At 40.3% G+C, this 141,598-nt stretch overlaps 10 protein-coding genes and 1 long non-coding RNA gene across 16 annotated transcripts in view; 7 read left to right on the forward strand and 4 right to left on the reverse strand.

Moving 5' to 3' along the window:
- Nucleotides 1-3,691: 3,691 nt before the first annotated feature.
- Nucleotides 3,692-20,174, reverse strand: st8sia5 (ST8 alpha-N-acetyl-neuraminide alpha-2,8-sialyltransferase 5). 2 transcript variants are annotated; one of them, XM_077622551.1, is made up of 9 exons: nucleotides 19,677-20,174; nucleotides 15,622-15,729; nucleotides 15,273-15,368; nucleotides 10,973-11,065; nucleotides 9,681-9,767; nucleotides 7,863-8,007; nucleotides 5,579-5,691; nucleotides 4,500-4,592; nucleotides 3,693-4,432 (listed from the first exon to the last, which is right to left on the reverse strand). In XM_077622551.1, the coding sequence occupies exons 1-9, from the start codon at nucleotides 19,910-19,912 to the stop codon at nucleotides 3,970-3,972; spliced, it is 1,434 nt and encodes a 477-aa protein (XP_077478677.1). In that variant the 5' UTR covers nucleotides 19,913-20,174; the 3' UTR covers nucleotides 3,693-3,969. The 2 variants fall into 2 exon arrangements, with proteins under 2 accessions (XP_077478678.1, XP_077478677.1); XM_077622552.1 differs by lacking the exons at nucleotides 15,273-15,368; nucleotides 15,622-15,729 and having other exon boundaries at nucleotides 3,692-4,432.
- Nucleotides 20,175-21,428: 1,254 nt separating this feature from the next.
- Nucleotides 21,429-24,327, forward strand: rpl37 (ribosomal protein L37). The gene is made up of 4 exons (XM_077622718.1): nucleotides 21,429-21,594; nucleotides 22,134-22,269; nucleotides 23,019-23,103; nucleotides 24,214-24,327. The coding sequence occupies exons 1-4, from the start codon at nucleotides 21,592-21,594 to the stop codon at nucleotides 24,281-24,283; spliced, it is 294 nt and encodes a 97-aa protein (XP_077478844.1). The 5' UTR covers nucleotides 21,429-21,591; the 3' UTR covers nucleotides 24,284-24,327.
- A 531-nt stretch (nucleotides 24,328-24,858) lies between these two features.
- Nucleotides 24,859-43,932, forward strand: LOC144090918 (prostaglandin G/H synthase 1-like). The gene is made up of 12 exons (XM_077622833.1): nucleotides 24,859-25,009; nucleotides 25,524-25,756; nucleotides 25,850-25,933; nucleotides 30,548-30,664; nucleotides 33,322-33,462; nucleotides 33,547-33,690; nucleotides 35,022-35,203; nucleotides 37,912-37,995; nucleotides 38,147-38,393; nucleotides 39,454-39,740; nucleotides 42,023-42,170; nucleotides 43,387-43,932. Exons 2-12 carry the CDS (start codon nucleotides 25,750-25,752, stop codon nucleotides 43,722-43,724), a joined length of 1,779 nt encoding a protein of 592 aa, XP_077478959.1. The 5' UTR covers nucleotides 24,859-25,009; nucleotides 25,524-25,749; the 3' UTR covers nucleotides 43,725-43,932.
- Nucleotides 43,933-44,775: 843 nt separating this feature from the next.
- On the forward strand, nucleotides 44,776-49,193 carry pdcl (phosducin-like). The gene is made up of 4 exons (XM_077622834.1): nucleotides 44,776-44,914; nucleotides 45,583-45,778; nucleotides 46,351-46,532; nucleotides 47,929-49,193. Exons 2-4 carry the CDS (start codon nucleotides 45,604-45,606, stop codon nucleotides 48,490-48,492), a joined length of 921 nt encoding a protein of 306 aa, XP_077478960.1. The 5' UTR covers nucleotides 44,776-44,914; nucleotides 45,583-45,603; the 3' UTR covers nucleotides 48,493-49,193.
- A 1,131-nt stretch (nucleotides 49,194-50,324) lies between these two features.
- On the forward strand, nucleotides 50,325-55,273 carry cdca9 (cell division cycle associated 9). Its single transcript, XM_077622978.1, has 9 exons — nucleotides 50,325-50,532; nucleotides 50,603-50,734; nucleotides 52,469-52,509; nucleotides 52,568-52,619; nucleotides 53,217-53,334; nucleotides 53,905-53,982; nucleotides 54,714-54,795; nucleotides 54,977-55,063; nucleotides 55,137-55,273. The coding sequence occupies exons 1-9, from the start codon at nucleotides 50,427-50,429 to the stop codon at nucleotides 55,179-55,181; spliced, it is 741 nt and encodes a 246-aa protein (XP_077479104.1). The 5' UTR covers nucleotides 50,325-50,426; the 3' UTR covers nucleotides 55,182-55,273.
- Nucleotides 55,274-56,785: 1,512 nt separating this feature from the next.
- On the reverse strand, nucleotides 56,786-58,562 carry LOC144091126 (uncharacterized). The gene is made up of 3 exons (XM_077623190.1): nucleotides 58,326-58,562; nucleotides 57,581-57,655; nucleotides 56,786-57,511 (listed from the first exon to the last, which is right to left on the reverse strand). Exons 1-3 carry the CDS (start codon nucleotides 58,510-58,512, stop codon nucleotides 57,354-57,356), a joined length of 420 nt encoding a protein of 139 aa, XP_077479316.1. The 5' UTR covers nucleotides 58,513-58,562; the 3' UTR covers nucleotides 56,786-57,353.
- A 1,266-nt stretch (nucleotides 58,563-59,828) lies between these two features.
- rpl28 (ribosomal protein L28) lies at nucleotides 59,829-61,343 on the reverse strand. The gene is made up of 5 exons (XM_077622724.1): nucleotides 61,319-61,343; nucleotides 60,632-60,719; nucleotides 60,426-60,549; nucleotides 60,044-60,162; nucleotides 59,829-59,964 (listed from the first exon to the last, which is right to left on the reverse strand). The coding sequence occupies exons 2-5, from the start codon at nucleotides 60,710-60,712 to the stop codon at nucleotides 59,875-59,877; spliced, it is 414 nt and encodes a 137-aa protein (XP_077478850.1). The 5' UTR covers nucleotides 60,713-60,719; nucleotides 61,319-61,343; the 3' UTR covers nucleotides 59,829-59,874.
- A 240-nt stretch (nucleotides 61,344-61,583) lies between these two features.
- On the forward strand, nucleotides 61,584-62,515 carry LOC144090856 (uncharacterized). The gene is made up of 3 exons (XR_013305529.1): nucleotides 61,584-61,808; nucleotides 62,213-62,328; nucleotides 62,395-62,515. It is a non-coding gene; the product is annotated as an uncharacterized LOC144090856 (long non-coding RNA).
- A 92-nt stretch (nucleotides 62,516-62,607) lies between these two features.
- On the forward strand, nucleotides 62,608-66,037 carry LOC144091331 (uncharacterized). The gene is made up of 5 exons (XM_077623565.1): nucleotides 62,608-62,627; nucleotides 63,731-63,825; nucleotides 63,907-64,006; nucleotides 65,019-65,140; nucleotides 65,204-66,037. Exons 1-5 carry the CDS (start codon nucleotides 62,608-62,610, stop codon nucleotides 65,320-65,322), a joined length of 456 nt encoding a protein of 151 aa, XP_077479691.1. The 3' UTR covers nucleotides 65,323-66,037.
- On the reverse strand, nucleotides 65,567-89,863 carry sec16a (SEC16 homolog A, endoplasmic reticulum export factor). Of its 4 annotated transcripts, XM_077622417.1 has the most exons (31): nucleotides 89,737-89,863; nucleotides 86,042-88,274; nucleotides 84,929-85,501; nucleotides 84,647-84,798; nucleotides 84,457-84,545; nucleotides 84,247-84,370; nucleotides 83,961-84,162; nucleotides 82,671-82,854; nucleotides 82,457-82,599; nucleotides 82,319-82,380; nucleotides 81,995-82,133; nucleotides 79,924-80,166; nucleotides 79,741-79,838; nucleotides 79,081-79,162; nucleotides 78,864-78,981; nucleotides 78,681-78,792; nucleotides 78,488-78,593; nucleotides 78,265-78,405; nucleotides 77,985-78,098; nucleotides 77,705-77,906; nucleotides 77,227-77,630; nucleotides 76,858-76,905; nucleotides 76,202-76,366; nucleotides 75,969-76,055; nucleotides 75,842-75,898; nucleotides 75,644-75,764; nucleotides 73,266-73,412; nucleotides 70,225-70,304; nucleotides 67,219-67,290; nucleotides 66,915-66,974; nucleotides 65,567-66,426 (listed from the first exon to the last, which is right to left on the reverse strand). In XM_077622417.1, exons 2-31 carry the CDS (start codon nucleotides 88,205-88,207, stop codon nucleotides 66,376-66,378), a joined length of 6,342 nt encoding a protein of 2,113 aa, XP_077478543.1. In that variant the 5' UTR covers nucleotides 88,208-88,274; nucleotides 89,737-89,863; the 3' UTR covers nucleotides 65,567-66,375. The 4 variants fall into 4 exon arrangements, with proteins under 4 accessions (XP_077478543.1, XP_077478540.1, XP_077478541.1 ...); XM_077622414.1 differs by having other exon boundaries at nucleotides 84,929-88,274; XM_077622415.1 differs by lacking the exon at nucleotides 66,915-66,974 and having other exon boundaries at nucleotides 84,929-88,274.
- Nucleotides 89,864-109,669: 19,806 nt separating this feature from the next.
- LOC144090854 (neurogenic locus notch homolog protein 1-like) overlaps nucleotides 109,670-141,598 on the forward strand; it is a 38,933-nt gene continuing 7,004 nt past the window's right edge. Inside the window, exons 1-30 of one of the 2 annotated variants that reach the window (XM_077622722.1) lie at nucleotides 109,670-109,973; nucleotides 111,141-111,222; nucleotides 121,332-121,594; nucleotides 121,678-122,016; nucleotides 123,071-123,193; nucleotides 123,302-123,535; nucleotides 124,072-124,227; nucleotides 124,291-124,476; nucleotides 125,031-125,144; nucleotides 125,554-125,667; nucleotides 125,738-125,971; nucleotides 126,044-126,154; nucleotides 127,250-127,442; nucleotides 127,526-127,671; nucleotides 128,770-128,883; nucleotides 129,279-129,398; nucleotides 129,485-129,637; nucleotides 130,992-131,220; nucleotides 131,304-131,505; nucleotides 131,573-131,726; nucleotides 133,013-133,197; nucleotides 133,279-133,411; nucleotides 133,493-133,750; nucleotides 133,824-133,936; nucleotides 134,991-135,562; nucleotides 136,583-137,023; nucleotides 138,656-138,801; nucleotides 139,317-139,530; nucleotides 139,620-139,704; nucleotides 140,657-140,834. In XM_077622722.1, the coding sequence (XP_077478848.1) occupies nucleotides 109,913-109,973; nucleotides 111,141-111,222; nucleotides 121,332-121,594; nucleotides 121,678-122,016; nucleotides 123,071-123,193; nucleotides 123,302-123,535; nucleotides 124,072-124,227; nucleotides 124,291-124,476; nucleotides 125,031-125,144; nucleotides 125,554-125,667; nucleotides 125,738-125,971; nucleotides 126,044-126,154; nucleotides 127,250-127,442; nucleotides 127,526-127,671; nucleotides 128,770-128,883; nucleotides 129,279-129,398; nucleotides 129,485-129,637; nucleotides 130,992-131,220; nucleotides 131,304-131,505; nucleotides 131,573-131,726; nucleotides 133,013-133,197; nucleotides 133,279-133,411; nucleotides 133,493-133,750; nucleotides 133,824-133,936; nucleotides 134,991-135,562; nucleotides 136,583-137,023; nucleotides 138,656-138,801; nucleotides 139,317-139,530; nucleotides 139,620-139,704; nucleotides 140,657-140,834 (5,653 nt within the window). In that variant the 5' untranslated portion in view covers nucleotides 109,670-109,912. The remainder of the gene's footprint in view (nucleotides 109,974-111,140; nucleotides 111,223-121,331; nucleotides 121,595-121,677; nucleotides 122,017-123,070; nucleotides 123,194-123,301; nucleotides 123,536-124,071; nucleotides 124,228-124,290; nucleotides 124,477-125,030; nucleotides 125,145-125,553; nucleotides 125,668-125,737; nucleotides 125,972-126,043; nucleotides 126,155-127,249; nucleotides 127,443-127,525; nucleotides 127,672-128,769; nucleotides 128,884-129,278; nucleotides 129,399-129,484; nucleotides 129,638-130,991; nucleotides 131,221-131,303; nucleotides 131,506-131,572; nucleotides 131,727-133,012; nucleotides 133,198-133,278; nucleotides 133,412-133,492; nucleotides 133,751-133,823; nucleotides 133,937-134,990; nucleotides 135,563-136,582; nucleotides 137,024-138,655; nucleotides 138,802-139,316; nucleotides 139,531-139,619; nucleotides 139,705-140,656; nucleotides 140,835-141,598) is intronic. The other variant, XM_077622723.1, reaches the window with a different exon arrangement.

A 141,598-nucleotide genomic window follows, 5' to 3' on the forward strand; every position in this document is an offset into this window, starting at 1 on the left:
AAACTACGATTCAGCTCCACCTTAATATGACCTGAATCCACAAATTAGACATTCGCTTTGATGAAAAGGTGTAAACATAATTTGGTGAGCTTTAAAGCAGGCACACACAAAAAGCTTTAAGAACACATCATGCATGACGAGTATGGAGTGAAATACAAAGACCACCACAACCGTGTTGGGGTCTTGATGCCAACTTTGAGGGACAAACCCAGCGAAAGCAAATGAAAATTGCATATTGGATGGAGAAATTCATATCATAAGGCAGCATGGCATAAGACATATTATAATAGTAAATGCATGCCATTTTCAATAAAATTTCCATTTCGCAATTCAATCACCTTGATGTACTAATTGGACCAAACTGGCATGTACCAGATATACAAATGCTCACAAACTCTTTAAAACTGTGACTACCAGTTTCTGTCAGATTTGCTACTAAAAGTTTGTGATAGGCGCGTCGATAAATTTTTGCTAATTTCTCCAATTTTGGGTGGCAATTTTGAGTGGTTAGCATGTCCGCTTTACAGGTCTGAGATGGCGGAATCAATCCCCGGTGGCTTCCGACTTTACTGTGTGGCGTTTGCATGTTCCATTTTTTTGTTGGTTCCAATGCACCCTATCGAACAAATCGTGTTGAGTGAGTGGTCTTGTCGCCAATGTTTGTGGTTGTATACAAAGCCAGCCAAAAATTAAGTGCGTTACACAAAAGACAAAGAATGCGAAGAGCCGCAAGGTGAGAATTTCTGATGAGTAGCAAAATATGACAGAAGACATGCATCCATTTTTAGCTGGGGCATCAAATGCAGACTCTGCCCTAAAAACAGCTATTGAACAATATTAAGTCCTAGCAACCAATGTTATGGGACAACCCCTGACAAGCTTTACCACTCCCACACCCTTTGTTGCAATGCTTGTGGACTTCCAGTGTGTGGCTCCAGTTTTTTACCTAGGTCTACAATGTCTTGTGTGTCTTTGTGTCTGTCTTGCAACCAAGAAATTTCCTGAATACGGGATGAAATAAAGTTCAAACCTAACCTTATTTCTGTGGTTACCGTAAGCAATATCTGGCTGACAACTACCATACAACATTACAAAAGTCTCAAAAAGGATCAACAAGCAGCAGACATCAAATCGGTGAAGCGGTGAGCCTATGAAATATCTCAATCGCACACCCTAGGAGTGTATTAATATACACAAATACACAGAGCTGAAAAAAACAACCAGATTCCAATGATTCCAAAACAATCGGGGCTTAAGGCGTCACTCTCAGCTATGTTTCTAAAATAAACAAGCATACAGGTGTGTTCCCTTAAGGTAAGATGAAGGCAATACTAACTACAGTCTTCCTTCGATTATCGCAACTTTACTTTTTTTGCGATATTTTCTGCTATTAATTACAGTGGTACCTCAAGATACGAGCACCCCGACATATGAGCAATTTGAGATACGAGTAAAATTTCGGGCAAATATTTATCTTGAGATACGAGACAAATTTTGATATACGAGCATACAGCGGACGCGAGATGCTGCTCATAAGAACATCATGAGCACTATCTCTCTCCTCGCAACTCCCTCGTGTAATGTCTCTACGAGCACTGGGCGGAACCTGAAGTAGTTAAAATAGGGGTGATCCTTTTTTGCGGTATTTCGATTATCGCGGCCATGTCTGGTCTACATTAACCACGATTTTCGAGGGATTACTGTAATGAGCGATCTTGCATCAAATGTTTTACAAGACGAAAGAACATTGATAAAACTTGATGTCAAAGTTACTGTTATTCAATATTGTGTCCTACTCGAATGTCGTCACTTTATCGTCAAAGTAAAGCCGAAACTAGAGTTAATTAGGGTTATGTGGTCTATGAGAGCGGCAACATTAAAGTGAGGGGTCATCTTTTTAGGTAAATGTAACGTCCTAACAAACACCTTTGAGCTTGTTTTGTTCCCATTTTTCACTGCACTGATATTCCTTCAAAATAAATCACTTAAAATCATTTGTGGTCACCCAGCTTGTAGGGTTAGCAACCGTAACTAAGGGGGGCGGAGCTTTAGCAGAATTTCTGTCTATAAAAAAAATGTCATCGTTGCATTTCATGGTGGGACATGTTCCGATAAGGCCACTGAAAACAGGCCAATTTAAAATATTCACCCTATAAATCAATGTAGGGGAGCAGGAAATTGATTAAAAAAGTAGACAACTGGCTGCTGAGTTTTGAAATGTTTTTGAAATATTTTTGTTTAAAAGCCAGAAAAGTGTCAGGCTAGTTTTTTTAACACAAACAGGGAAAGATGCCATGCTCACCGTACGTAGACGAGTATGGCGAGGAGTACGGGAACGAGTAGAAAAAAAAAGAATCTCTACATCGGCGCCACGAGAAAACATCACAGGAACAACATCAACATCACATGAAAACCACAGTGAAAACCTAGCCTGGTGTGGCCACAGAGCTACAAAATGGCGGCCATTAAAGCCAAAAGCCTTCAGTGGAACCTTCTTGAGAGGATGTCTTCCATCGGTTCGATGAAAATCAAACTGGGAAGATCATTTTTGATGAGGATGATATTCCAATTCGAAGGTTCCACTGCAGGGAGCTCGATGCAGGGGAGAACGTGGTTGCTTGTCACGTGGGTCGGTTGACAAAATTGCAATCACCAAAGGGCGGTGATGGATGATATCAATATTGAAATACCAATCAGAACTGTCCAAGTAAATTGACAACATTGTCTGTACGATGGTGTCACAAATCTTACTTTTTAAAGGGTCATTTCAAAATGTTAGACTTTACTTTGTTTTAATACAATAGTTTTCTAGTTAAGTGTTATTGTTAAAAAGTGTTAGACCAAGGTAAAATGTTGATCCACATTCTCTAGCTAACACAAAAGAGAGTGTTCCCATTAAAAATAAACCAAAATAAGGGTTAAAAGCTAGAGTTTGGATTTACATGCAAGCTGCTGGTATACCTTTTAAGCAAAAACACAATTTGGTTGTGATATTTATGATCACAGTTGACAGGATTCAAATGATTTTTAACACTGTAATGAGAATTAAAGAAAAACTTTCAAAAATTAAATATGTTTGCCAGTAAAAAGTGTGCTGGGGTGCAGGCAGCTGGCACACCTTGAGAAAACAAGATGAAAAATTGGAGGTTTTGTTCTGTTATAGCAACTGCTCCAATTTCATGATGACACCACACATTCCCTTCTGCGGCATATGAATAGATGTTTGGTTGGTGATCTGCCTCCTACTAGCTGACTTGAAGGAAGGTAAGTGGCAGACAGTGTGCGGTAATCGAGAGGTAAGCGACCTGTATCCACAACAGCGGAATGACAAATTACAAGTCCGTAACTTACACTTATTTAGGTCTTTTGCCGATTAAACGTAGCTTATGGAGAAGCACCATCAATTTCGTCACACGCAGTTTCTGCGTGTGATGACAAGTAGGCTTTTGTGTTGTGGTAATGACGGCATGGCCTATGTCCGATTATTATTATTATTATTATTATTACATCATAATGTTGCCTTGTTTATTTAGTCAGTGTGTATGGCGTATATACTACTTCTCGTGAGCAAGTGGTCGTGCGTTATCGTATTTTGAGGACATTGGTGTGCATCATTTTGGGAATATTTTGAAGGGAATACAAAAGCGTTTGGTCGCCCGGGTGAATATAATTCTGAGAGCTGGTTTCAACAGCAAACTCTCTGTCATGTTGTCAAACGTCCGGCGACCAAACGTCCGGCGACCAAACATCCGGCGACCAAACGTCCGGGCGACCAAACGTCCGGGCGACCAAACGTCCGGGCGACCAAACGTCCGGGCGACCAAACGTCCGGCGACCAAACGTCCGAGTACCCCACTGTAATACTAAAAGATTATTCAGAGATTGTTGATTGTAATATGTTCACCAAAGAGTAAAAAAATAGTGACAACCAACCCCGCTCTCCCCTACTTTAAGGGGGGACCACGCCCCTCACGTGCACGGCCCCGTGTGAACGCGCACAATGCCGCGAGCATGCATGTGGATGAAGTTAAAAATCTCGTGCGGCATAGCGTGGAAGCCCGGCACCGGTTTGACGTTGTCGTAGTAGTGGTGCGTGATAAAGATGCCCGACGGGTTCATGGGGAAGGCCCAGAAGCCGTAGAGGTGCACCTCCTCGCACATCTCCAGAGCTGCAGTCACGAGCATGAGGCCGCTGCTCAGGCGTTTGGCCCTCACGCCCTGCACCGCCCAGAAACGCTCCACGTTGTGCAGATACTGCGGGTGGAAGAAGAAGACCGCCCGCCGTGAGTCAAAGTCGTCCAGCATGTACTTGACTCGGAAAGAAACGTCCGTGTTGCGTGTGTTGTAGAACGCCGGGAGGACCACCGAGGAGTTCTCGTAATTCTGCAGGACGTCGTAGAAGGGACGCCGCCATTTCTCCAGTTTCTGAAACCTGAGGAGGATGGACGAGGTGCCGATGAGAAAGCGCAAATAGTCCCATTCGGAAAGATTCATCGCACCTCCCGATGATAATGCTCGGGTTTATGGTCACCAAATCCGTTTTCGTGCCGACGTCAGCGGTGTATTTCTCACTGATGGGCGGTATGTTGCATCTGGGGCAAAAGATGATAATAGTCAACATTGCGAATTCTATTGTACTTTCATCTCTCTATCGTTACCGTTTTTTCCAGACTATATGTCACGTTTTTTTAAAATCAACTTTGGCGGGACTGACCGATTTTAGTTAATCAGGGGTGTCCAAACAACGGTCCACGGGCCTATTGTGAAAATATTATTAAATATGGGCGGCCCGGCGGCTTGAGTGGTTAGCACGTGGGCCTCATAGCTCTGGGGTTCTGGGTTCAAATCCAGGTCGGTTCATCTGTGTGGAGTTGCATGTTCTCCCCGGGCCTGTGTGGGTTTTCTCCGGGTACTCCAGTTTCCTCCCACATTCCAAAGACGTGCATGGTTGGGAGATTCGACACTCTAAATTGCCTCTAGGCATGAATGTGAGCATAAATGGTTGTTTGTCTCCTTGTGCGCTGTGATTGGCTGGCCACCAATTCAGGGTGTGCCCTGCCTCTGCCCTGAAGTCAGCTGGGATAGGCTCCAGCACCCCCTGCAACCCTAGCGAGGATAAAGCGGTTCAGGAAATCAATGAATTATTAAACGTGGCCTGCAGAAGAAGCTTTGGCTCAACCTACATTCTGTTGCACTTCTCAGTTTTAACACTAGATGTCAGTCACGTAAACAGCGCCTGTCCATGGGCTCAGAAGTCAAAACTTTACACACATGAATGTCCAAAATGGTCCTCAAGACCCAGCACGGTGGACGGTTTTGCAGAAGGATTTCGTCAGAAGAAAGGTAAAAACAAATGTTTCCTAAGAAATTAATAAAATATTAAATAAATTGTTAATGTATCGGCAAGGTACTCGGTATCTGCAGACCCTCAATAACAAGTGACTCGAACTCTCTCCATTGTTTCACATAGGACTTTAAATTGGAAAGTGGCTTATCAGTGCGATGTACAGAGAAAAATAACACTCAGCACGCTTGGCAAAAAGTCAGGTAAGGAAGAAAATGTAATTTAGTTTTCTACCTGAACACGAAATCTGCCGAATCGATCTCCTTTCCGCAGTTGCTGTTCTTGATGATGCCGCCGTTTCCAATAACAGCACATTTTTTGTACTGGGATTTGGAGTACGGCATATCCTAGAAGATCATGGCAGATGTAGATAAGTACTCTCGCTCAGAATGCAGTTCAAGTAAATGAGCAAGACGCACTACTAAATTGCACTAACATTCTGTAATTCATAATTCACTGTTTAAAAAAATCTGAAGAAACACATTATGATACAACTATATTTGAACTCACCAATATTCTGTCCAAACTATCACTCTATCCTTCCATCCATCTTAGATAAGAGACTCAATTAAAAAAAAGGAATCTGATTAATATATAATTTTGCATTGAATTGATTTTGATCATTTAATAAAATTATATATATATATATATATATATATATATATATATATATATATATATATATCTATATATATATATAGATATATATATATATCGGAAAATGGCTGAGTCAAATATACAGTTGTGAATATTGTTAAACTAAACATTTGCAGGGCAGCGCGGTAGAAAAAGTGGATAACGCTACGGCTTCACAGTTCTGAGATCGAGGGTTCAATCCCAGGTTTGCATGTTCTCCCAGGCTTGCATGGGTTTTCCCTGGGAACTCCCGTTTCCTCCCACATCTAAAAAAACATGCATGTTAGGCTGATTGAACACTCCAAATTGCCTGCAAGTGTAAATGGTTGTCTGTCCCTTTGTGCCCCTGTAATTGGCTGGCCACCTGTTCAAGGTGTGCCCAGTCTGGTGCCCATAGTTTCTTGGGATAGGCTCCGACACCCCCTGTGACACTTGTGGGGCATAAGCAGCATGCATAATGAATGAACGAACATATGCACTTAATCAGATTTATATTCGAATTGATTTTAAAAAGTTATCCTAAACTCCCTGGCCAAACAGAAAAAGACAGTTACAGAACATAAAGTACCATTGTAGGATTTTTTTCTTATCTTTTTTATTGTATCTATGACACAATTGCTAATAGATAAATAAATAATGTACAGTCATACCTCTACTTAAGAAATTAATTGGTTCCAGAACTTTTTCCATAAGTTACAATTTTCGTAAGTAGAGCGGAACCAAATTAAATTAGTCAAAATGCCCCATTTTTTTTAACAAAGATGTGACCAACACACACAAATGAAAGAAAATGATTATAAAATGATTTATTAATGTTTTAAAATGCCACAATTTTGTAAGAAAGATGTGACCAACACACACAAATCAAAGAAAATGATTATAAAAGGATTTATTAATGTTTTAAAATGAATAACAAGTGTATACAAAATCTACCGATGTTGAAACAGTGGAACAAGAGGAAGCTAACGTTTGGCAACATAGAGAGACCGCACAAACACTACTGGTTCTTAACCTCTTGGTTTTAACTTCCCCTTCTGCAGTGCTGTTGACGGACATTTTGAAAAAAAAATCTCCAAAAACGATTGCCTTAGACGACATTTAATAATGTTTCTTTAGTGCAGGGGTAGGGAACCTATGGCTCGGGAGCCACATGTGGCTCTTTTGATGGTTGCATATGGCTCTGAGCTAAAATATGGAAACCGGTGGTGAGAGAGCAGAGTCCCGAACGCACCAATAGGAACGTCACGTCGGCAGTGGCATTGACTTGTTTTTTTCATTAGAGTCTTCTGCATCTATTCTCTCATTGATACTCATTGATATTCATTGATTAGCAACAGCGTAAAAATGTTATCAAAATAATTCAAAGACTTTTTGTACTTTAAAAGTGGTAAAATGACTAAAAAAAATGGCACCTTTTCATGTATTTTGACTTATAAATTGTGAGTATGGCTCTCAAGGAATAACATTTGAAAATAGGAATTGTTTATGGCTCTCTCTTTCAAAAAGGTTCCCGACCCCTGCTTTAGTGCAACAAACAAACATCATCAAAATGGGCAATCGCACGATCTTTGAAGACTTTTTCGGGATGTGTTTTTTATTTTGGGGGGGATTTCGTAACTTGGATCTTTTTTGTATCTCGAGGGAGTCATTTGCTTTTGTAACGTAAAAAATTCGTACCTAGAGACATTTGTAAGTAGAGGTATGACTGTATTAATAATAGGCAGCATGATGGAAGAATAACCATTCAGAAAGTTCAGCTGACACAGAGTTGAATCCTTCCAGTGTCGAGTTTGCATGTTTTATATAATCACCAGGTTTTCCGGCTTCTTCCCGCATCCCAAAAACACATTTTTTTAAAAGCCAAACTCAGGCTATCACTCACATCTGGAAACATCTTGAAGACTTCGGTAGTGATGGAAAGGACGTCGCTGGTGCCCACCTCGTACCGCAACTTGGTACCGGCGGGGGTGTTCTTCTTGGTAGTGAACAGGAAGGAAGGGGCATTGCAGCAACGAGACAACGACATCCTGGAACGAACCACAAATCCTTATTTCAGTTGGACTAACTCTAAATGGCTTGAAGTGCATACAGAATGCAGAATCACATGCTTTTATTTTGACATTGTTGCCATAAAACCAGAGTTTTGTATGATGAAGTGCATGCTTTCCAGCACTTTGCGTACTTTTCTTTCTTACTTTGTGCTCATTTGCCCTCTCACAATCAAAATGTTGTGGACATCTAGTGTCGTCAGTGGCCTCCAATGAGTTAACTAGGAAGTCACCATAAAATACCCTGAAATCAGCAGGTGATAACCTGGAAATGCCCCTGAAATCAACAGCCAGTGACCAATGAACAGGGAGTAGCAAGAAAATGCCATAAAATCAACAGGAAATGATCCAAAATGAACAAGAAATGACCCTAATGTTACCCCAATGAGTGAACAATGAGGCGACCAAAATATGCCCCAAAATAAACAGAAAGCGACGTGGGAATGCCAGCAAATTAACAGGAAACGATCCATCCAATTGACATAAACAGTCCCCCCCCCCAAAAAAAAACAAGAAGTGACTCGAAATCAACAGGAATTAATTTGCAAACGCCCCAAATTCAACAGCCTGTCATCATTTAACAGGAATTGCCTAAAAAATGATCTGAAATGTAGAGGAAGTGATTCCGAAATGGCCCAAAATTGCCCCCTTTGACAATGATAACATAAACTCGGTACACGGTCGATTGGTCGCCGGTCTTTTGGTCGCCCGGAAGGTAAGTGATAACTACCATTTAAATCGTTGCTCAAATTCCCTAAATACAAACTGTGAATTACTATTTAGTCATACTTAATGCCCTATTAATTATTAGGCTAAAGAAAAGCTCCAAATTTCCCGGACTTTTATTGTTTTTTGTTGGAGAACTTGTTAAGACCCTGACTGACGTAGCTTCTTAAAGGGACAACGCATGTACATACAAACTCTTATACACTCACATGTCGGCTCAGTGAAACTGCTCATGGCCATTGTTGGCTTTTATTGATGCATAGACCGTGTTGTTTTACCTTGTTTTGTCGCCGGTCTTTTGGTCGCCCGTTGTCGCGGTCGGGGCGACCAAAAGACCGGCGACCAAAAGACCGGCGACCAAAAGACCGGCGACCAAAAGACCGGCGACCAAAAGACCGGCGGCCAAAAGACGGCGACCAAAAGACCGGCAACCAATCGACCGCTCACGCATAAACTCACATAAACTGGGAGAACTAGCGGGGAATACTGATACTCCATTGCCATTTACAGCACTAGACATCCAATCCATTTTGACTGGGAGGGGCAATAATGGCAGCCAAAGAGTTAAAAAAGTGACCAGAAAATGCCCCAAAACCAAAAGGAATGACCATAAAATCAACAGAGAGTAAACAGGAAATGCCTGCCAAACATCAGGCAGTGATCTATTAACAGGAAGTGGCCATGAAATGTACAGGACATGACCCGGGAATGCCCCAGTAAGTAGAAGAAGTGATTCAAAATGAACTCCCTTGAGAATAATAAACGTCCAAGTCACTTCAATTTGGAGGACCAGCTGGGAATGCTCATATTTCTGTACCAATGCCAGTCGGTGAGTCAAGTTATTTGGCCAGAAATGAATGGATTTCAATGTTTCTACGGAGAAAAGATTGTGCACGCCGTTAAGCTTCTCTGCCAGGTGATCTTACTTGAAATTGCTGGTCTGCTCCTTGCTCTGCTCCCACTTACACACCTGTAGGTTACGCCATCTCTCAAACAGATCCGAAGTTTTGACCCTGGCAAACAGGCAGAAAGACGTGGAATGGGGAAGTGATGGAGTATTTTGCGATTATTGCTTCTACAAAGGGGGGTAAATGCAAGAAAAAAGACAAGGCCGACGTTATAAAAGACGTGAGTAAAAGACTCGCGAGCAAAAATGGAGCAGCAAAATCTCACTGATTTTTCCGCCCAAGATAAAGAGGCTTCATTTAGTGCTGCTGTAAATAGAATGCCCTTGAACTGACATTTGCCAGGGAAGTGACGGCAAAGCTATTGGCTTGCGGCCTGTAATACAACAGGAAACAATTCATTAGAATCTGCTGGGGGTTTTCTTATGAATGTAAGGCTTTCAAGATTTAGACTTTTTTTTTTACTTCCCATTTCTGTCGGTAATGAACAACACTGCCTCTAATACTAAAATGTGGCTGTTTATTTTCTCTCTGACCATTGACAGCCTGTTATGTTGTTTTTTTAGACTATAGTTATCTGAAAAACTATAATGTTAACAGAAGCCTATTAAGCTTATTGTCCATTTTCCTATTGCCAATTTAACGTTTGTTTGTTCTTGGTTTCTAACGAATCAAAAAGTGCCCTACTAAAAATGTGAATTTTACATCAGTGCGATTTATATATGTTTTTTTTCTTCATGTGTATTATTTGGCTGGTGCGTCTTATACTCAGGTGCGACCTATAGTCTGAAAAATATAGTATATTTTGTCATTATTTTGTTTTGTTTTGTAATTATAAAACAGTAAACAGTTTTATTTTTATTTATCTATTTATTCATGCCTGTTTATATTTAATTATCCTTTTTTTATCTCCACAGGCATACTATAATTATACCTACGGGAAAATTGTTTTCATATACTACTACCTACCTTCACACTTTACTTTGGAGAAAGACAGAAAGAAAAATGAAAGGGCAAAAGAAAATTACAAAAATGCACTTAGTATGTGCTTTCAATAGAAGTAACAAGACACAATATGGTTTCCATCACAGATTCACTAAGTACAAGGGAAGACTAATCCAAATATTAAGTAGTTTTTGCAAAAAGTACCATGGTGGAAAAGAGTATTAATTTTTATAACCGAAATATTTCAGACACTTATGAGATGTCAAACTTTGATCGCTCAACCTAAGTCAAATTATTGGTACATAAATTGACAATAGCCACATTCTCTGGTCTACAAACTCCCAACAGAGCAAAAAAACCTCACTCACATTGTCAGGACTTTGACATCCATAATCTCTTGCCTGAGCTCTTTACATGTTGTCGAATTGTACTCGAAGGGCCCGTCGTAGTTTCCCAAATACCTGAAGGCATAATTCATACACAGTCACCGGAACAAGCATCAGAGAGATTAAATAGTAGCTCAATTAAATATTGAACTGTGGAAAAAAAGGTAGCCAAATTCATCCCGCTCGATGAGAAATGCCTACGTTAAAGAATATATAACTATAAATGTGTGCGATTTTTACTGATTTTCAGTGTTTTTATTTATTCAATCCAATCGGTAAATGGCATTAGATGTGTTCAGTCTGGTGGATACAATTGTGCCTATTTATCAAGCAGCATTGGTATTTTACATGATGTAAACAGCATGTTTTCAGGTAAGTATCACCCTCGCGCAACCATATTTTGGCAACTCTCTGCTCTGGCTATATGACAGGTGACGTTTATGTTTTTTGTCCCTTTTGGCCTAAAACAACATACAGTGGTACCTCGACATACGATTTACCCGACATACGAGCAATTTGAGATATGAGTAAAATTTTGAGCAAATATTTATCTTGAGATACGAGACAAATTTTGATATACGAGCAGAAAGTGGACGCGAGAGGCTGCTCATAAGAACATCATGGGCACTGTCTCTCTCTGTGCAACTACCTCATGTAATGTCTCTGGTCGCAACTCCCTCGTGTAATGTCTCTGTGAGCACTGGGCAGAGCGTTGCATTTTTCCCTTCAGTCATTGCGAATGGCGAGGCGATCGCTAATATGAGTTTTATAGACTACTTCTCGTTGGCAAGTGGTCGTGCGTTATCCTATTGTGAGGACATTTGTGTGCATCATTTGGGGAATATTTCGAAGGGAATACAAAGGCAAACAACCCTCGATAGGTTCCTTTTAGCGGCATCTGAAAGTCAGGGTGGAGGGGGGGGCCAATACAGCCAACCCGGCCGGGAGAAGAAAGAAGAAAGGTATAAAAAATTCAAATAAAATTAGAATTAAGTTTAGTGTAATGTTAGATTAAACTTATTTTTGAGTGTGTCTGCATCGTAATCCAAGTTCATTTAAACTTGTTTCTGTTATGTTACGAGCGCGTTACCGTGCAAAAAGTCCCCTTCCCTCTCTCTATGTCTGTCTCTCTTCCCTCCGCGAAATCCGTCTAGTTTTAATAATATTAAACACATTTTAGTTCTATTATTTTATTATTTTTACTTTGTAAATAGATGGCGAATTAGAACAAGTATTTTTTTTCCCAATCCAATATCCTGTTTTTGGTGTTTTTTCAGAGGGTTGGAACGAATTAATTTGTTTCTAGTTCATTTCTATGGGAAATGTTCATTTGAGTTACGAGAAAATCGACATACGAGCTCAGTCCCGGAACGCATTAAGCTCGTATCTCGAGGTACCACTGTAATTCAACCAAAACCGCCGAAATTGTTGCTACTAGGCCCATTAGATCTGTGTTTTAAGCAGTAATAAGAATGGTCATCGAATAGAATTACATTTGCAGAGTAAAGTGTGGATGGCTGGATGATGTTACTGCAACATGTCACAGGGCTGTGCATGGTGGCAAAATGCGATGAGAGTTTGAACGAGGGAAAAGGAGACCAAAGAACACAAGGAACTACACAAAGGAAGGGATGCATTGAAAGGAACAAGATGCAGGATAGAATATCGCAGAAATCAACAGTGTCACTGGTTTTTCCACATCCACCTGATGATGCGTTTCAAGGAAAGAGGCAGTTGGAAATCCTTATTCATCAACTCTACGTGGTTGTCATGGTTAAATTTAAATGTTTGTATCATTGTGAAACCAAACAACTACAAAATGACTTTAATCTCATAATATTACAATTTGAATCTTGCAAAATTACAATCTACTATTAGTTAATGTTTTTCATATTCTGCTTTTAATCTCATGATATTAAGATTTTTCTCTCCGAATATTACAATTTATGGCTTTTTGTATTTTCTCGCGGCACACCTGACCACACCAGCCTGCTCAAAGTTATCGCCTATGTAAATTGTGTATTCCTTAAACCTCCGATAATGGAGAGAATTATGTTTAAACACAAAGAAATGACACTGCTAACGAGTTTGGGTGTCTTGTCATGTCAGTTATATGCAGGACATAAAAAACAGTTAAAATGTAACACAGTCAGTCACGCTGGACAATAAATACACTTTGGCAGGCAGTTTGTATTCTGACCGAGAAGTATCATGCAAAGTACACAGTCCAAACCCTTTCCAAAAAGAAAAAACACAAATCTAAAGTGCTACAACACGAATGTCAATTCTAAATGCTTTGCAAGAATTGGCCAAGGGACGAATGCAAAAAGCAACTACAAGAATGCAAATAGGCGCAACACAAATGCAAATAGGCGCAACATGAATACAAATAGGCGCAACACGAATGCAAATAGGCGCAACACGAATGCAAATAGGCGCAACACGAATGCAAATAGGTGCAACACGAATGCAAAAACTCACAGCAAGAATCCAAGAACTGACCCGGAAGAGGCCAAAATCCCACGGACGTACATTTTAGGACTACAATTCCCACCCTGCTCCTGCCTCACAAAGCAATCAGTACCAAACTGACTGTGGCTTATTACATTCGTGTTTTGGCCACTTTGTGTCCGTGTTGTGGCAATTGGGGTTCATGTTGTGACTTTTTGCCTTCAGGATTTGGCCAAGCTGCATTCGTGTTGTGGCAAATGAGGCGTGACCGGACGTTTGGTCCCCAGACGTTTGGTCGCCCGGACGTTTGGTCGCCCGGACGTTTGGTCGCCGGACGTTTGGTCGCCCGGATGTTTGGTCGCCCGGACGTTTGGTCGCCGGACGTTTGGTCGCCCGGACGTTTGGTCGCCCGGACGTTTGGTCGCCGGACGTTTGGTCGCCCGGGTGAATATAATTTTGAGAGCTGGTTTCAACAGTAGATATTTAGATATTAAACTCTCTCTCTCATGAATATAATTTTGAGAGCTGGTTTCAACAGTAGATATTTAGATATTAAACTCTCTCTCTCATGAATATAATTTTGAGAGCTGGTTTCAACAGTAAACTCTCTGTCATGTTGTCAAACGTCCGGCGACCAAACGTCCGGGCGACCAAACGTCCGAGCGACCAAACGTCCAGCGACCAAACGTCCGGCGACCAAACGTCCGGCGACCAAACGTCCGGCGACCAAACGTCCGGCGACCAAACGTCCGGCGACCAAACGTCCGGCGACCAAATGTCCGGCGACCAAACGTCCGGCGACCAATCGTCCGAGTACCCAAATGAGGGTTCGTATTATGAGTATTTGCACCTGTGTTATGGCTGTTTGCATTCGTGTTTTGGCCAACCTGCATTCGTGTTGTGGCAATCGGGGTTGGTGTTTTGAGTATTTGCATTTGTGTTGTGTCTTCTTGCATTTGTGCTTTGGTCAATTAGCATTCGCCTTTTTCTTTTACAAAGCGTTTGGAATTGGTGTTGTGGACAGTTCCATTCATGCTTTTTTCTTTTTGCAGAACGTTTGGATGATGCACTTTGGCTGATACCTCTTGGCTACCATAAATTTTACTGGATGAAATTGTACTGGAATTGCTAAATGTCCTTTCTGTTCTTTTTTTTCAATTAATTAAATAATATTCTTTCTGATTTCGTTGGAAGTAGCAAAGGTAAAGGTCTTGTCCCGTCCCTTTTCATGGCGTGACGTTTGACAACTTTCAAGCAAGATGTCGTTTTTGGGAGTTCCCGAATGGTTGCGATTCCGCCAATACGAGAATTCCGCCCAACGGAACAACGAGAAACCGTGAGTGAGCTTTTGAATACGTACAATTTTCATCTGTGCCGTGTTGGGTCCCTCCTAAAAGACAATTTGTTGGTCTACCAAAGAGATTTTGGGAAAGCCTCGTGACATTAATAGGGGGGTTAAAAAACAGGGTGTTAAATCTGGGAGACAATGCAGATGTGAAGAAGGGCAGGCGCGGGTAGGCATGTCCACAAGTGTCCACACTATGTACATGGCATACACACAAGAGCTGCGCAGAACACGACAAAAGGCTTTGGGAGGATGGGTGCTAGATGGGACACAATGGGCGCATTGACTGACCCCAGCTTCCGGGGTGGGGATGACGGGGAGGCGTTATTCAGGGTCAAGGTGGACGGAAATCATGCAAGAGAGCAAATCTGGAAGTGCAACCACGACAGGGGGGGAAATCATTTCTAAACCCTTCAGACCAATGAAAAAAGAGAGGCATTCTGGGGTTTCTGTGAATGTACTACAAATGCCTTCAAATGGGCCTACCTGTGAGAGCGTTTGTTTTTCTTCTTAATATCGGCTAGGCAGGGTGTGACTATTATGGAGATCTTTGAATCTGGCTGAAAATGCTGACGGAAACATCTGTCAACATGCAGACAGGTTAGGAGTTAAAGTGTAGTATCGCCACGCTAAGAGCTTGCAGACTTCAAAACAGAGAATGAAAAATAGAGCAAATGTGCTATATTGTTCATCTGAGGAGTTCTGCTGCTAGGTCCAAGCATGCAAGTGTGTGCGTATGTGTGTGTTCGTGTGGGATGTGTGACCTAAAATTTACAGCTCACTCTGTTCTCTCTAAGGCGTGTGGTGCATTCAGTGACGCTTGGGAACGAGGTACCTTTTCCTTCCATTTCTGGCGGGCTTCAGAGATCCGTCATCCAAGAAATTAACGGGACCGCTCCAATTTCCTGTCTCGTCCCCTTTGAGTCGGCTAAACTGTTGCGCACTAGTAAGAAAATGAGTCAGTTTATTTGGGTTGCTGTCCTCTGTGTTTTCTGAGCCGTGCAGAGAACAGAAACTCCAAGCATACTGTAAACATGGTACGCAAACAAACACAAACACGCTTAACACACTGAGATTGAACAGATGTTTGCCTCAAGAACACAGTGAAGGGAAGATATAAATATGTCCTGTTTGAGCTGGATGGGATTTTGCTCCTTTACAACTGGAGGCAGTGTGTTTGTTCAACTTGTTTTCCATTAGAACGCTCTTGATTTAATAAGGAATACCGTATTTTCTCCCATATATGCCGTAATTGTCACTGGAAAAAATCATAACTGAATCGAGGGTAGGGCTTATATGCGCACAAATTAGACTTGACATGCACAAAACGTCATAACGCAAGACAATGCAATTTATTTGAAATAGGAGGAAAGATGAACGAAAGATAAAACGCTTAACAAAATTTATTTTGACGTCTATGAATGAAATTCAAGAAAAAAATAAACTGTATCTTGCATAAAACATGAAAAAACTCATGTACTTATGCCTGCCATTGCTTGCTCAGGTCCCCGCCATCTTACCTAAGGATGACAAACTAGACCGCTATGTACACATTACCTGGTTGTACTGCTCACATGACTTCCTTTTTTAATTTGTCTACGTGCAGGCAACACCCTTTCGGAATGTGCAATCCAGCAGATGATCCTTTCGATTCATACAATTTTTCAGAAATACCAGGTGCAATGATTTTTCTTAAGATTTCCCCTTTAAAGTAATACATTTGTACTCCTATTAAAACCATGAATATGGAGGTGAAAATTGTGAATCAGGGAGCGTCTTAAAATTCGCAAAATTCAACGATTTTAAGGCCATTTTAAGGGTACGGCTTGTACGCTGAGGCGGCGAATATGCAAGAAAATCTAAATATTATATCTAAAATGGTCCGGCCCACGTGAAATCAAGTTGACATTAAAGCGGCCCGCAAACAAACCCGAGTCTGATACCCTTGTATTAAAGAGTTCTTCTTCTCACACACTTTTAACTTCGTATTCCAACTCATCGTATGAAAAACCATAACGGAGCGACACTAGACTAATGGCGATACATCAATGGGAAATAAAGCCTCATATAGCATGAATTGCATGCTAAAAGCAATTATTTGTGATGGGCCCATGTATTATTTGGGTGCATTATATGATGAATCGCTTCTTGCTGAAACATTCTCCATTTTAGAGTTATAGTAAATCCTCTAAGCCAAGGGGGTCAGACTCGGGTTGGTTCGCAGGCCGCTTTAACGTCAACTGGATTTCATGTGGGCCGGACCATTTTAGATATAATACTTAGATTTTTTTAAATAAATGGATTAAAAGAACTGGATTAAAAGCCCTGAATATTCATTTTTATAGATCTAAAACAATGTTTATTTTAGCTTTTTTAATATATTTTTAGATTTAGATTTTACAATTTGATTTTTGAACTAAAAACACTGAAAAAATTGATTAAAAAATTACAATTATTGATTTATAAGGGGGGAAAGCAGAAAATTTAATATACATCTATACTCTTCATTTTAATTTGATCCTAAAACAGAAAGTCAGCACTCATGATTTACTTTCCCGGGCCACACAAAATGATGCGGTGGGCCAGATTTGGCCCCCGGGCCGCCACTTTGACACATGTGCTCTAAGCTAATGCAGTAGCATAGCCTGGTGACGTCATTAATGGAGTTAAAAAATAATAAAAACCTCTTGTGGCAAACCCCATTCAAGCTGCCGTGACTTCCACACGGATCAATAGCGTATCTTGGACGAAAAAAAACGGCTTGCAGCACTTACAATCCTGCTCCTGCCTTGAGTAAACCTAATGCACTCTAAGAGCAGGAAACAGACTCTTAATAGTACTCTAAGCCTGGCACATTGTCAGTATCCACAGACACTTCCTATAATGACTTACTATCAAGATTGAAAGCCTTCCCCTTTTATTTGTTCTACACAGGATTGGAATGGAATTAAAAAGCCTGTTTTTTAATTGTATTTATTATTAGAGTTAAGTCATTGCCAGCCATTGATAAACATCCAATCCACTTTGGCTGGGTGGACTAGCAGATCTTATGGGGAGGAACTGTCCAACATAATGAAGGCTGAATTAAAGCTTCTTTTGCGGGCCATATTCGATAAAATGTTCATAACTTTCTGTGGGCTGATGAAAACCGAACAGCAGGCAGTAATTGGCCCACAGGGCATAGTTTTGATACGTCTGTTTTAAGATGAAGTTAGTTGAATGACTGTTATTTTGTTCCATTTACACTTTATTGACAGTTTTTCATGTGTAAGACATACAACATTCCTCTCATCTTTACAAGGCTAATAGTTAAATAAAATAATAATGCATTAAAATAGGCTGGCCGGTCTAAAATATGTCCATAGTTCCTTTAAGCATGGTTGTGCATGAAGTGAAGTTTTCCATTTTATTGCTATCCCTAAATTAATGTAATCTCCAGTGTGACTTGTAGTATGTTTTTCCCTGTCTTCCATTTTTTTACTGGTCCTTCCTACACTCATAATTGTAATTTATCATACAAAAAAAGTACATACCGTGTTTTCTCCCATATAAGCCGTATTTGTAACTAAAAAAATGATGACTGAATCATGGGTACGGCTTATATGCGCACAAGACTTACAACATTGCTATACTCTTTTTCACCAGTCAATGTCGGCTAATTAACATGTACTATTTGTTGGTTATTTTCTGTTTTGCAGTAAGAAAACAACCATTACTGGATGAATTACTAACTTCCTTATGATATTGGCCGTAATAATGTGCTATTGATTCATACTGCATCTCCGAAATACCACACGCGATGAGTTTTCTTTAGATTTTCCCTTCAAAGTAACACATTTGTACTCACTATTAAAACCATGAGGTGAAAATTGTGAATCGGGGGCGGCTTATACGCGAGAAATTGTAAAAATTCAACGATTTTAAGACAGTTTTAAGGGTGCAGCTTATACACTGGACGAGAAAATACGGTACTCCATGACCTGCTTTGACCTTTCAGTCACCGTCACAAGAGAATGACGGCATCACACACACACACACACACGCCTAAGTCCTCCTGTCTTCTATTTCCTCTCCCCCAAGTGTGTGTGTGCAGACAGACTGTAGCAAAATGGCTGCCGCTGTGCCCATTGGTTTTTCACCTCTCATCCCCATCCAGCCCCCCGCCAATGTATTTTTCTCCGATGGGCCCAGCGCCACGAGAAACGTGCAGGAAGCTTGAATTCATGAATCTCGCCACTGGGGAGGTTTTCCGATACCATGAATCCGTCTTACAAACCAGCCCGAGGGTAGCGTGGGAAGTGGGGGTGACGGAGTGGGAGCGTGTGTGTCTTGTAAGGGAATTCAGCACATTATGTTTGCTGGGAGTAAACATAAGAGCCATCCCGGATCTGGGGGCTTGCAAAGCGGTCCGCAGGCCCTTGCTTGGTTTGTATTCTTCTCAACATCTGCTCGTCTCGTACTGAAATTATGAGGTGTGTCCATAACACGTTATATTTGGGATTCACTGAGAAATAAACAGAATCGTTGACCTGGCTGCAAAAAAAATCAGCATCACTTACACTGGAATACGGCCTCTGTTAGATGTATCACACCAGTCGGAGAAAAGCAGAAAATTATAAGAAATAAAGGAGGGAAAACATTACCATACACAGCCACGGAGGCAGGCGTGTATGATATGAATGTGATGCTTTACCATCATCAAAACAAACCCAAATGGAAAGAACAGTTTTTTTATGCCACGGGTGGGGTGGGGATTAAACAGGATGGATGGTCTCTTCTGGCTATTTGAAGAAGAAAAAAAACTCCCCTGAAGAAAACATCCATTAAACATTCAAGCCATGATGCTGTTAACCCTTTAATTCAGGGTGTCCAAGGTGAAAAGACACCTACCTCTTAATGTAGTTTTTCCCATAGAGAATCTGTTGCAAGAGTGTCACGAGTCCAAATGCGCAGATAAACATGAAACAAAGGGAACGATTGCCGAGGATATCTTTACCCGGTGAGGGGTCGATGTATCCGATCTTTCGGCGCAGCATCCGTGGCTGAGGGTGACACCCTGCTCGGTGTCTTTCTCCGTCGTTGATGCATTCAGAACCGGGGGGCACGCGGGTATCTCCTTGGCCCATACGGACCGCACATTGTCCATTACACGAGCTATCGCATTGCTTTCAAATCGGGAAATATCGCGCTGGTATCAGCTGAGGAGACATCATCACAAGAGGGCGGGGATGATGCAAAGGAAAGGAAATGAAAATGCCAATTACCGCTAAATTATGAGTCTTATTAAGCAGATATAAGTGATATCTGATCGAAGTTGGGGCTCTGGACTACGAAATAAAGGCAAACACTAGCATCTCCTGAGTCATCTCCAAACTGAGCAATGACGCGTGACAGTAATTTTTAAAGGAGGGTGTGCTTTTTGCAGTTATTTAACTACCAAATGCCGCTAGAGGGTGCTGTTTACCCACTCATTTATTTGTTGCTTATTTTTAGCCATTAGGACAAGGTCAAATTGTGCTTACTTGCAAGGGCGAACTAAGTGTGCATTCTGTGACACATGAGTCATTCTCGCACTGGATAAAATTAATAAACATTATTTTAAAAAGACGCTCTTGATTTTTACGTATGTAGAGGTTGATAGTACCCGCATTTTTCAAATAGCAAATATAGAGCACCACCCATTTATTCAACTCGTCTTTCTGTATTACTAGATATTTACGAAGGGAAATAGTTTACAGCCATGTTTACAGCAACAGACCACACTCAAGGTTATGAAAACATGCACACAACAACAACTAGCTTTACGACAAACCACGGGTGTCAGATTTTTTTCTCTGGGGGCTGCTATCAGAATAATTGAAGAAACAACTTGAGGTCTGGGTGCCCCAGTGGGTGAGTGGTTAGTGCATCGGCCTCACAGCTCTGGGGTCCTGGGTTCAAGTCCAGGTTAGTCCACCTGTGTGGAGTTTGCATGTTCTCCTGGGCCTGTGTGGGTTTTCTCCAGGTACTCCGGTTTCCTCCCACATCCCTAAAAACATTCATGGTAGGCTGATTGAACACTCTAAATTGCTCCTAGGTACGAGGGTGAGTGTGGATGGTTGTTTGAGCTGTATTTTCTGTGATCCAAACCTTTTGATGTATTTTTTAAAATATATTACAAGTGTTGAAGGCCTGTTTTTCTTGTATTAAACACAAAAAAAGATTATACGTTGAATAATTTTCATATTTAATCTTTTTTTCTACATAAGTTATACGTTTTGAAGGTGAAATCGAAATTATCTATTTTTCATTATGACTGTTTCTTTCTAAAAGGTGTTGAGATTTTTTAAATCATAATTTCTTGTCTTATTTGTATAATTTATAATTATGTTGGGTAGAAAGCGCTTTATTTTATTTTGTACCTGTGTCAAATTTGTATGTGGCTGTGACTAAAACCAATAATTGTTGAAAATGTTATGTTTGTTACAAATTAGAGGTAAATACAAATCCATTCGAGAGACCGACTAACGCTTTGAGTACTTCCGGGTCCATCATTTGGCTCAGAAAGGAGAGTTCCTAGGCTGAGAATTTATTACGAAAGGGGTGCAAATTTGCAAAAAAAAAACATACAAGCCTGGTTCTTCTTCATTTTAGTCATTATTATGTGTTATTAGTATTTATTTAGAGGCAAAAAGGGCATATTATTTGTAAGCCGCTTTTTGAATAAGGGAACAATTTTCTGTGCGGCACTCAAACTACCACGAACGTAATTTGAGAACACGCAGGAATCTCTTCCGGTCTCTTTTCCTTCGGCCACAGAGCGACAATGGTGAGATTGCAATGCTGGCTATCTATAATCGCCAAACATCCTGAAAACCTGACGTCAATCACTTGCAAACCACGAATATTTATTTGTTGGCGTAACTCGACTCTTATATGAACTGTGTATATTTATGAATAAAGTTAACATTTGACATTTAAATGGCTATTTTTACTGAGCTAGCCAGATCATTAGCATTGACAGTCGGGTTCCCGTAACCACGTCAAATTGACCCAAGTCAAGTTTGGTAGTGTTACGTTTTTCGTCATACTTCTTAAAATATGTTTTTGGGGACTATATTGTGAAGCAAAATTGGATTCGTACGTGCAGGCTAGCTATAGCATGGTGTACTGAGGGGTGTATTATAAAGTCTAAATTTGATACACAAGTAGCAAAACAAACATTTAAAGGCTTATTAAATGTTCGTTATTTATTGATGTTCTTAAATGTTTCATCTAGAGAGACGTTATTACGTAATTTCTAGTATTCTTCAGTTTCTATGAATGAATGGTCTCTTAAGGCTTGTGTCCTTTCAATTTTTCTTGCAGACGAAGGGAACATCCTCCTTTGGTAAGCGCAGGAACAAGACGCACAGTTTGTGCCGTCGTTGTGGCTCAAAAGCCTACCACCTGCAGAAATCCTCCTGCGGCAAATGTGGTTACCCCGAGAAGCGCAAGAGAAAGTGTAAGTCGACATTTTTCGTTATCGGCAGCCGTGGCTGGGTGGTCATTCAGACTTAACGTCCCCAAAAGTTGATGCCCGTTGTAGCAAAAACAAGCAATAGAACGACTTAAATCTTTTAATATTAAAATATAGAAATTTCAGGAGTTTACCCCGGACAGGCAACGTTAACTATGGGATTCCTGACAACCTCCTTGAACTCTGGAAATCCCCAAAATTGCCACCCAATTTTTTTGGGAAGCAACCATTTCGGAAAAGTGCCAAGTTTCCAATTTAAGTGTGTCAAAATTCATTTGTTTATGTTATGTTACGAGCGTGTTGCCGTGCCAAAAGTGTCCTCCCGCAATCTGCATTGTGCTGATTAATGTCTCTTTAGTATTCAACATCATAACCACTAGATAGTTATTATGTACTCTGTTAGTAGATGGCGTATTAGATCAAATAATTTTCCCATTCCAATATCCAGTTGTTTTTTCAGAGGGTGGGAACGAATTAATTTGTATTTAGTCTTTCTATGGGAGGCGCTGATCGGAGATACGAGTAAATCGACATACGGAATGAATTAAGATCGTATCTCAAGGTGTTACTGTTTGAATAGTAATCTCGGAATATTACAAATTTTCTCTCGCATTATTTCAATGTATACCTTCTTTGCCAGGTTATTTTCCGCGGCACACCTGACCATTGCTTACGGCACCATGGTTGGGAAAGACCAAACCGGACATTTTATTTTGTTTTTATTTATTTTCTAGACAATTGGAGTGCGAAGGCCAAGAGGAGGAACACCACTGGCACTGGTCGGCTGAGGCACCTCAAGGTTGTGTACCGTCGATTCAGGTACGTTTAACTACAGGTGGCAAATGCAGTATTTGTTAATGGGGGAAGAGTTTCTACTCGAATGCTCTGGAAGCGTGCATAAAATCCACCATCAAGTATGGAGGTCCCCAATTTGATATCCTAATCAGGTGCAAGAAAGCAAAATGCACAGCTTGTTTATTGGTAAAGTATCGCTTAACATATTTGTTTGACACAAATTTATAGTCAAACATGGCCTTGGAGTTCATTTGTCATAGTGTCGCATGAAAATATATTTCAACAAGTTGGGTTAAAAATAAAAAATGATTTTTTTTCCCCCACCAAAAATTTGGTCGACAATTTCCTCCCCTCCCAGTTTAAGGGGCACTGAGAACAATAGGTGAGGAAGCTTAAAGGAGGGGAGGTGTTCTATTTTTCGGCCATATAATATTCAAAATCCCATTGCAATATTTGTACACAACTTCATATAACCTTGTGTTTGCATCATAGCTGTTTTAAAGAGCTGGAAATTGGACTCTGAGCTTCCTCTTTACAAGGAATACTTTTGTTTACAGAGCCTACACATTTTTGACAAATCTGCCTCTTTAAAAGTAAAAAAAATGTGTTGAAAAACAAGCTTAAAAATGTTAAATGTTGCACCAAAATGCAAAACATTAGTCTTAAATGATTGCAAAATTTGTTTCTCCCTGTTTGTGCTGTCAACCCCTCCAAGTTCAAGTAGTGACTGAAACAATCTTAAGAAAAACGTAATTAATCCATAATTAATTTTTTTCAATCTTTCGCAATAAATATAACTTAAATTCATGAACCCTATTTATTTCCTTGGTTTGGCTCTAAAAATTAAATATGCGAGTCCAGTCTATGCTGAACATTTTTACACTTTTTAAAAGAATATTTAAAAAGGCTGTTTTCCTGAAAGGCTATGTTAACGCAAACCATACTTTCCTTGAATGGAAGCCATGCTTGTATTTGGTTCTATATTTTTTTATGCTCACCCACATTGGAATTGACCGCTTTTGTTGAAACTGTCGCATTGAATCATCATTGTAAACATTATTTAATCCATTCTGAAAGCCATCTGAACTGTGTGATATCTGTTTCTGTCCAACCCCCACCCCTGATATTTTCCAGAAATGGATTCCGGGAAGGTACCACCCCCAAGCCTAGACGCGCTGCAGTGGCTGCCTCCAGCTCCTCCTAAAATATACACATTTTTGTTTAAATAAATGTGACCAACAGACAAAAGTTTGTTCTCTTCTTGTTGATTACAAATCACGTTTTCTTTTTTTTCGGTCGTTTGGTGACTTTGTTTCTCTCAAGCAAGCCCACATGTTCAACTATCTTAAGATATAAAAATGAATGTTTATAGCAAAGTACTTTCTGTAAACTTCTCAAGTGTTATCTACCAAGTTGACCGAAGATAACATTGCACAAATCAAATGTGCATAAATTATGTCCAAGTTCCCTCGCTTTGGAACAGCCTCAACACCATAATGTAAATATTTTAAACCTGAAACAATACTCATAACGTCACATAAGTGGTTTTTCTACATCAGCTGGAAAAGTTAAAGGTTGGCCTAGCCGCAAAAACATTTATTGGGCCCACCTTGGAGGACTTGGGAAAAGTTAATCCTAGAGAAGATTAATGGTAGCACTGCATTCTTCAAGTGTTTTGCTTCTGGCCCACTGGTTCTTGCTAAATTTCTTAATAAAAATAACATCTGCCAGCATAAGTTTAGAAGTAAGTTTCACTTCTGCTTTGTTATTTGCAGACCACTCACTATCTGCCATTAACAGCATTAGACGTCCAATCCGTTTATACTGTGAAGGTGATTATTCATGGCATGCATCTTTTGGGATATGACAGAAAACCAACGCAAGCCTGGGGAGAGCATACCGACTACACAGCCAGGACAGAACCCACCAGGTATTTGTACCTTCGGTCTCAGAACTGTGAGCCGTACGCTCTAACCACTTGCTTACTGTGCTGCCTCCATATTTAATCTATCTTTTATTTCAATTATAATTTATAGTTGGGTGGTTAGCGTGTCGGCCCCGCAGTGTGTCCTGGGTTCAAATCCAGGTCGGTCTGCCTGTGTGGGTTTTCTCTGGGTACTCTGGTTTCCTCCCACATTCCAAAGACATGCATGTTAAACTGATTGGACACTCTAAATTGCCCATAGGTACGAGTTTGAGCGTGAATGGTTGGTTGTCTTGTACCCTGCGATTGGCTGGCCACTAATTCAGGGTGTCCCCCGCCTCTGGTCCAAAGTTAGCTGGGATAGGCTCCAGCACCCCCTGTGACCCTAGTGAGGCTAAAGTGGTTCAAAAAATGAAATTTATAGTCGTTTCTATTTTCACTTATTTATTTTTAATTTGGGCTGTTTTGGTCTTTCCTAAAACATGTAGCAATGAAAGTGTTCAAATGTTCTCTGTGTCAGGATACGTGAGTGACGGTAGGGGGCGATATCACGCAGGCTCGGTGGGGAGGTTGACCCAGCAGTGGCTGTGGGAGGGCCGGCCCACAGGTGAAGGCTCCCCTCGGCGGGCTTTTTTCCCCACGTACACTGGAGCTAACTTTTCTCACTCCGCCGTCTTCATTCCCCTCAACGGCGGATTCGAACCGTGTTTTGCACTCTTGGAATGACACCGCACTGATTTTCTGTGATGAAACGTAAGTTTAAAATGTTAAAAAAAGTGTTTAAACCCTTGCTTTTCTCATGTTAGCCAACCCCGACTCGTTCTCGTTTTCCACCCCGCCGTCTAGCCTCTATCCTCGGATGCTTCTTCGGTCTTCTACTGCTCCTGCGGGAAATTGCGGGCCACGGGGATGAAGTGGCTTCGGGGTCAGGTAGGTCATTGTTTTACCGGCCAGTATGCACTTTTGTTTTAACTAACGTAAAATTTGGGTATTTAAACATTCCCGTCAACAGAGCCATATGAAGCCTTTTTTTTACTTCAGTGCTGGGGTTCTTCCAGAATTGGAGGACGTTTTACAGTTTTACAACCCCTCCTTGCGAATTTAAACTTTTTCTTAAAATTGATCCATCTTATATATTAATTAATTTCCTTTCCTTTTTTTCTTTTTGTTTGCTGTCTTGTTCTTAAATGTTAAACCTCTTACCAAGTCACCATCATAAATAACAAGCTGTTTTTAAGTTAACTCTTCAACTAATTCATCCTCTTTCTTTAAAATTATTTAAAAAATATATTACCCATCGCAAAATACATACAGGCAACACTACTACTAGTACAATTGGATGCCATATGGAGGATGTCAATTGGCCCCTATATGAGTGAAATGAAAACATTTTTAAAAATGTACAGACAAGTAGAGGTAAAATCTTAACCCCGAAAATAATAAACATGCAAAATTTATTCGTGTTGAAGTGCAGGTGCACAAGTTTCATTTGCATCTCAAAAGCTTTTGGAACCTGAAAATTTCGTACGTAGAGGCATTCGTCAGTAGAAGTGTGACTGTACTAGGTTGTTCAAAGGTTTCTATTGGACTGTGGTAATGCTCAACAGCCTGCTGTTGCTTGTCTTAACCTTTCAGATGTCATGCCAAACTGCCATAAAAAATAGAAGCAGTTTGCGCTCACCCAATCCGTAACACTAAAGCTGTTAAGAACTGCTGTGCGACTACTTTATGAATGAACTATTAGCACTTTCTTGAGGAGTGAGGGGCATCCATGACATCTGTTTTTGGGACCAGATGAAACCCCCTTAGGGAAGGAGGCGCAGCTGCAGGAATTCATTGTTCTTGTCACGAAACAGACTTTTCCTGTCCAACTTTCTGGTCAGACATGCAGTTTGACCAGTGCTGGAGTGACTCCACTAATACAGCGGATGTTATCGTCTGTCGTGTATGTGAACAAACAGTTTCAGCTCCTCTCATGTTTATCTGCTCCATAAGATTACAACAGTTGTACATTTTGTGCCTCCACCCATATGACGGCATCTGTTGTTTTTTTCTGACACTGAGCTTTTTTATTTGATCCCACTGGTTGTGATGCTACGGTCATCCATGAACGGAGTCTGGTACTCCATAGACTAATGGGGTCAAACATAGGGTGTGTGGGCCGAAAGCGGCACTGGTTTGTTCTGCCAGACGGGCATGTTGCAGCTCATTCATACTGCATGTATAGAATGCGTTATGCCCTGAACCGATATTCAGTATCACTAGAGGTGGGATCGGGCCGAAAAAATCTGCCCCGACCCAACCGGGCCCCCGGGTATTAATTTTTGGCCTGGCCCGAGCAATTAACTTGATTTGCAGGCCCGAGTCCAAAGCAAACCCAAAATTTCATATTTTATTTGTGAGAAGTCAGGAGAAGCAGTGGTGATTTATGATAACAGATAAAAGCCTGTCTTTTGTAATAAAATCTAAGTTAAACAAGACTGAATAAACATTTACATCTTTTATATGATAATCGTACGGCCCAGTGGCGGGCAGTGCATTTTCTGGTAGCGCCTTCAGCGTATCAATCCAACCCTCAAAAACTATTTTATGGCTATAAAACCTCTACTGCAGCTACAGCTGCGACACATAAAAAATAATCAATAAATTAATGCACAAAAATGGGGAAAAATCCACTTCCTAGCAGCATTTCATGATTAAATACAAATACTGGAGCTTTTCAGACATTAAAACCAGGCCAGGGGGTGATTTTCCCGGGAAAAGACAGCGATGAACGTCAATGGCGTACGGGCAAACATTGCCCGAAAATGGGGTAAAATCCAGCCGAAAACAGCATTTATTGATTAAATACAAATACTGGAGCTCTTTAGACATCAGAACCGGGCTCGGAGTATCATTTCCCCGGTAAAAAGACAGCGATGAACGTCGATACGTCCATACGTGAAATGACAAAAAATGCACTAAAATTAGGTAAAATCCACTTCCTAGCATCATTTGTTGATTGAATACAAATACTGGAGCTTTTGAGACATTACAACCAGGCCAGGGGGTGATTTTTCCCGGGAAAAGACAGCGATGGACGTCAATGGTGAAACGCCAAAAATTAAACTGGGGTAAAATCCAATTCCTAGCAGAATTTTGTGATTAAATACAAACACTGGAGCTTAAATACAAACACTGGAGCTTTTCAGATATCAGAACTTGGCCCACAATTGAAATATTATTTAGGAATATAGCCATATTTGTAATTTTACTCACCAAAAATCATTTTTACACAATATCCATCTTTCTTTCTTCCTTCTTTCCTATCGCCATCGAAGCTAATGATGAAAGTCGAGCCTGTCCTGTCATATTTCCGGCATAGTCCGTTTTGAAAATAGCATTAAATCAACACAACAATATACTATTTGCTTGTGGAGCTAAGTTAGCGCGCTGAAAGTGCCCCACACACCATTTTCCCGGCTGTAACAGGCTTGCTAGCTTCGGAGTTGACCGCCCTTTCTTAATGATGTCCATTTTTTTCTGGAAAAGTCCGTCTGGAAAATAGCTTTGTGAGCAAACAGAATCAATTTGTTTTTGCTTCTGCTTCTGTCGGCCATAGTGGGTGGAGTTTGCGATCTCTGCTGCCTCGGGTACTGCTTTGGCCCGCCTACTAGCCAATCATAGTTTGTGAACGCAATGACATGTCCCAGCCAGCAAAATGTTAACGCCAATGAAAAATCATTGTGGGGTTGCCAACTCGAAATCTGATTGGTTAAAAGCAACAGTCTAGTTTAATGCAGCAGAGCCCACAAGAACTGATTGTGAAGGCTTTGAGGCAGATCTGATCTGGCAACAAATAATGTCTGAAATGTGATTGGTTAAATGCTTCAATATGAAAACACACATCTGGAAGCAGTGCAACCAGGGGTAAAAGCAATGAAAGGAAGCTAACAGACCATTTGGAATAATAAGTATTGATGGACAAAATATAATATGATTCAGATATTTCTTAGGCCAGCAGAGAAGGCCCTGACGGCCCGCCACTGATACATATATATACCTATATATATATATATATATATATATATATATATATATATATATATATATATATATATATATATATATATACACATACCTATATATATATATATATATATATATATATATATATATATATATATATATATATATATACAAATTCAGAAAAGAAATTGAATGCATTTTCTCAGTATAGAATTGGGATTTGGTAACGGCACATTTAGAACCATTGAGTTAACTTATTTGACAAGCAAATGAACTCGTACGGCCCACATGGGATGCCATGAATGTGGTCTGCCAACCAAAATGAGTTTGACATCCCTGCTATAGACGGCGTGAGCCAAGTTCACATAGCAGGCAGATTAGATCTGCTCAGTGTCTTTGGCTAGGACAGGGGGCCAAGAGGGGCATGCCGGAGCATGCTTGAAGACAACCTTTTTCCCGTCAAGTCAACACTGTGGAAACAGTGGGTTACTTTTGTAAGCAATTAGGAATAATTTTGCAGGATTCAAAACTTTATTTCAGGTGTCAAATTGTGTATAAGCCACAGGCGATACTTTTTCTGTTTGTATAGTAAGGCAGATCCCTCACACTTTCACTAGAGCATGGGTGTCAAACTCATTTTTTGTTGCGGGCCACCTTGTAGTCGTTTTTTTGGGAGGGTTTCTCGACAATTAAATGTATAATTTTGAGTTCGCAAAATTATTAATTCAATTCCGAACCTACACAAAAACAGACTGATTTTTCATCTGAATCTTAAAAGAAGTTGTTTTGAACTATTCAAGACATTTTTATTGGCAGGTGGGCTCGGCTCAAAGGTTCCTGCAGTGATGCCTGTTTAATCACTTAGACAGCTTTTACCTTATTTTTCAGACTATAAAGTGCACCGGATTATAAAACGCTCTATTAACTGAGACTTCATTTTCATTCATATTATTTGTTTTATTGTTTTATATAGTAATTGTGTGCCTCGAGAACTTTACTGTAGTAATATAATGCCTTTATGCGCCAACAAATGAGCTTTTATCGATAAGGTGTACTGTCAATTTTGGAGAAAAATAACAGATTATAATTGCAACGTATAGTCCCAAAATATGTTAATACAGTAATCCCTCGCCATTTCGCGGTTCAACTTTCACAGCTTCACTACATTGCTGATTGTTTTCAGGGGAAATTCTTTTTAATTTTTTTAATGTTTTTACGTTTTTATTTTTATTTTTTAAGTTCATAAAATGTGAAAATCCACGCTGAAACTCTCATGCGGAAGAAACTCCCCTGTCTTCTGCTTGCTACCAGGACTCAGCTCTGAAGGAAAAAAAATATTTATTTTTAATAGGGGTGACCCTACTTCGCGGTTTTTCGATTATCGCAGCTATGTCTGGTCCACATTATCCGCGATATTCTAGGGATTACTGTACTTAATTTCTATATTTATCTGAAATTGTAAGCCACACGTCCAGAAAAGCAGATGCTATGATTTAAGTAGGTGACACTGACACTTGTTGATGCTTATCTCCGCAGTGAACCCGTGCTGTTTCTTGCCTTGTCAACATTTGGGCGTGTGCGTACGATACACAGATGAGCGCTACGAATGTGACTGCACCCGCACCGGCTACCATGGGGAGAACTGCACCGTCCGTGAGTACACTCTTCCCACCCCGCAGACCTGTGACATCCCTTCATATCCTGTTTGCAATAGTGAGGAAGTTTAACTATTCCAGATGGTGAGGCTTATTTCTCAGGAGTAAAAATATAGATGATGATGAATAGTGTTCCACTGTAAAATACAGGCAGTCCTGGAATTCCTTTCCTACACAGGCGATGTAACTTGAATTTCACCAATTTCATTATACGCAGCTGTGTATGATTCCAATAAAGGCTTTTGATTTGATTTTTGAACTTCCGCACGAGTCGGATTTCAATGCTAAACTCAAAATTGACGTCAAATACTTACGTAATTAATTGGTTTCAGAACTTGTTTCGTAACTTGGATTTTTCGTAATTAGGGCAGAAATTTACATGTATAAATTATCTAATTCATTCCACGGCCCTCAAAATAATGACCAACTTGACCCTCTAAAATTCATCAAAATGTCCTAAATTTGTATGAAAGATGTGAGAAACACACAAAAAAACCTAAGAAAATTATTTAATTTCGTAAAATGAATAACAAGCATGCAAAAACATTTTCTGTTCATGCATGTGCATAAGTGTAAAGAGGAAGCTAATGTTAGGCAACAAACAAGCACACGAAGTCATGCACATAAACACATCTAAACAAGTTCAAATTATGAATTGAAAACAACTTAGCATTAAATAGCTGCTTTTTCAGAAATAATCGACTCCATCACTGTATGTCCTGCAATTTCTTCCTCCTCCATCCAAAGGAGTAACAGTTCCTCCATCTTGTTGTTCAGTTCAGATAGCCCATGCCAAAGAGTTTTAACGCTTCCTTTCTGCTTCAATATCGTAGCGATGGTTGGTGGGTTATGGCTGGATTGCCTTGCAATATCCATATCCATGGCTGGATATCAGGGCCAGCTTCTTAATTTCATTCGTACCAGTGATTTCTAATAAAGAACAAAGTTGCTTTAACAACTTAAAAAAAACATGTAGCGGTTTTTTTTTGTGAGACAGCCAATGGGAAACCAGTCGAGTGTAGAGAGATTGTCAAGGGAGATGCAACGCTACCACGACAATTTCAAAATAAAATAACGGATATAGGAAACGTATTAACGTTTTGGGGGATTTTGTAATTTGGGTCTTGTTTTCGTATATTGGAACAGTAATTTGCATGTCAAAAGGTTTCGTAACCTGAAAATGTTGTATGTTGAAGCATTCGTAAGTCTAGGTACCAGTGTACTTATATACTGTAGTATAAAAAATGGAAATATATTACAATTAAAAACAATATATGTTATGTTACATTATTGCTGAGAGGTTAGGCTTTTAAATCGTTTATTTGCAACACAGAACATGACTACTGTGACGCCAACAAAACAAAACCAAAACCAGCTGACCAATTTGTCCACCCATCCATCTCACCATCATACCAGACATGCGGTGTGTTTAGAGACAGTCTGAAAAACAAAGCACTCAACACATCAACATTACAACATGAAGCATTCAGGCAACGGGATTCTTTTTATTGCCTTGCTTCCTTTTAGTTTACGTGAAACGGAAGTTAATTCACTTTGACTCTCGGTGACGTAAGGTCCGTGTGACATTAAAGCTCCATTTGGCAACGAGCGAGGCTTTTTCATTCAATGGTTCAACTTCGCTCTTAGCATACTACTATAGATTTGCGTCGTTAAAAGGTTTTTAAGAATGTTTGTCGGTGTTTCCTTTCCCCGTTGTTAATACGGTTTCCATGGTAATTGCTATTCTTATGACTGAACCTCTTCTTTGGGGCCATCATGTGGAGGAAGGCGAGCCAAAAATGCAAACACTCCCAAACACAGACAAGCACTATGCATTAGCTAAGCAGAAATTGTGGTGCCTGGGACTTAATGGTGGACGAAGCACGAGCATCGTTAATTCAAAACGTCATAGGTCAACGACATCAGAATCTGAGTATACTCCCAGTACTGCCAATGTTATTCTCACCTTTTGACTGTTCTATTGTATGAGTAATTGGTACCCGAGTGAGCTGCATCGCAACGCACCCTTTCCCCATTTCTCTTCTGCACCCAGATATTTGAAAGGAGCAAATTTGCAATCTATTTAAGGACGGCAGGTACCCAAGAACGGAATCACCCTTTGAAATCTGTGTCCTGTAACCTGGTCCAACACTTTCAATGTCTTTTGGGTCCAAATAAAACTAGGCCAAGCATTTTAAAAAATACATTTTCTTCAGCGGCTTCTTGAGACTCAACACAATACACGAGTACTCGGAGTTGAGGCTTGCATGTAGAACAGTCTACATTGTGACAAAATAACTCTTAAGGCAAATATGACTATTGATATTTATCACGTTATAAAACAATCTGTCTGACAAGCAGTTAGTTACATTTTCGGGTCACCTCTTGTTAGTTTTATGGCTCTTTGGATCACTTCCTTGTTAACTCATTGCTGCTTTGATAGTGGTAGACAACCAATCGTTTTTGACCGGGTAATTGAACCAAAATGTGACAAAAGCAAGCCGAAAAGTGCAGTAGCGCACATGCTTGATCACACAAATCTCCGATGTCAAAATAAAAGCCCGCGATGATCCTTGAACAACCCTGATCTACACACACCGCCTTTCCCAAGAACATAAGCTTTTACCAACGGTATCTCTTACTGTCCTAACACAGCGGAGTTCTGGACCAGGGTGCGTATCCTCCTGAAGCCCAAGCCGGAAACGGTGAACTTCATCCTCACGCACTTCCACTGGGTCTGGGATGTCATCAACAACACTTTTATGCGGGACGTTTTGATGCGGCTTGTCCTAACAGGTCCCAAGCCCCCCCAAAACAGGAATTTCATTGAATTGCTTTCACATTTTTAAAACATGTGTGCGCTTCTGGGTGTGTGCGCAGTAAGGTCCAACTTAATCCCCAGTCCTCCAACATACAACTCAAAATATGGTTACCTCAGCTGGGAGGCCTACTACAATCTAAGTTACTACACCCGGATTCTTCCCCCAGTGCCTGAAGACTGTCCTACACCTTTGGGTGTCAAAGGTTAGTCACACTATCACTTTTTTAAAATTAATAATATTGCAAACTGGATTCCAAAAATGTTGGGTCGCTTTACAAAAAATGAATGCAATACAGTAATCCCTCAATTATCGCGGTTAATGTAGACCAGACATGGCCGCGATAATCGAAAAATCGCGAAATAGGGTCACCCCTATTATAACTTTTTTTTCTCCTTCAGTGCTGAGTCCTAGTAGCAAGAGTGGCTTCCGCTTACGAGTTTCAGCGTAGATTTTCCCATTTTTATGAATTTTTATATATATATATATATATATATATATATATATATATATATATATATATATATATATATATTAGATTAGAACTTTATTTCATCCCGTATTCGGGAAATTTCTTGGTTGCAGTAGCATATATTATATATATATATATTTTAAATAATTAATAGCGGGAAAAAATCACGAAGTAGTGAATTCGCAATAAGTGAAGGATTACTGTAATGTGGAAATGCCAGATTAAATATGTATTCCAAATAGAACCGAGATAAGTTTAAACTGAAAAAACATGGAAACCCACTATTTTTAACACATAGCAATGATTAGTAATGTCTTTGCAGTCGACATTTAGTAGTCTTTCAAATGTCTAAAAAAAACTAATTCTTCAAAGTTTTCTCTGGCTGTCAAATTCCCGGCGGCCCGGTGAACAGAGGTTAGCACATCCGCCTCACAGTTCCCAGATCGAGGGTTCAATCCCCGGTGGGTTCCGACCTTCCTGTGTAGAGTTTGCATGTTCCCCCTGGGCCTGCGTAGGTTCTCGCGAGGTACTTTGGTTTCCTCCCACATCCCAAAATCATCCATGGTAGGCTAAATTGACCATAGGTATGATTGTGAATGATTGTCTGTCTGTTTGTGCCCTGCAATTGGCTGGCAACTAATTCAGGGTGTCCCCCGCCTGCTGCCCAGTGTGGGCTGAGACAGGCCACAATACCCCCATAAAAAGGAATGAATGAATGAATGGTCCTGGAACCCTGAAATAGTCACGTTAGGATCAATGTTTCCTCTAAACTGCGCGTGTGCGCAATTGCGCACTACTCTCGTCTTCTCTGCGCACAGCAAATCATATGGAGCGCACAAAATAAAATCCCATTTTTTTTTTTTTTTTTTTTTTTAGCTGTGAGGCCGACGCGCGAACCACTCATTCGCCAGGCCGCCCATTCATAGATATTAATCATTACATTTTATTATTACTAAATCATTTATGTGTAGTAGTAGCTTTCCCACATCATTGTATTCTACTTTTATTCCCAATTAGTCCCAACATTTTGGGAACCGTTTTGCCGCAAAATCTGTTTCCATTAGGCAAAGGTGGGCTGCCCGACCCTGAGCTCCTCGTGGAGAAGCTGCTGAAGAGAAGAACGTTCAGGCCCGATCCGCAGGGATCCAACATCATGTTTGCTTTCTTCGCGCAGCACTTTACCCACCAGTTCTTCAAGACCTTCAACCAAATGGGTCTGGGCTTTACAAAAGCCTTAGCTCACGGGGTCAGTTCCCTCCAGTAGATTTTAAGAGACACACAACACTTTTATTATGTACATCCCAGCAGGAAACTAATGTTGTTTAATCATTTGAAGAAAAAAACAATAATTTAAGATTTTAAAAGCCAATCATGTGTTGTGGGAAAGTGCAAGAAGTCATACAATTTCATATTCAGAGAGAAAAAAAATAATACGAATATAACGAGATTCAAATTGAACTATGACAAGGTTAAAATCAAAACATGATGAACATTAAATTATAAATTCGGTCAAAGATCTGTTTTTACATTGGCCCACACGTAAGAATGAAAGCTAAAATGCTTCAGAATTGAATACCTCCTGTCTGTCCAGTGCTGCAATCTTAAATTTCATTCAAATTGCAAGAAGTCATACAATATAATATTCAGAGAGAAAAATTAATATGAATATAACGAGATTAAAATTTAACTATTGCAAGGTTAAAATTAAAATATGATAAACATTAAATGATAGATTATACTATTACAAGATTCAAATTGTAAAACTGTCATTTAGTTGCTTATTTTTATCTAACATAAACCGGAATTTGTTTGGTTTCTAGGGCATCAACTTTTGGCGACAAAGTCTGTGTGAGCACATTTTTTTTGCGTAATATTAGGAGATTTAAATAATATTTGAAGAAAATTATGCAATTAAAAACATTACATTACTTATTTTTGCATCACTCGAACCGGAAGGGGCTCAGGCTCCGCAGACATCAACTTTGGTGACATTAGGTCAGTGTGAAAAATTTGATTTTGGAATAATTTTGGAGGTTTATGTAATAAAACTTTGATGAAAATGACTTGTTAATATAGGCGACATAAATATATAGAAATATAGGCGTTTCAAAATAAAAGATTTTCAGATGGTGGCGTTCCTTGAGATTTTTTCAATGCAAAAAGTGTGCCACAGCTCAAAAAAGGTTGGAAAACACTGGTATAGCTGATGTTAAAAAACAATTTCATTTTTAAAAAATGATTTCCTCCATCATCAGAAATATAAAAAAATTACGATTTGCGTACTTAAATACGGTTAGCACCCGTCTTTTACATGAGTACCATTCTATGAGAAAAATTGGGACAGACTGAAATATATAAATACGTCCTCAAATAAATACTTAAATGTGTCACTAATGAACTAAAATGAATGATTAAGTGTCATTAAATCTGTCATTCATTCATGAAAATACCAGCTCATTTAATGTAAAAAAAAAAATACTATTCAATGATTTCACGGACAGGTTGTAGCACTCGATGAAATTATTTTATCTGTCAAACTCAGCCATTAAATTGGTTGCCCAACACATAAAGCCAAAATGGTTGTGTGTGTGTGCTTTTGTGTTTGTTGAGCCACAGGTGGAATACTTCTCCTAAATTCGCAATAACTAAATTACGCCTACAACTTCAATTAACTCCTCTGCTTTGCACAATACTTGTTCTTACATGTTGCATACTACATGGCTTTGGTCACACCCACTGATTTTAATAGTTGAGTTTGACTGATAAAATTGTGAAATAATTACATGTTTTACATTATAGAACTGGTATTATAATTGATAATGGACACATTTAAGGACACTTTTATTTATTCAATTCACGTTTTGATATGAATGACATTTATTTAAAGATCTATTTATTTCATTTGTTAGCCCCCTGCTACCCATAGTTGGCTGGGATAGGCTCCAGCACCCCCGCAAACCTTGTGAGGTTAAGCGATAAAAAAAAAAGAATCAGTATGTCAATTAAAAAAAGGGCTCCGGGTTTAAAGAAATTTAATTTGCCGTCAACTATTTAGTTGTTTGTGTTTTAAAGGGTTAACAGACTTAAAATTTTAAATGTTTAACAGTTTCTCCTAATATTACAATTTCTTATGGTATTTCAAATTTGTTTTGAGGTTGTATTTTTTTGTCATTGCCAAGTAGTAAAAGTCGTTGCGATCCTATGTGTAATAATCCCACTTTTTTTTTCTTGTATAATATAATCCTGTATAACTTTTGATCATATTCTAAATCAAATCAAAAGCCTTTATTGTCATCATACACAGCTGCGTATAACGAAATTGGTGGTGCTACTCCAAGCTTTTCAAAGTTTGTTTTCCCAGTAAAAAAAACATAAATAGTAGTATAAAAGTATAAAAAGTCACATCCTGGCTAGGTGAATTCTAAATTATTGCACAGAATTCTAAAATATTGCACAGAATTCTAAAATATTGCACAGATTCGGAAATATTGCACAGATTCTAAAATATTGGACAGATTTCTAAGATATTGCACATTGTTATTGCACACCCGGAAGTTATTGCACAAGTTATGCTCAAGTTCAGAGTCCTGATAGCCGTGGGAAAAAAAACTGTCCTTAAGTCTATTTGTCCGTGCTTTAATAACTTGTTTTCCAAATTTTTTACTTGAATGCAAAATTGTACAAATATTTTTTTAATCTATAATTTTTATTTATAAATAATAATTTTCTCATATAACTTTCCTACCAAAATGAAGCACCTATTTTTTTCTAGTAGATTTTCTTTAAAACTGTTCTTATAAAGGTAGTCCATAATATAGCAACTTTTTCAATCTGGAAATTCATCTCTTTTTATCAAAATTTATACATTTTATTTTTACTGTGCCATTCATGTAAGGCAGTATTTTTTTTTAAATTTTACTCTAATAATAATACTATCACAATGTTTTTGTGCAGGTGGATGCAGGGCACGTTTACGGAGATAACCTGGAGCGGCAACTTCACCTGCGACTTTTAAAAGATGGGAAACTCAAGTATCAGGTGGCTTACACTCCTTCTTCGGTATAATTAGTAATGCACATTTTGGGGGCTTATTTTTGCTGTCACCAGCTCGTCACCATACTTTTGCTGCAAAATATTTCTAATTTAAATATGAAAATGTCTGTGTTTTGTTATTTTTTCTCCCCATTAGTTGATCAATGGAGAGATGTACCCTCCCTCTGTAGCTGAAGCCCCCATAGAGATGGATTACCCCTCAAACGTGCCCCCCAAGGATCAGTTTGCTATCGGCCAGGAAGTATTTGGACTCCTGCCGGGTTTGGGATTGTACGCCACTCTGTGGTTGAGGGAACACAACCGAGTGTGCGACATCTTGAAAGCGGAGCATCCCAGTTGGGATGACGAGCAATTGTTCCAGACCACGCGGCTCATCATCATTGGTGAGGGAATTCGACGTTAAATTTTGACCTTTTTTGTCCAGGAATCAAACTGCGAGCAAGTGAAAATAACAGCTGGATTACTTTTTTTTTAAAACTTGTGTGATGACATAACATTTGTTTGGATTGCAAACTATACAATAGAAAGAGTTAAGGGAAAAACACTGTTGTAACGTTGTTGACGCAGCTGAGTGGTTAGCAGTGCGAGACCTGGGTTCAAATCCAGGTCGGTCCACCTGTGTGGAGTTTGCATGTTCTCGTCGGGCCTGCGTGGGTTTTTTTCCGGGTACTCCGGTTTCCTCCCACATTCCAAAAACATGGATGGTAGGCTCTAAATTGCCCCTAGGTATGAGTGTGAGCGTGAATAGTTCTTTGTCTCCTTGTGCCATGTGATTGGCTGGCCACCAATTCAGGGTGGTTCCCCCGCCCCTGGCCCGAAGTCAGTTGGGATAGGCTCCAGCACGCCCCGCCACCCTAGTGAGGATAAAGCGGTTCAGAAAATGAGATGAAAAGTGGTATTGCCCAAAATATCCGCAGTTTAAAAAGATTATTCCAAACAAATAAGACAACAACTTTTTATCAATCTTCGTCTTTGTCACCTTGCAGTTTCATGCATGTCAAGTCTAATTTGGGTGCAAATAAGCAATACCCTCAATTTAGTTATCATTTTTTTGGCGACAAATACAGCGTATATGTGAGAAAATATAGTAAACAACACAGAGAAAGAACATTTAGACAATACAGATCAGTCTATGCCGCTTCTCCCTGTCCACCCTTCAGTGGCTCCCGCTCACAAGACAACTCAATATTTCAGACTATATGCAAAGGAACAAGTGGGTGTCACTTAGAACATGTACTGAGTTGAGAACAAAATGTGCAATCTTCCCTTCCCTATCTAAACAGTCAGGAACAAACCCACCATTGTTTTACCTACAGACTTCCTGACTCCAAACTAAATGATACATAAATGACCTACCTACAGTTACACATTATTTTTAAACAATGAAAGAATGCATGTGATGATAAGAAATATTTCTCCACTATTTTTTACTGTCCTCCCCAGGTGAGACCATTAAAATAGTGATTGAAGAATATGTGCAGCACCTCAGTGGCTATCTTCTGCAGTTGAAGTTTGACCCCACTTTGCTCTTTCAATCCCAATTCCAATATTCAAATCGTATCGCCCTGGAGTTCAGCCAGCTCTACCACTGGCACCCCTTGATGCCCGACAGCTTTCATATCAACGGGGATGAAATCAACTACCAGCAGTTCCTTTTCAACACGTCCGTGCTCACCCATTACGGTGTGGACAAGCTCGTGGACGCCTTTTCCCGTCAAGTGGCCGGACAGGTGAGAAGCGCTAACACAATGGGGCCATTCAAATCCGATTGAACCGTAATGTAACTAAGTGAATCATTATTTTTTATTTTTTGGAACGGCATCAATTCTTCCTGTGTTGCTGGATCAATATTCTTTGACATTTTGCATCCGGGCATGACTTGACTCATTGTTCTGTCAGTTTACACCATAGGTGTCAAAGTGGCGGCCCGGGGGCCAAATCTGGCCCGCTGCATCATTTTGTGCGTGTGAAAGTAAATCATGAGTGCCGATTTTCTGTTTTAGGATCAAATTAAAATGAAGAGTATAGATGTATATTAAATTTCCTGATTTTCCCCCTTTAAAATCAATAATTGTATTTTTTAATCCATTTTTTCTGTGTTTTTAGTTCAAAAATCATTTTGGAAAATCTAAAAATATATTTTAAAAAAAGCTAAAATAAACATTGTTTTAGATCTATAAAAAATAGAATATTCAGGGATTTTAATCCATTTATAAAAAAAAATCTAAATGTTATATCTAAAATGGTCCGGCCCACATGAAATCGAGTTGACGTTAAATGATAGATGTACATTACATTTCCTGATTTTCCCCTTTTTAAAACCAATCAAAGCAATTTTTTAAATATTTTTTTCTTTTGTGTTTTTAGTTCAAAAAGCATTTCATAAAATCTAAAAATAAATATACAAATATTTTCCATTTTCCACTTATAAAAAACATGATTAAAAGACATTTCCATTACTAGGAAAAAAAGCTCAAATAAACATTGTTTTAGATCTATAAAAACAGACTATTTGGGGCTTTTGATCCAGTTCTTTTAATCCAATTTAGAAAAATAAAAAAAATCTAGATATTAGATCTAAAATGTCATGAATGGCATTGACGTTAATGTGGTTTACACAATCCCTCTGCATCACTGAAACTGGCAAGCGACCAGTCAAAGGTTTACTCTGCCGCTCATGAGCAGCATGAAAGGAATTTACCAATAAAATGTAATTGTCTTGATTGAACAAAGGACAGACAGTAATCCCACCGTAATGGGCTAAAAATCCAGTTTTGGCTGCGCTGAACAAGTCTTGTTCAGACTGGCAGCAAAAAACGGATATCTACCTAACCCAACCAGATTGAACGAGATTTTTTTGCATGACAGTTGCAACCGTGACGCCCAATAGATGAGTGGTTCTTTTCCCTGACTTCTTTTCCCTGAACCCTGACAGGCTGGCTGGGTTCAATTCCCACTCGGTGGCATTGGTATTGTAAAGTATAAATGGCTTTCTGTTTTTGTTTGTGCCGTACGACTGAGTGGCGACCAGTTTAGAGTCTAGTCCACCTTTCGCCAGGATTCAGCGGGGATAGGCTCCAGCCTGACAAGGATAAGTGGTGTTGAAAGTGTTGAATGAATGATTGAAACGGCGTACGGGAAGTACCGTATTTATTCGAGTATAACGCGCAAACTTTTGTACCCAAAAATGAGCAAAGTTCACCGTGTTATAGGTCTTTGCTTTTAGGACCAAATCCCGGGGAAAAACTGTCCTCCGCAGCCGTTATCATGGGAGACTAAAACCTGTCTTTCTGTCTTTGTCCGCCAGGTGGCGCGCGAGTCTACTTTCTTTTTTTAAATAAAAAAGCCAGCCCTCTCCAAATAGCCTTGGGCATGTTTATAGGGGAGGGTAAAATAACAAAAACCTGTTCCAGAGAAACGTTAGCGGGGCAACCGCTCACTCGAGTCCACCCAGGGAATGCCACCCTCACTCAAGACGAATGGAATCAATTGATCGGTGAATCTGATGATGATGAATCAGACTTTGAAAATGTTTAAATATTATGATGATTTAAGGATTTAAAATTGTAAATTCTATTTGAGAATTGTGTTCATATTGCTAGTTCTTTGTTTTTACCAGGTTTCCGTACCATATGTTGTGAATAAATGTTTTGTCATGGTAACATATGTTCAGCATTTGCCAGTTACCAGTACCGGTGCAATCCTTGGTGTGAGCTGAGAAAAGGTGAAAAATTATATCAATTTTGAGTCACAAATTATGGGTGCGCGTTATACATGGTGCGCGCTATACTTGAATAAATACGGTAGTTCCATATCCAATATGTACGAGCTGAGGTGGGCTTTTTACCATCTAAGATGTCATTCTATGCCAGATGATGCCTTCGATGGTACACCGACTGTCAATCTGACCCAGTCTGAACAGGCCCCGATCCCATTTGGATATCCACTCACTCAAAATAAAGTTAACTGTCAAGCCCACCTTACAACTCAGCCCCTTTTATTTTGCTTCTAGGTCGGCGGGGGCCATAACATGAACCCTGTGGTGACATTCGTAGCCGTGAAGACCATCCTGGAGTCACGGCAACTCCGCATGCAGCCTTTTAACGAGTACAGGAAACGCTTTAATCTCAAGCCATACACTTCCTTCAGAGAGTTCACAGGTAAGCAAAACAAAGCAACTCGCCGCTAAGGAGCACGTGACTGATACATTTTGCAAGAAAGTGAGACAAGCTTGAAAATACATGCTTGGGATAATCGACACCCACTGAGAAGTGACCCAACCCTTGTTCATTATTGTCAGTGTATATCGTAATTTTAGTTGGTGTACCGCAGAAGAACAGTGAGGAGTTGGCACGTGTTACAACTTGGTAAACTTTCACCGCTTAAAAATGATTTTCCCTTCAAAGTAACACATTTGTACTCCCTATTAAAACCATGAATATGGAGGTGAAAATTGTGGATCAGGGGGCAGCTTATACGCGAGAAGTAGGGATGTCCAAATCCGGTTACAGTTACGCTATTGGAAATTGAGCCTGAGAATGTTATTTTAAGAAAATCTGAATTAGGTTAAAAAGATGGCGTTTTTAAATTAAAGAGCTACAAAGGGACAAAATAAGATTATAAAGATGTCGTCAAAAGAAACAGAAAATTGTTTGTTTTTACTAAACAACATTTTATGAAGATTGGAATCGAGTGGACAGATATTGTGTTTTTAAGTTTTTTTTTTTTTAAAAGACCACAAAACTACATGATAATCAAGGTGGACCCTGTATTGTCAAAAGAAACAAAAAAAACAATACAATAAAATGTTCAGTAAATTGCAAATGTATTGGATTGGGCGCTACTCGGAGCAGGATTATCTTTAGTTAGCATCAGTCGCCTTTGCCCAAAGTCAACTATTAGTATCACCAGAGTTGCTTTCAATATATCTTCTTTTTTTTGTAATATAGCCTTGATGTTTATGAGGTGTATGTGTTTTAAAATAATTCCAAATATGGCCATAAACCTAGCGAATCTGCTGCATTATTTTCAAACAATTTACTGGACCTTTATTTTAAAGTGTTGTAATATTATTATATAAAAATATACTTCTGAGTCCAGTTTAGAGAATGGTCGTTGTTTTTGTTTGGCGTTTCTTGTGGTTTTGCAATTTCTTTTGCAGTTTTCAAACGATTGTATCACGTTTGCTCTGGTCAGTATCGGCAGATCCTCAAAATCAATCAATTCGAGTGGAAAATTTGTCAACGGGAAAAGCACTATTGCTTGAGCTTACTGCCTCTGGCTAAATGACAAATTCACAAATAATAGCAAAAAAAAGAATGAAAGAATTACCCCCCCAAAATTAACAGATTTCTCTCTTGATGCGACTTTTGACAGATAACGAAGAGATAGCGCTCGCTCTGGAGGAATTCTACGGCGATATTGACGCGCTTGAATTTTACCCCGGCATGCTGCTAGAGAGGACCCGGCCGAATGCCATATTCGGAGAGAGCATGGTGGAGATGGGTGCGCCCTTTTCGCTCAAAGGCCTACTCGGCAACCCCATCTGCTCCCCCGAGTACTGGAAGCCCAGCACTTTTGGAGGACGCGTGGGTTTCGACATCGTCAACTCGGCCACGCTCAAGAACTTGGTGTGCCTCAACTCCAGGACATGTCCTTACGTGGGATTCCGTGTGCCGCAGGTGGAACAAAGCGTCAGGACGGACGAGCTGTGATTATTTTTAAGGTTCTTTTACAGTCCCCCCATAAGCCGCATTTGTCGGACAAAAAAAATGATGACTGAATCGAGGGTACGGCTTATATGCGCATAAAAAGATGACATGCACTAAACTGTAAGGTGACAAAGATGAAACACCATAACGCCACAACATCTTAAAAGAAAATTGTCATTTCTGTCATTAAAAAGCATCAGGTTCTCATCAAGATAGACGTATTTATTTTTTCAAATTGAAAAATTTGATATTTTGCATTTACGAAGACAGGAATATCGACATTCCTAGATATTGACCCTAATAATGTGCTTTTGATTCATACTGTATCTCAGAAATGCCACGTGCGATGATTTTTCTTAAGATTTTCCCTTCAAACTAACACGTGTACTCCCTATTAAAACCATGAATATGGAGGTGACATTTGTGAATCAGGGGCCGGCGTATATGCGAGTGTCAGTGGTTAGACTGAGGAGAGAAAATCCTGGAAAAAAAGCATAAAAACAACTTATTTTGGAAAAAAAAAGACAAATTCATCCTACAATTAAACCAACAAACGGCGGGATTAGGTTTACTATTTAATTTACAATTTGCACAGAAATTAGACCTCTACTAGTTTAATCTAACATTATATCCATAAACCCATGGAAATTGTGTGTAATAAGGAACTTTACAATTATATGAGAGACAATCACAACAATGCATTTTTTACTCTAGTTATTTTGAATAAAAATTCAAACTATTAGTTTACCAAAAGAAAAGGTATTGTTTTGATCCACGATCTTAATTCTTTCTCATCCAAATGTCCAATTATGAATTTAATCTTCTTTTCAGAAAATACCTTTTTAATTTTCGACCCATAGTAAGCATTGCCTGTTCTTGTTCAATGAAATAAATTGGCAGAAGCAGATTTCCTGCAAAATTTGTGAACATTATTTAGTGGGAGTTTTATGGGCATAGACATCAAATAAATAAAGCTAGATTTGATAAGTCAACGTATGTACAGTCCGCCATAGAGGAACCCCGATACAAGATGGCCGCCTGTTAGTTACCTAGCTGACTCCGCTTTTAAACATCTATCATTGAATATGTGATGTTAATTTGCGTTATTAGCAATAGCACCATCTCAACAGGATTAGAGCATCACTGACGTTCGGCCACACATTTAACTCTACGGACTCTTCATAAAAATAAAGGTAAGTATCTTTTTCATGTTCGAATTACTTTTAAAAACTGGACAAATGTAACTTCCTTGTTTTAGGCTGCTAAGGGCGAAGGGATCTGATGGCTAAACCTGACCTAGCATAACTCGACGTCCTTTAGTGCTTCTTAAGAAGTAAAATAATTGGATTAGATTTGTCTTTCTCCTGTGGGACACTTTCCAAACGCAAGCCTTTTTAAAAATGTGTTTTTAATGTCGTCAAAATGACTTTTTTTTAGCCATCTGACAGGTCTACCCGAGTGCTATTGACACAAATTATAACAAATGTGTCAAATAAACTCGAATCAATCGATACAATTGAACAATACACATGCACTAGTTAAGTTTTAGTGCATTATTAATTCCTCTAAGGAATATTTTAAATTAAAGCTTCATATATTCTTTGTTATAGCACACGACAGATGCCCTAGTTTTGCTTAATACCTTTTAGTGTCACGTTTTAGATAAATGTCATTCTGAATTATTACGCCTCGCTGAACTAATCTGACCGGATTCTAACTAAACATAACTATGACTGTCTCCTCCTGAAATCAAAATATCTCATTCTTATTGATTTATATTTTCCTTTTTAAGGAGTAGTTTTTGTATTTTAGCATTTTTTTCCATTGAAATGCAGTCTTTGTTTTGACTGTATACTGACAGGTACTCAGGTGAGACGTTGCCATGACGACCCTGGATGACAAACTCCTGGGGGAGAAGCTGCAATACTACTACAGCAGCAGCGAAGACGAAGGCAGCGATAACGAGGATGATGAGGCGGAGCGCAAAATTATCCGAGGTGGTGCCGCTGAGGAGCCTGAGCTCGACTACAGTGCGGATGGCAGCGCCGTCAACACGGGTAGTCTATCTAACCTTAACCTGTTTCAATTAATCCGGGCCAGTTAGTGGCATTCAGAGAGTTTGCGTGTCGTAATTAATCAAGGAATGAAGTAACAGCTTTTATGATAGTCGCTAGATCATTTATAGATAGAAAGATTTGTCCAAATCCTCATTTTGAGCTTCTTAATAGCAAAAACATTGTCATGTTAACCCCCCCCAAAAGGTGAAAACATTAGTGATGTCCCAATCTGATACACAGTATGGAGGCCCTATACGACTATTTTTGGCGTATCGGATTTTGTCACAAAATAGAAGACGATCCAGTAATCGTGGGTGTTTTGAGACAAACATGTCTGCTAAAGGGGGAGAGGGTGGGGTGCAGCATCTCTTTAGAAACCCTTGTATTATTTTTACTGCTCTAAAAATATGGGAATCGGAACCCCATTTTGGCTGTATTCTATTCCTTTTGCTTTCATGCTCTGTGTTTGCTGCTCTATTGCTAATCATACTAAAAATAGGTGTTCCAGTTATAGAATGACATCTCAAAAAGTACCTTGTTGTTGAAAGGCGACTGTCATTGTAATAACGCAGGACCAAAGGGTGTGATCAATGACTGGAGAAAGTACAAGCAGCTGGAGGTGGAGCAGAGACAGGAGCAGAAGAACGAGATGGAGCGTCTCATCAAGAAGTTGTCCATGACGTGCCGCTCTGACCTGGACCTGGAAAAAGACAAGGAGAAGCAAAAGGAGCTGCAGGATAAAATCAAAGGCAAAGTAAGCAAAAAATGCCTGCATCCTTCTTTAAACTGGATTATTTTCTACAGCAGTGCTTGTTTATCCTTTTCATGCCAAATGCATTTCTCTGAACGATGTCTTTAAAAGCATTTTTATGTCGGAAAAAATGCATATAACAGGATTAGAACATCCTGCCTCCAAAATCCTTAACTATTTTAATTTTACTTTTTTGAGCTATGGCACACTTTTTCCAATGGCAATATCATAAAGCACACCACCATCTGAAAATCTTCTAATTTAAAGCTGTCGCCTATTTTAACGATACAGTCGTACCTAAACTTACGAAATTAATTGGTTCCAGAACTTTTTTTGTAACTTGAAAATTTCGTAAGTAGAGCAGTACTTTATAATATGGAAATTGTCTAATTCGTTCCACGGTCCTCATACAACTACCAACCAAGGTTCCCTCTAATTTTTTGTTTGTCTGGGCAGAAAGACAACCTCCCTGAGCACACTGAGTACCGGTGTGAGCAACATCATCATTGCTTGCTATGGGCACACACCAGTATCACACCTGCCATAAGCAGGTGTATGTCTACTACACATAAATGATTTAGTAATAATAAAATGTAATGATTAATATCTATGAATGGGTGGCCCGGCGGATGAGTGGTTCGCGCGTCAGCCTCACAGCAAAAAAAAAAGGGATTTTATTTTGTGCGCTCCATATGATTTGCTGTGCGCAGAGAAGACGAGAGTAGTGCGCAATTGCGCACGTGCGCAGCTTAGAGGGAACATTGCTACCAACTACACTCATTTGCATATAAAAAAATTATTACCTGAAAATTTCATACCTGGAGGCATTTGTATGTAGAGGTATGACTGTAGAGCAGGGGTAGGGAACCTATGGCTCGGGAGCCACATGTGGCTCTTTTGATGGGTGCATCTGGCTCTTTGCTAACCTGTGAGCTAAAATATGGAAATTGCTGCTGACAGAACTGAGATACTACATCTAGAACTGCTTTAATCTTCATTTTTTTTGCAGTAGACTCTTCTGGAATGCATCCTCTCATTGATTAGCAACAGCATAAGAATCTTTTAAAAAATATTCAGTTTTTTCCACTTTAAGTGGTGAAATTACAAAAAAAATTGAAAAGGCACTCGTTTACATGTATGTATTTTGACTTTTAAATTCGTAGTATGGCTCCCAAGGGATAACATTGGAAAATATGAATTGTTTGTGGCTCTCTTCGTCAAAAAGATTCCCGACCCCTGCTGTAGAGTCATTCTCATTAAATACAAATACAATTATTTTACCCTAACCTAATGATGTTGCCAAAAGGTATGCCAAAGGCCATGCAACTGTTTATTCCGAACATTACTATATAAAAAATTCAAGCAGATGACCTGTTCGTTTTTACCTACCTGCGCGCAGATGACAATGCAAGAGTACAACATGCTCCAGCAGGAAAAGGACGACGAAGATTTCCTGCAACACTACCGCGCACAGCGCATGGAGGAGATGCGTCGCCAGCTGAACCGCGGCAAGTGTTTCGAGCGCGTCCGGGAGCTATCCGGCGGCGAGGACTTCCTAGAGGCGTTGGACGAGGAGGACAAGAACACCCTGGTGGCTGTCCACATCTACGAGCCCGACGCGCCGGGTTGCGAGGCCATGAGCGGCAGCCTGGCGTGCCTGGCGCGCGAGTACCCGTCGGTCAAGTTCTGCAGCGTGCGCAGCTCGGCCGTCGGCACCAGCGCGCTCTTCCGGGGCGGCGCTCTGCCCGCCTTGCTGGTCTACAGGGGCGGCGAGCTCATCGGCAACTTCGTGCGGCTCACCGACCAGCTGGGCGAGGATTTCTTCGCCGTGGACGTGGAAGCGCTGTTGCAAGAGTACGGCATGCTGCCCGAGAAGGTCCCCACGCTGCCCAAGACCATCCGGAACGGCGCCATCGTCCAGAGCAATCTGACCGACGACGACTCGGATCTTGACATTGACTAAGAACGCCAATTTTCTGCGCGTCCCCTCCCCCCTTGCACTTTTCTTTCATTTTTTTTCTCCCCTTGTAACTTCACCCCTCATTAAGGTCCAACTTTGATCCCTTAAAAATGTTACTCTCACGAATGAATAGGTTTTCTGTTCATATTTAATTCATATTTATTCTTAAAATTTCACAATGTTATTCTAAACAAATGTCTATGATTACTGTAAATTTCTTCCCAACCCACTTGGAGGCTCAAAGGTCTGACCTCAATAAGTAACAAGTTCTGTTTTGCTTATCCTCACATGAGTCACAGGGGTGCTGGAGCCTATCCGAGCCAACTATGAGCAGTAGGTGGGGGACACAATGAATTGGTCGGTAGCCAATCGGAGGGCACACTCACAGCTAGGAACAATTTGGAGTGTTCAACCAACTTAACATGCGTGTTTTTCGGGATGTGGGGGAAATCGGAGTACCTGGAGAAAACCCACACAGATGGGCAACAGAAAAAAATACAAATGAACATGGGTAAAATAAATATACAACATAGTTGCCCCTGAAATTAAAATGGACTGTTGTAAGTTAACTTTCCTGTTAATATTGAGATGCTTAGGATTCCAGATTTTGTCCTACTTGTAAAATTCACTGTTATTCTGCTAATATTAGTCTTAGTTTCTCCTAAAAATTAAATCCTTTTCCAATAAATTCTGATCCACAGGCATTGGTCCAAAAATTGAAAAATCACTAAAGAAATTGGTTGATTTTGACAATTACATTCACAATCCAAAATGTGTGTATTATGTTTATTCATTATAGACATTTCAATTTGCAAATGTTCATTTCCTTTATTTTCATGATTTTGACTGATAAGTAATGGACATCCTAAAGTAGCCACAGAAAAAATATATATTACCGATATGAAAAAAAACTTAATATTGGTCATCTGAAAGATATGGACATCTACTGCACTCATTACTCAATCCAGGTAATGATGGCCCTCACTTTTTTTTTAATCCAATTCATTTTAATTTCCTGTCAGTCACTATATTGGGCATAAAATATTTTTTTCTTTATACATTTGCAACTGTATTCACAAAAATTCTCAGCATTGACCAATCTGACCTCGCCATAGACTCGGGTTGTCTAAACTCACTTGTAAAAGTTTGGATGGATAATTACTAACTTTTTTTATATACACAATAATCACCAAACACACATAAACCACTATTTGATGTTTAAAGGGACTTTGCTAATGTTTCATTTGTCTAAGAGGAATATTTTAGGTCAAATTTTTACATGTTTGACTTCAAGCACGTGCTTCTTAAATTGTTTTTGACTATTTAGTTGTGTCCAAATTACTTTCATCTTTTAATTGCATCCTAATATTGAAAGGCGCTATCAAATATTGAGTCTTTACCTAAGGGTGGACCTTAACCTATTGAACTATTTTAATTAAGGCATATTCATGTTTTTCACCTTTCACCCTAAAGATGTAATAGTAAGCATTCAATTTAATTTCTAAATCCACAACAAAATATGACCGTGTGGATATTAACCTATTGAAATATTTTAATTAAGGCATATTAATTCATGTTTATTCACCTTTTTTAACCACACACGCAGGTGTCTTTCATTAAAAGAAAACTGCTACCAAAAAAATGCAATTTTAGATGGAGCTCACTGATGGTAGAAAACGAATAAAAGACACCAAACATGTTAAAATATAAAAATAAATAAAAAAAGGTTCATTTTACAATTATTTTGATTCAGGCGGCCGCTAGACCCTTTTAGGCCAGGTGACTCCCATTTTGCCGTAAAGTGATACATAACCGAACAGCCAATAGTGAGTCTCTTTACTCGTTGGGTCATTACCATCATGTGAGCGATAAATGGCGTCCGATTCTAGCGTCAATATTCTCTTTTCTATGGTAGTGTTGGTTAGTGTCGTCTGACTATGAAGCGGTCCAAAAACTCCGCTAAAGCTCGTTACCAGGAGGAGTTAAACAGTCAATCGCGAAAACGCAACATTTCCCTTTTTATCCAACAAGTTGAGAAAGAAGGTAAAACGAAGTTCGGCCAATTCGCGATTACTTTTTGGTGTTTTGAATGTGCTCTTACTGCGACACGCAGCGCAAGAGCGAATGGAGGGACTGGAGTGCAAACTGGACAACCTGTTGGCGAATATCGAGCAAGTTTTCGAAGTGGAGCTCATGAAACTGCCACCAACCATCCGTGAGACGCACCTTGGGGATTTAATAACCGGTGAGTGTCGGATTCTCAATGGGTCGGCCCCTTCGGCAGCGTGTTCGCCATGTTGGATGTGGCAGGTAAGCAAGTAAAAAGCTGGGTTATGGACGAACTACAAATATTCATTTCAGTAAATGCATAAATTGACGTGAGAAAAGCGTGTACAGATGTCCTTTGGTTTTTTTTTTCTTTTAGACTTCTCTCAATCGCATACATCTGCACCCGAGTTCGAGGCTGAGCCACATTACTTTTTACCTCTGCATTTTATTACAAAACACTTTTTTTGTTCCTTATGACTTTGTCCTTTTCCGTGTTGATTAGTTTGTAGTTTTGTAGCTATGTAAAAAATCGTAAAAACATGATTCCCCGCAACTAACTCCTGAACTAACATTGTTGGCAGTGGCTCCTTAGCCTAGGGTTGGGCAAACTTTTCGGTCCGGGGGCCACATTGACTACAAAGTTGACAGACGGGCCGGGTCAGCACAAGATACGATACATATTAAAAAAAAACTGTATCCGTTAACAGTACATATGAAACATAAACAGAAAAAAAGGACTAAAGTATGACCATACTCATCACTCATCTGGGATTTATGGGGTGCTTTCTTGGTTTTCATCAGAGTAAAGGTCTGTTCACACATATGTAGAGCCAAATAACAGCAGAATCCTCTGTGCCATCTTTTGGATGTTTGGAAATTTGGCTGCACTTAATGAAGCATAAAACTCAGAGACTTTCAGGGAGTTGAACTTGTCACATTGGAGATCAATCATTTCCAATTGCAACTCCTGTGGAACCGCTTCCGGGTCTTGTGAGAAATGACATGACACCAGCTGTCATTTTTTCCAAAATCACAAAACCGACAGCAGAATTGCTCATGCAGGTCATCCAATGATTTCCTGTATTTTGACCACATAAACAAAAAAATATATAATAATTTGGACAATGTCGGCGGGCTGGATAAAAAGATCTAACGGGCCGTATATGGCCCGCAGGCCGTAGTTTGCCCATGTCTGCCTTAGCCGGTAACCGGTTAAATAGTCCCAGGGGCTATTTAGCCGGTAACCGGCCAAATAGCCTATATGGCCCCATATGGCTATTTAGCCGGTGTGACAGTATATCTTATTTATTAAGAATTATTGAAATTATTGCCAAATTTCAATTCCCAAAATGGATTGACTTTGCCTATAGCTGTTTCTACTCACACTGTACTAACACTTGTTACTTTCATGTAGACTAATTGCTTCTACACGCATGGTGTTACTTTCATGTAGACTCTGTTGGTGTCAATGGACTATGTAGACATCAGTGAGATAACGTAATACTGTTACCATTAATGTTTGTGTGCTTTTGTTAATAAATGTATGCCAAAAGTTGAGTAGGCCTAGTTATCTTTATATAAAGGTCCTTTATCAATTATCACATTAAGGAAATACACCTTATAAAATGTAGTTTCTTACTATTTACCCCCACACAGAATTCTTACCGGCTAAATAGCCATATGGGGCCATATAGGCTATTTGACTGGTTACCGGCTAAATAGCCCCTGGGACTATTTGACCGGTTACCGGCTAAGGAGCCACTGCCGATGGGGAACGCACTGTGTGAGGGTTGAGAAGCCTGTTAGATGGGTTATGATCTGATGCACAAATTGTTTTGCCATGCAGACACACTATCATATTATAATGTCCTTATACATTGTAAAACTGGTTTCTATGTACATGTTAAGACCTTCTTTCTTTTCCTATTAGCGGAAGAATGGGCTTCCAGCAAGGTGTCTTTGGCCCCACAGGTGAGCTGCTGTCTCATGGAGAGTATCAAGTAAGGTTCAAGATGTGCTGTAATTGCAGAAGTCTCCTGAGATGAACCAGCGCTCTCTCAGGAGTTTGACCAGCAGAAAAGGTGATTTAAAAAAATAGTTCAATGAATTGCCTGTAAGGGTTAAAAATCAGTTGGTGCATGAAAAGTTGAAGAAAATAATTGGACTAATATTGCATCTCCTTTGGGAAAGAGCTCCTGACTTTGTTCCCAAATTATAAATAGCAGCCATCTAACCAAGGGCATCTAATCCTAAATGCCTGAATTTTTACACATTTCTCAAAACCAAAAATTAAGATGTATTGTGTATCTAAAAAAACTGGTATGTCAAGGCATTAAGGGTGTGTTGCCTGATATCTAGCGATCTACCGTTTGTCACGATTCGATTCCGATACTACACTTCAAGACGATTGTTATTACAGATAAATTAAGTACATTTTGATATGGGACTTGAGGTATGAAACAGCGCTCTCATATGTCCAAGCATGATTACTATGTCAGGCCACGGCTACTGAGTGCTGCCGTCTTGTGGACAAAAGTTTAATTGCAGCCATCTATTGTATATTTCCTTCAAAGCACACCTGTAAAGCTCGATTCAGATCAATTTGGAATTGATAAAACAACCGTACAATGATGTGATCCATTGTATAATTGATAATAACCCCTTATCTACGTTTGAAGGAAAGTTTGATGATCCTTTAGCAGCTCAGTCTTGTTTGAGCCGAAAGAACAGCAAGACATTGAAGGCCACAACCCGAAACGGACTCTTGACCGCCACAATCAGCGCAGGAAATCTCAGGTAGGTGTTGCGACGTGTCTGTGCGACACTTAAATTTAGTGGTACCTCTACTTATGAATGCTTCAACATACACATTTTTCAGGTCACAAAACACTAACATGTAAGGATGTCCATTGTTCATTTTATAATCATTATGATTCTATCCAAGTTAAAAAAAACATAGATAGAGATGGATATAGAGATTTATATATGTATATATATCAAGGAATAACATTTGAAAATAGGAATTGTTTATGGCTCTCTTTCAAAAAGGTTAACGACCCCTGGGCTAGACCAACCCTTTCAGAGATTGCACGTTTAAACTAACGTGCTTGTGGTTTTGTTTAGTCCAATATTCTGCTGTCATTTTAATTGCTTAAATAATTTCCTATCTTTTTTCCCTCTGTCAGGCCTGCATTATGTACAAAATTTGTATATTTTTAAATTTTTATCGTGGGGAGTGTGAAAGATTGTGGAAGGAATTCTACCAATTTAATGTAAAATATGCCTCTACTTACAAAAAACCCTTCTGGAATCAATTCATTTCATAAGTAGAGGTACCACTGTATAACCCATTTCAATTCTACTCAGGACTTCCACTCCTCCTCAAAAAGGACGCCGCTGGACAAAACCTGGCAGTGAGGCCGGGCCAGGAAAACGTAAAATCAGGTAACGGGGGGTACTTGGCTGGTTTTGTGCAAGTTTGGCTCATTCATTGATTTGTCCATTAACAATGATCAATAAGGGTGAACTGACTCAATACCCAAGTGTATCATCACGTTTAACCTTTAGTAACTAAAGGTTAAACATGATGATACACTTGGGTAAAATTGCTCCAAGGTGACAGAGTGACTTAAAACTGGATGAACTAAAGTTTAGTTCATCCAGTTTTAAGTCACTCTGTCACCTTGGAGCAATTTTATTAATTGTCAAATCAATGAGTCCAGACTAGGGCCGACTTTTTTTGTTTTTTCTAATTTCGAGAAGATTTTTCTCAAGATATTAATTTGCTGATCCGATTCCCATATTTTTAGACCTGTAAAAATGTAACCATTAAATTACAAATTGTACTTTTTTTGCATTAAAGTGACCCCTAGTGGTACCTAGTGGAATATCAGTTTAGGACATTGTTAGTCTTGAATTCCTCTTTCCAGAATCCTTCCATTTTGATATGCTATCAGTGTAAACTGTGCTGAGGTGATTTGTTTAAAAAATATTTTTTACACAATTTCAATACTTTAATTATTGTGCTCCTTTTTTGACTAAATTCTGATTTAATTAGTGAGGGTGAAAATGGGGTGACAAGAACAGTGAGCAATGCTGATTTGGCTACAGAATAGAAATAAGATTTAATTTCAAGTTCCTAAGCAGACCTTTTTGATTTTATCATGCCTGTCTAGAAATGTGGTCTCCACGGGGGATTTGGACTGCTCAGAAGCTGGATCGGCCGCCCACATCACCGTGACCACGGCGCAAGGACAGGTACCAACTCTTTGTCAGGGACCGCATGGGGTCTATCAGCTGTAAATTCAGTCATCCACTGAATAATTGATAAGAAAATGTCATAAGACATTAAATGGCACAAGAATAACACGGGAGTTAATATGCTTGTCAGACATGTGGGGCTTCCGTGTTTGATTGTGTGTCTCCGTTTTGATGGCAGACCATGTGCTTTTCTGAGGAAAACAAAGACAACATTAACTTTGAGCTTTTGGACGACGTGGCGTTGCATCAAATTCAAATGCTCGGGGTAAAGTGTGGTCTCATCGGTCTTTTTTCCGACGAGGAAATATAGGCTAACACATTCCCGTGTATCTTTACAGAGGATGATCGAATACGTGTCTGGAAAAGGCCGCGGCAAAAAATGAGTCTGCGCTTTTTAACTTAATGTCTTTTTTTAATGTCGTGTTTATGGAGTGATTTTTCTAATAAAGTGAATAATCACATGTAAAATTCAGAAGTATCAGTCATGCAAAGTATTTTCTTGGTTGAAAACAAATGACATTTTGGTTAGAAACTTGGCCAGGGAAGGAATATTTTTAATTCTGTGCTGAATCACCAATTCAATCATCCTGGTATACATTGTCCTGTGTGGCAAAAAAACAAAAAAATGATAGTAGCAGATCAGTAAAGAGGTGATTTTCATTAGATTGCAGTATTGTCCTGTAAACCTTTTATTGGTGTATTTATACTTTGTAACCAAAGCACTATTTTTCTGGGCATTTTGAAAATTGAAATGTAAGGATCAATTAACATGTTTGATAATAGGACAATGGTGATGAATATCATTCAGGCACCACCCAATCTGTGCACTATGTTCAATTCCAGTAAATTTTGGTTACAAATAACTTGAACAATATGCAAATCCATTGCCTTTAAATAAAATCTCAAAACTTTTTGATTGTTGACGATGGATGTACTTCCGTAAACCCCCACATCCATTGTATGATTTGACAGCAATCACGGCTGTTTCCTGATGCAGGTTTTAAATTTATTAGAAAAAATGATTTGTGATGAGGGGTGACCATCTTTCCGTTAACTGTTCAACTTTGTACTACGCTCACTACCAATACATACCAAACACGACAGTTTCCTGATGTTTTTTTTTTTAAATAGGATGTTTTGACGTCGATGCAGTTATTCCTCAGGTAGAATTATCAAGTTTCACATCCATCCATTACTAAGTCAAGTACAAGCCCCTGTGGCTCAGTATTCTAGTAATGGTACCTCGCCGTACGATCAGCTCGTGGTATGACATGCTTTTAGTACGACGAAATTTTTATCGAATAATATGCCCGCGAGACAATAAGAATTTGGAGGTGCGACCAAGCCAGGTGGCCATGACATGAGAGGCTGTTTATCATTTTGGCGCAGTCTTTTTTGCCGCATCTCTTTCGTGTAATACAGATATCTACGAGCACTGAACAATTTATTCAGACGAGTTTCGACCAGGGAATGCACAACGCGCATGCGTGGGCAAAAAGAGGGCTTTCTGTGTAATGAAGTATACTCGTGCACGCAACACCCATAGGCAATGGCACCCTTTCTCAGAATAAAACTTCATTACCCACAATCAACACGTGGGTAGGCTGAACTGAGCGTTCCTTAGCCTCTTAGCCCCCGCGATCGCTCATTCAAGACTACTTCTCGTTGGCAAGTAGTCGTGCGTTATCCTAATGTGAGGACATTTCTGTGCATCATTTTCTGAATATTTTGAAGGGAATACAACAGCAAACAGTCCATCGATAGCGAACATGAGGGTGGAGGCATGGCAGACCACCAACCCGTAAAAAAAAGGTTAAAACAAAATTAGAATTCAGTTTTGTGTAAAGTTACATTAATGTTGAGTGTGTATACGTATATTAATCCAAGTTCATTTAAATTTGTTTGTCCGATTATGAGTGCCGTGGATAAAGTCCCCCTAAACACCCCCCTCCACCTCTGTGTATGCCGCTGTCTCTACACTCCGTGAAATGCGTCTAATTTTACTTGTATTAAACACATTTTATTACTATTAAACCACTCATTATTTGTTACTTTGTCAATATATGGCGAATTAGAAGAAATAAAACATTTTTTCCAATCCAATATCCTTTTTTTGGTGTTTTTTCAGAGGGTTGGAACGGATTAATTTGTTTTCAATTCATTTCAATGGGAAACATTCGCTCGTGTTACGAAAAGCTCGACATGCGATCTCAGTCTCGGAACGGATTACGATCGTATGTCGAGGTACCACTGTATATCTCGAAGTGTAAAAGAATCAAATTTATATTGACTGAAAATAGACATCATTGTTCAATTCTTGACTAATTATGACAATTCTGAAAAATAGCGCAGAGGTTTGATGCACATTTCCCTATAATATCTAACTATTGACCTTCATTATGTTCTGTGCATAAATGATGGAGGGGTGGATAAAAACTGCTAGTGTACACAACACCAATGACAACCTGACCAGCAACTTTACATGCTTTCAGCCTGTTAAAAAAATTAAAAATAAATAAAATTAAAATAAAAAACTCAAGAGCACCACACACTTTTTAGTAGTAGTAGTTTAGTAGCAGACTCAAACAGGCTGTTGTCACCATCAAGATAAGTAGGTCAGAGGCTGGCCCGCCATGGGGAGGCCCAGCTGAACCGTGCGGGTCATGTCCGCAGAAGGTGTGTTCCAGAAGCAGATGAGTTTCTGCGCTGACCCCTTTTCGCATAAGTAGAAGGATCATCAATATGATCATCATTACTGTGAGGATTTTTATAGGATACACACCGCGCTCTGACCACTCTTCCCAGAGATGCTGCACATCTTCGTTATGTTGCTCGTGGTGCTCCACTTGTGTTGGGTCTACAAACACAAGTGTCACTTTAAAAAAAAAATTAAAAAGAAAATAGTAAACTGTCAATGTGAAAAGTGAGAGTATAAATTGCAATTTGGGGAAAGGTTTATCAAATTGAAAATGGGAGAGAATAATTCATACATTTATGAAAGTACCGCATTTTCACGACAATAAGGCGCACTTAAAAGTCTTAAATTTTCTACAAAATGGACAGGGTGCCTTATAGTCCAGTCTGCTTTATATATGGAAAAAAATTAAAATGTGTCATTCATTGAGGGTGCGCCTTATAATGTGGTGCGCCTTATAGTCGTGAAAATACGGTAGTTCTCTATTGGGGAACAAGAGTGGGAAAGTTAATCATTAAAATTAATAAATGGATTTTTTCAAAATTTCCCTAACCACTTGCTGAGTTTTGTAAGCCAATGAGAGAAAAAGTTATTTAGTGGATTATAGGATCACAATCATCAAATCATTAAATACTAGCAGCCGGAAAGGATTAAATACAAATGACCTGAATCGGAAATTAAAAGTCAAGGCCAAATAGAAACGGTGAAAGTCAAAGCCTCCACGTTCCAACAATTGAGATTAAAGCTTTTCTGTCATTTTCAACAAGGCAAATAAAAATTATTCTACAATTCTTTCATCACAGGACGACAATAGTTAAATGGGAAGGACTACCATTGGCGTGATGGTGCAGCATGCGTCGGAGTTTCCCGAGTGCTCGCGTGAGGTTCTCCAGCCGGTCGTGGAGATGGATGTTCTCCTCCACAAGTTGGTGGATGGTGTCCTGCAGCTCGAAGGCGTCTCCCGGCACCAGCATCAGCACTTGGGCGGCCAGGAGGGCGAGCCACCCCCGCAGCCTCATGGTAAGCCACAAGCCGTAGCGCCACCGACAGATTTGTTGGCTGCGATTGATTAATGTGCCGCGTGACGTTTTAACAGCAAAGGGTGGAGGGGAGTGCAATGGATGGAAAGGTGCCTGAAGGCAAGCTGCTGTTGCAAAAAAATAAATCCATCCTCAAACTGTTTCACATACATGAAGCAGTTTACAAACATTCGCAGGATCAACTCAAGTTAAATTCACAAAAAAGTGCAAAAAGAAGTCTTGATTTGATACTCCTATATATGCCTTCTGCTTTTAAAGCACAATGTGGGTAAAAAAAAGGCCGACCTTCACCCCTGATTGAGTTTTTCTTCAGTGTCTTTCTAAATCTATCCATTTTATGATTGGATATGCCAAATGCCAAGTGCTGTGCTTTCAATAACATCTAAACTTTGCTTCCATTTTTCTTTTCATGATGAGAAAAAGCTAGACAGTCAAAAACCTTACAAATGTATCACAATTGCAGATTAATAAAATCCTGAACACCACGATTAAAAAAATAAAGGCAGCAGGGAGATTTTTCGCATTTTTTATGAAAAAAAAATAGCTGAAAACTTTTTCACAATTTGCGTTTTTTCATAGTTGGCGGTTTTCGATTTTGTAAAAAACGTGATTTTCAAACAAAAATGGGACATAGAGAAAACGCAGAATGGCAAAAACTTAGTTTCTCCTGGTTTTGATGCAAATAGTAAACGTTGTGGTTGTTCTTTATGCAAGAAAGAATTAACATAAAAAGATTTTTGCTCACCCAACCAAGATATTTACTCCATACTTGGCCTTGTAATTAATAAAAATAAATTTCTTAACTTTTTTCCATACATGCCATAACATAGAAAATGGATATGGGTCAGTTTCAACCAATGTTTTCCACTTAAGTGCTTTAGTGAATCAAAATGTGTTTTCATTGAAAAACAGGAAAAATGAATTACGAGTGTATAATGATTAAAACATGTAAATCAAGCAACACCTTAAATACTGAAATTAATTGCATATATAGAAATAAAAACACAGCTGGGTCACTTTTTGACCCATGTTGTGCATCAAAGTCTTTCAAATTTGAAAGTGATAGACTTTGCCAATTCTAATTTAATTTAAAATATCTTAAGTTTTGGGAAGCTTGTTAACTCCTTGTTTGACATTGAGGGCAATACAAGTCTAATCTGTTAGAACTGTCAGCACATAAACAAATACTTACGAGTACCAATAGATGACCAAAATAATATTTAGTCTGGTTTTCTCAAGACTCAAGTTAAATTGGACTGAGCTTCCCCCCTTCCAAATGACATGAAACCAAAGGATTTGCAAACAAATAGCTTTTATTTTAGCATTAACACAGCATCCCATTTAGGCAGTCTTAGCAGCCCTGGAGCGTTTCTTCTTGACCACCACGGGCTTCTGGCTCCTCAGAATGGCGCTGGCACGGCGCAGGGCGGCCTAAAAGCATAACAAAAAAGCATGATTAATTTAAAAATAAAAATAAACTGATTTTATTACCTTAAAAGACAATACTGACCATTTGCAAGTCCTTCCTGTAGTTGTTCTTGCGGATGATGTGCCTCAGGCTGTTAAGGGTAGCGCGGGAGTTCTTATTGATGGTGATTTTGTTATAAGCAGCGGCTGGCTTGTTCCTTCCTATAAAAAAATAAAATCTTAAGATATAGAGAAACACCAACTAAAGTGGCAATCCCTAAGAAAAATAAAATAGCATTACAAATATAATGTTTAAAAAAATCTGACTGTTCTTGGGGCATCTATTTGCAGGTTTTATAAACTAGCGGGCCCCAGGCTTTATGTTATGTCTTACAACATTAGATTAAAATTTCCCATGTGTATTTATTAAGTTTGCAGCTGCTAATGGCAAGCATAGTTCCACTTTGAAGGAAACAACACCGTACCTGCACGCTTCTTTGTAACAACGACCACTCCTTTGCCATCAGGTGCCGGCTGCACGCCAACTGTCTTCCTGTGAACCAGGCCATTAAAACGGAACGAGTTCCTGGACTTCAGGTTATTCGCCTCCTGCCAGACGAGAGGTAATGTTAGCTAAGCATTAATTTTGGCTATCCGAAACGTCCTTTTAACACAATTCCCAAAGACTCACGGTGCTGTAGGTCTGTCCATTCCTCTTGAGGATAAAGCTAGAGCAGTTCCTGATCACCATCCACTGCAAATGGGACGACATTTTGAACCTAGACCTGAAAAAAAAAATGCATTTAGTTTTATACTCTGTGAAATCTGAAGAACGTCCATGCAACATTCTACTGCGAAATGTAACACTCATTGTCAAATTTTACTCAAAAACTACGACATCTTTAAATAATTGCAGACAGCCATCCACAAATATCGACCCATTATCCTAAATCTCGTATTGATGAGTTTTACAGATTATGGTTTAGCCTTCCTTCACAATGTTAGCAAAGGATACGTTCTTTTTAGTAGTTCCAAATGAAAAAATCAGGCAAAGTTGACGTGCAAGAAACGTACTCGCCGAATAACTTATTAGTGACTCCCAGAATGTGTTAAGATCTATTAAGTAACTCAATATGTATTCATCGTATAGTACAGGGGGAAGCGAGTGCTACTAAGCTAAGCGGAACACGACGAGGCCTAAGCAACAAGACATTACATTTTTCACTTTTCGACTACATGGGTCCACTGACTGTTATGTTTAGAAAGACTAAAGGCAGGAATAGTACTTTACACAAAAGTTCATGATAACTGCGTGGGAAGAAGGGATGATATATGTATTTTATTGAGGCCATGCTAGCAGCCGAAACGACCACGTTACCTTTCAGCAGAGGAAAAGGAGTAGAGAAGGCGGAAACCGCTTTACCCCAACCTCAGGACGCGATCAATGCGCGCGAATCATTTAGTTTTGAGAAATAGAAACCTCCAGGGAAATCAACGGATTTTATATTACTTTTTTTTTCATAATAATTATTTATGCGTAGGCATATATTTTAAAGTGTTCTGAAAATAATATTCTGCTTGGTTCTATTTTATGAGCAAAGCAGCGGATGAATACATCCCCACTACAACAAGTCAGGCAGCTCTACGTCATCATTACGCACCCTGTGTTTATGAATAGTCGCACATCCACTGGATCATTAAGGCATGGTAATTAAGTCATGCTTGAACAGCGCGTGTTTTTTTAGGAAATGAACGGACAATATACAACAAGTATAATTTCATTTTCTGTTTTGGAATCGAACTGAAATTATGGCAAAATATTCGCGAGCAACCATCACAATTGAGTGTAACGTGACCGAAGCTCTAATGTAAGTAATCCAATTTTATTCATTTGTACTTTTTGATTTTATAAGAACCTACGAAATGTTAAACATTTTGAAAAACGTAAGCAATACACTTGATCATTATTAAAATATTGGGAAAAACAAATCACTCTATTTAAATTGAATGCCAGAAATGTTACCTGAATTTTTAACATTTTCACTGCCAGCTGCAAAAGTGCATTCCATAATGCAAGACCAAAGGACTAAAATGCATCCCCCCTTAATTTCTTAAAAAATCTTGTTTAATTAATTGGGAGTGGAGCGATTCAACTGATTTTTAATAATGGAGAAAATACAAATTGAAGGCAATATTTCAATTAAGTGGAAGGATTTTTGGCAGGCAGTTTGATTGTTTTGGATTTGGATATTTATATGAACGTCCCTTCTAGGTTTTGTCAATAAATGCAAGAAAATATGAACAAGGATGATGACGTGGAGACATTGGGCGAACAGCTATACACTCGGATTTTGCCCCAACACAGCGAGCATGCTGGGAAATTGACAGGTGAGGGTGACTGTCTTGTATCCTTTCCTTTAATGACAACAAAAATAAATATGCTTTTGGTCTCAGGTATGTTGCTGGAACTCCCTGCTCCTGTTTTGAGCAGGATGCTGCAAGACGAGGTTTTGCTCGCGGCCGCCTTGGAGAAAGCAGTCAAAACCTTGGAGGTGGATTCGTGCCAGGAGCACTGGTACGTCGGATGACAACGTGAATTTGATTTCATGTGTTGCCACTTATCATACTGAAAAGAAGTAAATACATTTTGGAGATTAACGTCATGTAATGTTAAAGCGGGTGGCTCGGTGAACAAATGATCCTCACAGTCCTCGGGTCGAGGGTTTGATCCCAGCTCGGTCATCACTGTATGGAGTTTGCATCTTGTGTGGGTTTTATCTGGGTACTCTGGTTTCCTCCCACATCCTAAAACCATGTATGTTAGGCTGATTGTACACTCTAAATTGCCCCTAGGTACGAGTGTGAGCGTGAACAGTTGTCCGTCTCCTTGTGCCCTGTGATTGGCTGGGCACCAATTCAGGGTGTGTGTGTCACGCCTCCGGACTGGTCCAAGGAAAAACAATCAATGTAGTCCAAGAATTTAAATCCCTAGGAGTCACTCTTGACTCTAAACTTGTCTTCAAACGAGAGATAAAAAAGACTCCAAATAAAATTAAATTCAGTTTGTCCAATTTGAGGTTCTCTAGAAACAAGCTAACAAAATTATATTTTGACAAAAGGATCATCACGCTTGACTAACTGCCTAACAAGTTGGTCATCGGCTTGCAAAATAACACTAAAACCAATTGAAACCATTTATAAGCACGCTCTGAAAGTATTGGACAGAAAGCCAAAAACGCACCACCACTGTCAGATATTAAAAGACAAACGCCTGAACTGGAACAATACTGTTAAATATGCAGATGCCACTTTGGTTTACAAAAACACAAAGTTCCTCCCCCAATCCAAGATTTTGTACAAAAAAATTCCAAAACATCAACAAAGGCTGGCTCTAGAGGTGACTGAAAATTAAAATGTGTCTTCATTGAGGGTGCGCCTTATAATGCGGTGCGCCTTATAGTCGTGAAAATCTGGTATATATAAATATATATATACATGTTCATTAACATGACTAAATATGTTCATTAATATGTGCTGTCCCTTATTAAATAAATAGAACTCTAACTCAAAATTGAAGTGTAATAAGAAAAATATCCCCTTAGCAACATATTATTTCCTTTTATCTTGTGTGCACCTTTTGACTACGATAGGTCACACTTTGAGAAAAAAATTCTATATTTGGGGTGCAGATAAGTCTACATAAACTGTATACATCCCGATTATCAATAATACTAATAATAATTTTGAACTTTCTTATCCACACACCTAATTAACACTTCTTCGTTTGCAGCGAAGACGACGGCTCCGTGTCTTCTGATTCTTTAGGCGAGCAACTTTTCAACCTGATCGACGTTTACAACACTGGATACTCGCAGAAAATCACAGGTTAGTCAACCGCGTGACCACATGGACGTACATAAGCATTTTTTTCCGACTTGTAATGGAAATGTGGTTGAATTTCATAAGGTATGTTACTGGAGCAGGACAAGGATGCCGTGTTAAAACTTCTGGCAGATCCCAAACAGCTTGAAGAGCAGCTGACAAAAGCACTCAAAACCTTGCAACAGTAAGTGACTTTGGCCTTATCCACATGTAACAGGGTTTAAAATTTTGCTCCATCCATCAAGACAAAAAAAAAATCTACGCCCACATCACCTTGTTTGTGGGGAAAAATATAATCCTCACCCAACTGGATAAATGCTCTGCATATTACACGAGCTTTCCATTAGGTTTGCTTCCCCGAAGTTTAGCGGTTAAGGGAAGCGGCATGTATTTTGCCCGGGTTCGAGTGCCTCTGCCTGATTTTTTTTCCCCCCTTTCAAACAAAGTTGACCATGATTGGATATGCACTGAGCAGGCCATTTTTGTTTTGATTCTTGCATATAATGAGAAGCTTATTTTGTAACCGCGTTATTCTGCTCTCATCATGCAAGTAACATTTATTTTCCACCATGGCTATTGAAGTAGTTTTAAATAAAAAATAAAATAAAAATCTGTGATAGATTGCGATGTTACGTTTCACCATTCTCATATCGATGCTAAATCCTTCTGAAAATCTGATATTTAGTGTATTTTTGGTGGAAATAAACAATAGGTGGCTACACTTCCACTTCCATTCACTAGTTGAATTGAATTGAATGCTTTTATTGTCATTATACAAGTATAATGAGATTTAAAGCTTCACCACAAAGTGCCCAAATAACAACAACAAACAGATAAATAAATAATCAATAAATAATAACAAGAACTAATAATCAATAAATAATAACAAGAACTAATAAATATTCAATAAATAAGTTTCCCAGCTCCAAGTCCCATATCAAATTTTACATCATACATTTATTGAATAAACACTAATGTTTTGACCTGGCTTTTTTTTTTTTTAAATAACTTTCTTATTGAGTGCTATCCATCCTTTGTTTTTTTTCTTATTTAGTCCTCTACACCATGAAGAGGCCACACTTAACTCTGTCATTGTTGGAAAGTCTTGACTACACACAGTTGTTTCTATTTAAGGGAAAAATTATTCCCACCTGGGATTTGAACCCTAACTGCCAACAGCCATTTCCAATTCGCAGGCGGCGTCTAGACGAGACGGACGTCAGCGACACGTCAGACGGCGAAGACGCCGAGGCCTTGGGGGAGACGCTGTTCTTGCGGGTGGAGGAACTGGACCCGCTTCGTGCGCGTGAAATCACCGGTAAGCCACACTAGGCTAAAATACACCCGTGCTTTTTGCTAATTGGCGGGTGTTTGCGCGCAGGGATGCTATTGGAGATGGACGCAGGCGTCCTCCGTGAGCTGCTTCGCGAGCACAACCTGTTGGAGACCGCCGTTCACAAAGCGCAAACGGCACTCAGTGGTTCAGATTTCGGCAAATGAGAGACGTTCTAGACAATTGAGTCCAAAGTTGACAAATGTCAATAGCAACTAATGAGTTAACTCACTTCTGAAAACATCCTAGATGTTTAAAATTCAATTGGAACTTTTTTTAATGATAAAATTGGGGAATAGGGCCCTTAATATTTATTGTAATTAACATTTCGCCTGCCATTTTGAACTGGCCCTCTCAAACTGTTTTGCGACTGTTTTAAATCATTTAATCAACACAAACATATCAAAATGCTCAGCTCAAAAATACCTTTATTAAGTATTTGCCTTTATTTCTTCTATATTACACCAATTTTCTGAAACAAAAGGGGATCTTGTCAAATCAAGTCTACAAAACAATAACGGAATTAAATAGCTGATGATTTCATTCGTTAAAAATCAGGTTAGTAAATCACAGTGTTATACTCAAAAGTACAACTTGCTCTCGTTTCACAATGGATTTGTAGCAGAGGCCAGAACAAACATTGCATTGGTGACATTAGCGCTAAATGCTTTTTTTAATCACACACAAAAATTAGTTCCTCAAACACATCTTTATGTCTAAAGCTCATAAATACAATCCATCTGATATACAAACATTTGGGGTTTTTCTTTTTTTTGCATGTTACGAATGCTTTGCCGCTCGCCCATTAAAGGATATTTGGACAGAAAAGTTGGGTCGTTTGATTGACAGGAGGGTATGTAAATAAATATGTGGAAACATGCAGCACCCTCGCATCTGGTTCCTTTTGGAGTTTTTGTCTCAAAAACATCCAGAACATCATGATGCGATAGTTTTTTTGCCCTCCTTCTTTAAGTCCTTTCTTTCAACTGCTGCACATTTAAGACGGGATAAAATTCAAGAGGCTTCTTGTGCTAAACCATAGAGCCGAGGAGTTTTTCATTCCTACCCTAAACGAAGCCTGCGTTCCGCTTCAAACAAAAACACCAGGCATGTTTAAAAATCAGACTTCAGAGTGGGTGAGCCGTTGATTTGACATTCCGGGCGGATCCGTCGCCTCGTAGCCGAAGTTGTCGTCCTTTCGGGATGACACCCGTGTTGGGTTACAAAAAGGCGGCGCCCCCTACAGGTGGGTTTCTCAGACCTGGATGATTCTGTAACGACAAGTAACGCCAGCTCTTATTTTTTGCAAAATATTCTCCTGGCAGATCGATTCGAACCAATGATAGACGTCCAATACGTTTGAACTGGGAGGTCTGAAATATGAAATATAAATGAATTCACTCCTCAGCCCTCCGAGTTCAAACAGATTGGATGTATGCGATTGACAAAATACATTAAATCCACGACAGATAAAAAGAGCCACACAATTAAAACGCTCAACACAAGCCACGTTTCACATTGTTTAGTAACCATGCCAACTACAATACTGACAGTTAATTGCAACATGCCGATGAAGTTAATTAACCTCAATGACTAAAAATTCCAACACGGTCGATTTTAAACGCTGGAGACGGTAGGCGTGGGATGGAAGCGTGGTGGTAGTGATGCAACAAGCGGGGGGCGACGACTGGGGTTGGTGAGTTTGGGGCCATGGGGGGGAGGGGTGCTTGATTGCACCCCTTGTAAAATAACAAAGTACCTGGTTTAAATGCTGACTCACTTCACGTGATAAAGAACTCATTGAGCTAGACCGTGAGAGCTGAGGAAAGCGAGAAAGGGGGAAAAAAACGAGAAAAATCACAAGGCTTTATTAATCAATCGTCTCCCATGCATCGGTTTAAAGTTGCCGCCGAGCGTTGGACGTGGAGACGACTGTCAAAAAGAAGACACCATGAGCAATTGGATTAAAATGAGCAGATGACTTAAACACGTGCTATTATGTTGGGGAACACAATGAGTTATTGGGTGTGGAGCATCCCGCTATGGGGCCAGCTTAGTCTCACCTCTCCGGATTGAGAGCCGTCCAGGGCAGGTGGGCCTTGCGGGACGGGTGGTAACAAGGTCGGGTTGAACATCTGAAAGGTTAAGTGTAAATCAGTTTGTTTTTCTAGCTTTTTCTGTAATGTAACAAATTCAATTTACTCTAAGTTGGAGGTGAGGTGGAGGAGGGAGACATGCAAAAGGGACTGGATAGGTGCTCTTGAGAACTGGAATTGGTGACTGTTATTTATTTATTTATTTATATATATATATATATATATATATATATATATATATATATATATATATATATATATATATATAGATATAGATATATATATATAGATATATATACACACACATATATATACATATGTGTGTATATATACATATATATGTGTGTATATGTATGTATGTGTATGTGTGTGTATGTATGTGTGTATATGTGTGTATATATATGTGTGTATATGTGTGTATATATATGTGTGTATATGTGTGTGTATATGTGTGTGTGTGTGTATATATGTGTGTGTATATATGTGTGTGTATATATGTGTGTGTATATGTGTGTGTGTATATGTGTATATATGTATATATTGGATTGGATAACTTTATTCATCCCATATTCGGGAAATGTTGTCACACATGTTGTCATATATGTATATATATGTATATATATATATATATATATATATATATATATATATATATATATATATATATATATATATATGTATATGTATATATATATATATATATATATATATATATATAGATAGATAGATAGATATATATACACACACATATATATACATATGTGTGTATATATACATATATATGTGTGTATATGTATGTATGTGTATGTGTGTGTATGTATGTGTGTATATGTGTGTGTATATGTGTGTGTGTGTGTATATATGTGTGTGTATATATGTGTGTGTATATATGTGTGTGTATATGTGTGTGTGTATATGTGTATATATGTATATATTGGATTGGATAACTTTATTCATCCCATATTCGGGAAATGTTGTCACACATGTTGTCATATATGTATATATGTATATATATATGTATATATATATGTATATGTATATGTATATGTATATGTATATGTATATGTATATGTATATGTATATGTATATGTATATGTATATGTATATGTATATGTATATGTATATGTATATGTATATGTATATGTATATGTATATGTATATGTATATGTATATGTATATGTATATGTATATGTATATGTATATGTATATGTATATGTATATGTATATGTATATGTATATGTATATGTATATGTATATGTATATGTATATGTATATGTATATGTATATGTATATGTATATGTATATGTATATGTATATGTATATGTATATGTATATGTATATGTATAGTCAACACTTTCCAATAATGTCAAGGTAAAGTGTTGCCACTTCATGGTGTAGTGGTTCTGTTACCAGCCTACCATGTGGGCAGACAGGGTTCAAATCCCAGTTGGTAGTCATTTTTGCCTTAAATAAAAACAACCGTGTGTCATCAAGACTTTCCAAAAATAGCAAAGTTAAGTGTGGCCACTTCATGGTGTAGAGGTTTGTTCAACTGACTGCCGTGTGTGCAGGCAGGGTTCGAATCTCGGTGGATGATGAACCATTTTGCCATTAAAAAAGACTAAGTCCTTCAGTCTTTCCTTAAATAAAAGCACCAAATGACCATGTATAGGCGGGCCGCCTCGTGGTGTAGTGGGTTAGTCACCTGCCTGCGACCTGGGTGTCGAGGGTTCACGTCCCGGTGTCGCCAGTCAACGACTGCATGGTGTCGGCAGTCGGCCGAAGGCCGACTGCCGAACACCACCAGGACCCCCCTCCCCCAACTGTCAAGCCGAAGGCTGACCGGAACATAATTGTTTTGCTGAAAAAAATGACTAAGTCTTTATTTTAATGAAAAAAGGATCATCCATTTACTGAACTACATAGTGTAGTGATCAGTCAAACGAGAGCGGGATTCGAACCCCAGCCTCCCACATGGCAGTCAGGTGAACGAACCTCTACGCCACTTGGGCCACACTTAATTTGTCATTATTGGAAGGTCTTGACTACAAATATATAGAAACAACTAAGGGAAAATGTTTCCCAACTGGGATTCGAACCACAGCCTCCCACATGGCAGTCAGGTGAACGAACCTCTACGCCACTTGGGCCACACTTAATTTGTCATTATTGGAAGGTCTTGACTACAAATATATAGAAACAACTAAGGGAAAATGTTTCCCGACCAGGATTCGAACCCCAGCTGCCCACATGGGAGACAGGTGAGTTAACCTCTACACCACGAATTGGCCACACTTTGTTTTGTTATTATTAGAAGGTCTTGACTACAAATATATAGAAATAATGGCTGAAATGTGATTGGTTAAATGCTTCAATATGAAAACACACATCTGGAAGCAGTGCAACCAGCGGGAAAGCAATGAAAGGAAAGGAAGTTAACAGACAATTTGGAATTATTTCATAAGTATTGATGGACAATATATAATATATGATTCAGATATTTCTTAGGCCAGCAGAGAAGGCCTTGAAAGGCCCTGACAGCACACCACTGGTTTATAATGACTAGTATGAAAGATTGTGGAATGTTTGCAATGTAAAGTGCTGCTCTACTTACAAAAATATCCAATTTACATAACAATTTCTGGGATCAATTAACTTTCATAAAGAGGGGTACTAGTACTATACTTTTGTAAAAATAGTTTTTCAAACAGATTTACAAAATGTAACAAACTTGATAACAAATACAGCATTTTGTCCACAAGTACATTTTCAAGTAGATTTTTCCACCTGTACTTTGACCTGAATAAAATTTCATCAATGTAAGAGTACTTTAGAGTATTTTTCCAGTGAGTGTATTTTTGATCAAAACTGTTTTTGTTCAACCAATCAAGAAAGTTTTTACTAATAAATAGAAAAACTTTTGTGGCACCTCCAGGTTCATCAAGTAAGATAGAAAAAAATGAAATCACATGCCTGTGGAACAGAACTGTTTGGTGAGGTTTGATTGTGATTTCCTCCTTCACTGCCTTCCATTGGTTGCTGATCATTGGGAGCTATGGCAGAAGAGTCAACCAATAATCATGGTAATCATTCACTCCTTCACTGTTTTGTACCTGCAGGATTCAAATTTAACTGCCATTGTCATTTGATGACCCAACATTCCAATAATACTTAAAACATGGAGTTTCTGAGAAAATGTAACTGTCCAATGCTACCTTGAGTACTGTACATATTTGCAATTATGTAGAATATTGAAAATAGAACTACTAAAGCCATTGATAATAGTGATCGACCGATAATGATTATTATGCAGTGTGTTCCAAAATGTTTGACCCCATTTCATAGGCCAATCATTTTCACAATTATCAAATTTTCACAGCTTGTGTAGAAACTTCGTTTTTGCGTGTAACGTTTGGTATTTCTTTCTTTTTCGGGTTAAGAAATGCCATTCACTTCCAAAGAAAAGGCATTTTGCGTGTTTAGAGTATGCTCGGACTCAGTCACCCAAGACAGTGCAGCGTGCCTTCTTCACAAATTTGGCAAAGAAAGCTCCAACTACAAAACAAATTAGGACTCGACACCAAAAAAATAAAAAAATAAAATTAAAAAGAAAAATGGGCTGGAAAGTGTCTGGGTTTCCACACTTCCTCTTTTAGCAAGTCTCATGTCCTAGTTGGGCTTATGGCATACTACACTGAAATTTTGCCTGATCTTGGACACTAAGCAGAGGTGGGCCTGGTTAACACTTGGATGGGGGATTGCCTGGGAATACCAGGTGCTGTAAGATCTTATGTTAAAGCAGGGTTTCTCAAACATTAAAGTGAGATTGACACCCCTGGTGTAGAGCATTTGTAGGCTTTATTTAATATTCGGTTGGGATTTCTTTATCCTTCACTTGAAACATTTTCCATGAGGTTACACAGAGAACAATATAAACTGATGTAAAGTTGAATATCTAACCCACCTGTGTCAAAGTGGCGGCCCGGGGGCCAAATCTGGCCCGCCACACCATTTTGTGTGGCCCGGGAAAGTAAATCATGAGTGCCGACTTTCTGTTTTAGGATCAAATTAAAATGAAGAGTATAGATGTATATTACATTTCCTGATTTTTCTCCTTTAAAATCAATAATTGTAATTTTTTAATAAATGTTTCTGTGTTTTTAGTTCAAAAATCATTTTGTAAAATCTAAAAATATATAAAAAAGCTAATATAAACATTGTTCTAGATCTATAAAAAACTAAATATTCAGGGCTTTTAATCCATTTATTAAAAAAAATCTAAATATTATATCTAAAATGGTCCAGCCCACATGAAATCGAGTTGACGTTAATGCGGCCCACGAACCAACCCGAGTCTGACACCCCTGATCTAAACAGATCCTATGGAGTTGACTGGTAAATCATAACCCTCGTAACCTCACACCTCTGGCCGCGTGGGTTCAAATCCCGGTCCTGTGTGGAGTTTGCCCTGCAACCGGCTGGCTAAGAATTTTGGCTGTTGGATGATTGGCGTGTCCCCACCACCTCTGGTGTGAGGTTCCAAGGGTTATGATTTACCAGTTAGGCCACGGGTCCCCTGTAGAATAAATGTAAATTAGAGATCCCACTGCTTCTCACAGGCCTCGTAACATCTTAGCTTAGAGCACCTGGTATTCCCAGGCGGTCAGTCTCCCACCCAAGTACTAACCAGGCCCAACCCTGCTTAACTTCCTGCATTTTCAGGATAGTATGTCATAAGCCCAACTAGGACATGAGATCTGAGATTTTGAATAGCACCTATAATTTTAGCAAAAGCAAACTTAATAGGATCTGTTTAGATATTAAACTTTACATCAGTTTATCTTGTTCTCTGTGTAACCTCATGGAAAATGTTTCAAGTTAAGAATAAAGAAATCCCAACCGAATATTAAATACAGCCTACACCAGGGGTCTCAGTCTCACTTTAGTGTTTGGGACCCCTCCTCTAACATAAGAGCTTACAGCACCTATACAGTATTCCCAGGCAGTCTCCCATCCAAGTACTAAGTACATTTTCAGTGTAGTATGCCATAAGCCCAACTAGGACATATCTGATATTTTGAGTAGCACCTATAATGTTAGCAAAAGCAAACTTTGATGTGTTTAGTGCACATTTGTCATTGAGTTTGGCCCACAAATACAAAATTAGTGAAGAAGGCATGCTGCACTGTTTTGGTTGATGGATTCCGAGCATACTCTAACACGCAATATGCCCTTTCTTTTGAAATGAATGGAATTTCTTAACCTGAAAAGAAAGAAATAACAAAGGTTACACGCAAAAACATGACGTTTGTACTGTGCTATGAAAATTTGACAATTGGGAAAATGATTGGCCTACAAAATGGGGTCAAACATTTTGGAACACCCTGTACTTAAAAGGAGGCTAATAACCGATACATGAAGCCAATATTAATTTTCAGTAAAAGTATAAAAAATAATAATAATGCAAGCCCTGAACTTCATAGATCTTTATTAAATCACATCGATCCATCCTAAAGAAACGCTCAAGTCAAAATGATCCATTCTACTCATGTAGTTATTAAATATATTTAGGATTCTTACAAATTATGTTGATATATGTTATTGAATGTACAATTCAACTTTATTTGTATAGTGGCAAGGCAACAGAGGGTTAAAATTGCTTTGGTGCTGGTGTGTCTCTGTTTATCACCATTAAAGTGCGCCACAAATTGAAGAATAGCAGTCGCAACAACATCAATGCCCTCAACTATATTAAAGCCGGAGAGACAGAGGTCAAGCGCGGATGTAACTAAGCTGAAATAACCCAGTTTTAAATTGATTTCTTCATATCACCCAGTCAGATAAAAAAAAAAGCCGATACACGTCAAATTGCTAAATATCGGCCCGATGTATCAGTCGATCACTATTTGATATTGACCATTTACAAACTGCTGATGAATATAAAACAGAAAAACATTTTTTTTCAAGAATTTCAAAGCCAGAGTGTCCCTTATTTATGCATTGTGTTTACACACCTGAACTGGGCACAAATAAGTTGGTGGGCATGGACATGGGCGCGAGAGGAGCAAATAGCTCCATTGGAGGAGCGGGGGGGCCCATCCCAGCTGGTTTGCCGCCGCCACCGCCGGGGTTCAGCACATCCACGTATCTGCTCTTCAAACCTCAAGAGGAAGGATGGACTTATTTTGTTTCATATTTTAGTCCAGAAATGTTATCTTGAATCTTGTGTACAACATTTTTGTCTTTTCTTATTCAATTGAGATGTACAGCTTTAACACAGACAAGAACTACTTTCCTATTTAGGCAAGGCGTTAAAGCGGGGGTGTCAAACTCAGTTTGGTTCAAAGGCCACATTCATCCAGACTAGATCTCGTTTGTTTTGGGTTAAAAAAAAAAAGTCACCTTACTGGCACTAGATGTCCAAACCAGTTTGACTGGGAGGTCTGTATAAACGATGGAGCCCCCAGTCAAAATGGATTGGACGTCTACCACCGTCAATGGCACTGAAAGATGAGCATACACAGATAATAAGTGAATTGGACATCTATCTTTGTCAATGGGAGGCGATGAGTAATTATGCCCCCATTACTTCCTGTACATTTTGAATCACTTGTTGGGAGATTCCAAGCTTCATTTTTAATGGTCACTTTCTGTTGATTTTAGGGGATTTTCAGGTCACACCCTGTTAGATTTGAGGCATTTGAGGGTTCCTTAATAACGCATTGATGGCGCAGTCTTGACTGCATGGGGCCATAAAATGAATGTGACTGCAGAAAGGAAATCGAGCAAAGGGCAGTAGTCTTCCCTCGATTATCGCGAAATCACTTCTTAGCAATTTTTTCCTGCTATTAATTATTTGAAAAAATATATACATATTTTCTATTTTATTTTTAAAATTCATAAAAATGTTCCGCTTGCTACCAGGACTCAGCATTGAAGAAAAAAAAGGTAGTTATAATAAGGGTGACCTTACTAGATCAACCGTGATATTCGAGGGATTACTGTAATGCACGCTCGCTCACACAACTGAATAAATTCTGGTTTTACAGTGCCCGTGTGGAAAAAATAAAATAATTAGATTTCTTATTTACTACAGTAAAGGTGTTTTTATGTTTTATGTATAGTGTTGTTATTTATTTATTTTCAAATATCGATTCTGCAATATTACATTGTACGATCCTTGTATCGATTGAAACTGTGAATCTTTACGGAGTGTTTTAGTGGAAATAAACTATAGGTGGCTTTATTTCTACTCGGGTCCACTAGCCGACAGCAGTTAGCTGTTGTGCCTGAATAATCACCTTAAAGTGTAGTATCGAGATTAGTCGGGATCAAAGCGTTACATGAATCGTATTTCCAGCTATGAGGCAATACACACAGCTAAAAAGTGCCTGTCCGCTGGATTGTAGATTTAACACCCCTGCTTTAGAGTCTTTTTTGGACTTTGGCAAACACAACCCCAAGTTCAATGACATTGGTATGTTGCGTTATAGAAATGAAAACAGAATACAACATACCGTATTTTCACGACTATAAGGTGCACATAAGTCTTAAATTTTCTCAAAAATAGACAGGGCGCCTTATAATCCAGTGCGCTTTATATATGGACCAATACTAAAATTGTTATCACGATAAAATAAAATAAATCAGTCGATAGGGTACACCATCCTCTACAGCTCTCACAACTACGGCAAGCAGCCCCCGACTCTACTATTTTCCCCGTAGAAAAAGTACTGTGCAGTTACTGCTGGGATATATAGTTCTTTTGTCAATACACCCAATGGTTTGTGCCCTGGCCATCGACATCAACACAACTTTACGAAGCATGGAAGACAGCGTTGGAATAGTTACGCTAGCTACTAGCTAGCTACTATTTGTGAATGGATTGTGGCCACCTGGACGAATGTATAAAACTCAGCGTTTTCGATGACTCATTTGGACAATTGTTCAATTCGGACACAGAAAATGAGGACTTTGATGGATTTGTGGGTGATGATGACGTGAGTACATTGTAAAATGGCTAAATAAAGTACAACCGAACTCAGTTTTACTTCCGTTGCCTTTGTAAAAATGTGTTTTTAGCGTGTGGGTGTAGTGTGTATGTTTAAGATGGTGTATGTTTTGCCATGCCTGGCTGCGTCTATAAAAACGGTGCGTCCTTTGTGTGTGTAAAATACAGAAATAGCACTCGTTCTGACACTGCGGCTAAAAATACGATGCGCCGTATAGTCGTGAAAATACGGTACCTAATTTCCAATTCATTGTATTCTGTTGTATTGATTGTTTAATACATTTCCCCACCTTAATTGGAATTGGAGATGTAGTTGAGAATAATTTCCACAGAAAAAAAAACAGTCTTGCTAAATTTAGGTTTCTGTAATCTTGGTCTTACCAGCTCTCCGGGAGAACATGTTGACTGGAGGACCGCTGCCTGGGGGTCCAGCAGAATTTGGAGGAATAGGCATGGGAGCCATCATGGGGAACGTAGGCGGAGGCGGTGCTAGGGGTTTACTCTGAACGGGTTAAAAAGCAACATTTGAATATTAATGTAATATCACCACAGCTTATTTAGTAGACATGCTGTCCAAACCTCTTCCTCTGGCTCGTTCAAGTCCACCCATTTCTGCTTCTTTTCGTCCCACACAATCTAAACAGAGACAAAAACGGTTGTCAGGTTTGCACTTAATTTGGGAGTTTGACAAAAGACTGCGGCTTACGGATTTGTTTTTGTCATCCGGCAAGTGAGCCTCATTCTTGCCCTTCCTGTAAAGCCATGTGGTGAGCCAGCCCACACCACCACCACTCTGTTTGCCAGTGATATAAATCAAGAATTATCTCACAAAAAGTATTGAAATATTGAACAGTTTGAGTGCATTTAAAGTTAAAGTCCACTTTATATTTATTGAGAACATTTTCCGTGTAATTGCACCGTATGGGTATATCGAAAGACCTTTTTGGGAGATTCCTTCTTGGCTTTCTTGCCCTCCTCTTGACGGGGCTGCTCAGGAATTGAGGGAGGCGGTGGAGAAGCCTGCTTAGCAGCCGAATTGCTCCTGTCGCGCCCTCCAGAGTGCGTGGACGATTCTGAAGTTGTGCGAGAGCGTCGGCCCGAGGCCTAAAAAAACAAATGGCAGTAAACATGTTAGTCAACACTCTCTAGCTATTAGAATCTGATAAGTGTTGCATATAGTATAGTGCACGTGTCAAAGCGGCGGCCCGCCGCATCATTTTGTGTGGCCCGGGAAAGTAAATCATGAGTGCCGACTTTCTGTTTTAGGATCAAATTAAAATAAAGAGTACAGATGTATATCAAATTTCCTAATTTTTCCCCTTTTAAATCAATAATTGTAATTTTTTAATCCATTTTTTCTGTGTTTTTAGTTCAAAAATCATTTTGTAAAATCTAAAAAATATTTAAAAAGCTAACAAACATTGTTTTAGATCTATAAAAAACTGAATATTCAGGGCTTTTAATTTATTTAAAAAAATCTAATTATATCTAAAGTGGTCCGGCCCGCATGAAGTCAAGTTGACGTTAATGTGGCCCGCGAACCAACCCGAGTTTGACACCCTTAGTATAGTGTGTGTGAACGTAGCCCAACTTACTCGGTGGATTGAAGACTGTGACGTGGTCCTCGATCGCCTGCCGGGCGCCTGCGTTAAAGATTGACTTGTGAGCACCGCACGGTAACGAGGTTGTTTCATATTGTACAGTAATCCCTTGAATATCGCGGCTTCAACTTTCACAGATTTTTTTTCTGGGGGGAAATTTTATTTCTTAATTTTTTTAAGTTCATGAAAATGTGAAAATCCACGCTGAAGCCACTTTTCCACTTGCTACTAGGACTCAGCACTGAAGAAAAAAAAGGGTAGTTATAATAGGGGTGATCCGACTTCGTGGTTTTTCGTTTATCGCGGCCATGTCTGGTCTAAATTAACCATGATATTCAAGGGATTACTGTACCTAACCCTTACCAATTGTGCCATGTGGTCATAGAAATCCATCTGCGGCGTAAGGGGGCTTCTGTGCGGTGATATCGGATGGTTGATCTCCATCTCTGGCGGTGCGCCCACATGACCGGGCGAAGGTGGCATATGCGGGTAGCTGGTTTGAACCGGCGAATGAGGTAGGGGCGCGACAGGTGACGTCTGTCCCATATGAGGGGGTGGAGGCATGGACTGCTGGTGAGCTCCAGGGTACATTTCTGACTGCATGGGCGGTGCCTGGAACTGGGGAGGTGCATAAGCCGGCTCGTGTGAAGGGTAGCCTGGCAAAGGTACGTGACCGCTTGGCCCACTGGGGGGTACCGGGTAGAACTGCGGCACATTGTAGAGGGGTTGAGGAGGGGCCATTCCGTCTTGGAGGATAGAGGAGGGAGCTAACGGACCAGTGAGATTGTATTAAATTGAGTTAGAGTGATAATTAATAAATTCATCACATCGACGCACAAACCTGGAGGCACGAGTTGTATTCCTTGGGGTGCTGGGCCAGGCATTAAGGAGCTCATCAGTGGGTTTTCAGGGCCTGGGCCGTCCAACTCCAGTGGTATGTTGTAAGGTTCACCCGGGCTGGCTTGATCCAGTTCTGAGCTGGGGCTACTGCTGCTAAGTTGCGCAGGGCTTACATGGCCACCGGTGTAGGCTATTCCCCCCATCTGGACAACCCGAGAAGCATGAGCATTTAGAGCTGTGTCCAAGTTGCATTCTAGAAGCCTACTTGTCTTCCTACTCACTCTGATCTGCCCATCTAGATGCCTGAGATGAATCAACCAGTCAGGCTCATTGAACAACTCCTGCTCCGGCTTTTCCTTCAGTTGGGGGTCAAAGAACCGCAGCTTTTCCGACATCTGTTGAAATATTAAAATCGGTACGGTCAAATTTAGACGACATTTATGAGGCCTTTTAAACCATTTGAAGTTTTAATCCAATCCATGCATCCTTACATTCTTGTGTATTTTGAATCTCTTTTTGCCTTTACTGTTCATAAATGTTATCAATAAATAAGGACCTCACCTGAATGACTTGGCTAATGAATACAGGAGAGTAATAGGAGGGCTGCATGAGGACCGTCCTAGAGATGACTTCACAGTATTGGAATGCCTGAGCACTCAGGCCTGCTTCGGCCAATCGGCAGGCATAGATCAACTTGTAGACCTTATAAGAAACATTAAAGTGTGAAAACGGTACAATTCCTTGTTTTAACATTCAAAGTATGCTGAAAAAAATAATAAGATACCTGGAAATTGGGCAGGGGGCGAGGCTGGGAGCCTAGAGACTGAGCATACTCATAGGATTCTGTCCTCTGGATAGCTTCATTAGTCGCAAAGTGGTAGAAGGGTAAACTAAGGTGGGTATACAGACACAGAGTTGACTTTAAAAAAAATTCCATTACAGAGATATGCAAACACATTTAAACAACGGTTCTCCACCTGTTGTTAGAGCCAACCAGAACCATCTTGGTGCTCTTTTTGGGGTAAACGCCTAGATCAGTCTGAGCCATTAAGTAGCAAAAGTGCGCCGCGTCAATCAGCCCCTTTGAAGCTAAGACACAAAAACATATGACTTTTCTGTGCTTTTGGATAGAAATGTCTTCAGCTGCGCTTCTACCTTACCAAGAGTGTCCCCCATGGTGGTAATAGTGCGTGTGTCCAGATCCAGCGTGTGTGTGAGGTTTGACAACATCATGGCTAGGTGAGGACGCCAGTCACCCCATTTTTCCTCTCCACAGCACTACGCAACAACCCAAGTGTCAGGTTTTCAAACAAACAGACAAAGGCATACCCTAATACTATTTTATTCATTTTATATACAAAGAAATAAAAGACTTACAGTAGCTGAAGCAGGCATTCTACCCGACATGAGTTGGTACACTGTCTGGAGAGGGTCATTGATCGGCAAGCTGTTTGCAAACCTGTCAAATAAATAAGTAGAAATGAAAACAAAAAAATATAAGAACTACTAACTAGTATATCTGTGTTAAAAGATGAAACATGAAACATGACATGGATCAGTGCAAATTGTATTCCTCATTTTTCTAATTAAGAAAAAAGTCATTGCAGAATTAAGAGGACTTTTTGCATATTAAACTTTTATATAAAAAAAAATCCACAAGAAAATAATTGAAACATGCAGAGAGTGAGTAAATTTGCATGTCCATTGGGCAAATCTACAAAAGTGAAATAATATAATGCATGAAAATCTAAAACACTACAGATCTGGACTACTCACTAAAATGACATTTTATTTCTAGATTCTAGTGTGTAGAACAGGGGTCACCAACTCTGTTCCAAGGTGTCTCCCTCCTCGAACTCATCTGAATCAAAAGATCAACTTGTCAACAATCACTCCAGATGCCTGACAACAAACTTGATTCTTTGATTCAGGTGTGTTGGAAAAGGGAAATATGGAAAAGAGACTGGACAAGTCCCCTTGAGGGGACAGAGTTGATGATCCCTAATATAGATGGCCTTCAAAAAAGGTCACACTCACCTTGTCATGACACGTGCATGTGTCCTGTTGTCCATCTTACTGGCCAGCAGGAGAGCATGGCCCCACAAACCTGCCTTCATAGCTGCTTCAAGTGCATCCTGATGTGCAGAAAAGGGAAAATGGTTCATTGTTTGCATAAAAACACATGCAAGTAACACAAGAGACTTTTTTTTTTATATTGACCTTTTTGCGACCAAACAACAGCAGCTCCCGAAAGCGCTCCGTCTCTTTTCCGACATTTTCTGGGACCGTCATGAAGGTGTCCGACAACAGGGACAGCGGTCCGGCTCCTGGCTCCTCTTCAGCTCTGGCCAATGGCTCGTTGTTGAAATCGATCAGGTTTGCTTCATTTGGACTCTTTCCTGGTAGCCACACTGAGCGATGCTCCTTCAGCAGCAGATCGGCAATGTCGGTTCCTACCACCGTCTGAGTGTATTGGGGAGAAAATTTGCCTCAGCTATTAAGATATATTAATCAGAAGTCAACCTGATAATCAAATCAAAAGCCTTTATTGTCATCATACACAGCTGCGTATAACGAAATTGGTAGTGCTACTCCAAAAAGTGTTTTCCCAGTAAAAAAAAAAAATAAGTAATATAAAAATATAAAAAGTCACAAAAACTGGAGAGCAAAGATCCACTGCACCTGTGCGCGCCGCCATCTCGGATCTAATGTTACACTTTGTCTAAGTAGTGACAGTGTAAATTCACTTTTTGCTAGTAAAAGTGTATTTTTAATAGGCTGTGCTTGAGGTGGGCAATTTTCTGACATGTTAGATTTTAACAGAGTCATAATAGAAACTGGAGGATCTTGTTAATTCATTTGCTGTCGTCGGCGAGTGATTTCTGATTCATTCTCACTGAGAGCCGAACAGCTACTCCAATCAAAGTGGATGGAGCGTCTTTTGTCATCGATTAAACTCAATCACATTTACAGACATGTTCACTGTTTTGAAAGTGTGTAAGGGGAGGACAACTCGGATGTTCTGTGATCTGAGATAAAAAGTTTTCTACATCTACTCAGGGTGTTCACGAGTCATTTATAAACCTGGCGGGCCACCAGGCTTCTCTAGATCTGAAATTGACAAATTGAATCTCCCACTTAAGTATAGAATTTTCAGCGGAGAATAACTAAACCATATGCTAACAAACGGATGTGTGTTCAAATGGAAGAAAGAAGAGGATTCCTTCCTTTGGATTCTAATAAACCTAAATATTCAACAACAGTTTTTCATCTTACTATTGATTTGTAATAAGGTAGGGATGTCACAATCAGAAATCGGGTCCGATCGCATAATTTCATTCATCTTTTTTAATTTTTTTAATGTAGAGTAATACCTTGAGGTACGAGTTTAATGCGTTCCAGGACTGAGCTCCTATGTCGATTTACTCGTATCTCAAATCAATGTTTCCCATAGAAATGAACTAAATACAAATTAATTCATTCCCACTCTCTGAAAACACACTAAAAAAGCAGGATATTACAATGGAAGTAACATATTTTTATTGGTTCTAATTCACCATCTACTAACAGAGTAACAAATATCTAGTGGTTATGATGTTTAATACTAAAATTACACATTCAGTACAACGCAAAGGAAAGAAAGACATTTGTTGGACGGCAATGCACTCGTAACATAACATACGTAAAAATAAATGTATCTTAAATGAAGGTGGAATGTGGTGTTGAAGGTCGTGACCGGACGTTTGGTTGCCGGACGTGTGGTCTGGCTTTTTCGCAAATTATCGACTCGGTGATGCTATCTCACGCTAACTGTTTATCTTTTATCCATATTAAAAGAAGTCTCTCCATCTTGTCATGACTGCGCAGCTTGGAAATTATAGTTAGTCTTTGGAAGGCTTGATATCCTTAATAGCGTCATTCTGCTTCAGGATGGTGCATATTGTTGAAAAACTCCTCTCGTATTGGCGAGCCAGCTCCGTCACACGTAAACCACTCATGTAATAAAATAACGGAATGCTCCGCCAAGTGCTCGTAGAGATCTTTACATGAGGGAGATGCGGCGAGAAAGATAGTGCGCTGAAATCATAAGCAGCCTATCGTGTCTCGGCCAGTTCACTTGTATGCTCGTATCTCAAGGAAAATATTTGCTCGGAATTTTACTTGTATCTCAAATTCCTTGTATGTCGGGAACTGGTATGTCAAGGTATTACTTACTGTATTGATTTAGATTTTTAGGTATTAACTCGTAAGCTCCCATTGACTGGGAGGCCCTTGCAGTGTAATATCTTACCCCATTTTGTCTACACAGCAGCACAATGAAGTCCCAAAGTAGACGGGCGGAGTCTCTGTCCAAGAGGTTGTTGTCATGGGAGCAAGCAAGTGCTTTGTTTTGGGAGAACTTTATGACATCCACCTTGTGGGTCTCCTCTCTGAGGCAAAGGATGTCAAATATATTGGTGAGGTCGGAGGAAAAAAAAACAGTTTCAAAACAATCACTTCATGAATGATAGAGGACTTCAGAGTTAGATTCCAAAAGAATAAGAACAACAACAACAACTTTAGTGGCACCTTTAAGACGTTCAGACAAAAAAAACTGATTAACCAAAAAACCTACTTCACAAGCGGTCCAGGGAAAGATCGCAGTTCTTCCTGATCCAAAGTGTTCTGTAGCATTGTCTGATAATTACAAATGAATCATTTTTTTATAACAGAAGTAGAATAAAGCCATACATAACATGGGTTTTAAAAGTACCTCCAGGTTGTGAATATCGACAAGAGCAGGCTGTCCGGCTGAAGGAAGATTGGGCAGAACCTGGACGAGATGACCGCCAGGTCCAAAGCGGGCACAACGGTGGGGCATGGTGTACTTCTCTGGGGTGGCTGGACGAGGGGGTGCTACAGGGAGATCCACACACGCATGAGAGATAACAAGTAGTCCTTATCTTTAAAGAGGATGGCATAATTACGCTGTTCAGGGGCGATCCAGGTGCTGTCAGCTGTGTACTCTGAGGGATAGAGGTACTGGCCATAATTCTGGGAGGCGTCAGTTTGGTTTGGGTATTGTCCATAAGAGTAGTCCACGGCCATTGTGGATGATGTGGCATCATAGACCGCTGACACCAAGTCTGGCTGGCTCCTGTATACTTGGCTCTGCAAGTGTAAAAGGACGGCAATCAATTTGGGTTAGGAAAATGAGCCATAAGTCACATGGAGATTCAGAGAGGGAAGCCTTAGGGGGTTTTGGAACAGGCAATACAAACCCTAAACGAAAAGATTTTTAGCAAAAAATTTGTGAAAAGTGAATACAGTGGTATACTTCTACTCGCAAAATAGATTGGTTCCAGAACCAGTTTCGTAACTTGGGTTTTTCATAAATAGCAGTATTTTATATGTAAATTCTCGAATTCGTTCCACGGTCCTAAGAAAAACAGTTATCTAAATCCTTTAAAAATGATCAAAGTGTCCCAATTTTGTATGAAAGAACAATAACCACACAAAAATGAGAAAATCATAAGAAAATGATGTAATAATGTATTAAAGTGAAGAACAAGCATGCAAAAACTATTCGTATGTGTAAGAAGGAAGCTAACAGGCAACAAAGCACACTAACACATGCACATAAACACACATCACATCTAAACAACTTCAAATTATGAATTCAAAACACCTTAGCATTAAATAACTGCTTTTTCCAAAATAATGTATGACCATCTCGTCTTTGAGTACAGAGAGGCCACGCCAAGGATTCGTCGCGTTTAATGCTTCCTTCTGCTTCAATATCGTAGTGATGGTAAGTGGATTACAGACATATTGTCTGAAATATCAGTCATGGATGGATAACTGGGGCCGCTTCTTCATTTACTTCACACCAGTCATTTTAAATGAAGAACAAAATTGCTTTGAAACAGTTATTTACATATCAAAGTGTTTCATGACCTGAAAATGTTGCATTTAAATGTACCACTGTAGTCAGTGTTAAATCTATTCCAGTTTTTAATCTCTTACATGACTGGCAACAGGTCAATAAGTGGGAAGACTAGTCAAGTATACCTTATGTCATGTAGTGGAAAAAAAAATATATTGTTCTACGTCACTGTAATCGATGAACAAAAAAATCTGAGGATATTTTCAAACAGTGGCCACCAGCAAAAGACATCCAATTAACACGTCTATCACCGTCAATTAGAAACTATAATTTAAAAAAAAGACTCTTAGAAACTGTCTCATGACCTTACCATCGCTATAAAAACAGTTACCTGTTGGGACCTGGAGCTGAAGCTGCTTCGTCGGCTATGATGGCTATGAGAGCTATGCACGCTGTGAGCAGACTGTTCGCTGTGTACACTCCGTCGGTCAAAGTCATCGTTGTAAGCATCGCCACCCCGCCGCCGATAGTCGTCGTCAAAACTGCTATCGTAGCCGGGGTAGTAGCGCCATTGGTCATCGTAGCCTTCTTTCCTATGAGAAGGGCGATTTTATTTGACATAGGTATGCCGGTAAAATTGTGGTCAAGTTTTAGCATATTTGTTTTGCAAAATATACCTGTTCGGATACACCTGCTGATTATAGTAGTTGTCTCGGCTTCTATAGTTGTCATCATAAGTGGACCAATAGGACTGATCATAGTATCCTCTGTATCGTGGGTCATAGTGTCCGTAGTTATATCCTAGCCAAGGGAACAATGAGGTTCATGCTTTCAAGCTTTCAAATTTTGCAAGTTTAGTTCTACAAAACACAGACAATTTCTAATACCAGCATAGTCATAGTGCTTGCCGTAATTTGCATAATATTCGTCGTAGGCACTTCGGTTTGCTCTGTGGTAGTCCTCATTATAGCCTTGCCTTAAAAAAGAAGGGAGCAAAATTGAAAACAAAGTGGAAAGCGCATTAAAAGACAATAAATACAGATGGAAATTAGGTCCATACGACACCATTGCACTAACCTGGATGAAGGGCGATCAGAGTACTGACTAGCCCTGGAGCTGGGTCGCTCGGGTTGAGGCTCTCGATACTGATAGTTCGGGTCACGGTAAGCTGGGTGGGGGCCCTCTGGCCTGCCATACCACGGATCACCTCTGTTTCTATAAGGTCCCTCCTAAGATTTAGAAAAATATACACACGTATAATAAGTATATATGTAAACGAAAAAACGTGTGGCTTGCTTTAATTTCGCAGCAAGTCATAATTGTTGAGAACTGCAAAGAAAGCAATATTCTGAATATTACCTGATAATACTGCTGAGCTCGAGGATCGCCAGGTGGGTACTGACCAGAAGGATATGGTGCTCGGCCATCAGGATATTCTCCGTAGTTTCCATAATAGCCTCCGTACATCTGTCCTGGGCCAGAAGGAGGGGGCCCGTAGCCCTGCTGACTGCCAGAGGAGGAAGGTGGTCGAGCTGGCTCTGAGGGAGCTTGCTGGGAAGGAACTGACCCCAGAGAAATGCCTGCAGTAGGGGGACCTTGCATCTGGGCTGGATACAGACCAGAAGAAGGCTGTACTCCGCTTACGGGCAAAGAGGCGTCGCTATGCCCCTGTGCTGGAGCATGCGCCTCCGGTGGTATCCTTGCAGGTTCTGCTTGTGGCCGGATCCCCGCGTTCACTGAAGATGGCAACGAGACCGGTGGGGCAGATGATGACGGAGCTGTGGAAACCAGTGGGGCGGATGCTGATGTGGTTGGCAAGGCGGGTGGAGCGGATGAGGAAGCTGCCGTGGCTTGAGTTGGCGCAGAAGGGCCAGAACTCTGGTCAGGAGCATTCCTGTCTATTCTTAGCCCGTGTTGCGCATCTTTGGTGACCTGCATGTAAAATCCATTACTAGATTGCGAAGACTCATGGAAAGCAGAAGGGTAGCCAGATGATTGAATTTGGCTGTGTGATTGGTGCATAGAAAAATCAAGAAGTTCATAATTTGAGGGCTGATTATGATTGGTGACAGGAGCCGGAGGATTAACCGGCAGAGCTAATTGTGTATCTCTACTCAAAGATTGACCACGAGAGACGGTGGGGCGGACTGGAAGGGGCTGTGCCAAGGCGCTTCCTAGGCTTGATGTTTCGGCACTTTCTCTTGTCAAATTGAGGGGGAGTGGGTTTGAGGCGGGAGCAGGGGCGAGATTCTGATTGAGGGTGAGACCAGATGAATGGGATCCACTGCCTGTCTGTCCGAGTGTTCTTGTAGGGGCAGTACTTAGACTGGGGACTGGAGCAAAGGTACTTGGGGGAATCACATAATTAGAGACAGGTGGTGCAATCAGAACAGGTTGCTGGAGGGATTCGGACACAAGGAGAGACGCATATCCCAGATTGCCTTGAGAGTCCGCATTGTCTGACTCACTCACCTTTGGTGGGTTCTCTAGGTTTTCCGAGTGTTGTTGCGTTCTTTGAGGAGGATGGAGGTCCAGTGGACAATCCTCTGGAGGCTGTATGACATCTACACTGGGCTCCCTTAGCGGAGCAAGAACAGTTGGCGCAGCGGGTGCTAGGACAATGCTGGCAGCCAAGTGGGTGGGATCACCGTGGGCCCATAAAGTCGTGGCGGGGCTCTCACAAGGACGACTGGCGCCCAAGGCACGTGATGAAGGTCGGGAGTGAGCCTGAGCTACTGGGTGCGTCGAGTGAGGTAAACCGATGGGCAGAGGGTGACCTGGCCCGTAAATATTTTCCATATTATCTGGCGGCTGTTCCAGATTGCCTGGCGTGGGGTCCGTGCCACCCTCCGCTACCATGTTAGCTCTATCCACCTCAGCAGGCCGCACCCCAACCCCGTGTAAGCGGACGGGCTCAAATGAGCTGTTAGCACTGGCCTGGAAGATACCCGTTGGTTTCGGGGGGCTAGGTGTTGTGGGCCACATTTGCTCGGAGGGGCTTGCCTGGGCGGCCATATTTCCAGCTGGGGACGAGTCGATCTGTTCGAAGTATCCTCCGGCAGCGGCAACTGGAGGCAAGTTGGCATCCTCTGCTGGCCGCGGGCTTTCCTGCTGGATAAAAGTACCAACTACACCCTGTTGACGACGCCCAGCAGTCCCACTTCCGTGACTCATATTACTGTAATTTGATGATGCACTGGCAGACCTCATTGGTCTGGGAAGAGAATCCGGAGTCTCCAGGTTGGGCCCAGTTTCATAGCTGTCTCCTGCATGGGCTGCAGGTAATCCTGCAGGACTACCGTGACATTCACTGGGTAATACTTCTTGATTTGGAACACACTCCAAATTCTCAACATGGTCGTACTGTGGAGTCCTCCCCTGTGACGCAGCGCTTCCGTCGTTCATATACGGTATATGCGAATTGTCTTGTAAATGGGATCCTTGGTTATCAAAAGGAACGTTCGCTAGACCACAGTGAGCTGGCGTCGAACCTTGCAAATTATTTGGAGGATGTGAGGAATCAGGAATACCGTTCATTACCTTTTTTCGTTCTCCGGCCAAGGTTTCCTCATTTTCTACATCGTCACTGAAAAACATGGACAGTGTACCAGTATCTTGAGCGTATTGGACTGTTGTTGAGGCGGAGCCATGCTGAGGATCCAAGTTAGGTGGATGATGATGAGACATGGAGTCTGGTTGCTGCTGTAAGGGGAGGGGGGCATTCACCATTTGGTGATAGGCTGGGTCCTGTGGTGCTTGAGCGAACCATGTCTCTTGCGGGGCAGAGGTCTGCATGAAGTAGTTCTGAGGTTGGAAATGCGAGTTATGCTGTTGGCTGCTATTTGGTCCACCAGAATTTGAGCCTGGGTTACCCGTGGGGTTTTGGTGTAGAAGAGGATTTTGAGGATGCCCAAAATGCATGGGAGGAGTTGGTGCATTTGAGGGGTGCAACTGAACCTGCGGCGGTGGATTGAAAGGCTGTTGAGGAGGATCGCTCGTCGGCTGAAAGTAGTTCTGAACGGATGGAGGACGGCTTCCGTGATCGGGGGCCCTTTGAGAAGAGGTGGCAGCAGGAGGCACTGGCTGGAAGGGGACAGGTTGAGGAGACTGTGCATGGTATTCCTGATTAAATGTCTGACTTGGTATCGGTTCTGAGGGCACAGATGGTGGTTCCGCGGCCACTGCCAACGTATGCTCCCTTGAATTAAAGTAACCTTGTTCAGAATGCGATGGTGGGTGTTCTGTAGGAAGACCAGGTGTGGTTGAACTGTGGTGACTGAACATGGGCACCCCCGGCAGGGAGGACTGCTGGGGGCCACCCGGAGCAACTGGGATGCCCTCAAGTGTATGCAGTTGTGGGTCTTGAGCTAGGCCTGCCAGAGTGTAGGTGCAAGTGGGAGGAGCTTGTGCTGGCAGAGAGTTGCTCTGGAGTACTGGGGCACCCCCTGCACTCGTAGGAGGGGGGGCTCGGACAAAAGCAAATGGGTCTGTCATGGGTTGGGTAGAGGGCGGGACTAAAGCAGGTGCTGCCGTTGTTCCTGCATGTTTGGGAGGTCTGGTCCTGCGGAACATATTCGTCCCGGAAGGAGGAGGAGGTCCAGAGGCCCCCGGTGGTCCGGTCCGAGGTGGGGGCTGCATGGCAGCAGAGGTGTGAGGATCAAGCTGATCCTGAAGGTCTCACTGATGAAGTCGGAATCAGTCGTAGCTGGATAGAAAAAGAACAGGTGGTTAACTAAAAGGCAAAACGTGGGCAGAACCACACCTATGTTTGTGCAGGAGCCTGTGATGCTTGCAAATTTTACAGTACAACGTGGCATCTGGAAAGTACATCCTGGAGTGGTCGCCTGGTAATCACACAAAACGTTAATTCACCGACGATGACCTAACATGCATGTTTTAGGAATGGAGAAGGAGCTCAGGTACTAGATATTGGCATCCATGGCAGTGAATGAGCTAACTTGGAACACATTATTAATGTAAAAAAATTGAAAAAAAGTGGTCATTGATGAACTATAAGGAAATGTCTAGTTTTTTAGCGTCATATACATCCGCCCCATTGGGCATGTTTTCTTCTGTTTCATGAACACGGACTCATTTACCAGTTCATGTAGTTTGTTTCCAAGCTACTGAAATTAATAAACAATGCGTAAAAACAGCAAACTAAAGTTCAACGAGTTGAGGATTGTTCATTCCATTTGACATTTGATCATACGAACTTGAGTTCATTTCCCCAAAACAAACATACACTAGGTTAACACGTCATCCACTGCCATTGTCGAATAGAAGTCCAATCTATTTTCAATGATCCTTCCAATTTTAAAATGTATTTGAAATCTATTACTACCAAGAGCAGCAAATAAAATTGTATTTGGGTGAATGCTTTCTTACTTGCATGATCCCTGAATTTTAATGATAACCCATCTGCAGTATACAGTGGCCAAATGGCCCTGAGAATATAAATCATTTTCAAATATTGGGGACAAGTCCAGAGTACATCGCTGAATCTATAAGAATAATGGAAATATAGATCTTTTACACATAAATAGATCACATCTTTAACAAATATCCCTCATCTGGTTGACTACCCAAATGAATATGCACTGTTACAGAAACACCATATCAACCCATCATGCGCCACTTGTTGAAAATGTAGCTACTCGATTATTCCTCTAAAATTGATTATTCAAAGCAAAAATTGCAACTTCCTGTAAGAAGTTTTTGTTTTTTCGACGACTATTCGAAGGTAGTTTAAAAAAACCATGTCCTGACAACGTAACAAGCAAAACACTGCGGTCCAAAGTCGCCGGAAAATGTCCGAAATCAGGACACGCGATCGGCCTTTCTCCCGACGGATTTCTTTGCAAATTCACAACCGACGAGGGCTCTCGATCGGTCCACCCCGAGTCGCTTGTCACCTGGCGATTGCATTTTTTCGAAAAATGGTCCACTATCTCCGGCGTGCTAACGTTAGCATTCATCGGAGTCGTTAGCATTACCGCTGGTTAGCCTAACGGCTAACAGACGGGAGGGGGGAAACACTTCAGCTTTTCCGCTTCAAATCCGGGGATTAAACTAAAAAACGGAACCGTGTTGTTGCTTGATAAGTGATGTGAGCGTACGATATTGAGACGGCACAAAATGTGAGTAGAGAAAAGGTAATGTCTTACAAATGCGCAGGACAGCGAGTTTGATACAGCGCCACCATTATCAATGGCCACATCCTACTAGTAGGCTACGTGTACAAGCGGCGTCAACTGCAAAACAGCAACTTCCTCGCGGCCAGCGGAGGGAAATTTATTTTTTTAAAGGGGACATACTTACGGAAGTACGGAAGCTTATTGCATTCACCTTTAAAAAAAATCCCTGGCCGTTTTCAAATTAATTTATTTTTGGCGTTGTTTTTGGAATTAATTATTTTTCGAAACCTCCGTTTTTCAGGTGTAAATGCCCAAAGTACTCAGTTTGCACCTGATGAAATGCATTTTGGCTGTGGCTATTTTACTTACCACTAGAGGGCGCCAATTTTCTACTTAATGTGCCGAGCATGTAGTAGTACATACTATGTTGTATCCTAACACTACTGAAGTAAGATACTAATTCAAACTGGGCTCCTTCCTCTTGGATGAAGTTTTACGGGTTTTTTTTGTTCTCTCTGGGCTTTCAAGGAAAATGTATATAATTTTTACTGTGTACAGGTATTTGTCTGTCAGCGTGTGTATCAGTCTGCGATTTGTACAACCATCCAATGGAGGACAACACTGAAGAAAAATAAAGACCAAGAATTGTCAATCTCACACAATTTTCCTCATCTTCATCCTTCATATGTACTTCAGTATACGGTATTTTCTCTTCTAGTGATACAGCTCTGTTAACAATAGCTGCAGTGAGTTCTCAGCTTCAGCAGCCTGCTGACATAAGGTGTAAAATGGCAGCGATAAGGCCCGTCACTTGGTTCAAAGGGGTAGATTAGAATCTAAAGGTGTTTAAATGTGGGCTTTAGTGTATTTACAGGATGTCAGATAAGGGTAGTCAGGGCTCATAATATCAGTGCATCATAGAGAACCACACTTAACCATGGTTCACATAGGTTTAGACTGCTGCTTATTCAAATACTACGCAAGAGGTGAAAAAATAATTCAAAATAACCTTTGGTTTTATTGAAATAAATGCACTCCCTTCAACCAGAGTTTCATATAATTGATAGTTGTTTTACAGGATTTTGATTGACCTTTCAAGATCAATGGAATATTGAGTTCTACGTAACGTATGCCACAAAATGTATCAGTGGGAACTGCAGTTTGGACGCTCAGCAAAGTTTAATTTACTGTAAAATAATCACACTCAATGTGGCAGTCAAGCGTGCTGATTGGTTCTTGGGCTACAAATCTCAGAACAGTTCAAACCTGGAATGTCATATTTTTGCATACGGATCGAGTTCAAGTCACCTGATTTTTTTTTGATCTGCCGATACGTCGGAAATGTTTTAAGGAGATAAAAATAGCACATCCAAATTTCCCCCAGTTTAATAAAGATGTCCAAGATTAAAGCCACATAAAAAATGCAAATCAGTTGTGCGGCACGAAACAAGTTTGTGAATAAATGACGTTTAAATATTTTGTTCTCATCAATAAAGTTCTATAAAAATATTACAATGTGATTGAGCTCTCTTGATTGTCATTTTCTTGACTTTTGGGATCTCTTTGTTCTGCAAGTTTGTTTCACAAGTGTAAATATCGATGTATAGTATAGTATTATATATGTATTTTTTTGCAATATACCTTGGGATTATTTTTGTTTTGCATGTAGCCCTTACCTCAAGGGTGTCAGACTCGGGTTGGTTCGCGGGCCGCATTAACGTCAACTCGGTTTCATGTGGGCCGGACCATTTTAGATATAATATTTAGATTTTTTTAAATAAATTGATTAAAAGAATTGGATTAAAAGACCTGAATATTCATTTTTTATAGATATAAAACAATGTTTACTATAGCTTTTTTTAAAGATATTTTTAGATTTTACAAAATGATTTTTGAACTAAAAACACAGAAAAATTGCTTAAAGAAATAAAATTATTGATTTAAAAGGGGGAAATCAGGAAATTTCATATACATCTATACTATTCATTTTAATTTGATCCTAAAACCGAAAGTCGGCACTCATGATTTACTTTCCCGGGCCGCACAAAATGATGCGGCGGGCCAGATTTGGCCCCCGGGCCGCCACTTTGACACCTGTGCATTAACTCATTCACTGCTATTGGCAGTTATGGACATTAAATCCATTTCAACTTGTAAAGCTGGCATTGAATAATCATGTTTCACTGCCTTTGACGGCGATAGCCATCCAATTGCTAAGTTAATACGTGATTTAAATAAATAAAAAATCGATATTTTTACCCGATTTCGATCCTCTGCAAATGACATGGTTGGGCCCGATTTCCAATCACGTGGTTGGGACAGATTGACTGGAACACTTTGCAAATGACATTACACAAATGGCTCTGTATCATATTCAACTAATAATTAGAATAAGATTCAATTATAACTCGGTGAAATCAGCAATAATCTTGCTTGTGCATCTATTAGGCAACAGAATGTCTCATTTTTCCCAGCGGATGATGGATAGTTTTACAAGCTGCAGAAGGAGAGACTGGCTGTAGGAAAAGGACATAGTGAAGGGACTGGATGGTTGCGGGGGCAGTGCAGACGTCACATCTGTTCCTGCCACTCCCTAGGGTCCTAGGAGCATGGGAACGTCGAACAGAAACATTGGTTGCAATCGGGCCTCCCAAAGTGCACTTCATTTATCAATCGAGGTAAATGGAGCTGAAGGTTATTCTCGTCTGTCGCATCTTGGCAGAAAAGTTTGGTTTCGTCCGAGGATTTTAAACACAGTCCTATAAATGTTCCTGTGGATCGTGCTGGGAAAATGGACACATTGTAAACAAAAACATTCTCGAGGTCTTCTTGTCTAAATGTACGGAAAGGTATTTAAACCCGATTAATACAAATAAGGAAGGAATTCTTACCCTTTGGAAAAGTTTCATACAATCTCAAAGTTCTGTGGCCTTCCTGTTCCTTCCGGTGTTATGATAGTATGTGGCCCTCAGTGGAAAAAGTCTGCACATCCCTGACGAAATCTTTGGATAAGTATGTGTACCTTTGCGAACATAGAAGCTGCTTTTACAGTTTCTATCAGGATGATTTTTTCAAAATTTGATGTTAACAAACTGAATGGCATAGTGGAAAGTGTGTTTTTATGGGAAATTATATCACAGTTGTGAGACTCTCCCTGGTTAACTGGGAATATTTATTTGCCCTTTTTCAGTAAACATGAATGAACATCTACCGCAGTCAATTGGACTGAAATATGAGCATTCCCAGCAATTCTCCTCCATTTTAAGCGAATTATTGGACATCTATCATTGTCAATGGAAGAAAAAGAGTTCAATTATTGGTTACTTCATTGTAATTATAGGGTCACATGCTTTAGCTTTTGGGGTCACTCCCTTGGATTGTCTGATTGCTGTCAACCCTTCATTGAAATTGCATTGGACTTCTAATGCTGGTTATAGCAGTGAAACTTGATCACTTTCTGTGACAGTTTCTGAGTTAAGAAATAGTAACAAAATTATCCACAAGTAAAATGTAATATATTCATTACAAAGGTCACCGGGGTTGCTGAAGCCTATCCCAGCTGACTTCGGGCTGGAGGCGGGGGACACACTGAATCGGTCACCAGCCAATCGCAGGGCACGAGGAGACAGACAATCAGTCACTTACACTCACACTCATTAGTAGGGGCAATTTAGAGTGTCCAACCCGCCTCCCATGCATCTTTTTGGAATGTGGGAGGAAACCAGAGTACCCGGAAAAAAAACCACGCAGGCCTGGGGAGGACATGCAAACTTAACATAGGAAGACCGACCTGGATTCGATCCCAGAACTGTGAGGCTGTGTTACGTCCACGGGAGACGTCGAGGCGAGGTAGGAGGGATTAGGACACAGTCGCAGGGAAGCAGGTGAGGACGAGGCAAATTGTGCTCATAACCAAAACTTTAATAACTTACAAAATAACAAGGACTTGCTAAACAAAACATGAAACCGAACCGGACTAGGGAAAACACGTGGAATCGAGGAGCAAGGTAGCGTGGCTGCATGGTAAGGGAATTTACGCAGACGATCCGACAATGACATTAAACTCAGTGGGGTTTAAATAAATACACCAGGGACTAATTTTGAATCACGCGCAGCTGCGCGAACACAACGGCAAGGCAGGAGGGACAAACGAGAGTCGGGAAAAACAATAGCAGGCTGCTTCTAACAGGCTGATGCGCTAACCACTCGGAAAAGTCAAAATATGCCCCTGTCGAAAAGTAACGATTAAAAATGCATGATCTCCTGGAATGCTGGATTTAATCGAGGCCAACTCAGACTAGGACCAAAAACATAACTAAGTCATAAGTCGTCATCAGCAACTCATTTAGTGTTTGACAAGAGCACCTTCAAATCGAGCTGCCACATCAGGGCAGAGCATAGAAAATGATCCACTAACACACAAATCACCAACATCATGCATTATCATCTCACACCCACCCTGCACCCTCCACACAGAGCTGGATTTGAACCCAGGACCCCAGAGCTGGATTTGAACCCGGGACCCCACAGCTGTGAGGCCTATGCACTAACCACTTGCACTAGGGCCGCCCTAGTTTAGTTATATAAAATACATTGTTCATGCAAATTTGTAACAACTTTATTTCAGTGCTGCACAATTGAATGGAAAAAGGGATTTGTGGTTGTTTGTTGTTGTTGTTGTTGTTGGTATGCCTCTGTTCAAATTGGGGGAAAATATGTTTCAATATACTTTTTCCCCTTCTTGATAAATTTCCTCTGTGCTGTCCCTTATTAAATAAATCAAAATCACACCCAGAAATACATGGTATCGTCAAATTGCCAATATCAGGTGACTTGGACTCGCATGCAAAAAAAATAATAAAAAAATAAAGAAGTTGATTAGGAAATCCCTACTTTTAATTTTAATTTTACACATGATATGTTATTTTAAGTAAAATGAGCTATTTTATCTGACATATAAGTCTGTTTTTTTGCATTTTGTCCCTGTTAAAGCATTTTATCTGAAAATAAAATGAACTATTCAGATTTTTGGGAGCAGAATAGATATTATTATACCATTATTAGTATTTCAATTTCTGAAAAAGCATACCATAATAGATTAATGTTGCAGTTCTAATAGCAATCTATCCACCAGTAGTTGAAGTGAGGCTTTTTTAGTTATCTCAAGCGGATGATTTATTTTGGACTCTTCAGTGACAGTGTTGTCAACGTACGAGGGGACACAGCGAATGCTTGGCTAGGAGCCTAAAATCCTTCTAATGACAGACATGACATTATCCAATGCTTTACGAAGACTCCGATGAACGCGTGAACGTGGGAGTTCCTTGTCGACAGTCAGGCAGCGCCTCAAAACTGATGACCGCCAGCCGGGGGCCATCAGTTAATGTCACAAAGTTGGCTAGTAAGAAACCAATGACCAAATACTTTATTACTGTACTTGGGTAGCTCTTCAGATGCAATCACAGATGCTGGCTTTTGAACCTTTATATGTCTCTGTGGTGTTTTCATGTGGCTCGGTAATAGAGGTCACCAACACGGAGGGTTAGATTCCCTAGTGACTTTGTCTAAGTGTTTTGAGCAAGACATCACTGTGTTTTGTTTTTATTATGTTCACACAATATCCCAACTTCACTGCAATTGGCGTTCTATTTTTTGGTGCACTTCTACTATAGATTACCGTATTTATTGGAGTATAACGGGCAAAATGTTGTACCCAAAAACTGAAGCAAAGTTTGGGTGCGTGTTATACACGAATCCCGGTGAAAAACTGCACTCCGCCAGTGAAAAAGTCCCCTCGGCAGCCGTTAAATTGGGAGACGTAAAACAGGTCTTTGTCCGCCAGATGGTGCACAAGAGCCCGTTCTATTGGCCGGTGCTCACAAAAATAACTCAAGAAGAATGGAATCAGACTGAAATTTTTTAAATATTATGATGATGAATTAGACTTAAAGGATTTAAAATTGTAAATTTGATTTGAGAATTGTGTTCATAACGGCAGTTTGTTTTACCAGGTTTCCGTACCATATTTTGTGAATAAATGTTTTGTCATGGCGACGTGTTAAGCATTCGCCAGTTACCTTCCTTGGTGTGAGCTGAGAAAAAGTGAAAAAAAATATATACACATCTTTAGTCACAAATTATGGGTGCGCATTATACACATGTGCACGTTATACTCGAATAAATACGGTACTTGAGTGCGGAGTGTGAGTCATGTCACCGCAATTCATCAGTGTGATACCCGAGCGAGACCACCGGTTATTTACTGAGCAGGGATCCTCAGGGGAATGACGTGGCAGTGCGTGAAGCGTTTGCCTTGCGTGCTGTCGCCCTCCCGCGCCAAAGCGAGGCACATGGTGCCAACAGCTGCCTGGGTGAAATGCTAACCCCTCTAAATGCTCAGTCCAGTAAACAAAACTGGGCCCCGACACATGCCGACGGGGTGAGGATGGGGTTAAGAGTGCGAATGGGGCGACCCAGCTGACGCTGTGGAGAAAGGAGCATTGACCCCTACAGAATGGGTTATTAAAGTGCGGGAGTTGGCGTTCGAAGGGGCCGAGGGAAACACAAAACCCTCCATGGCAAACGGCACCATGCCGGCCACAAGCCACAGTCGTGTGTTTACATTTGGAAGACATCGGATTACATATATACATATTCGCTGGATACCTATGTAAAACGTACTGACTCATATTCATGGTCTGCATTCATTTGTAGTAAGGGTGTCCAAACTGTGTCCCTTGTGTGTGTGTGTGTGTGTATATATATATATATATATATATATATATATATATATATATATATATATATATATATATATATATATATATCGTGGCCGGATGATTCGCCTAAAGACGTTTCGCCGACGGACGTTTGACAGACGGACAGGTCGCCGAATGGACGTTCCACCGAACGGTCATTCGGCCGGACGGCCGTTCGGTGGAACGTCCATTCGGCGACCTGTCCGTCTGTCAAATGTCCGTCGGCGAAGCGTCTTTAGGCGAATCATCCGAGTACCTATATATATATATATATATATATATATATATATATATATATATATATATATATATATATATATATATATAGGTACTCGGATAAGTATATATATATATATATATATATATATATATACATATACATACACAGTGGTACCTCTACATACGAGCTTAATTCGTTCCGGGACTGAGCTCGTATGTCGATATTCTCGTAACTCGAACGAACGTTTCCCATTGAAATGAACTAAAAACAAATTAATTCGTTCCAACCCTCTGAAAAAACACCAAAAACAAGATATTGGATTGGAAAAAATGTTTTATTTCTTCTAATTCACCATCTATTAACAAAGTAACACATAACTAGCGGTTTAATAGTAATAAAATGTGTTTAATAGAACTAAAATTAGACGGATTTCGCGGAAGGTAGAGAGAGAGGGACAGAAAGGGGGGACTTTCCACGGCAACGCACTCGTAACAGAACAAACTAACTCAAATTAACTTGGATTAATATATACAGACACTCAAACATACGTTTAATGTAACTTTACACAAAACTGAATTCTAATTGTGTTTTAATTTTTTTAATCTTTGTTCTCCGGGTTAGCTGTTTGCCACGCCTCCACCCTCACGTTCGCTATCGATGGGCTGTTATATATATATTTATCCTCACTAGGATCGCGGGGGTTCTGGAGCCTATCCCAGGTGACATTCACCCACACACTCACACCTAGGGGCAATTTAGAGTGTCCAATCAGCCTACCATGCATGTTTTTGGAATGTGGGAGGAAACCGGAGTACCCGGAGAAAACCCACACAGGCCCGGGGAGAACATGCAAACTCCACACAGGTGGACCAACCTGGATTTGAACCCAGGACCCTAGAGCTGTAAGGCCGGGATGCTAACCACTCGCGTCGCCGGGCCGTCGCATTGATTTTTCAGGAGAAAAAAAATCCCATCAAATTTCGATACTCCTCTTTTGAACTTTGTGAAAGTTTGAACACCCCTGATTCATGGACTCAAAAATGCAATTTGGGTTCCAGTGCAGGTTTGCATAAAATCCAAGGAAAATTAAGCTTCTTCAAAGTCCTCCTGGAATGGTACGCAGAGCCACGATTACATTTTGCGTCATTTGCAGAATAGGACAAACAGTGAAAAATGAAATGAGTTTATTTTTTGGTGTTGCTTCTTGGGTCAGGAATGCTTCAAAGGCATTGAAATTATTTTAGCCTCTTCAACCTAAGCCTCAATTTGTGACTATTTTGGTCCAAATTTTTGGGGCAGCGCAAGAGCGTGTGAATGGCGGTAATCTTGCTACAACCTGCCTCGAAATCCAGGGAGAGTCCGGAGGGCACTTGAGTGAGAGGCAAGGTCAGGGGGACAGTTGTCAGGCCCTCGTGCGAACCATTTGGACGGAAAGTGATACGCCGGACAGCTGAGGCCGCTCGGCTCTCTTAGGATTCGTTTGGAGCGTCTTAACATTTACTTTGCTCTGGCCCTCGTTATAATGAACGTGGAACTGAAGGGCGAGCGAAAATCTCAGCATCTGTGCCAGAATACACCTCCCACAGACCACCCTTTCCATCTCATAGGCAAACTGATTTACACTTGTCATGTTGAGAGGGCTCAAAAGAGATTCCTGGGGTAGTTATAACTTCCAAGCATCCAAAACCTGTCCCATGAGACATTCCAGCTTAGTCATACACACTCCGCAGACTGCGACAAGATCCCTCTCAGTGGGCATCACACCACTTCGCCCCTTTTCAGCCTACATATCAGGTGGCCCCTAAAATAAACAGCAGGGGAAACAAGATGAGGATACGGGATAGTCCCTGAATGGAATATATCAGTTATAATGTGATATGAGTGGGCTGTGGAGGGAGGAATGGGGTATTTCTTCATTTCATACCACAATCTGTGATTTTTGATTGAACTGCTATTTGATTTATGTTATGGCGCGATCGGAGGGATTTGGACCCAGTAGCGGGGAAGCAGGAGGGGACGGGACGAACTGTGCTCATGATAGTAACTTTAATGACTCAAAACGCCTTACAAAATAACAAGGACTTGTACATCCAAAACGAAACAAAACCGGAGCATGGAAAACAGTACCTTTGCAGCGATGTATGCAGTATCACGCAGTACGGTCCGACAATGACAACCACTTCCGTGGTGCTTAAATACACACATCAGGAAGTAATCATGAATCACTCACAGCTGCTCGAACCCAACGGCAAGCCAGGAGGGACAAATGAGCTGCTCCTGACAATTTGAATACAGATTGGTATGAGAATTCTTGAAAAATGACCCATCACTTTACTCATTTTCTGTTACATATACAGAAATAGGTAACAATGGGTTTGATTAGCCTATAGTAAAAATTTATTAAACATTGCTAATTTATTAATAAAAATTAATGTAGACCAGACATGGTCGTGAAAAATGGCAAAGTAGGGTCACCCCTATTACAACTACCTTTTTTTGTGCTGAGTCCTAGTAGCAAGAATGGCTTCCGCTTACGAGTTTCAGCGTGGATTTTCACATTTTTTATTAACTTTAAACAATATATATATAAATATATATATATTTTAAATTAATAGCAGAAAAAATCGAGAAGAAGTGAATCCGCGATAAATGAAGTCGCGATAATCGAATTTCATGACATGATTTATTTGGTGTAGTGCTACAAGGCTGAGTAATCGATTAAATATAGTACGTAATTGGTTGGAAAAAGGCCTCAAATTCATTTGTGCTCCTTAAATGTTTTGTTGAATTAGTGGCGGTTAAATTGTGTATTTTAACCTCCTGTGAGGTCATCAGGCCTATGACCTGGTGACATCACATTTTTGGTTGTCAAAGACTAAAATGTCAACTGTTGGACTACCTGGCGTCCACTTATCCACTTTTACTCGGAAACTACATCATGTAAAAAGATCATTCTTTGTTTTTACACTCATCAGGTCCCAATTAGCCTAAATATCAAAGAGAAAATAAAAATGCATGCCTTGCAAGAGTCTGGGTCTTAGGAGGTTAAAACTGTTGTAAATATAGTTTCCTTGATTTGGGAATATATACTGCCTTTTAGTGGCAACAGTGAATAGGACATAATTCTTGTCCACGATAGGAACTTTATGCAAACATCATGTAAAACAATGATTAGTATCTAATTTATATCAATGTCTAGAGTGGCGTACTTGTTAGGACAATGTTAAGAGCTGTGATCCTCCAGTCAATACTCATATTGAACTTCAGTTAACAAGGCCTCTTATATTTTATGTCAATCTCCATGTGCCCTGCGATTGGCTGTCTTATTCAATGAATCATAAAAATCAATTGGGACTTTAGAAGTGTTGAAAATAGTTTTTATTATTATTTCAATGATATTATTATTTTATTATAGATTAGCACGACGCTAGTGCTAGAATCTACAGTCCATCTACTATGCACTATAGGTACATTGTGAACGCTAAATGTGCCCAAATCACCAAATTAAATATTTTAAAATGAAGGAGAAATATTTTAAGGGACTTTCGTATCATCATACGGGTATGTGGGAAAATGTTTGAGCACTAAACAGGCATTGATTAATGTTGCACTAAAAAAGTGACATTAAAAGCAATGATGCTGGAAAAGCTTTGAGAACCACTGCTCTAAATGATGAAACCTCAGTTTTCCTTCTGTTTTTTGTTTACATTCCACAAGTCTGAATATGAACTCAGCCAGCTAATCTCAGCGGTGAATTCCCACTCTGAACAAATATCTCTTAGCGGATGTCACTCGGATGCACACACATTGTTGTACAGATTCATTCTACACATTGAGGAGCGTCTGTATTCATTTGACTTAAAGAAATATGAATTATTAACTGCCTCACTGACCGGTAATGTCAGGATCTCACACAAGGAGCAGATGTGTGGATACAATACTCGGACGCAAAACTTGGGCTCTGACAAAAAGGCTTTAGTTTAATTGTTTTACCGCGCATGACTCGGAAGTCAGGCACACATAAAATGCATAGAGAGAACAAAGCAGGGACATAGAACACGAACCATATGTGTACAAAATGCTAAACTCATTTGTTTCCATGTTTTTTGTTATATCTATGGATTGTAAAAACCTGAAACTTTCCATGACCCATACAAACTTCAAATTCTTAAATTCTGTCACATTTAAATAATTAAAAAAATAGTAAAATAGTCCATTGTGATTATTTCAACTCTATGTGTCAGACTCGGGTCGCTTCGCGGGCCGCGTTAATGTCAACTCGATTTCTTGTGGGCCTGACCATTTTAGATATAATATTTAGATTTTTTTTAAATAAATGGATTAAAAGAACTGGATTAAAAACCCTGAATATTCAGTTTTTTTATAGATCTAAAACAATGTTTATTTTAGCTTTTTTCATATATTTTTAGATTTTACAAAATGATTTTTGAACTAAAAACAGAAAAAAATGATTAAAAAATTACAATTATTGATTTAAAAGGGGAAAAAATCAGGAAATTTAATATACATCTATACTCTTCATTTTAATTTGATCCTAAAACAGAAAGTCAGCACTCATGATTTACTTTCCCGGGCCACACTAAATGATGCGGCGGGCCAGATTTGGCCCCCGGGCCGCCACTTTGACACATGTGGATTAGATTAACTGCATATGCATTGTGAGTTTTTCAAAAACAAGATCTGGCTTGCAGTCATGAATATCAATTAAATGCAGTTTGACTAGTCGGCATGTAAGTCAATTCATTCATTCATTTTCCATATTGCTTATCCTCACAAGGGTTGCGGGGGGTGCTGGAGCCTATTCTAATCATCTATCAAAACAAAAATCCAAGAGCAAGACAGGAAATATTTGCTGACTTTTGTTTTGCAAACAAAGACAAGACTGACTGACACTATCTTTGAGAAATACCAGAGGTCAGCGGTTTGAATTTATCACCTTTGCAGGTGGACCTGGAAAGAAAATTGTGACCACCAGGTGACCGTGTCCTATTTGAAGGGCCATTTTAATGAATCAGTAAGGGCCCCATGGGTTGGTGCGGGTACTCTTTAACATCTTTAACTTGTGTGTTTCTCCAGTTGTCCTTTCTGTGCCACTTGTCACATACTTGTAAATTACAGCCCATTTCCTGCCCGTTCTCACTGCGAGCTTTAAAGGCATGTGTGTGTGTGTGTGTGTGTGTGTGTGTGTGTGGGTGTGTGTGTGTGTGTGTGTGTGTGTGTGTGTGTTGTGTCCATGTGAGCGGGGACAGCACGGAGCCAGGCCTTCCTGTGCTTCATTGTCTTTCACCACTTGTTTGTTTCAGTACTCTGAACCTAACATTTCTGGTGACTTCATACTTTTACCTGCTGTTTTTGAAAAGTATGTTTTCTAATGCTGTTTTTGGGGAGTTGTGTATGATGGAGTGTAAACGGTTTAATTTTGTAGTTAAGAACATTTGGACTTATTGAGTAGCAATGTGAAGAATTTCATCCAGTTGAAAAGAAAGGAAGCTTTTGTGTTTTTATACTTGATTTAACGCATGTGGCAGCTAAAAATGTTTGAAATCTTCACATTGGGCCTCCTTTTGTAGTTTAGTTTTATCTATTCATGCGATTGTGATGGGATTTATTTTACTTTTTAATGTATTTTTTTTATTATTCATTTGTTTCTGGCCTGATGGAGGAGTGGTGAGCATGTCAGCCTCACAGTTCTGGGGTCGAGGGTTTGTTCCCAGGTTGGTCCTCACTGTGTGGAGTTTGAAAAAGACTACCTTTGAGGGAAATGAAGCCCTGGAAGTGTTTTGCAGTACCAGAGATGGCCACTGGAGGCTGGTTTCTCATCTCATCTCATTTTCTGAACTGCTTTATCCTCATTAGGGTCGCGGGGGGTGCTGGAGCCTATCCCAGCTGACTTCGGGCCAGAGGCATGAGGCAGGTGGACCGACCTGGATTTGAACCCAGGACCCGAGAGCTGTGAGGCCGGCGTGCTAACCACCCGCACCACCGGGCCTCCCCAATTCTGGTAATTGAGAACACTAAATTATGCTTGTTGTGTTCGTAGTGGTACTATCTTAGATTCTGAACCGTTATCTTTGTGTGACTGCCAATCGTGTGTAATATTAATGCACACCTTCGTAGATGAATTAGCACGTTTTAAAGATAATTTATACATGTTTTTTTATGAAAAGAACACAACGTTTCTCGATGGTGTCCGGATTTATTGCCTTGAAAAAAAAAGTGTTCAGAAGTCCTAAATATCACATAAATGGGTTTCATGAACACGCCCGGAAAACACGCCGCTGTGTCGTGAAGCCACCCATAACAGGGAGAAATTTCTACCAAATGGAAGGCTACGGGTGACCTCACCAAGGGTTTGTCCAGTTCTTTATTGCAGTCGATGGCAGTGCACCATTGAACTTTGTCAGCTCTCAGATGATGTTGACCGCATGCACATTGGAATATATAGTCAAATGTCATCTGTCAAATACCAGATTTGAACCAAGTTGTGTTGATTTGCTTTTCCCTCACAATGCATACACAGTTAATCTAATCCACATGTGTCAAAGTGGCGGCCCGGGGGCCAAATCTGGCCCACCGCATCATTTTTTGTGGCCCGGGAAAGTCAATCATGAGTGCCGACTTTCTGTTTTAGGATCAAATTAAAATGAAGAGTATAGATGTATATTAAATTTCCTGATTTTTCCCCTTTTAAATCAATAATTGTAATTTTTTAATCATTTTTTTCTGTGTTTTTAGTTCAAAAATAATTTTGTAAAATCTAAAAATATATTTAAAAAAGCTAAAATAAACATTGTTTTAGATCTATAAGAAACTGAATATTCAGGGCTTTTAATCCAGTTCTTTTAATCAATTTATTTAAAAAAATCTAAATATTATATCTAAAATGATCCGGCCCACATGAAATCGAGTTGACGTTAACGCGGCCTGTGAACCATCCCAAGTCTGACACCCTTGCCTTAGAAGAATAAACTCATTCAGTTGGTCTCTAGAATAAAGTTCATCCCCAGATTTCAGTCATTCCACCCATGGTCCTTTTTCAGAATATTGGGTGAGGCAGCTGAATGATTCGTCATTCTACTCTTGTCGCCAATTCCTGGCCATAATGTAATTTCCTTGAGCCTCTGAATACTGGAAAATAGTCTATTTTTAACCCTACAGCTCCCAGAGGTCCATAATATATCTTAAGACCATTATGTGAAATATTATATGGAATAGTCTAATACATGTGTCAAAGTGGCGGCCCGGGGGCCAAATCTGGCCTGCCGCATCATTTTGTGTGGCCCGGGAAAGTAAATCATGAGTGCCGACTTTCTGTTTTAGGATCAAATTAAAATGAAGAGTATAAATGTATATTAAATTTCCTGATTTTCCTCCTTTTAAATCAATAATTGTAATTTTTTAATGCATTTTTTCTTTGTTTTTAGTTCAAAAATCATTTTGTAAAATCTAAAAATATATATAAAAAAAGCTAAAATAAACATTGTTTTAGATCTATAAAAATGGAATATTCAGGGCTTTTAATCCAGTTCTTTTAATCCATTTATAAAATCAAGTTGACGTTAAAGCGGCCCGTGAACCAACCCGAGTCTGGCACCCCTGGTCTAATATATTGGGTCACCCAATGGTGCAGTGGACGGCTCGGCGGCTGAGTGGTGAGCGCGTCAGCCTCTTATTTCTGGCGTCGAGGGTTCAGAAAATGAATGAATGAACGATGGCGCAGTGATTTTTTTGTGTGTGTGGGCAGTCTGGGTTTGATTCCCACTTGGTTGTAGTAAGATTGTGAGCGTAATTGGTTGTAGTAAGATTGTGAGCGTGATTGGTTGTCTGTTTCACTGTGTTGCCTGTGATTGGCTTGGCCTGTGGTAGGCTCCAGCACCTCCCACGACCCTTGCATGGATAAGCAGTACAGATGATGAATGAATAAATAGTCTAACATACATCAGAGCATATACTTTCATGCATTGTAGCCAAGTACAATATATTAATGTAAAAGTATGAGAAAATAACCCAACAACATAAAAATAATGAGGTGTACTGACAAGTAAAATCCATATCACCACATAACTTAGTTAATACATGTAGATGAGGATTTATGGTCTTGATATTTTATGCAGATTTTGTACATGTAATTATTTAGAGAAGAAATGACTAGCTATGGCTAGATATTTATGAACTAGTTTACTTTCTCAATAATGCAGGCAAGTATTTGCTTGTGATTAAATTGTACAAGTGCTTGCCATTACTAGATATTTACTAACACTAGTTTTCTTGTCAATAAACCAGGCAGGAATTGGCGAACACACGTCACATTCTTGTAAATTTGCACTCTCACGTGAATGAAAAGACTTAAAAATGTCCCCCCCCCCCATACACACACACCCACGCACACACATACGCACACGCACACACACACACACACACACACACACACACACACACACACACACACACACACACACACCGCAAGCAAGTACACAAAGGCAGATGCAATGTTAGATTGTATTTATTGTGGTGGGAAACATACCTTGTAGATTTTAGTAAATAGCAGTTAATGCTATAAATAAGCAGGTTTTTTTTGCGTAACCAGGTTAGCTTTTGATGCTTTATACACTCAAATAATGACAGAATTATACTTACTGTTTTTCAGTTTTGTTTTAGTACTTGAGTTCTGCTTCCACTGTTTCTGACGTGGAACACTATTTTCTCACAGAAGGTTTTAACTGCTTTTTCAAAGCACTCGGGCGTTTTTTTCCATATTAAAAAATGTTTTAAATGCAACAGAGCAAATTAAAGGCGAGGAACAAGGGAGAAAGGTGATAATTGTGACACTTGAGGACCTCTGTTCCCTGCCTCGGAAGCGTCTGTGCTCCTGAGACAAAACAAACAGAGGTGAAGGGCTTGATGGTGGATTGGGCGAGGTGTCAACGTTCATCTTGATAAAAGCCAAAGAGTGCTTATCTTCCAACAGCCTGTTTTACTAAAAACACAGGTAGATGCTAGCCAAGCGTGTCTGTAAACGCTGAGTCGACAAGCCTGAGGTGGGAAAAAATTACAAAGCAAACTGTCAGGAATGATTGTCTCTATGCAAAATGTAATATATGCAAATTACAACAGAATTTGGCTAAAATTGGGTCTTGTTACCAAGTTGTTTTTCCACCTCAAAAAAAGCCTTGCATTTTTTTTTACCATCAGAAAAATCTTTTGCTTTATTTACAACATTGTTTACTTTTTGTAAAACAATGGTAAAGCCACAACATAGATTAGCAACATGCTATCTTAAGACTTTGTTGCGAGACTTTGAGAATGTCAGCCATTGAGGTTAAGTGACATCATAGCGAAAAGTCCCACTTTTTTCCATACCCAAAATTGGCTCCATTTATAGTCACAATTCAAGCTTTTAAAATGATAATAACATTATTATTATGTTGGAGGCTTCTATTTTAAGTTGGATGAGAATTTGTTTATTTTGTGGTCCTCCCTTTTCCAGCCTTGGGAATTCTTTACAGAGCACGTTCCCAGGGTCTTAAATTGTATCGTGAGCATCTTAATGTTTTTCAAAATTCTGAGATTTCTTAACACAGCTATACCAATAAAGAGCATTGACACAGTTGTAATGCGTGCAATGACATTTTGGAGCATTTTAACGCATTCCCTGTCATTCGTTCCATGAAAGGAGCTGAATGTGAAAGATCACTGAAATATTAGAATTCACCACGAGACCTCCAAAGTTCAAAAGGACTGGACGTCTGTGGTCATCGATGAGAGCCATTGCGTTAAGTAGGCATACTCTAAATCTAACTCCAAAATATTCCAACAAATTGATTGACTGTGAATGTTAGTCATTAAAAACCAGTGGCGGTCCGTACATTTTCTCGTTGCGCCTTCAACGGGTAAAATCCACTTCCTAGCAGCATTTAATGATTAAATACAAACACTGGAGCTTTTCAGACATTACAACCGGGCCGGCAGGTGATTTTCCCGGGAAAAGACAGCGATGGACGTCAATGGCGAAACGGCAAAAATTGCACTAAAATTGGGTAAAATCCACTTCCTAGCAGCATTTAGTGATTAAATACAAACACTGGAGCTTTTCAGATATAAGAACCGGGACCACAAATGAAATATTATTTAGGAATATAGCCATATTTTACTCACCAAAAATCCTTTTTACCTGTACACAATATCCATCCTCCTTTCTTTCGCCCTTCTTTTATATCGCCATCGAAGCTAATGCTGAAAGTCGAGCCTGTCCTGTCGTATTTCTGGCATAGTCCGTCTTGAAAATGGCTTTAAATCAACACAACAATATATTTGCTTGTGCAGCTCACTCCAGATACAGTTTGGTAGCTCTGGCTATTCACTAGCCAATCATAGTTGGCGAAAGCGATGATGTATCCCTGGGCCTGCTACATTATTTTTGTGTACAGTTCGATTATACACAGCAATTTGTGCATACATTAATGACAAAAATAATTGATTAATGAATTGGCAGCTTTTCCCATCGTGCTGATCGAGAGATCATTTTTGAACATTCAAATTAGTACAAATCTTCTGCAATTATTGATTTACAAAGAGATTCCCTATACATCTATAATCTTCATTTGAATTTGAGCATAAAACAGAAAGTCGGCACTCATCGTTTACTTTCTTGGGGTGCACAAAATGATTTGGCCCGTGGGCCACCACTTTGACACCTGCGTCCTAACCCAAAGGTTGGTTGTTGAGTTGACCCTCAGCCAGCGTGACCAGGTCAAAGCGTCTTTAAATATGAACTACATTGTAGTAACAGAACATCCATTAATGTGTATTTTTGTGCTTTATCAAGCATTCACCTACGGGATTACCGCACAAGGAGCTATCATTTAATTTAAATATTATAAACCACTTTGCGTAATATTTAATGTGTAGAAAAGCACTAAAAAGGATAATGGGTGTGTTACTCTGAAAAAGAAGAAAACAGCCAACAATGAATATCAATCAATCAAATTGACATTGTCTCGGCTGTGTGCTTCCCAAAAGAAATTGGCCCAATTTAATTCAAAACCAATATAATCCTAAAATTTAGAATTACTGGTTTGATTTTTTTGGCCAATAAATATTTTAAGGATCTCGCCATTCCATTTCATTTTTCGTGGGAGCCCGTCCCAGCTGATTTAGGGCCAAAGGTGGGGGGCACCCTGAATTTGTGGCTAGCCAATCGCAGGGCACAAGGAGACAAACAACCATTCACACTCACAGTCATACCTAGAGGCAATTTAGAGTGTCCAATCAGCCTACGATGCATGTCTTTGGAATGTGGGAGGAAACCGGAGTACCCAGAGAAAACCCACGCAGGCCTGGGGAGAACATGCAAACTCCACACAGGTGGACCGATCTGGATTTGAACCCAGGACTCCCACTGTGAGGCCAGCACGCTAACCACTTAGATGCCGGGCTGCCCTAACTTCTCTCCAATCAGATGTAAACAGTGTTTCTATAGTTGAGATTTGGTCTACTAGTTGTTCTTTTCATTTTCCCTGCCTGCCAACATGTTTACGACTTTTTGCAACCCAACCAACTATGCAGAGATGCAGGTCGTGTAAATACAACACGTCAGCTAGCGTGTTCGTGGGTATAACAGTTTACATGCCCGCACACATTTCATATTCCCATATCCTTCCCCTCGATAATGCAACACGTTTAGTGTGCATGTAATAGTAGTACATAGTACACAACATTCTTGCAGATCTTTCCCATGTTTCCCACGTCGCGTGAGGCCTCGCTCTATTTGGTAGTAATGTTGTCAAGAACCCAAATGTATTCGTAATCAATCCTAATCTTTACCCATAGGGGCTATGACATCGTGCACCAACTACTAGGTCTGTATTTTTGTGAACAGTGAAGCAGTGTTGGTATTTTCGGTGACCGGCATGGTGGGCGTGTGATGACAATGCGTAATGACAGTGATTTGTGTGTTAGTGGATCATTTTTACTGTTCTGCCCTGATGTGGCAGCTCGATTTGAAGGTGCTCTTGTCAAATACTAAATGAGCTGCTGATGACGACTGATGACATAATTATGCTTTTGGTCTAGGCCTCCCTGGGCCACGATGAAATCCATTGTTTCAGGAAATCCTGCGTTTTTAATCGTTAGTTTTTGCCAGGGGCATATTTTAAAGTTTCCATTGCGTCCAGTGACCGAGTGGCCTCACAGTTCTGGGGTCGAGGGTTCCATTCCTGGTCGGGTTGTCACTGTGTGGAGTTTCAAGGTTCTCCCCTGGCTTGTGTGGGTTTTCACCGGGTACTCCAGTTTCCTCCCACATCCCAAAAAATCTGCATGGTAGGCTGGTTGAACGCTCTAAATTGCCACTAGTTATGAGTGTGAATGGTTGTCCATCTCTCTGCGCCCTGTGATTGGCTGGCCACCAATTTAGGGTGTCTCCTGTATGCTGTCCGTAGTTAGCTGGGGTAGGCTCTAGCACCCCCCGCAACCCTTGTTAGGATAAGCGTCTCAGAAAATGGATGAATTCGTTTCGAACTAACAAAAAAGCCGTGTTGACCGCACTAATGTTTGAGATCTTCTTGGGAAAGGGAGCAGAAAAATATGGCAAACAAATGAAGTAAGTACAGAGTAGCAGATTTGGATGGGTAGCAAAATCTGACAAAGTTTAACGTCCAATCCTTTTCGATTGAGAGAGGCTGGTAAATAATCCCTAGTTTAAATTGGATAGGATTTCTAACGCCGTCAATGGCATTGAAAGATGGATATAGGCAGTTTAAACCAATTAGGATTGTTGTTAATAGCAAGCAAGGAGTTCATTAACTATACCTGTATGTTTTTTTAGCAAGATTGCTAGGTAAAAGTTTTAGCATATTCGTCATTGACAAAGTACAATGAAGTGGACCCACCCTCCCTAATCCACCCCACGCCAGCTGCATAAAAATGGAGGTGGGTGGGGGGTCTGAAGTGGGAGGACCGGAAAGCACCGAGCTGCTTCAACACATCATTGAGAACTCTGCAAGCATCAAGTTAACACCTATGACCTGACTCTGCTTTCTCTGCCAGGATTTACTAAAAGAAACTTTCACTTTTTTTGCCGTGCGTGGCTCGGTATTTTGACTTTTTTTTCTTCTCCCCTTTTGCCCCTCACACTACACACCTGGATTACATCGCCCCCCACTGTGGATCTATGCCAACCCCACGCAATTTGTGAAGTAGAAGAGGAGGAATGTATCGTTTCTTTGGGAGACTAGCATTTCTCCTTTCGGCCGTTATCTTCGTCGCACAAGGTAAAAGTTTTATTTTTTATTTTTTTTAATTAAAAGAAAAGGCTTTTTAAACCGGGAGAACTCGTTTTCGAAATTCGGTAATTAAAAAGTGCGTTCCGGGCCCAATTACCCAAACAAAGTGCAGTCGTCCGATTTTCATACATTCGCAATAGTTGCATTATAAACTCGGGTCTTAAACAATCTTATTTGGAAGTGATACTTTTTTTTTTACATTTGCATATTAAGAATCCAAAAGTTTTGCATGCGCTTATTAAAACTTTGTGGAAATTGTTTTCTCGCCGTGTTGAACCGAGCCGGTTTTGAATAACATGAAGGATAATAGAAGTTGGTGCGTGCATGTTAGGGGACGCTCAAGGGGGACTTTTGAGGAGGAGGGGGGGGGCGACTTTTGTCTGCATGTGTGGGAGAGTGTGGTGGTGGTGGTGGTGGTGGGGGGCATGGGTGTGGAGGGGGTAAACAATGCACGGGGAGAATGCTTTATGGCTCGTGCTGGACTGATTTCTTTTGTTCCCTGTTTGAGTACAGCAGCTGCCGCGCGCTTTTTGTTCCCCCCTTCCTTTCTCACAAAGTGTGCGCACCCCCTAAAAGAAAGCCACGCACCATCAGGAAGCACGCCCCCCATTCCCCACCTGTGTCCTGTCCTGTGGCCCAACCACTGTCATATTTTCAATTCAGTATTTTCACACCACCATAATTCGCACCCTTAAAATCGTCAAATTAGACAATTTCTCGCGTATAAGCCGCCCTTGGTTCACACTTTTCCCCTCCATGGTTTTAATTGGGAGTGCAAATGTGTTAATTTGAAGGGAAAATCTTAAGAAAAATCACTGTATGAATCAAAAGCACATTATTAGGGTCAATATCATAAGGAAGTTAGTAATTGATCCAGTAATGGTTGTTTTTTTTTTACTGCAAAACAGAAAATAACCAACAAATAGTAAATGTTAATTTGCCGACATCTACTGGTGGAAAAGAGTATAGCAACGCTGTAAGAGTGCACATATTAGCTATACCCTTGATTCAGTCATCATTTTTTTTAGTTACAAATACGGCTTATATGCGAGAAAATACAGTATATCTTAGACTGCCATCACTACAAAACAGTGTTTTGATAAAAAGACTCGTTAGAATTTGATTAAATCAAAGTTTGTTGTGTGCATTCAACAGGTTTAAAATGCTCACTACCCACGGAGTCCTGCCTAAACGGAGGAAGGTGCGAAGCCGCCCCCAATGGAGATGGAAACTGCAAGTAAGTCAATGGGAACATGTACTCTGGTGGGCCGTCTGGGAATCGGATTGCTTATGGGAGTACAGAGAGCAAGGAGGCAAACCACATATTGCCCCTATTCCCATTCCGGCCTTTGAGTGGCCCCCGTGCCCGGCAACCAGAGGCCCCGGGGCCCTCCTCTAGCTCCGGTGTGTTTTCTGGTCTTCCCCCCTGCCACGGGAGCCAACCGTTCCAATCGAAAGAGGGTGAAAAAAAAGGTCCAACGGGTCTAGAGATGTGCGGAAGGGCCAGTGGGACAAAAGCCCCCCCAACCCAACTGCCCGTTAATGAATGCAAGACCCCCTCGACTGCAAAGTGCGAGTACGCGTCCAGCCCTAAATCTTGTTTTTCTGCTCTTTCACGAGGGCGACAGCTGGGGCTCGCCCGCCGCCCGTCGCCCATTGTTGTGCAGTGGGGAATAATGCTGTGTGACTAATCGGAGTGGGCCTTCCCATCATGCCACAGACACCCCAAACACTCGCTCACACACTCACCCAACCTCTGGCATAAACCCCTCCCAGCCAGCAGCCCTTCACATCCAAAAAGGCTTGTCTCCAGATTACTGAATGGATAAGACCACCCCCCCCCCAGCCCCCAACCCTTTGCATCACTCGTGTGTGTGATCTCCATTAGAAGGCCAGATGGCTGTGAAATCTAATTGGTTTAGATGTCAACAGAGTGAGATTGATTGGAGGAAAGTGCTGAAATTTGAAGGCAAACAAGTGGGAATTAGGGAAGGGGGGAGAAAATTGTTTAGTTAATTTCTCTGGTTCGGATAGGTAAGTATTGAATTTGGGTCTTTGGGTCCTTCAACCCCCCCCAAGATGAATTAATATGCACAGAGATGACACATATCTGATCATGTGGTCAGATTTTGATGCCTATCACATCACTTTCAGAGAATGGGAAAAGATTATTAGTATTAACTCATTGGGTGCCATTGATGATTGGATGTCTATTACAGTGAAAAATCATCACTCAATGCCTGCCTTCACGATTAGAATGGATTTGATGTTGAAAACTGTTAATGGCAGTGAAAAGGGCAAGAGCTAAAATGAACAAAAAAAAAAATCTTACAAAAAATGCATATACAGTACTATACTACATATTTATATTTACGCCAGTAAAACAAATTATGCAGAAAAAGAGGGTAAATTGAAGAAAATCACAATCATGAGACCAATGTTTTAATGTAAATTTATTTACGAGAACCAAATATTTTGTGTTCACAACCTTATTTCGTCCTGCAGAACTGATTTGTGGGATAACTTGTTCAAAGGGGGGTCGTGTTGAATTTGCCATTTTCCCCTCCTAAACATTTCCGAGTTATTGCATTGGGACCCAAAAGCAGATGACCCGGACTTGACTTCCATGCAAAAATATGTGATCGGGACCTCCCTAGGTTAAACTCTCTTTAACTTATCTGGAAAAAATCCACAACCTTTGGAAAGTCTGTGGAAGCCTGGTCGGCCGGAGCCAGAGCTGAGATTAGAACGATGCCTAAGCGCTAACCACTAATCTACAACAAACCCCCTGTTTTGATCTTGAAAGAAGAACAGACAAGAAGGGTTGTCATTTTCTCTCGGTTCTGTTTGAGGCGTCCCTTCCTCCACTGTGACTCCAGGGCCGGGTCACCCCCCCACCCCACGCCACCTCTGGGCATGTGGTCGCGGTGGGTGCCTCTTCTTGTCTGTGGGGACAAAAGAGGAGCATTAAGGATGCGTCGCTACTAGCCTGGGGCCATCATTTCACAGTATCTAATCTGCACACTTGCCCCCCCACCCCAAACACACGTGTGCATATGCTTGCATCTATGCGGGCGTCCTTCAACTCTACAGAGTTGTTGCAAGGCTCGGTCCCAATTAAAAGCAGACAACATCGACGCACAACCCGCACGCTTCCTCTTTCTCCTATTAATCATCACATTGCGAGCCTCCGTCAATCACTCAAAACTCAGTTTACAGAACTACTGATTTTCCGCGGGTAACCAACCTGTCTGCACTAGGATTTTTCCGTTTATTTGTGCGGTATTAAAGCATATGGTGACACAGTTATACTGGGTTAAAGATCAAAATCCTCTTTGGGTTCCCACAAAGCGTGAGAACTGAATGTGGATTCACTAGTCCGATTAGTGAGGGAATAAACTGGTAATCAGATGAGGTTTTTTCAATGGGTTTACTGGGATTATATCCCTGTGTGGAGACCATAACTCTGACAATCTGCTTTAAAAAAATCCTGTCAAAAGTTGAGTAAAACAGCAAAAACATGTGTTCTTAACCTTGTATAGGGCAAGTGTCTATTTTTTGTAATTAAAAAAGATGTAAAATGTTTTGCGTCATGTAGGGCAGGCACATTATTAACATTTGGCGTACAAAAGTTGCCTGCATGTCCTAAAATGTCATGTCCATGAGCAGTATGTGGATGCCAGACCTCCATCATAATTGTTTATTATTTAAAAAATCTGTATATTTCATGAAAAAATAGAATTCTAAATGTATAAATTGTTAATAAAAATAAAATAAAACAGAAATATACACTGTCCATTGCCCCCCAATAACACTTTTTTAGGATCAAATTAAAATGAAGATTATAGATGTATATTAAATTTCCTGATTTTCCCCCTTTTAAATCAATAATTGTAATTTTTTAATCATTTTTTTCTGTGTTTTTAGTTCAAAAATCATTTTGTAAAATCTAAAAAATATATTTAAAAAAAGCTAAAATAAACATTGTTTTAGATCTATAAAAAACGGAATACTCAGGGCTTTTAATCCAGTTCTTTTAATCCATTTATTTAAAAAAATCTAAATATTATATCTAAAATGGTCCGGCCCACGTGAAATCAAGTTGACAACCCGAGTCTGACACCCTTGCTCTAAAGTCAAGTATTTAACTCATTGCCTGGCATTGACAATAATACAGTAATCCCTCACTTATCGTGATTATTTTCTACTATTATTTATTTTTTTAAATCGCGACCATGTATGGTCTACAGTAACAGCAATATTCGAGGGATTACTGTAGATGTCCAATTCATTTAAGCCAGCAGGTGTGGCTGTGAATGCTCATTTTTCCCACACTTTCAATCAGACGTGCAAGAATTGAGACGCACAAATGCTAATCACTCACCCCAAAACATGTTAAAAGATATAAAACAATAACAAAGGAGACGCAGGCTTTGTTATTAGGTATCAAAGTGTCTTCCTCTTCCTGTTTCCCACGAAGTTGAAGACTTATAAAACCCAACTTTGTGCGACGCTAATAAGGGCGAACAAAGGTTGCAAGAATGACCCTTGCTGCTTTACCGAATAAAGACTGTTTTGCACCAACAGGAATAAACACAGGAAACACCTGCGACGATTTGAAATCCAGCATTTGACCAAAATAGCCGCACGGCTGGTGTGATCAGACCTCTCTAACCTTGCACTGAGCTGTCTGGCATTGCATAGTGACGGTAAAATGTCTCACTGGCAAAAGCTCGTCTGCGGCAGGCTCCCAAACACACAACCATGAGGAGATACTTCAAACAACTTCTGTTTCACGCAACGTAAAAATAAATATTATAACGACTATAATCTTGTAATTTAACCACTTTTTTCTGACGATAGATGTTCAATTCACTTTATTTCAACTGAAACTGCTATGGATGCTCATATTGCCGTCGATGGCGTTCGTTCATTTGCCACTCCCAATCGCTTGTAAAATAAACTTATTTGGCCAAAAATAAACAGACCAGGCCCATTAGAGATCTACCATATTTTCTCGCATATAAGCCGTATTTGTAACAAAAAAATGATGATTGATTCTAGGTTACGGCTTATATGCGTACAAGACTTACAGGTTTTCTATACTCTTTTTTTTTTTACCAGTAGATGTCGGCAAATTAACATTTTCTATTTGTTGGTTATTTTCTGTTTTGCAGTAAGAAAACAACCATTACTGGATGAAATACTAACTTCCTTATGATATTGACCCTAAAAATGTGCTTTTGATTCATACAGTACCTCAGAAATACCACCTGCGATGATTTTTCTTAAGATTTTCTCTTCAAAGTAACGCATTTGTACTCCCTATTAAAACCATGAATATGGAGGTGAAAATTGTCGTGTGCGGTCGATTGGTCGCCGGTCTTTTGGTGGCCGTCTTTTGGTCGCCGGTCTTTTTCAACAAAAAACAATAAAAGTCCAGGAAAATTTGGAGCTTTTCTTTAGCCTAATAATTAGTAGGACATTAAGTATGACTAAATAGTAATTTGCAGTTTGTATTTAGGGAATTTGAGCAACGTTTTAAATGGTAATTATCACCTACCTTCTGGGCGACCAAAAGACCGTCGACCAAAAGATCGGCGACCAAAAGACCGGTGACCAATCGACCGTGTACCAAAATTGTGAATCAGGGGGCGGCTTAAACGCGAGAAATTGTAAAATTCAACGATTTTAAGTCCATTTTAAGGGTGCGGCTTATACGCAGAGGCGGGTTATATGCGAGAAAATACAGTAATTGCCCTTGAGCCAAACTGAGTTTGACACCATCTAAAAGATGATATGGCTGGCATTTAGTGAAATTCAGTTCTGAAAAGAAAATATTAGATCATCTAAGTAAAAAGTAATCTGAATGAAATTCCTGGTAGAGAGCCGGTCTTGTAAATCTTCCCACTTGGCTCCTTTTTACAAGGTGAGACAGGAACTGCCCAATGGCCTCGGTGACACCTGCCGGGCCAATTTATTTGCGGTAATGCAACACCTCTTAAAAAGGCAGTTTTATTATGTGCTGCCCAACTGAAAGTGTGTTGTCATTTTTTAAACATCTATTTCATCAGAAGTCTACTAAATCCGCCATTTTCATACTGTTGTCTGTACCTTTAAGAGAGGTACACATGCCCGAGCTTAGCAAATTTGGAAAATGGGAGAAAAGAGCCCCGAATTACAGGAAAAATCATTCTTAGAACACAGCAGGATAATCATTTGGCAAATGGTCTTCCGCTGAAATTCAGCATTAACATTATAAATATCAGAAAAGTTTTAACACTACTGTCGGCTTGAATGTTTTCTGCAAGTTTTAGGTAGGGTTTTAAAAAAAATCAATTTTAACAGCAGGATAATCACTCTGAATGTACAGTACTGTATTTTCTTTCCAAAATAATTTAGTTTTTACTTTACTGAATTCATACAGCCTAACAGAACGGCTCCCGCACATGTTTTCGCAAATATCTTGGGTGGTCAAGATCCAAGCCAACAAAGCAAAACAGAAGGAAATTACCAAAACAAACACGCACTTTGAGAGGCAAAGAAAAGGGGAGGAAAAGAGTACTGAAGAAAAATTATGAAAGCAGAGTTGAGGATGTCGTACGTTACTGTATGCGGTTGACATCAGCTTTTCCACAGCGGTGGTATTTCATTTTCCAGCCCACAATCAGTCTGGTTTTGTGTCGTCAGTGGGGGATAAAGTCACCACCGAGAGTGGCAGATGGCAGGCCTGGCCCCATCAGCCGGCAGCGTGGTGGGGGCCGGCATTGAGAGGGGAAAAGGCAAAAGAGGCTGTCCCCGACACAAAAGTGCTTCGGGTCAGAGGTTGGGGGAGCATCTGCTCCCGGCCTGAGGGGGACATTGCGTCGCTGGGAGAAACCTGTTGCCGTGGTGCCTGGATCTTCTTCGGGACAAAGAAGGCACGTCCCAAAAAAGAAGTGGAGAAAAGTTCTCCTGAGGTTAACCTTAGTATTACATAGTAGTAATACATTTTATCCTTTACAATGGGTGATTTCACATTTTTAGTTTAGGTCCTTTTTCATTATAATAGGCATATTGACACCTTAAAATAATTGGCAATTGCTTGGGAAATAAATAAAAAATCGAGAAAAAAAATTGTAGAGAAAAAATGAGCATTGAAAATTATTTTAGATGGTTATGTTATATTTTATTTAATATGATATATTTATAGACAGGTTGACATTTCAAAATTCTGGAGAATGCTACTGCATTTCAGTGTTGATGGTACTTTATGCCTAAAAAAAAAATTATAATTGAGAGTTGGTTGGACATAAAAGCCGCACTTGTGCGTCCCCCAGAAATGTGAAATTAATTATTTTACAAGAATGCAGACTTTTTAAAATGAAATCATTGCACTTTATCTTTTTTTTCTTCACTAGGTCAATTCGATAGCTTGCATTTTATTTAAGCATTTTCCTCACTGCCGCCTCAAATCCATGTTTTGCACGTTATTAATCTCTAATAAATCTCAGTGACAAACACAATATTAATAACCACAATATTTTGCAGTGTTTCGCTAATGCACATGATTAATCCCATAAGTGAATTCTCATCATTATTACAATAAGGTGGTCATATTTGGTTATGCTTTTTAATCAGGATTATTCTCTGTGGAAACAGCCTCTTTTCCACTGGGGGGAATGACTTGTACTGTACCATATAATAATATTATGTCCCTAAAAGACCCAAAATGTGATGTGCATATACATAGTAAATGCCACATCTTGATAAGGCAATAATTGAGGAAAATACATAGTCATTTGCCCAATAAATGGTTAAACTGATTATCAAGGCAATCGTTCATATAACTTTCTAAATAACGCTGATTTTTGAACACGAGGGCACTTCAAAGCCTGCCTGAATCCCTTGGCAGCCTTGTGCCGATTGTAACTGTCTGGACTCCCCACGGTGCGCATGGGCCCGTTAAGAGATCTCACCTCTCGAAAGTCAACAAGGCGGGTTTCGGCAGCCCCGTGTGACACCGGGGGTCGGGCCGTTACCAAAAAAAAAAGGGTAAACCAGCCGTTGGGAAACATCTGCAAAGGAAAGGTTTGGGGAATAGCAAAAAAGGCCCGAAAAGAAGTTGCAACAGCTGATTTCATATGAGTTTTTAACGTTCTCAAAGGAGAAAAGAGCTTGGCAATCCCGCCTTCCCGAGGGGGGCTGGGAAGGGTGGCGAGTGGGTGGGTTTTGGAAGGGGGGAAGGAAGGAGAAAGGAGGGGGATTCTTTCCCAACAGCTGCCCTTATTAACATGCGCACCTGCTCCCTGTGGAGACACCAACAGATGCCCCCCCCACGCCAACCAAACACATAAATTCAAACCATAGCACTTGTTTTTGCTGAGATAAGAGGAACACTGCTATTTACAAGAGTAAAATCAAAACAAAGATAGAAATTGTCGTTGTGCAACCTCTTTTTTTCTGTCTTGACGCATTCGTAGGGACTGCTCAGTTAACTAGTGGTTTGCAGTTTGCATGTTTCCATTTTAATTCAGAGTTTGGCAGTTAAAATTTCAGGTCTGGTCTTGCTCTGTGGACTCTGGCTGTTTTCTAGACTTAGAAAAGTAGAAGCCACTGTGTATTTACATAATTATGACTCCTGAGATATTTGTGGCATGAATCTTTATCTCTGTGAGTTTTATGCACTACAGTTGTTTCATTAAATGTGTCCAGATTTTAATTAATTTAGGTCTTCAAATAATTGAAATGAGGTTTTGCAAATAAGAATATAATAATAATAAAAGAAAAGATTATTTTTAGTATTGAAATTTATTTTTTAAATATTTTTTATGTTTTCCAACATTATGGAATTATTATAGTAATAGATATCTATAGTTAAACAATCAATAAATAAGTAATAAACAAATATGTATTCAAAATAATATTGATTGGGTTTCGTGACCAATCATTTCAGATTATTATTTTAGTATGGAAATTCTTTTTAAAATATTTTTTATGTTTTCCAACATTATGAAATGTACAACTACATTAGTATATTTGGGTTAAATCATAAATATTCACAATTAAATATATTTTAAAATTTACAATAAAAATAACCAAAATTAAATATTTCATTTTTTTTTTACAAATTATTCAAAAGGAAATGGCATTAATTATGGAATTATTATAGTAATAGATATTTATAGTTAAATAATCAATAAATAAGTAATAACCAAATAAGTAGTCAACACAATACAACATCATAAGTAGTCAACACCGATTGGGTTTCGTGACCAATCATTTCAGATTATTATTTTAATATTGAAATTTATTTTTTAAATGTTTTTTATGTTTTCCAACATTATGAAATGTACAACTACATTAGGGATAAATCATAAATATTAACAATTAAATATATTTCAAAATTTACAATAAAAAATAACCAAAATTAAATATTTCATTATTTTTTTTTTACAAATGATTCAAAAGGCAAAGGCATTAATTATGGAATTATTTTAGTAATAGATATCTACAGTTAAATAATCAATAAATAAGTAATAAACAAATAAGTAGTCAACATAATACAACATCATAAGTAGTCAACACCGATTGGGTTTCGTGACCAATCATTTCAGATAGATTTATGTTTTGAAGGGAAGCTGTATAGTCGATGAATGGACACATTCAGCAAACAGTATTAGGAGTGTATCAGCAACTTGGCTTTTTTGTTTGACTGGGAGCAAAGAATTTTTGCTGGAGTCCTGAAAGCAACAGTTCATTGTGGCTTTCCACTGAGCGGCACGTCCTCCTTGATCTTTGCGCTCATTTGGGATGGGCTTTGACAGTATGGGGGATAAAACGCTGTCGGATTGGGCTCGTCTCTCCTATGGGGTCCCTTGCTCCAGTACAATGTGTTTTTAAGGTTCAGAGACAATCTCATCCGGAAGAATAACAGTCCCATCAGAATGGGTGGGAAAATATGGGTGCACCCTTTCCAACGTACCCACACATACAATACAACCTTGTGAACTCTAAGTCACCAGATGTTTGTCCGTGTAGAGGCCTAAAAAAAAAAACCTGGAATGTGACAGCCAAGCTTGGACAAAAATGTCATTTTTACTCAATTGTTTAGTATACTGAAGCTACTCATTTGACACATACTGTATTAAAATGGTAAGACGTTAGAATGTTAACCTCTACTTACAAAATTAATTCGTTCTAGAAGTGGTTTTGTAACTTGTAGTTTTCGTAATTAGCTCATTCATACTGTACATACAGAATTAAATACTTATATTTTTCGACATGCACGCCGTAAAACTAGAATTTTGTGACTTGTGTGACTGAGTGCATGCATGAATGCCAATGTGTTAACAAAGAAACCTCAAATGCCCCAAAACCAACAGGAGTTAACCTGGAAATACCCCTAAAATAAACAGACTGATGAACAGCCCAGAAATTCCTCTTATATGAATAGGAAATGATCCAAAATTTACAGGAAGTGATCTGTATGCTAAGATGACTAGGAAGTAATGCAAAATGAACTCGACCTTTAAATGTTCCCAGGCCAACAGGAAAAAAAACCCCATTAGAAAGTGACCACCAAACAGCCCGGAAATTCCCCTCAAATTAATAGGAAATGATCTCAAATTTACAGGAAATGTACCCTAAATTGAGAAGAAAGTGACACAAAATTACTCATTGCCTGCCATTTAAACTAGAGATATCCAATTCACTTAACCTGGTTGTGGATGCCATTTTGACTGGGAGAGGCGCCCCAATTAAAATGGATTTGACGTATAATGGCGGCTAGTAAGTTAACTATTTTGGTGAAAAATATTTTTAAAAATAGTAAAAGTTTAGCTTGTCTGTCAATTAGTACCCCAAAGCCACTCCAATCTTTTCCAGGTGTATTTCTTCTCGTCAGTTTGCCTCTATTTACTCTTGCTTCCCTCAGGCCTTTTCCCACGTACCAAAGTTTCCCATTAATCAAGATGTTTTCCTGCCAGTTGGGGCTCTCATCCTCACAGAAAAGTGGATACAAGGCATTAAAAATAAAATAAATATTTGCCAACTCTCCATTTAATGTGTTGGGTATTTATCAAAAACAGAGGTTTTGCGTTTGGAGTGCGTTAAAATATTTTCTTACAAATGTGACAAATGGATTGGCCGTCATTGGCAGCCTGTGAGCTAACTTATTGGTAAAAAAAATTGATCCACATGGGATCTATTTGCCATAAATATGACCCACGAACCAAAGTAAAACCCAAATCATGACACGCAGTAGTCAAAAAAAGATAAACCAACAAATGACTTGTTAACAACCCCCAGTTAAAGTATCATAATTCATCTTATCTCTTTACTTAACACATACTTTCGTTCCACCAGGTGTCCCAGTGACTACGTGGGCAATCGATGCCAATTTCCAAGCCCATGCAGCCCGTCCCCGTGCCGCAACGGCGGCGAATGCCGCGCCGTCTCCCACGGCAACACGTTCGACTTCCTTTGTGTGTGTCGGCCGGGTTTCACCGACCGCCTCTGCCTCACGTCCGCTAAACACGCCTGCATGAGCTCGCCCTGTCGCAACGGGGGGACATGCGACCTCAACGGTCTCACGGGCTACCACTGCCGATGCCCGATTGGTTGGTCAGGTATGATACGGTTGAGCGCGGTTGGTGTCTGCCAACTTTTCAAACACAAGTCAAAATTTCAAACGTTTTCCTTGGTTTTGCAGGCAAAACATGTCAACAACCCAACCCCTGCTCTTCAAACACATGCAAAAATGGCGGCCAGTGCTCGTCTTTCGATTCCACCTTCATGTGCACGTGCCCGCCGGCCTACCATGGTCCGACCTGCAAGCAAGACGTCAATGAGTGTGCCCAGAGTCCGTCACCTTGCCACAATGGCGGCGTTTGCGTCAACGAGGTGGGCTCCTACCACTGCCGCTGCCCTCAGGATTACACCGGGATGCACTGCGAGACCCGTTACGTGCCGTGCAACCCCTCGCCGTGCCAGAACGGGGGAACCTGTGTCCAAAAGGGTGACACCACCTATGGTTGTAGCTGTCTGCCAGGTAAGCGGTATTAATGCGCAGAATCAGATCAAATTGTTTTCCCTAGTACATGCGTACTGGAATATGTTATGCGCTACTGGAATGACGGCAGGAAACAGGAGTACAGACGTTTCCCTTTGATAAGCCAACGGTTTGGGCGAACAAAACAAAGTTGTTTAAAGCCTCTAAAGTTTCATCGGTGCGCTACGAGTCTCTTATGCAAGATTGGAACGTTTTGTCTCAGTTTTTGGGTAGTGATCTTTAAAACATGTGTCAGAGTGGCGGCCCGGGGGCCGCATCTGGCCCGCCGCATCGTTTTGTGTGGCCCGGGAAAGTAAATCATGAGTGCCGACTTTCTGTTTTAGGATCAAATTAAAATGGAGTATAGATGTATATTAAATTTCCTGATTTTCCCCCTTTTTAAATCAATAATTGTAATTTTTTAATCAATTTTTGTGTGTTTTTAGTTCAAAAATAATTTTGTAAAAATCTAAAAATATATAAAAAGGCTAAAATAAACATTGCTTTAGATCTATAAAAAACTGAGTATTCAGGGTTTTTAATCCAGTTCTTTTAATCCATTTATTAAAAAAAATCTAAATATTATAGATTAAATATGAAATTGAGTTGACGTTAACACGGCCCGCGAACCAACCCGAGTCTGACACCCCTGCTCTAAAGTTTCATCGGTGCGCTATGAGTTGCTTATGCAAGATTGGAAAGTTTTGTCTCAGTTTTTGGGTAATAATCTTTAAAAGTTAGCAACAGCGTCGCTTAGGTTTAACTCTACCGATTTATCAGTTTTCTTCCGCGCTTGTGACAAAATACATCAGCGTTATTCCGGCTGCATGAAAGAATTGAGCTGCAGTTCTGTGTGTTCAAGTTTAAGCCTTGCAATGTAACTCTTGCGGGGGTCCATGCTGGAATGCGGCGAGATAGCGAAGCCTGCTGAGTTGCGGGTCGATGCTCTCTCTTACTCTTGTGGCTGTAAAAATAACAAGCATGTCTGTTGAAATTGTTTAAAGTCTCTAAACTTCACTCCAATGTAGTCATTTTGTCCTCACTGTGTTTTCAGGATTCACGGGTCAGAACTGTGAGCACAACATCGACGACTGTCCGGGCCACACTTGTCAGAACGGCGCCGTTTGTGTCGACGGTGTCAACACCTACAACTGCCAATGTCCACCACACTACACAGGTAATTTTGCCCGATAATCACCTCGGTTCCGAAGTAATAATTATGGCACAACATGACAAATATATAAAAATGAGATGCAATATGTACTACTCATTCTTTGCATTTCAGGCCAATATTGCACGGAGAACGTGGATGAGTGCGAGTTAATGCCCAACGCCTGTCAAAACGGCGGCACCTGCCACGACACCCACGGCAGCTATCACTGTGTCTGCGTCAACGGGTGGACAGGCGACGACTGCAGCGAGAACATTGACGACTGCGCCAGCGCCGCCTGCTATCGCGGCGCAACGTGTCACGACCGCGTGGCCTCCTTCTTCTGCGAATGTCCGCATGGTCGCACAGGTATGACGGTACACGGTCGATTGGTCGCCCGGAAGGTTATTGATAATTACCATTTCAATCGTTGCTCAAATTCCCTAAATACAAACTGTGAATTACTATTTAGTCATACTTAATGCCCTAGTAATTATTAGGCTAAAGAAAAGCTCCAAATTTTCCGGACTTTTATTGTTTTTTTGTTGGAGAACTTGTTAAGACCCTGACTGACGTACCTTCTTAAAGGGACAACGCATGTACATACAAACTCTTATACGCTCACACGTCGGCTCAGTGAAACTGCTATTGATGCATAGACTATGTTGTTTTACCTTGTTTTGTCGCCGGTCTTTTGGTCGTCGGTCTTTTGGTCGCCGGTCTTTTGGTCGCGGTCTTTTGGTCGCCCCGACCGCGACAACGGGCGACCAAAAGACCGCGACCAAAAGACCGGCGACCAAAAGACCGGCGACCAATCGACCGCACACGGGATTGACACTTAAGGGAACATTAGTTGGAATGCAAGTATCTGTTTAAAAAATAAACTTTGTTCTGTGAATTTAAAGGTCTGCTTTGCCACCTGGACGATGCATGCATCAGCAATCCATGTCAGAAAGGCTCCAACTGTGACACCAATCCAGTCAATGGGAAGGCGATCTGCACCTGTCCACCGGGATACACCGGCTCAGCCTGTAACCTGGACATTGACGAGTGCTCTCTTGGTACGCCCGATTTTTTTCTTCTCAGTTCTTAGGAAAGCGACTGATATATATTTCTCTTCCTAGGTGCCAACCCTTGCGAGCATGGAGGTCGCTGTCTCAACACCAAAGGCTCGTTCCAGTGTAAATGCCTTCAGGGCTACGAGGGTCCTCGTTGCGAGATGGACGTTAACGAGTGCATGTCCAACCCGTGCCACAACGATGCTACTTGTTTGGACCAGATCGGCGGATTCCACTGCATCTGCATGCCAGGTTTGGGCATTCAATTGAAAAAAGAATCGAGAAAGGGGGGCAAAATTGGTACACGGTCGATTGGTCGCCGGTCTTTTGGTCGCCCTGAAGATAAGTGATAATTACCATTTAAATCGTTGCTCAAATTCCCTAAATACAAACTGCGAATTACTATTTAGTCATACTTAATGCCCTATTAATTATTAGGCTAAAGAAAAGCTCCAAATTTCCCGGACTTTTATTGTTTTTTGTTGGAGAACTTGTTAAGACCCTGACTGACGTCCCTTCCTAAGGGGACAACTAATGTACATACAAACTCTTATACACTCACACGTCGGCTCAGTGAAACTGCTCATGGCCATTGTTGGCTTTTATTGATGCGTAGACCGTGTTGTTTTACCTTGTTTTGTCGCCGGTCTTTTGGTCGCCGGTTGTCGCGGCCGGGGCGACCAAAAGACCGCGACCAAAAGACAGGCGACCAAAAGATGGCGACCAAAAGACGGCGACCAAAAGACCGGCGACCAATCGACCGCGCACGGGCAAAATTAGACTAACTGAGGTTTTACACTTTTCAGGTTACGAGGGTGTGTTCTGCCATATTAACACGGATGAGTGCGCCAGTCAACCTTGTCTCAACAGCGGCAAATGTGTCGACAAGATCAATTCCTTCCACTGCGAGTGCCCTCAAGGTAAGAAAATGATCGGATTGTTTTTGCCTATCTCCCTATTGGTATCTAGACGAGAAAAGTTGATCGTTAACCTTTCTGTTAATGATTATGCCTAACCATATATGGCTTGCAGAAGGTAAACAAATGCTTGGCTATGCTCAGTGCGGGAAAGCATTAGCATATTTGGCGGGCACGGGAGTTTGTGTGAGATCTTGGCGCCGAAACCAAGGGCAGGGATTGGTTTATAGCTCGCCAGTCTGAGCCCATTGTGTTGTCTGAAAGAAAGTTTCGGTTCACAGTAAGGCCTGGGGGAGAGGGAGGGGTTTCGAGCAGCATTGTTGTGGAGTGGTAGTTTCAAGTGCGGCGGGTTAAATACCGTTTACTAATCTTAGCCATGAACAAAGTGTCTTATGTTGGATTGCACCTGCAGGATTTTCAGGGCATCTGTGCCAGGTGGATATTGACGAGTGTGCCAGTACCCCTTGTAAAAATGGAGCAAAGTGTACCGATGGACCCAATAAGTACACTTGCGAATGCGCTGAAGGTGGGTGATCAGTTTTTTCGGTGGGTCCTTTGCGAACTTGGTGTGATTCTCCATTTTCCTTCGGTTACAGGTTACACAGGGCAGCACTGCGAGACAGATATTAACGAATGCTACTCCGACCCCTGCCACTACGGCACGTGCAAGGACGGCTTGGCGTCGTTCACGTGCTACTGCCGGCCAGGTTATACCGGCCGCCTTTGCGAGACCAACATCAACGAGTGTCTGAGCCAGCCTTGCAAGAACGGCGGCACTTGCCAGGATAGAGAGAACACGTATATCTGTTCCTGCCCCAAAGGCACTGCAGGTGAGACCCTATCAGGTGGGGAATGTTGATTTTTACAAACCGTATTTTCTGATTTTGTTCGCTCTGGTCCAGGTTACAACTGCGAAATCAACCTTGACGACTGCAAGAGCCACCCCTGCGACTACGGCAGGTGTATAGACAAGATCAACGGCTATGAGTGCGCATGCGAGCCGGGCTATACAGGTGAGCATTGGGCGGAGCTTACAGGTGCGCGGGGGGTGGTCCCCGAGCATAAGGAGGGGTGGATGAGACAGGTGGCTGGCGGGCCCGCTCTGGCGGAACAATGGTGTCAGGTTGCCAGTGTGAAATGGGGTTTGTGTATAGGCGGCCTGAATGAAGCACTGTCCCCAACCTATCCAAAACATACTTGAAAAGACTTTGTAAGAAGAGCCTTTAATAGGAACAGGGGGTTTATTAACGTTTCTCGTGTGATTGCATGGCATTCTTGTTAGCTTTCCTCCCCTTTTTGGCCCAACAGAACCGGTTCTGACTGGTAGTGTCTGTGCGATTATGCTAAAAGAGGGCAAGCCAGGACCAAGTGTGTATGTGTGTATGTGTGTGTGCGCGTGCGGACTGCTGTGCATCTCCCTCCCCTTCATCCGATCTGTCTTTTTGTGTCGACATGGGGAGTGCGGAGGGCACGGCGCGACGGAGACGCAAGGGGACAGAGGGCTCATTGTAACTGATGATGAGGCGGTTGGGCCCCTCCCCTTCTGATTGATGAAGAGTAAGGGAGTCGGGTTAGAGGATCAGGGGGTGGGGGGTAATTGTTACTCGGCCGTGTGTGAAATGGGTCTGGCCTTCTGTCCCTGTAAACAAGACTTGTGAGGTTAGGTGTCCCTGGATTGGGGGGTGGTGTGCGTATGTGTGTGTGAGTGTGTGAGAATAGAAGGAGTAGTTACACTGCCCCCCTTCCCTTCCTGGCACCATCTCCTCCTCCCAGAGCCCAAACGCTCCTTCTGGCTATTCAACAGGCTGCCATTCAGTCAATGGCGGCAAGGAAAAAAAGGCCCCCAAGGGGCCACCAGGCTCAGCGCTCACTGAGTTGCTCCTGCTCATTTCAATTGAATGCTCAGGGAGTTTTTAGTGTTAGCCTTCTATTGTCCAAAAAGCCGCACTGTTCACCTCAATGGGGGGGCTCAAAGAATACCGCAGCGCAGAGCAAAGTGTCCAGCTGCGCTTTGTCAATGTGTAGATATTCATGTGCAGGCATTTGCGGCAGGGAGAGTTTACATTTTTGCACAAAAAAATATAGAGGATTTCATTTTGTCTTCTCAGGAACAATGTGCAACATCAATGTCGACGATTGCGCCATCAATCCGTGTCACAATGGGGGCACGTGCGTGGACGGCATCAACGGCTTCACCTGCCTCTGTCCCGAGGGCTACGACGACGTTACCTGTTTGTCCCAGGTGGACGAGTGTGGCAGCAACCCGTGCATCCACGGCCGCTGCCAGGACCTGGTCAACGGGTGAGCGGTGGTCCCGTGACTGTGTGGTTAGCACAAAGATATTATCATATCGAGAAAACGCTGATTTTTTATTACCCACGAAGGTATAAATGCACCTGCGACTCCGGCTGGAGTGGTCCAAATTGCGATATCAACAACAACGAGTGCGAGTCCAACCCGTGCATGAATGGAGGAACTTGCAAGGACATGACCAGCGGCTACCATTGTACATGCAGAGTGGGCTTCACAGGTCAGCTACTTTGGCTTCAATGTCCTGTTTGTTTTAGTTCTCCTTTTACAGTGGTACCTCGACATACGATCGTAATCCGTTCCGAGACTGAGATCGTATGTCGAGCTTTTCGTAACTCGAGCGAACGTTTCCCATTGAAATGAATGGAAAACAAATTAATTCGTTCCAACTCTCTGAAAAAACACCGAAAACAGGATATTGGATTGGAAAAAATGTTGTATTTCTTCTAATTCGCCATATATTGACAAAGTAATAAATAACGAGTGGTTTAATGGTAATAAAATATGTTTAATAGAAGTAAAATTAGACGCATTTCGCGGAGGGTAGAGACAGCGGCATACACGGAGGCGGAGGGGGGGTGTTCGGGGGGACTTTATCCACAGCACTCGTAAATGAACAAAGAAATTTAAATTAACTTGGATTAATATATAAAGACACACTTAAAAATATGTTTAATGTAACTTTACACAAAACTTTGTTTACCTTCGTTTACCGGGTTAGCGGTTTGCCACGCCTCCACCCTCACGTTCGCTATCGATGGGCTGTTTGCTATTATATTTCCTTCAAAATATTCCGAAAATGATGCACACAAATGTCCTCACAATAGGATAACGCACGACCACTTGCCAACGAGGATAGTTCTGAATGAGCGATCGCGGGAGCTTCTTTCCTTAGAAAGAAAAACAAGAAATGCAATAGCTGAGTTTACCCACGTATTGATTGTGGGTAATGAAGTTTTTTTCTGAGAAAGGGTGCCATTGCCTATGGGTGTTGTGTGCACAAGTATACTTCATTACCCAGAAAGCCCTCTTTTTGCCCGCGCATGCGCGTTGTGCGTTTCCTGGTCAAAACTCGTCTGAATAAATCGTTCAGTCCTCGTAGATATAGTAGTGTATAAAGAGATGCGGCAAAAAAAGACAGTGCGCTACAATGATAAACAGCCTCTCATGTCATGGCCACCTGGCTTGGTCGCATCTCGAAATTTTGATCGTATCGCGGGCGAATTATTCGATCGAAATTTTTGTCATACCACGAGCTGATTGTAGGTCGTGGTACCACTATACTGGCATCTAATCACGTCTAATCCCACCACCACAGGACCCAACTGCCAAACCAACATCAACGAGTGCGCGTCCAACCCCTGCCTCAACCAAGGAACCTGCATGGATGACGTGGCAGGATACAAGTGCAACTGTCAGCTCCCATATACCGGTACGACACGTAGACTTCTCAAGATTTGCTGACAGCTACGAAGACCGTCATTGTTTAAACAAACATTCTCCAGTAGGCTCTCTAGCAGGGATGCTTGTTTTGTTCTTCAGTGTGTGGAAAGATCTGGTCTGTGTTGGAGGGATAACATAGAATGTGTTTTTCTTGGGAGGGCGATTGGGGGTAGTGTACCGTAGTTACTAATATAAGTGAGAGAACTCGAGCCTGCTCCGCAGCCCCATTCCCATTCCCGCCTCATCCTGTTTCCTGTCTGTGATCGCACAATAACAGGAAACAGGAAAGCCCTTCCTATTTTGTTAAGTCGTCATGGAAATGGATAAGGAAGAGGGATGGAAACTCTTAGTTACCGGCTTCAATGTTTGTGCTATTGTTCCCAGGTGAAAACTGTGAGACTTTGCTGGCCCCCTGCAACTCGAGACCCTGCAAAAATGGCGGACTATGTAAAGAGTCTGAGGACTACCAGAGCTTCTCATGCAGCTGCCCCGCGGGATGGCAAGGTGTCTATTTTTGTCGTTTTCCAGACACGTGTTTGCCGCATCTAATGATGATACACGTGTTTAATGGCACTCTCTTTTTCATCAAGGTCAAACTTGTGAGATTGATATCAACGAATGTGTGAAAAGCCCGTGCCGCAATGGTGCTCTTTGTCACAACACTATGGGAAGCTACCAGTGCAAGTGCCTGGCTGGTTACACCGGTCAAAAGTGTGAGACTGACGTCGATGACTGCAAGCCGAGTAAGCCCCATATTAGAACTGTGAAATCAAATTTGATAAATGCCTCAATGAAAGATTACCACTTATTATTTCCTTCCTAAAATATGCTGTTAGGGCACATTAGTAGAAGGATTTTTTCCCCCCTGACACAGATATTAGAGAGCCTATGAGAGTGATTTAATATCATAAATCAGTGGCGGTCCGTGCATTTTCTCGTAGCGCCTTCAAAGGGTAAAATCCACTTCCTAGCAGCATTTAATGATTAAATACAAATACTGGAGCTTTTCAGACATTACAACCGGGCCGGTGGGGGGATTTTCCCGGGAAAAGACAGCGATGGACGTCAATGGCGAAAGGGCAAAAATTGCACTAAAATGGGGTAAAATCCACTTCCTAGCAGCATTTAGTGATTAAATACAAACACTGGAGCTTAAATACAAACAATGGAGCTTTTCAGATATCAGAACTTGGCCCACAATTGAAATATTATTTAGGAATATAGCCATATTTTACTCACCAAAAATCCTTTTTAACTGTACACAATATCCATTCTCCTTTCTTTCTTCCTTCTTTTATATCGCCATCGAAGCTAATGCTGAAAGTCGAGCCTGTCCCGTCGTATTTCTGGCATAGTCCGTCTTGAAAATGGCTTTAAATCAACAACAATATATTTGCTTGTGCAGCTCGCTCCAAATACAGTTTGGTAGCTCTGGCTAATCACTAGCCAATCATAGTTGGTGAAAGCGATGACGTATCCCTACGCCTGCGACAAGTTAATGACGTATCCCTACGCCTGCGACAATGCATTGTGGTGTTGCCAACTCGAAATCTGATTGGTTAAAGCAATGTAGACCAGACATGGCTGTGATAATCGAAAAATCGCAAAGTAGCCGCTATTATAACTACCTTTTTCTTCCCCTCAGTGCCGAGTCCTAGTAGCAAGCGGAAGGCAGCGGAGTGGATTTTCCCATTTTTATGAACTTTAAAAATAATAATAATAATAATAATAATTAATAGCAGAAACAAATCTCAAAGAAGTGAATTCGCGATAAGTGAAGTTGCGATAATCGAGGGAAGACTGTACAGTGTTGTCTTCAGATAAGGGTATAATTCATGCCTTTCCCAGCATCATCTTTCAAATCATAACTTTGATATAGTCTCATCTCATTTTCTGAACTGCTTTATCCTCATTAGGGATGCTGGAGACAATCCCAGCTGCCTCCTAGTATTTCACCAGATAAATATTAAAGTTGCTGTTTATGCTTTTATTTTTTGAAAGACAGGTAGTAGTTTTAACTATGCAAGGGCCTTATTATATTTTGAAATTGTTCCGTTATTGTAAAAGTATCCTCAAACATCTTGGTTGGCGTTTCAGATCCATGCAGCAATGGCGGTCTATGCCGTGACGGCGTCAACACCTTTACGTGTACCTGCCTGCCTGGCTTTCGTGGCGGCAGATGCGAGCAGGACATCAACGAGTGCGAGAGTAATCCTTGTCGGAATGCTGCCAACTGCACTGACTGCGTGAACAGCTACACATGCACCTGCCCACCCGGTTTTAGCGGCATCAACTGTGAGATCAATACCAACGACTGCACCGATAGGTAGCTTTCCTCGCTCGCGACATGGCCCGTTAACCTCTAACATGTGGAGGATGTAACAACTAACTTAAGTTGCATTTCATTAGCTCCTGCTTCAATGGCGGCACCTGCGCAGATGGTATCAACGCCTTTACCTGCCTGTGCCTGCCGGGATTTACCGGCAGCTACTGTCAATATGACATCAACGAGTGCGACTCCAGACCGTGTCTCAACGGGGGCATGTGTCTAGACAGTTTCGGGACGTATAAGTGTACCTGTCCTCCTGGCTACACTGGTGTTAACTGCCAGGTAAAGGTTCTGTTTAGGCTTCTTGATTATCATATGGTAGTTTGAAGTTAACGTTCTTTTTTGTTAGAATCTCATACGGTGGTGTGATTCGGTGCCCTGTAAAAATGGGGGCACGTGCTGGCAGAAAGGGGCCTCCTACACCTGCCAGTGTCAAACCGGATGGACTGGACTATATTGTGATATTCCGAGTGTGTCCTGTGAAGTCGCCGCCAAACAGCAAGGTAGCCATTCGATAATTGCCTTGAAAGAGGCGTGACGCGACTTAAGAGTTTTTGAGATACGTACATTTCTGTATGCAGATTTTCTGTTATAACTACTGCAATGTTAAAGTGCAATGTGACTTGGAATCTGCACAGAATTTGTCTTTGCAGACCCTAACCCTAACCCAGGGGTGTCAGACTCGGGTTGGTTCGCGGGCCGCGTTAACATCAACTCGATTTCATGTGGGCCGGACCATTTTAGATAAACTTCGATAGACTTTTTATGAATGAATTAAAAGAACTGGATTAAAAACCCTGAATATTCTGTTTTTTATAGATCTAAAACAATGTTCATTTTCGCTTTTTTATATATATTTTTGGATTTTACAAAATGATTTTTGAACTAAAAACACAGAAAAAATTGATTAAAAAATTACAATTATTGATTTAAAAGGGGGAAAATCAGGAAATTTAATATACATCTATACTCTTCATTTTAATTTGATCCTAAAACAGAAAGTCAGCACTCCTGATTTACTTTCCTGGGCCACACAAAATGATGCGGTGGGCCAGATTTGGCCCCCGGGCCGCCACTTTGACACACATGTGCCCTAACCCATGCACTGGGTCATACCTGGCAACTTGTTTTCAGATATGCTAGTGAGCCAGCATGCAATCTAAAACAAGACAGAAAACTGACACATTCTCATTAACAAGGTTTATTAGGGATAAAAAATAAATAAAAAATAAAAATAAAAAATTTTACATTTACTTTCAAATTCTACAGGAAACAGACTCACATATTTAGTATTTAAAACTACCTCCTAGCTTATTACTAATGGTCACGTTAACATAACGTGTTGCAACATTGCCAAACGAAGAATTTAATTCTTTACATTATATTTAATTATATCATTATTATTATTTTTTTACATGATACATTAAATCTTGCCCTTCTTTTCACTGAAATCACAGAATACAAAAACAGACGCAAATATTATGTATTTAACCACCTAGGCCTTTAAGTCTGCTATCTTAATAAAAATGGTAACACTCAACGCAACAATGCTTAACAAAAAGAGTGTAAATCGTTACAATATATTTAATGTAATTATGCAAAGTGTGTGTGTATGCAAAATACTATGAAAGCATGCTATTCTTTTTACCAAATAACAATAAGGAAATTGATGATTTAAGATACGAATGACCGTGGCCACGGAACAAGCAGGATTCTTAAGTCAAGGCACCGTTGTACTCATTTCACTTCCATGTCTGTACTGTAATTAACCGCCATTCTTCTTTCTTAGGTGTAGAAGTGGCTCACTTATGCAGGAACTCAGGCCAGTGTCTCGATGCCGGAAGCACACATTACTGCCGCTGCCAGGCAGGTTACACTGGCAGCTACTGCCAGGAGCAAGTGGACGAGTGTTCCCCTAATCCTTGCCAGAACGGCGCCACATGCACCGATTATCTCGGAGGCTACAGTTGCGAAGTACGTGATTGCATTTAAGTTTTAGCGTAAGGTACAACATCACATCATGCTAGAAATTCTCACATTTGTCTCCAACTTCAGTGTCTCCCTGGTTACCATGGGGTAAACTGCTCTAAGGAAATCAATGAATGCCAGTCTCAGCCCTGTCAAAATGGAGGGACTTGCATTGATCTCATCAACACGTACAAGTGCTCCTGTCCCAGAGGAACCCAAGGTACATAACAAAATTGCACTAGATTGCCCAAAACAAATAGAATCAGGCCAGACCTTTCACCAGATACTTCCTAATCCCCAGGTGTCCACTGCGAGATTAATCTGGACGACTGCAACCCGTTCAGCGACCCGCTGACCCACGAGCCCAAATGCTTTAACAACGGCAAATGCGTGGATCGCATTGGCGGCTATCAGTGCATGTGCCCGGCGGGCTACGTGGGCGAGCGCTGTGAAGGCGACGTCAACGAGTGCTTGTCGGATCCCTGTGATCCCAGAGGTTCTTACAACTGCATCCAGCTCACCAATAGTTATCGCTGCGAATGCCGCACTGGATATACAGGTATACACTCATGACACAACTACTCTATGTGTGTGTTATTGGTGATTAACATTGTAAAAAATACATTAAACAGGGCAGCGCTGTGACAAGGTGTTTGATGGCTGCAAAGGAAAACCTTGCAGAAACGGAGGCACCTGCGCAGTCGCCAGTAACACTCCTCATGGGTTCATCTGCAAGTGCCCACCGGTGAGTGCAACACTTAAAAAGGGGGGGGGTTCCTCAAGATCTATTTTTCCAGGTAATGTACGAGTGTGTGGAGTGCTCTATCCAAAACTTTAATAACTAAGGCAGGAATCTTCAGATAATAACAAGGATTTAGAAATCAAATCATAAAACCAAACCTGACAAGACATGGGGAAACGAGGAACATGGTAGGGCAACTTGGCATGAAGCAAACCGAGCAGATCCCACAAAGACTAACAAACACACAGGGTTTAAATAGACAGACAAGGGTTGATTACAAGGTACACACACTCCTGATCACATGAGGGAAGGGAAACCATGAGGGACATAATATGCGAAAAGAAAACAAACCAACTAAAACCCCAACTAACCCTAACTAAACCTCCCGTTTTTTCAATAAACATCAGCAATTATGTATGTTGATATACTTTAATGTATATAATGAATAACTTAATGTTTTACAGAATCAATCTTTTCCCAGGTTTTAAAAAGCATTCACAAAAAAGACGAAAAATGTGCTTTGTTTAATGTTGCGGTGCGGGAGTTTAGGTTTGGCCTAATGGCAAACATGACTCATAGGTAATAGGCGGGTGATTGGTTACACTTTCTAACACTCCTGTCTCAAAATTTTCTGTTCTGGTGTGGAAAACAAGTCAGCGCTACTGTTTACTACCACAGTAATCACAAACTGACATATTCCGGCAACCCACGATGTGGCTCCAGTTTGGCTCATTCTCTAATAGAAAGCCAACTGATGTTTAGAAAGGACGTGAAACTAACCAACGAATAACCACGCTTGTTGTTTTAGTTGAAATCGTGTATGACTGGATCAAATCTTATTCTCATGCAATCTACCAATAGTACCATAATGTTCGACTTCGACTTGTAGGTCGGGATCGACGCACCAATGTTCTAAAATGCTTTTATTTCCTTTAAAGCCAAATCTTTTTAAGGAAGGAATCGGATAGATAAGCAGCATCAAGAAATAATTTGTGATCGTCTCTCATCAATTCATGCGCTTAGTACTTATTGATGATTTCTATCTCTGTCACATTAGGGCTTTACTGGCTCCTCCTGCGAATACGATTCTCGCTCATGTGGGAATCTTAACTGCAAGAATGGCGGCACCTGCGTATCAGGTCATTTGGGCCCACGCTGTCTGTGTCCTCCTGCTTTCATCGGACCCGAGTGCCTGACCCCGACCGACAGCCTGTGTATCTCCAACCCGTGCTACAACGGGGGCACTTGCCAAATCACCCCAGACGCGCCGTATTTCCAGTGCAGCTGTCCCAGCAATTTCAACGGCCTGCTGTGCCACATCCTAGACTACTCTTTCATCGGGGGCTTCGGCCGTGACATCACGCCTCCTCCCCAAGTGGAGGTGAGCTGTGAGAACCCCCAATGCGACGAGTGGGCCGGCAACCACATCTGCGACTCGCTGTGCAACAACCACGCCTGCGGCTGGGACGGGGGAGACTGCTCCCTCAACTTTGACGATCCCTGGCAAAACTGCTCGGCGGCCCTGCAGTGCTGGCGTTACTTCAACGACGGGAAGTGCGACGGCCAGTGCAACAGCCCTGGATGTCTCTATGATGGATTTGACTGTCAAGGACAAGATGGACAGTGCAAGTAAGTTTAGAAATGTTGTTGCACGTGTCAGTGGCACAAATTTCAAGACGGGTTGCCAGATTAGGTCAGCCATATTTTTTTCTGTGCGGCCTGCAAAAGTAAATCTATTTCGACTTCATGTTTTTGGCTAAAGTAAAATTCAAATAACATTTCTCCAGTCCTCAATAAAAGATGGAGGACAACGGAAGTATATCTCTTGTTTCCCTTTTTCACATAAACGAAAATGAAAATCAATCAATACACATTTCTAATGTTTTTTACAAAAATCTAAGAGAATACTTTCCCACTGTTCCTTTTTATTAAACAATGAACAATATAATTGACTATTTGAGACTCAAAGGGAATTTAAACTATTTTTTAAGTGGACTGTGTCACCAAACAATCAAAATCTATTCATTTGCTATCAATTAGTTGTTGCTTAATTGTGCTAGTCCTATTTTCCTCTGAATGAAAGCATGGCCAATGACAAAGATGAGTTTGACAGGCTACAATGATTATTCAAATAAATCAAATATTATAATTACAAAAAAATTGGGAGCAGTAACTAGTGGGCTACCTAAAAAATGCAAATAATACTTTAAGGATGTTTGACTGAAACTAAAATTAATAAGGCATTCCTCAGTTTTTTGTCTAAATTCGATGAATTTAAACAAACATTTAAAATTTAATTAACTGCTCTAGTTACTAGATTTTGAAATAAAAAATTCCAATCAAAATTATAGCAACTAACAATAAATTTCAATTTATTGTTCAATTTATTCAATAAATTTAAATAAGATCCCAAAGTATTATCACCCAGCCTCACATTTATATTTTCTACTTGCATTGTTACTGAAGCATGCAACATAAAGTTTTATGCACATTCCAGAATAATCATTGTGATAATGAGGGAAAAAACATTAATTTCTATTTCCCAATCCACTTACCCTCACAAGGGTTGCTGAGTCTTATCCCATTTTATCACTGTTTGTTTCCATAATTTGTGCTATATTAATTTATGTTCCTTTTCCCCCCCTGCAGCCCACTTTACGATCAGTACTGCAAAGACCACTACGCCGATGGCCACTGTGATCAGGGCTGTAACAACGCCGAGTGTGAATGGGATGGCCTGGACTGTGCCAACAATATGCCGGAAAAGCTGGCAGATGGGCATTTAGTCCTGGTGGTCCACATACCTCCGGAACAACTCAAAAATCGTTCTTCGGCCTTCCTCAGAGACCTCAGCGGTGTCTTACACACCAATGTGGTTTTCCGCCGTGATGCCAAAGGGGAGCCCATGATTTTCCCATACTATGGCAACGAGCAGGATCTGGTGAAGCATAACGTGCTGAAGCGCTCTGCAGACGGGTGGCCCGAGTGGGCGGCGATGCCTGCCAATGTTTTGGGTCAAATGAAGGAAAGTGTGTCTGCTATTGTCAAACCACGTAAACGCAGGGAGCTGGATTCTCTGCAAATCAAAGGGTATGTCCCACTAAACTAATTGTCACTTTTTGCCCTGTATTTTTTACAGGAAGAGCATGTACACTGTAAAAAATGTATATGTATAGTACACGTGTCAAAGTGGCGGCCCGGGGGCCAAATCTGGCCCGCCGCATCATTTTGTGTGGCCCGGGAAAGTAAATCATGAGTGCCGACTCTGTTTTAGGATCAAATTAAAATGAAGAGTATAGATGTATATTACATTTCCTGATTTTCCCCCTTTTAAATCAATAATTGTAATTTTTTAATCCATTTTTTCTGTGTTTTTAGTTCAAAAATCATTTTGTAAAATCTAAAAATATATATAAAAAAGCTAAAATAAACATTGTTTTAGATTTCTAAAAAAACTGAATATTCAGGGCTTTTAATCCAGTTCTTTTAATCCATTTATATAAAAAAAATCTAAATATTATATCTAAAATGGTCCGGCCCACGTGAAATCAAGTTGATGTTAAAGCGGCCTGCGAACCAACCCGAGTCTGACACCCCTGATGTACACTGTTAAAAAATGTATACGTATAGTATATTAATCCTGCTAACTCATTCACTTGGAAGTAAAAATGGATTGGACGCTCCTCCTTGCGATTGGCACTAAAACATCAGTCCTACGAGTTAAAATTCATTTTTGTATATCATTTTGTCATTTTCATTGGCAGTGAATGAGTTAAATACTATTTGAAATGAATAATGACATTAGTTTTATTATAACCTTAATTGTCTTTTTTGTCAAAATTTTATTCATTTATTAAAAAGTAACAATATTTAGCAAAATAATACCTACTATAATATCTACACAACACAGGCGACCAAAAAAGGATAATGTGACATATTCCATGCTGCACTTTACCAAAATTTCTCCAATACGTAAAAATCAGTCAACTATACAATCTAATGGAAAAAAATGTACATAACTATGAAAAAGACTGATATGTTAAACTAGTATTGAGTGAAAATTGATATAGAATCTTTATAAAACACCACTCAAGGTTGGCTGCAGGCACATTAGATTCCTTCTCAAATCAAATTTTACCAGCTGACTGTTCATACTATTTTTAGCAAGTATCCAAATCAGATCTGGGCCTGTTCAGACAGGGCCACATTACTGACCCATTTGACAAGTTGCTTTGGCAACAAAGGCGTCATAAACAAATCAAATTCCATCTGAGCTGTTCAGACTGGGAAGCTTCAGTGCCTGGTTAAAATTCAAGGGAAAATACCATATTTATTCAAGCATAACGTGCAGATATGTATAAAACGCACCCATAATTTGTGACTAAAAATAGGTGTCATTTTTTTTTCACTTTTTCTCAGCTCTTTTAAATCCTTAAAGTCTAATTCATCATCATAATATTTAATATTTTTTAAAGTCTGATTCATCATCAGACTCACCAAACAATTGATTCCATTCTTCTTGAGGTCTTTTTCTAAGTGTGAGCACTGGCGAATAGAACGGGCTCTAGCGCTCCATCTGGCAGTTCTTTGGTACAAAATTTTGCGCGTTATATGTGAATAAATACGGTAGTTTAAAATTTCAGAAAAAGTTTTCCTGAAATGTTCTGCCAATTTTCCTTTTTTCACTATGTCGGTTGACAAATCTCTCCTTTCAACATATAGCTCGATAGTCTACCTGGAAATTGACAACCGCCAGTGCTACCAGCAATCCAGCGAGTGCTTTCAAAGTGCCACAGACGTTGCGGCGTTCCTCGGAGCGCTGGCCTCCAGTGGAAATCTCAACGTTCCCTACATCGAAGCTGTCACCAGTACGTAACTTACACTTTCTTCTAATACTTGACTAGCTGTCAGGCTCTTTAACAAAAGAAATGGCTGAATGTTCAGTACCAACCGTATGTAAACATGTACATCTATGTGTATGTATGTATATGTATATTTATATATATATGTATGTATATTTATATATATGTATATGTATTTATATGTATATTTATATATGTATTTATATGTATATTTATATATATATGTATATGTATATTTATATATATATGTATGTATATGTATATTTATATATATGTATATATATGTACATGTACAACATATACATATATTTCAGCAACACTCTTATTTATTTATATATTTGTTTATTTATTTATTAACTTATTTATTATCTTTTGATTTATGTCTAAAATGTTTTTTTCTGTCTGTATTCTCACCCTCTTGCTACTGTGACAATGACATTTCCCGAATATGGGATAAATAAAGTTATCTAATCTAATCTAATCTAACTAATTCTGATTGTCATGTTTTTTTTTAAATTTAGGTGTAAGACCTACTCCTTCGAGTTCGGAGCTGTATCCCATGTATGTGGTTTTCCTGGGATTAGCTGCATTGGGTTTCATAAGCCTTGGCGTTTTGGTGTCGCGAAAACGACGACGAGAGCACGGGCAGCTTTGGTTCCCGGAAGGATTCAAGACGTCCGAGCCCAGTAAGAAGAAACGCAGAGAACCTGTTGGCGAGGATTCTGTCGGGCTGAGGTGAGAACTCTTGGGAATGCTTCGCGGAATTGGAAGGTGGTAGCGTACTGAGTGTGCCAACGATGATCCTTTCTGTTTTCTTCAAACAGACCGATGAAAATATGTGACATAAACCTCATGGACGACAATCAAAACGAATGGGGTGACGAGGATCCTGATTGCAGGCGTTTCAAGGTAAGTGGAGAGCTGGTGTTGAACACTTTTCCAAGCGTGGTTGATTGATAGCAGGGATGTCCAGGATTCGATCACGTGATCAGAAATTGGGCCCGATCATGTCCTTATTTATCGAAATCGGGTAAAAAAGATTGAGTTCTCAACATTTATTTATTTATTTTTATTTGCAGGTATTAACTCTTTGGCTAAGATGACTGTGTCAATAACGGTCAAACATGAGCACTCATTGCCACCCTTCCCAGTTTAAATAAATTGAATTTTTATTGCTGTTGGTGGCAGTGGTTGACCTTAGGGCTACAAACAATAAAATAATCCAGAGGGTATAACAATTAGCGATGATCACATGATTGGAAATCAAGCCTGAACACGTCATTTTAAGATCGGAATTGGGATTTTTGAGATATTCCTTTTTATGAAAAGGGCACAAAATGATTTTTCACGCTCACACTCATACCTAGGGGCAATTTAGAGTGTCCAATCAGCCTACCATACATGGCTTTTGGAATGTGGGAGGAAACCGGAGTACCCAGAGAAAACCCATGCAGGCCCGGGTAGAACATACAAACTCCACACAGGTAGACCAACCTGGATTTGAACCCAAGTCCCCCACCGTGAGGCCAACGTGCTAACCGCTCAGTCACCAGGCCGCCCCATGATATAATTTACAAGGATATTTTCAAAAGAAACAAAACAATAGTTAGTTTGTACTGCGCAACATTTTTAGAAGATTGGACTCAGGTGTAGAAGATTATTTTAAAGATTCTTTTAGTTAATGCACAACAACAAAATAATTAAGACAACAATGTTAGCAAAACAAAACAAATGCAATGAATTATTAAATACATTGTAAAGCTCAAATCAGTTATTGGTATTGGGCAGAGTGTCAAAATCAGACTCGGATTTGAATTTAGGGCAAAAATATTTGAACAGGACAACTCTAATTAATAAATAGCTTGCTGTTCAACAGTTTGAGGAGCAATCCATGCTGGACCTGAAAGACAATACTGACCAAAGGAAATGGACCCAGCAGCATTTGGATGCGGCCGACTTGCGCATTCCGTCCATAGCGCCTACACCTCCTCAAGGGGAGATTGAAAATGACTGCATGGATGTCAACGTTAGAGGACCAGGTTAGTTTGTTTTACTAAAACAATGTTGCACAACCTTCATTAAGTCAAGGCTCCTACTATATGAGTCACTCCATCCAACCAGATGCTGGGGTCAAAAAATAAAAATAATACATTTTCAGATGTCTTTTTGCTTTCTAAAACTGCAAAAATATTTGAATTCGGACTCAATTTTACGGTACTCGGACGTTTCGTCGAAAGACGTTTGGTCCCCGGACGTTTGGTCGACCGGACGTTTGGTCGACCGGACGTTTGGCCGACCGGACGTTTGGTAGAACGGACGTTTGGTAGAACGGACGTTTGGTCGCCGGGTTGTTACTGTTGAAACCAGCTCTCAAAATTATAATCATGAGAGAGAGAGAGAGAGAGAGAGACGGAGAGAGAGAGAGAAAGAGAGAGAGAGTGAGTTTAATATCTAATATCAAAATATCAACAGTAAACTATCATAATTTGACAGCGAGCGAACCCGGCGACCAAACGTCCGTTCTACCAAACGTCCGTTCTACCAAACGTCCGCTCGACCAAACGTCCGGGGACCAAACGTCTTTCGACGAAACGTCCGGTCACGAATTTTACAAATGAATGACATTGTATTAATCAAGTTTGAAGGTATTCATGATCTCAAATGTGAGAAAAGGCCCAAAAAAGATGGCACATTTACCTTTAAAAAGTGGTTTTACTTCTTATTCTGTCTTTATTCATGTTAAAGAAACAAATGGGCTAAAAGGCAAAACATTGATTAATATCGTCTATTAGCTTGTTATTTT

Source organism: Stigmatopora argus, chromosome 16, assembly GCF_051989625.1.
Source record: "Stigmatopora argus isolate UIUO_Sarg chromosome 16, RoL_Sarg_1.0, whole genome shotgun sequence".
NCBI lineage: Eukaryota > Metazoa > Chordata > Actinopteri > Syngnathiformes > Syngnathidae > Stigmatopora > Stigmatopora argus.

Bases quoted from the DNA above. Each gene is read 5' to 3' on its own strand.
- st8sia5 (XM_077622551.1), bottom strand. From the start codon at position 19,912: ATGGGCCAAGGAGATACCCGCGTGCCCCCCGGTTCTGAATGCATCAAC. The intron at 5,692-7,862 runs GTGAGTGATAGC...ATGATCTTCTAG, and splicing joins TCTTCAAGATGTTTCCAGAT to GATATGCCGTACTCCAAATC. The intron at 4,593-5,578 runs GTAGAAAACTAA...CTTTTGCCCCAG, and splicing joins TCGGCAGATTTCGTGTTCAG to ATGCAACATACCGCCCATCA.
- rpl37 (XM_077622718.1), top strand. The intron at 22,270-23,018 runs GTAAGTCGACAT...TTTATTTTCTAG, and splicing joins CGAGAAGCGCAAGAGAAAGT to ACAATTGGAGTGCGAAGGCC. The intron at 23,104-24,213 runs GTACGTTTAACT...GATATTTTCCAG, and splicing joins GTTGTGTACCGTCGATTCAG to AAATGGATTCCGGGAAGGTA.
- LOC144090918 (XM_077622833.1), top strand. The intron at 30,665-33,321 runs GTGAGTACACTC...GTCCTAACACAG, and splicing joins TGGGGAGAACTGCACCGTCC to CGGAGTTCTGGACCAGGGTG. The intron at 39,741-42,022 runs GTGAGAAGCGCT...TTTTGCTTCTAG, and splicing joins CCCGTCAAGTGGCCGGACAG to GTCGGCGGGGGCCATAACAT.
- pdcl (XM_077622834.1), top strand. From the start codon at position 45,604: ATGACGACCCTGGATGACAAACTCCTGGGGGAGAAGCTGCAATACTAC. The intron at 45,779-46,350 runs GTAGTCTATCTA...GTAATAACGCAG, and splicing joins TGGCAGCGCCGTCAACACGG to GACCAAAGGGTGTGATCAAT. The intron at 46,533-47,928 runs GTAAGCAAAAAA...ACCTGCGCGCAG, and splicing joins AGGATAAAATCAAAGGCAAA to ATGACAATGCAAGAGTACAA.
- cdca9 (XM_077622978.1), top strand. From the start codon at position 50,427: ATGAAGCGGTCCAAAAACTCCGCTAAAGCTCGTTACCAGGAGGAGTTA. The intron at 52,510-52,567 runs GTGAGCTGCTGT...CTGTAATTGCAG, and splicing joins AGGTGTCTTTGGCCCCACAG to AAGTCTCCTGAGATGAACCA. The intron at 55,064-55,136 runs GTAAAGTGTGGT...GTATCTTTACAG, and splicing joins ATCAAATTCAAATGCTCGGG to AGGATGATCGAATACGTGTC.
- LOC144091126 (XM_077623190.1), bottom strand. From the start codon at position 58,512: ATGAGGCTGCGGGGGTGGCTCGCCCTCCTGGCCGCCCAAGTGCTGATG. The intron at 57,656-58,325 runs GTAGTCCTTCCC...TTGTGTTTGTAG, and splicing joins GCTGCACCATCACGCCAATG to ACCCAACACAAGTGGAGCAC. The intron at 57,512-57,580 runs GTGTGTATCCTA...TTATGCGAAAAG, and splicing joins GGAAGAGTGGTCAGAGCGCG to GGGTCAGCGCAGAAACTCAT.
- rpl28 (XM_077622724.1), bottom strand. From the start codon at position 60,712: ATGTCGTCCCATTTGCAGTGGATGGTGATCAGGAACTGCTCTAGCTTT. The intron at 60,163-60,425 runs GTACGGTGTTGT...ATTTTTTTATAG, and splicing joins TGTTACAAAGAAGCGTGCAG to GAAGGAACAAGCCAGCCGCT. The intron at 59,965-60,043 runs GTCAGTATTGTC...TTATGCTTTTAG, and splicing joins ACAGGAAGGACTTGCAAATG to GCCGCCCTGCGCCGTGCCAG.
- LOC144091331 (XM_077623565.1), top strand. From the start codon at position 62,608: ATGTTAAAGCGGGTGGCTCG. The intron at 62,628-63,730 runs GTGAACAAATGA...CTTCGTTTGCAG, and splicing joins ATGTTAAAGCGGGTGGCTCG to CGAAGACGACGGCTCCGTGT. The intron at 63,826-63,906 runs GTTAGTCAACCG...GAATTTCATAAG, and splicing joins ATACTCGCAGAAAATCACAG to GTATGTTACTGGAGCAGGAC.
- sec16a (XM_077622414.1), bottom strand. From the start codon at position 88,207: ATGCAGCCCCCACCTCGGACCGGACCACCGGGGGCCTCTGGACCTCCT. The intron at 80,167-81,994 runs GTAAGATATTAC...CAATACACTCAG, and splicing joins TGCTGTGTAGACAAAATGGG to ACGGTGGTAGGAACCGACAT. The intron at 76,056-76,201 runs GTCTTTCGATAT...ACTGGCAAACAG, and splicing joins AGAAGGAATCTCCCAAAAAG to AGTGGTGGTGGTGTGGGCTG.